Here is a 139,387-nt window from a genome sequence, read left to right as displayed (position 1 = left end):
GTCAAAGTAGAGGCAAAGCACTGAAATGTGTGGCAAAGTACTGCAAAGTTGTGGCAAAGTGCTGAAAAGTAGTGGCAAAGTACGAAAAGCAGTGGCAAAGTACTGAAAAGTGTGGCAAAGTACTGAAACGTTGTGGCAAAGTAGTGGCAAAGCACTGAAATGTGTGGAAAAGTACTGAAAAGTTGTGGCAAAGTACTGAAAAGTTGTGGCAAAGTGCTGAAAAGTAGAAGCAAACTACTGAAAAGCAGTGGCAAATTGCTGAAAAGTGTGGCAAAGTACTGAAAAGTTGTGGCAAAGTACTGAAAAGTGTGGCAAAATGCTGAAAAGTAGTGGCAAAGTACTGAAAAGTAGTGGCAAAGTGCTGAAAAGTGTGGCAAAGTACTGAAAAGTTGTGGCAAAGTAGTGGCAAAGCACTGAAATGTGTGGCAAAGTACTGCTAAGTTGTGGCAAAGTGCTGGAAAGTAGTGGCAAAGCACTGAAAAGCAGTGGCAAATTGCTGAAAAGTATGGCAAAGTACTGAAAAGTTGTGGCAAAGTACTGAAAAGTGTGGCAAAGTGCTGGAAAGTAGTGGCAAAGCACTGAAAAGCAGTGGCAAAGTGCTGAAAAGTGTGGCAAAGTAGTGAAACGTTGTGGCAAAGTACTGGCAAAGCACTGAAATGTGCGGCAAAGTACTGAAAAGTTTTGGCAAAGTAGTCGCAAAGAACTGAAATGTGTGGCAAGGTACTGAAAAGTTGTAGCAAAGTGCTGAAAAGTATTGGCAAAGTACTGAAAACTAGTGGCAACGTACTGAAAAGTGTGGCAAAGTACTGGAAAGTTGAGGTAAAGTAGTGGCAAAGCACTGACATGTGTGGCAAAGTACTGAAAAGTTGTGGCAAAGTGGTGGCAAAGTACTGAAAAGTGTGCAAAGTACTGAAAAGTTGTGGCAAAGTACTGAAAATTAGTGGCAAAGTGCTGAAAAGTAGTGGCAAAGTACTGAAAAGTGTGGCAAAGTGCTGAAAAGTAGTGGCAAAGTACTGAAAAATAGTGGCATAGTGCTGAAAAGTGTGGCAAAGTACTGAAAAGTTGTGGCAAAGTAGTGGCAAAGCACTGAAATGTGTGGCAAAGTACTGAAAAGTTGTGGCAAAGTGCTGAAAAGTGTGGCAAAGTACTGACAAGTTGTGGCAAAGTGCTGAAAAGTAGTGGCAAAGTACTGAAAAGTGTGGCAAAGTACTGAAAAGTAGTGGCAAAGTGCTGAAAAGTGTGGCAAAGTACTGACAAGTTGTGGCAAAGTAGTGGCAAAGCACTGAAAATTGTGGCAAAGTACTGAAAAGTAGTGGCAAAGTGCTGAAAAGTGTGGCAAAGTACTGGCAAGTTGTGGCAAAGTAGTGGCAAAGTGCTGAAAAGTAGTGGCAAAGTACTGAAAAGTGTGGCAAAGTACTGAAAAGTTGTGGCAAAGTGCTGAAAAGTAGTGGCAAACTACTGAAAAGCAGTGGCAAATTGCTGAAAAGTGTGGCAAAGTACTGAAAAGTTGTGGCAAAGTACTGAAAAGTGTGGCAAAGTGCCGGAAAGTAGTGGCAAAGCACTGAAAAGCAGTGGCAAAGCACTGAAATGTGCGGCAAAGTACTGAAAAGTTTTGGCAAATTAGTCGCAAAGAACTGAAATGTGTGGCAAGGAACTGAAAAGTTGTAGCAAAGTGCTGAAAAGTATTGGCAAAGTACTGAAAAGTAGTGGCAACGTACTGAAAAGTGTTACAAAGTACTGGAAAGTTGAGGTAAAGTAGTGGCAAAGCACTGACATGTGTGGCAAAGTACTGAAAAGTTGTGGCAAAGTCGTGGCAAAGTACTGAAAAGTGTGGCAAAGTACTGAAAAGTTGTGGGAAAGTACTGAAAATTAGTGGCAAAGTGCTGAAAATAGTGGCAAAGTACTGAAAAGTGTGGCAAAGTGCTGAAAAGTAGTGGCAAAGTACTGAAAAATAGTGGCATAGTGCTGAAAAGTGTGGCAAAGTACTGAAAAGTTGTGGCAAAGTAGTGGCAAAGCACTGAAATGTGTGGCAAAGTACTGAAAAGTTGTGGCAAAGTGCTGAAAAGTGTGGCAAAGTACTGCCAAGTTGTGGCAAAGTGCTGAAAAGTAGTGGCAAAGTACTGAAAAGTGTGGCAAAGTACTGAAAAGTAGTGGCAAAGTGCTGAAAAGTGTGGCAAAGTACTGACAAGTTGTGGCAAAGTAGTGGCAAAGCACTGAAAAGTGTGGCAAAGTACTGAAAAGTAGTGGCAAAGTGCTGAAAAGTGTGGCAAAGTACTGACAAGTTGTGGCAAAGTAGTGGCAAAGTGCTGAAAAGTAGTGGCAAAGTACTGAAAAGTGTGGCAAAGTACTGAAAAGTTGTGGCAAAGTGCTGAAAAGTAGTGGCAAACTACTGAAAAGCAGTGGCAAATTGCTGAAAATTGTGGCAAAGTACTGAAAAGTTGTGGCAAAGTCGTCGCAAAGTACTGAAAAGTGTGGCAAAGTACAGAAAAGTTGTGGCAAAGTGTTGAAAAGTAGTGGCAAAGTACTGAAAAGTTGTGTCAAAGTAGAGGCAAAGCACTGAAATGTGTGGCAAAGTACTGCAAAATTGTGGCAAAGTGCTGAAAAGTAGTGGCAAAGTACGAAAAGCAGTGGCAAAGTACTGAAAAGTGTGGCAAAGTACTGAAACGTTGTGGCAAAGTAGTGGCAAAGCACTGAAAATGTGTGGAAAAGTACTGAAAAGTTGTGGCAAAGTGCTGAAAAGTAGTGGCAAAGTACTGAAAAGTAGTGGCAAAGTGCTGAAAAGTAGTGGCAAAGTACTGAAAAGTGTGGCAAAATGCTGAAAAGTAGTGGCAAAGTACTGAAAAGTTGTGGCAAAGTGCTGAAAAGTAGAAGCAAACTACTGAAAAGCAGTGGCAAATTGCTGAAAAGTGTGGCAAAGTACTGAAAAGTTGTGGCAAAGTCGTCGCAAAGTACTGAAAAGTGTGGCAAAGTACTGAAAAGTTGTGGCAAAGTGCTAAAAAGTAGTGGCAAAGTACTGAAAAGTAGTGGCAAAGTGCTGAAAAGTGTGGCAAAGTACTGAAAAGTTGTGTCAAAGTAGTGGCAAAGCACTGAAATGTGTGGCAAAGTACTGCAAAGTTGTGGCAAAGTGCTGAAAAGTAGTGGCAAAGTACTGAAAAGCAGTGGCAAAGTGCTGAAAAGTGTGGCAAAGTACTGAAACGTTGTGGCAAAGTAGTGGCAAAGCACTGAAATGTGAAGAAAAGTACTGAAAAGTTGTGGCAAAGTGCTGAAAAGTAGTGGCAAAGTACTGAAAAGTGTGGCAAAGTACTGAAAAGTTGTGGCAAAGTGCTGAAAAGTAGTGGCAAACTACTGAAAAGCAGTGGCAAATTGCTGAAAAGTGTGGCAAAGTACTGAAAAGTTGTGGCAAAGTACTGAAAAGTGTGGCAAAGTGCCGGAAAGTAGTGGCAAAGCACTGAAAAGCAGTGGCAAAGCACTGAAATGTGCGGCAAAGTACTGAAAAGTTTTGGCAAAGTAGTCGCAAAGAACTGAAATGTGTGGCAAGGAACTGAAAAGTTGTAGCAAAGTGCTGAAAAGTATTGGCAAAGTACTGAAAAGTAGTGGCAACGTACTGAAAAGTGTTACAAAGTACTGGAAAGTTGAGGTAAAGTAGTGGCAAAGCACTGACATGTGTGGCAAAGTACTGAAAAGTTGTGGCAAAGTCGTGGCAAAGTACTGAAAAGTGTGGCAAAGTACTGAAAAGTTGTGGCAAAGTACTGAAAATTAGTGGCAAAGTGCTGAAAATAGTGGCAAAGTACTGAAAAGTGTGGCAAAGTGCTGAAAAGTAGTGGCAAAGTACTGAAAAATAGTGGCATAGTGCTGAAAAGTGTGGCAAAGTACTGAAAAGTTGTGGCAAAGTAGTGGCAAAGCACTGAAATGTGTGGCAAAGTACTGAAAAGTTGTGGCAAAGTGCTGAAAAGTAGAAGCAAACTACTGAAAAGCAGTGGCAAATTGCTGAAAAGTGTGGCAAAGTACTGAAAAGTTGTGGCAAAGTACTGAAAAGTGTGGCAAAATGCTGAAAAGTAGTGGCAAAGTACTGAAAAGTAGTGGCAAAGTGCTGAAAAGTGTGGCAAAGTACTGAAAAGTTGTGGCAAAGTAGTGGCAAAGCACTGAAATGTGTGGCAAAGTACTGCTAAGTTGTGGCAAAGTGCTGGAAAGTAGTGGCAAAGCACTGAAAAGCAGTGGCAAATTGCTGAAAAGTATGGCAAAGTACTGAAAAGTTGTGGCAAAGTACTGAAAAGTGTGGCAAAGTGCTGGAAAGTAGTGGCAAAGCACTGAAAAGCAGTGGCAAAGTGCTGAAAAGTGTGGCAAAGTAGTGAAACGTTGTGGCAAAGTACTGGCAAAGCACTGAAATGTGCGGCAAAGTACTGAAAAGTTTTGGCAAAGTAGTCGCAAAGAACTGAAATGTGTGGCAAGGTACTGAAAAGTTGTAGCAAAGTGCTGAAAAGTATTGGCAAAGTACTGAAAACTAGTGGCAACGTACTGAAAAGTGTGGCAAAGTACTGGAAAGTTGAGGTAAAGTAGTGGCAAAGCACTGACATGTGTGGCAAAGTACTGAAAAGTTGTGGCAAAGTGGTGGCAAAGTACTGAAAAGTGTGCAAAGTACTGAAAAGTTGTGGCAAAGTACTGAAAATTAGTGGCAAAGTGCTGAAAAGTAGTGGCAAAGTACTGAAAAGTGTGGCAAAGTGCTGAAAAGTAGTGGCAAAGTACTGAAAAATAGTGGCATAGTGCTGAAAAGTGTGGCAAAGTACTGACAAGTTGTGGCAAAGTAGTGGCAAAGCACTGAAATGTGTGGCAAAGTACTGAAAAGTTGTGGCAAAGTGCTGAAAAGTGTGGCAAAGTACTGACAAGTTGTGGCAAAGTGCTGAAAAGTAGTGGCAAAGTACTGAAAAGTGTGGCAAAGTACTGAAAAGTAGTGGCAAAGTGCTGAAAAGTGTGGCAAAGTACTGACAAGTTGTGGCAAAGTAGTGGCAAAGCACTGAAAATTGTGGCAAAGTACTGAAAAGTAGTGGCAAAGTGCTGAAAAGTGTGGCAAAGTACTGGCAAGTTGTGGCAAAGTAGTGGCAAAGTGCTGAAAAGTAGTGGCAAAGTACTGAAAAGTGTGGCAAAGTACTGAAAAGTTGTGGCAAAGTGCTGAAAAGTAGTGGCAAACTACTGAAAAGCAGTGGCAAATTGCTGAAAAGTGTGGCAAAGTACTGAAAAGTTGTGGCAAAGTACTGAAAAGTGTGGCAAAGTGCCGGAAAGTAGTGGCAAAGCACTGAAAAGCAGTGGCAAAGCACTGAAATGTGCGGCAAAGTACTGAAAAGTTTTGGCAAATTAGTCGCAAAGAACTGAAATGTGTGGCAAGGAACTGAAAAGTTGTAGCAAAGTGCTGAAAAGTATTGGCAAAGTACTGAAAAGTAGTGGCAACGTACTGAAAAGTGTTACAAAGTACTGGAAAGTTGAGGTAAAGTAGTGGCAAAGCACTGACATGTGTGGCAAAGTACTGAAAAGTTGTGGCAAAGTCGTGGCAAAGTACTGAAAAGTGTGGCAAAGTACTGAAAAGTTGTGGGAAAGTACTGAAAATTAGTGGCAAAGTGCTGAAAATAGTGGCAAAGTACTGAAAAGTGTGGCAAAGTGCTGAAAAGTAGTGGCAAAGTACTGAAAAATAGTGGCATAGTGCTGAAAAGTGTGGCAAAGTACTGAAAAGTTGTGGCAAAGTAGTGGCAAAGCACTGAAATGTGTGGCAAAGTACTGAAAAGTTGTGGCAAAGTGCTGAAAAGTGTGGCAAAGTACTGCCAAGTTGTGGCAAAGTGCTGAAAAGTAGTGGCAAAGTACTGAAAAGTGTGGCAAAGTACTGAAAAGTAGTGGCAAAGTGCTGAAAAGTGTGGCAAAGTACTGACAAGTTGTGGCAAAGTAGTGGCAAAGCACTGAAAAGTGTGGCAAAGTACTGAAAAGTAGTGGCAAAGTGCTGAAAAGTGTGGCAAAGTACTGACAAGTTGTGGCAAAGTAGTGGCAAAGTGCTGAAAAGTAGTGGCAAAGTACTGAAAAGTGTGGCAAAGTACTGAAAAGTTGTGGCAAAGTGCTGAAAAGTAGTGGCAAACTACTGAAAAGCAGTGGCAAATTGCTGAAAATTGTGGCAAAGTACTGAAAAGTTGTGGCAAAGTCGTCGCAAAGTACTGAAAAGTGTGGCAAAGTACAGAAAAGTTGTGGCAAAGTGTTGAAAAGTAGTGGCAAAGTACTGAAAAGTTGTGTCAAAGTAGAGGCAAAGCACTGAAATGTGTGGCAAAGTACTGCAAAATTGTGGCAAAGTGCTGAAAAGTAGTGGCAAAGTACGAAAAGCAGTGGCAAAGTACTGAAAAGTGTGGCAAAGTACTGAAACGTTGTGGCAAAGTAGTGGCAAAGCACTGAAAATGTGTGGAAAAGTACTGAAAAGTTGTGGCAAAGTGCTGAAAAGTAGTGGCAAAGTACTGAAAAGTAGTGGCAAAGTGCTGAAAAGTAGTGGCAAAGTACTGAAAAGTGTGGCAAAATGCTGAAAAGTAGTGGCAAAGTACTGAAAAGTTGTGGCAAAGTGCTGAAAAGTAGAAGCAAACTACTGAAAAGCAGTGGCAAATTGCTGAAAAGTGTGGCAAAGTACTGAAAAGTTGTGGCAAAGTCGTCGCAAAGTACTGAAAAGTGTGGCAAAGTACTGAAAAGTTGTGGCAAAGTGCTAAAAAGTAGTGGCAAAGTACTGAAAAGTAGTGGCAAAGTGCTGAAAAGTGTGGCAAAGTACTGAAAAGTTGTGTCAAAGTAGTGGCAAAGCACTGAAATGTGTGGCAAAGTACTGCAAAGTTGTGGCAAAGTGCTGAAAAGTAGTGGCAAAGTACTGAAAAGCAGTGGCAAAGTGCTGAAAAGTGTGGCAAAGTACTGAAACGTTGTGGCAAAGTAGTGGCAAAGCACTGAAATGTGAAGAAAAGTACTGAAAAGTTGTGGCAAAGTGCTGAAAAGTAGTGGCAAAGTACTGAAAAGTGTGGCAAAGTACTGAAAAGTGTGGCAAAGTGCCGGAAAGTAGTGGCAAAGCACTGAAAAGCAGTGGCAAAGCACTGAAATGTGCGGCAAAGTACTGAAAAGTTTTGGCAAAGTAGTCGCAAAGAACTGAAATGTGTGGCAAGGAACTGAAAAGTTGTAGCAAAGTGCTGAAAAGTATTGGCAAAGTACTGAAAAGTAGTGGCAACGTACTGAAAAGTGTTACAAAGTACTGGAAAGTTGAGGTAAAGTAGTGGCAAAGCACTGACATGTGTGGCAAAGTACTGAAAAGTTGTGGCAAAGTCGTGGCAAAGTACTGAAAAGTGTGGCAAAGTACTGAAAAGTTGTGGCAAAGTACTGAAAATTAGTGGCAAAGTGCTGAAAATAGTGGCAAAGTACTGAAAAGTGTGGCAAAGTGCTGAAAAGTAGTGGCAAAGTACTGAAAAATAGTGGCATAGTGCTGAAAAGTGTGGCAAAGTACTGAAAAGTTGTGGAAAAGTAGTGGCAAAGCACTGAAATGTGTGGCAAAGTACTGAAAAGTTGTGGCAAAGTGCTGAAAAGTGTGGCAAAGTACTGCCAAGTTGTGGCAAAGTGCTGAAAAGTAGTGGCAAAGTACTGAAAAGTGTGGCAAAGTACTGAAAAGTAGTGGCAAAGTGCTGAAAAGTGTGGCAAAGTACTGACAAGTTGTGGCAAAGTAGTGGCAAAGCACTGAAAAGTGTGGCAAAGTACTGAAAAGTAGTGGCAAAGTGCTGAAAAGTGTGGCAAAGTACTGACAAGTTGTGGCAAAGTAGTGGCAAAGTGCTGAAAAGTAGTGGCAAAGTACTGAAAAGTGTGGCAAAGTACTGAAAAGTTGTGGCAAAGTGCTGAAAAGTAGTGGCAAACTACTGAAAAGCAGTGGCAAATTGCTGAAAAGTGTGGCAAAGTACTGAAAAGTTGTGGCAAAGTCGTCGTAAAGTACTGAAAAGTGTGGCAAAGTACAGAAAAGTTGTGGCAAAGTGTTGAAAAGTAGTGGCAAAGTACTGAAAAGTTGTGTCAAAGTAGAGGCAAAGCACTGAAATGTGTGGCAAAGTACTGCAAAGTTGTGGCAAAGTGCTGAAAAGTAGTGGCAAAGTACGAAAAGCAGTGGCAAAGTACTGAAAAGTGTGGCAAAGTACTGAAACGTTGTGGCAAAGTAGTGGCAAAGCACTGAAAATGTGTGGAAAAGTACTGAAAAGTTGTGGCAAAGTGCTGAAAAGTAGTGGCAAAGTACTGAAAAGTAGTGGCAAAGTGCTGAAAAGTAGTGGCAAAGTACTGAAAAGTGTGGCAAAATGCTGAAAAGTAGTGGCAAAGTACTGAAAAGTTGTGGCAAAGTGCTGAAAAGTAGAAGCAAACTACTGAAAAGCAGTGGCAAATTGCTGAAAAGTGTGGCAAAGTACTGAAAAGTTGTGGCAAAGTCGTCGCAAAGTACTGAAAAGTGTGGCAAAGTACTGAAAAGTTGTGGCAAAGTGCTAAAAAGTAGTGGCAAAGTACTGAAAAGTAGTGGCAAAGTGCTGAAAAGTGTGGCAAAGTACTGAAAAGTTGTGTCAAAGTAGTGGCAAAGCACTGAAATGTGTGGCAAAGTACTGCAAAGTTGTGGCAAAGTGCTGAAAAGTAGTGGCAAAGTACTGAAAAGTTGTGGCAAAGTGCTGAAAAGTAGTGGCAAAGTACTGAAAAGTAGTGGCAGGGTGCTGAAAAGTAGTGGCAAAGTACTGAAAAGTGTGGCAAAATGCTGAAAAGTAGTGGCAAAGTACTGAAAAGTAGTGGCAAAGTGCTGAAAAGTGTGGCAAAGTACTGAAAAGTTGTGGCAAAGTAGTGGCAAAGCACTGAAATGTGTGGCAAAGTACTGCTAATTTGTGGCAAATGCTGGAAAGTAGTGGCAAAGCACTGAAAAGCAGTGGCAAAGTGCTGAAAAGTGTGGCAAAGTAATGAAACGTTGTGGCAAAGTACTGGCAAAGCACTGAAATGTGTGGCAAAGTACTGAAAAGTTTTGGCAAAGTAGTGGCAAAGAACTGAAATGTGTGGCAAAGTACTGAAAAGTTGTAGCAAAGTGCTGAAAAGTATTGGCAAAGTACTGAAAAGAAGTGGCAACGTGCTGAAAAGTGTGGCAAAATACTGGAAAGTTGAGGTAAAGTAGTGGCAAAGCACTGACATGTGTGGCGAAGTACTGAAAAGTTGTGGCAAAGTCGTGGCAAAGTACTGAAAAGAGTTGCAAAGTACTGAAAAGTTGTGGCAAAGTACTGAAAAGTAGTGGCAAAGTGCTGAAAAGTAGTGGCAAAGTACTGAAAAGTGTGGCAAAGTGCTGAAAAGTAGTGGCAAAGTACTGAAAAATAGTGGCAAAGAGCTGAAAAGTGTGGCAAAGTACTGAAAAGTTGTGGCAAAGTAGTGGCAAAGCACTGAAATGTTTGGCAAAGTACTGAAAAGTTGTGGCAAAGTGCTGAAAAGTGTGGCAAAGTACTGACAAGTTGTGGCAAAGTGCTGAAAAGTAGTGGCAAAGTACTGAAAAGTGTGGCAAAGTACTGAAAAGTAGTGGCAAAGTGCTGAAAAGTGTGGCAAAGTACTGACAAGTTGTGGCAAAGTAGTGGCAAAGCACTGAAAAGTGTGGCAAAGTACTGAAAATTTGTGGCAAAGTGCTGAAAAGTAGTGGCAAACTACTGAAAAGCAGTGGCAAATTGCTGAAAAGTGTGGCAAAGTACTGAAAAGTTGTGGCAAAGTAGTGGCAAAGCACTGAAATGTGTGGCAAAGTACTGAAAAGTTGTGGCAAAGTGCTGAAAAGTGTGGCAAAGTACTGACAAGTTGTGGCAAAGTGCTGAAAAGTAGTGGCAAAGTACTGAAAAGTGTGGCAAAGTACTGAAAAGTAGTGGCAAAGTGCTGAAAAGTGTGGCAAAGTACTGACAAGTTGTGGCAAAGTAGTGGCAAAGCACTGAAAAGTGTGGCAAAGTACTGAAAAGTAGTGGCAAAGTGCTGAAAAGTGTGGCAAAGTACTGACAAGTTGTGGCAAAGTAGTGGCAAAGTGCTGAAAAGTAGTGGCAAAGTACTGAAAAGTGTGGCAAAGTACTGAAAAGTTGTGGCAAAGTGCTGAAAAGTAGTGGCAAACTACTGAAAAGCAGTGGCAAATTGCTGAAAAGTGTGGCAAAGTACTGACAAGTTGTGGCAAAGTAGTGGCAAAGTGCTGAAAAGTAGTTGCAAAGTGCTGAAAAGTATTGGCAAAGTACTGAAAAGTAGTGGCAACGTGCTGAAAAGTGTGGCAAAGTACTGGAAAGTTGAGGTAAAGTAGTGGCAAAGCACTGACATGTGTGGCGAAGTACTGAAAAGTTGTGGCAAAGTCGTGGCAAAGTACTGAAAAGAGTTGCAAAGTACTGAAAAGTTGTGGCAAAGTACTGAAAAGTAGTGGCAAAGTGCTGAAAAGTAGTGGCAAAGTACTGAAAAGTGTGGCAAAGTGCTGAAAAGTAGTGGCAAAGTACTGAAAAATAGTGGCAAAGAGCTGAAAAGTGTGGCAAAGTACTGAAAAGTTGTGGCAAAGTAGTGGCAAAGCACTGAAATGTTTGGCAAAGTACTGAAAAGTTGTGGCAAAGTGCTGAAAAGTGTGGCAAAGTACTGACAAGTTGTGGCAAAGTGCTGAAAAGTAGTGGCAAAGTACTGAAAAGTGTGGCAAAGTACTGAAAAGTAGTGGCAAAGTGCTGAAAAGTGTGGCAAAGTACTGACAAGCTGTGGCAAAGTAGTGGCAAAGCACTGAAAAGTGTGGCAAAGTACTGAAAATTTGTGGCAAAGTGCTGAAAAGTAGTGGCAAACTACTGAAAAGCAGAGGCAAATTGCTGAAAAGTGTGGCAAAGTACTGAAAAGTTGTGGCAAAGTAGTGGCAAAGCACTGAAATGTGTGGCAAAGTACTGAAAAGTTGTGGCAAAGTGCTGAAAAGTGTGGCAAAGTACTGACAAGTTGTGGCAAAGTGCTGAAAAGTAGTGGCAAAGTACTGAAAAGTGTGGCAAAGTACTGAAAAGTAGTGGCAAAGTGCTGAAAAGTGTGGCAAAGTACTGACAAGTTGTGGCAAAGTAGTGGCAAAGCACTGAAAAGTGTGGCAAAGTACTGAAAAGTAGTGGCAAAGTGCTGAAAAGTGTGGCAAAGTACTGACAAGTTGTGGCAAAGTAGTGGCAAAGTGCTGAAAAGTAGTGGCAAAGTACTGAAAAGTGTGGCAAAGTACTGAAAAGTTGTGGCAAAGTGCTGAAAAGTAGTGGCAAACTACTGAAAAGCAGTGGCAAATTGCTGAAAAGTGTGGCAAAGTACTGACAAGTTGTGGCAAAGTAGTGGCAAAGTGCTGAAAAGTAGTTGCAAAGTACTGAAAAGTGTGGCAAAGTACTGAAAAGTTGTGGCAAAGTGCTGAAAAGTAGTGGCAAACTACTGAAAAGCAGTGGCAAATTGCTGAAAAGTGTGGAAAAGTACTGACAAGTTGTGGCAAAGTGCTGAAAAGTAGTGGCAAAGTACTGAAAAGTAGTGGCAAACTACTGAAAAGCAGAGGCAAATTGCTGAAAAGTGTGGCAAAGTACTGAAAAGTTGTGGCAAAGTAGTGGCAAAGCACTGAAATGTGTGGCAAAGTACTGAAAAGTTGTGGCAAAGTGCTGAAAAGTGTGGCAAAGTACTGACAAGTTGTGGCAAAGTGCTGAAAAGTAGTGGCAAAGTACTGAAAAGTGTGGCAAAGTACTGAAAAGTAGTGGCAAAGTGCTGAAAAGTGTGGCAAAGTACTGACAAGTTGTGGCAAAGTAGTGGCAAAGCACTGAAAAGTGTGGCAAAGTACTGAAAAGTAGTGGCAAAGTGCTGAAAAGTGTGGCAAAGTACTGACAAGTTGTGGCAAAGTAGTGGCAAAGTGCTGAAAAGTAGTGGCAAAGTACTGAAAAGTGTGGCAAAGTACTGAAAAGTTGTGGCAAAGTGCTGAAAAGTAGTGGCAAACTACTGAAAAGCAGTGGCAAATTGCTGAAAAGTGTGGCAAAGTACTGACAAGTTGTGGCAAAGTAGTGGCAAAGTGCTGAAAAGTAGTTGCAAAGTACTGAAAAGTGTGGCAAAGTACTGAAAAGTTGTGGCAAAGTGCTGAAAAGTAGTGGCAAACTACTGAAAAGCAGTGGCAAATTGCTGAAAAGTGTGGAAAAGTACTGAAAAGTTGTGGCAAAGTACTGAAAAGTGTGGCAAAGTGCTGGAAAGTAGTGGCAAAGCACTGAAAAGCAGTGGCAAAGTGCTGAAAAGTGTGGCAAAGTAGTGAAACGTTGTGGCAAAGTACTGGCAAAGCACTGAAATGTGCGGCAAAGTACTGAAAAGTTTTGGCAAAGTACTGAAAAGTGTGGCAAAGTACTGAAAAGTAGTGGCAAAGTGCTGAAAAGTGTGGCAAAGTACTGACAAGTTGTGGCAAAGTAGTGGCAAAGCACTGAAAAGTGTGGCAAAGTACAGAAAATTTGTGGCAAAGTGCTGAAAAGTAGTGGCAAACTACTGAAAAGCAGTGGCAAATTGCTGAAAAGTGTGGCAAAGTACTGAAAAGTTGTGGCAAAGTAGTGGCAAAGCACTGAAATGTGTGGCAAAGTACTGAAAAGTTGTGGCAAAGTGCTGAAAAGTGTGGCAAAGTACTGACAAGTTGTGGCAAAGTGCTGAAAAGTAGTGGCAAAGTACTGAAAAGTGTGGCAAAGTACTGAAAAGTAGTGGCAAAGTGCTGAAAAGTGTGGCAAAGTACTGACAAGTTGTGGCAAAGTAGTGGCAAAGCACTGAAAAGTGTGGCAAAGTACTGAAAAGTAGTGGCAAAGTGCTGAAAAGTGTGGCAAAGTACTGACAAGTTGTGGCAAAGTAGTGGCAAAGTGCTGAAAAGTAGTGGCAAAGTACTGAAAAGTGTGGCAAAGTACTGAAAAGTTGTGGCAAAGTGCTGAAAAGTAGTGGCAAACTACTGAAAAGCAGTGGCAAATTGCTGAAAAGTGTGGCAAAGTACTGACAAGTTGTGGCAAAGTAGTGGCAAAGTGCTGAAAAGTAGTTGCAAAGTACTGAAAAGTGTGGCAAAGTACTGAAAAGTTGTGGCAAAGTGCTGAAAAGTAGTGGCAAACTGCTGAAAAGCAGTGGCAAATTGCTGAAAAGTGTGGAAAAGTACTGAAAAGTTGTGGCAAAGTACTGAAAAGTGTGGCAAAGTGCTGGAAAGTAGTGGCAAAGCACTGAAAAGCAGTGGCAAAGTGCTGAAAAGTGTGGCAAAGTAGAGAAACGTTGTGGCAAAGTACTGGCAAAGCACTGAAATGTGCGGCAAAGTACTGAAAAGTTTTGGCAAAGTAGTCGCAAAGAACTGAAATGTGTGGCAAGGAACTGAAAAGTTGTAGCAAAGTGCTGAAAAGTATTGGCAAAGTACTGAAAAGTAGTGGCAACGTACTGAAAAGTGTGGCAAAGTACTGGAAAGTTGAGGTAAAGTAGTGGCAAAGCATTGACATGTGTGGCAAAGTACTGAAAAGTTGTGGCAAAGTCGTGGCAAAGTACTGAAAAGTGTGGCAAAGTACTGAAAAGTTGTGGCAAAGTACTGAAAATTAGTGGCAAAGTGCTGAAAAGTAGTGGCAAAGTACTGAAAAGTGTGGCAAAGTGCTGAAAAGTAGTGGCAAAGTACTGAAAAATAGTGGCATAGTGCTGAAAAGTGTGGCAAAGTACTGAAAAGTTGTGGCAAAGTAGTGGCAAAGCACTGAAATGTGTGGCAAAGTACTGAAAAGTTGTGGCAAAGTGCTGAAAAGTGTGGCAAAGTACTGACAAGTTGTGGCAAAGTGCTGAAAAGTAGTGGCAAAGTACTGAAAAGTGTGGCAAAGTACTGAAAAGTAGTGGAAAAGTGCTGAAAAGTGTGGCAAAGTACTGACAAGTTGTGGCAAAGTAGTGGCAAAGCACTGAAAAGTGTGGCAAAGTACTGAAAAGTAGTGGCAAAGTGCTGAAAAGTGTGGCAATGTACTGACAAGTTGTGGCAAAGTGCTGAAAAGTAGTGGCAAAGTGCTGACAAGTTGTGGCAAAGTGCTGAAAAGTAGTGGCAAAGTACTGAAAAGTGTGGCAAAGTACTGAAAAGTAGTGGAAAAGTGCTGAAAAGTGTGGCAAAGTACTGAAAAGTTGTGGCAAAGTCGTGGCAAAGTACGGAAAAGAGTGGCAAAGTACTGAAAAGTTGTGGCAAAGTACTGAAAAGTAGTGGCAAAGTGCTGAAAAGTAGTGGCAAAGTACTGAAAAGTGTGGCAAAGTGCTGAAAAGTAGTGGCAAAGTACTGAAAAATAGTGGCAAAGAGCTGAAAAGTGTGGCAAAGTACTGAAAAGTTGTGGCAAAGTAGTGGCAAAGCACTGAAATGTGTGGCAAAGTACTGAAAAGTTGTGGCAAAGTGCTGAAAAGTGTGGCAAAGTACTGACAAGTAGTGGCAAAGTGCTGAAAAGTAGTGGCAAAGTACTGAAAAGTGTGGCAAAGTACTGAAAAGTAGTGGCAAAGTGCTGAAAAATAGTGGCAAACTACTGAAAAGCAGTGGCAAATTGCTGAAAAGTGTGGCAAAGTACTGAAAAGTTGTGGCAAAGTAGTGGCAAAGCACTGAAATGTGTGGCAAAGTACTGAAAAGTTGTGGCAAAGTGCTGAAAAGTGTGGCAAAGTACTGAAAAGTATTGGCAAAGTACTGAAAAGTAGTGGCAACGTACTGAAAAGTGTGGCAAAGTACTGGAAAGTTGAGGTAAAGTAGTGGCAAAGCACTGACATGTGTGGCGAAGTACTGAAAAGTTGTAGCAAAGTCGTGGCAAAGTACTGAAAAGAGTGGCAAAGTACTGAAAAGTTGTGGCAAAGTACTGAAAAGTAGTGGCAAAGTGCTGAAAAGTAGTGGCAAAGTACTGAAAAGTGTGGCAAAGTGCTGAAAAGTAGTGGCAAAGTACTGAAAAATAGTGGCAAAGAGCTGAAAAGTGTGGCAAAGTACTGAAAAGTTGTGGCAAAGTAGTGGCAAAGCACTGAAATGTTTGGCAAAGTACTGAAAAGTTGTGGCAAAGTGCTGAAAAGTGTGGCAAAGTACTGACAAGTTGTGGCAAAGTGCTGAAAAGTAGTGGCAAAGTACTGAAAAGTGTGGCAAAGTACTGAAAAGTAGTGGCAAAGTGCTGAAAAGTAGTGGCAAACTACTGAAAAGCAGTGGCAAATTGCTGAAAAGTGTGGCAAAGTACTGAAAAGTTGTGGCAAAGTAGTGGCAAAGCACTGAAATGTGTGGCAAAGTACTGAAAAGTTGTGGCAAAGTGCTGAAAAGTGTGGCAAAGTACTGACAAGTTGTGGCAAAGTGCTGAAAAGTAGTGGCAAAGTACTGAAAGTGTGGCAAAGTACTGAAAAGTAGTGGCAAAGTGCTGAAAAGTGTGGCAAAGTACTGACAAGTTGTGGCAAAGTAGTGGCAAAGCACTGAAAAGTGTGGCAAAGTACTGAAAAGTAGTGGCAAAGTGCTGAAAAGTGTGGCAAAGTACTGACAAGTTGTGGCAAAGTAGTGGCAAAGTGCTGAAAAGTAGTGGCAAAGTACTGAAAAGTGTGGCAAAGTACTGAAAAGTTGTGGCAAAGTGCTGAAAAGTAGTGGCAAACTACTGAAAAGCAGTGGCAAATTGCTGAAAAGTGTGGCAAAGTACTGACAAGTTGTGGCAAAGTAGTGGCAAAGTGCTGAAAAGTAGTGGCAAAGTACTGAAAAGTGTGGCAAAGTACTGAAAAGTTGTGGCAAAGTGCTGAAAAGTAGTGGCAAACTACTGAAAAGCAGTGGCAAATTGCTGAAAAGTGTGGAAAAGTACTGAAAAGTTGTGGCAAAGTACTGAAAAGTGTGGCAAAGTGCTGGAAAGTAGTGGCAAAGCACTGAAAAGCAGTGGCAAAGTGCTGAAAAGTGTGGCAAAGTAGTGAAACGGTGTGGCAAAGTACTGGCAAAGCACTGAAATGTGCGGCAAAGTACTGAAAAGTTTTGGCAAAGTAGTCGCAAAGAACTGAAATGTGTGGCAAGGAACTGAAAAGTTGTAGCAAAGTGCTGAAAAGTATTGGCAAAGTACTGAAAAGTAGTGGCAACGTACTGAAAAGTGTGGCAAAGTACTGGAAAGTTGAGGTAAAGTAGTGGCAAAGCACTGACATGTGTGGCAAAGTACTGAAAAGTTGTGGCAAAGTCGTGGCAAAGTACTGAAAAGTGTGGCAAAGTACTGAAAAGTTGTGGCAAAGTACTGAAAAGTTGTGGCAAAGTACTGAAAAGTGTGGCAAAGTGCTGGAAAGTAGTGGCAAAGCACTGAAAAGCAGTGGCAAAGTACTGAAAAATAGTGGCAAAGAGCTGAAAAGTGTGGCAAAGTACTGAAAAGTTGTGGCAAAGTAGTGGCAAAGCACTGAAATGTTTGGCAAAGTACCGAAAAGTTGTGGCAAAGTGCTGAAAAGTGTGGCAAAGTACTGACAAGTTGTGGCAAAGTGCTGAAAAGTAGTGGCAAAGTACTGAAAAGTGTGGCAAAGTACTGAAAAGTAGTGGCAAAGTGCTGAAAAGTGTGGCAAAGTACTGACAAGTTGTGGCAAAGTAGTGGCAAAGCACTGAAAAGTGTGGCAAAGTACTGAAAATTTGTGGCAAAGTGCTGAAAAGTAGTGGCAAACTACTGAAAAGCAGTGGCAAATTGCTGAAAAGTGTGGCAAAGTACTGAAAAGTTGTGGCAAAGTAGTGGCAAAGCACTGAAATGTGTGGCAAAGTACTGAAAAGTTGTGGCAAAGTGCTGAAAAGTGTGGCAAAGTACTGACAAGTTGTGGCAAAGTGCTGAAAAGTAGTGGCAAAGTACTGAAAGTGTGGCAAAGTACTGAAAAGTAGTGGCAAAGTGCTGAAAAGTGTGGCAAAGTACTGACAAGTTGTGGCAAAGTAGTGGCAAAGCACTGAAAAGTGTGGCAAAGTACTGAAAAGTAGTGGCAAAGTGCTGAAAAGTGTGGCAAAGTACTGACAAGTTGTGGCAAAGTAGTGGCAAAGTGCTGAAAAGTAGTGGCAAAGTACTGAAAAGTGTGGCAAAGTACTGAAAAGTTGTGGCAAAGTGCTGAAAAGTAGTGGCAAACTACTGAAAAGCAGTGGCAAATTGCTGAAAAGTGTGGCAAAGTACTGACAAGTTGTGGCAAAGTAGTGGCAAAGTGCTGAAAAGTAGTGGCAAAGTACTGAAAAGTGTGGCAAAGTACTGAAAAGTTGTGGCAAAGTGCTGAAAAGTAGTGGCAAACTACTGAAAAGCAGTGGCAAATTGCTGAAAAGTGTGGAAAAGTACTGAAAAGTTGTGGCAAAATACTGAAAAGTGTGGCAAAGTGCTGGAAAGTAGTGGCAAAGCACTGAAAAGCAGTGGCAAAGTGCTGAAAAGTGTGGCAAAGTAGTGAAACGTTGTGGCAAAGTACTGGCAAAGCACTGAAATGTGCGGCAAAGTACTGAAAAGTTTTGGCAAAGTAGTCGCAAAGAACTGAAATGTGTGGCAAGGAACTGAAAAGTTGTAGCAAAGTGCTGAAAAGTATTGGCAAAGTACTGAAAAGTAGTGGCAACGTACTGAAAAGTGTGGCAAAGTACTGGAAAGTTGAGGTAAAGTAGTGGCAAAGCACTGACATGTGTGGCAAAGTACTGAAAAGTTGTGGCAAAGTCGTGGCAAAGTACTGAAAAGTGTGGCAAAGTACTGAAAAGTTGTGGCAAAGTACTGAAAAGTTGTGGCAAAGTACTGAAAAGTGTGGCAAAGTGCTGGAAAGTAGTGGCAAAGCACTGAAAAGCAGTGGCAAAGTGCTGAAAAGTGTGGCATAGTGCTGAAAAGTGTGGTAAAGTACTGAAAAGTTGTGGCAAAGTAGTGGCAAAGCACTGAAATGTGTGGCAAAGTACTGAAAAGTTGTGGCAAAGTGCTGAAAAGTGTGGCAAAGTACTGACAAGTTGTGGCAAAGTGCTGAAAAGTAGTGGCAAAGTACTGAAAAGTGTGGCAAAGTACTGAAAAGTAGTGGCAAAGTGCTGAAAAGTAGTGGCAAAGTACTGACAAGTGTGGCAAAGTACTGAAAAGTAGTGGCAAAGTGCTGAAAAGTAGTGGCAAAGTACTGAAAAGTGTTGCAAAATGCTGAAAAGTAGTGGCAAAGTACTGAAAAGTTGTGGCAAAGTGCTGAAAAGTAGAAGCAAACTACTGAAAAGCAGTGGCAAATTGCTGAAAAGTGTGGCAAAGTACTGAAAAGTTGTGGCAAAGTCGTCGCAAAGTACTGAAAAGTGTGGCAAAGTACTGAAAAGTTGTGGCAAAGTGCTAAAAAGTAGTGGCAAAGTACTGAAAAGTAGTGGCAAAGTGCTGAAAAGTGTGGCAAAGTACTGAAAAGTTGTGTCAAAGTAGTGGCAAAGCACTGAAATGTGTGGCAAAGTACTGCAAAGTTGTGGCAAAGTGCTGAAGAGTAGTGGCAAAGTAATGAAAAGCAGTGGCAAAGTGCTGAAAAGTGTGGCAAAGTACTGAAACGTTGTGGCAAAGTAGTGGCAAAGCACTGAAATGTGTGGAAAAGTACTGAAAAGTTGTGGCAAAGTGCTGAAAAGTAGTGGCAAAGTACTGAAAAGTAGTGGCAGGGTGCTGAAAAGTAGTGGCAAAGTACTGAAAAGTGTGGCAAAATGCTGAAAAGTAGTGGCAAAGTACTAAAAAGTAGTGGCAAAGTGCTGAAAAGTGTGGCAAAGTACTGAAAAGTTGTGGCAAAGTAGTGGCAAAGCACTGAAATGTGTGGCAAAGTACTGCTAATTTGTGGCAAATGCTGGAAAGTAGTGGCAAAGCACTGAAAAGCAGTGGCAAAGTGCTGAAAAGTGTGGCAAAGTAATGAAACGTTGTGGCAAAGTACTGGCAAAGCACTGAAATGTGTGGCAAAGTACTGAAAAGTTTTGGCAAAGTAGTGGCAAAGAACTGAAATGTGTGGCGAAGTATTGAAAAGTTGTAGCAAAGTGCTGAAAAGTGTGGAAAAGTACTAAAAAGTTGTGGCAAAGTACTGAAAAGTGTGGCAAAGTGCTGGAAAGTAGTGGCAAAGCACTGAAAAGCAGTGGCAAAGTGCTGAAAAGTGTGGCAAAGTAGTGAAACGTTGTGGCAAAGTACTGGCAAAGCACTGAAATGTGCGGCAAAGTACTGAAAAGTTTTGGCAAAGTAGTCGCAAAGAACTGAAATGTGTGGCAAGGAACTGAAAAGTTGTAGCAAAGTGCTGAAAAGTATTGGCAAAGTACTGAAAAGTAGTGGCAACGTACTGAAAAGTGTGGCAAAGTACTGGAAAGTTGAGGTAAAGTAGTGGCAAAGCACTGACATGTGTGGCGAAGTACTGAAAAGTTGTAGCAAAGTCGTGGCAAAGTACTGAAAAGAGTGGCAAAGTACTGAAAAGTTGTGGCAAAGTACTGAAAAGTAGTGGCAAAGTGCTGAAAAGTAGTGGCAAAGTACTGAAAAGTGTGGCAAAGTGCTGAAAAGTAGTGGCAAAGTACTGAAAAATAGTGGCAAAGAGCTGAAAAGTGTGGCAAAGTACTGAAAAGTTGAGGCAAAGTAGTGGCAAAGCACTGAAATGTTTGGCAAAGTACTGAAAAGTTGTGGCAAAGTGCTGAAAAGTGTGGCAAAGTACTGACAAGTTGTGGCAAAGTGCTGAAAAGTAGTGGCAAAGTGCTGAAAAGTGTGGCAAAGTACTGACAAGTGTGGCAAAGTAGTGGCAAAGCACTGAAAAGTGTGGCAAAGTACTGAAAATTTGTGGCAAAGTGCTGAAAAGTAGTGGCAAACTACTGAAAAGCAGTGGCAAATTGCTGAAAAGTGTGGCAAAGTACTGAAAAGTTGTGGCAAAGTAGTGGCAAAGCACTGAAATGTGTGGCAAAGTACTGAAAAGTTGTGGCAAAGTGCTGAAAAGTGTGGCAAAGTACTGACAAGTTGTGGCAAAGTGCTGAAAAGTAGTGGCAAAGTACTGAAAAGTGTGGCAAAGTACTGAAAAGTAGTGGCAAAGTGCTGAAAAGTGTGGCAAAGTACTGACAAGTTGTGGCAAAGTAGTGGCAAAGCACTGAAAAGTGTGGCAAAGTACTGAAAAGTAGTGGCAAAGTGCTGAAAAGTGTGGCAAAGTACTGACAAGTTGTGGCAAAGTAGTGGCAAAGTGCTGAAAAGTAGTGGCAAAGTACTGAAAAGTGTGGCAAAGTACTGAAAAGTTGTGGCAAAGTGCTGAAAAGTAGTGGCAAACTACTGAAAAGCAGTGGCAAATTGCTGAAAAGTGTGGCAAAGTACTGACAAGTTGTGGCAAAGTAGTGGCAAAGTGCTGAAAAGTAGTGGCAAAGTACTGAAAAGTGTGGCAAAGTACTGAAAAGTTGTGGCAAAGTGCTGAAAAGTAGTGGCAAACTACTGAAAAGCAGTGGCAAATTGCTGAAAAGTGTGGAAAAGTACTGAAAAGTTGTGGCAAAGTACTGAAAAGTGTGGCAAAGTGCTGGAAAGTAGTGGCAAAGCACTGAAAAGCAGTGGCAAAGTGCTGAAAAGTGTGGCAAAGTAGTGAAACGTTGTGGCATAGTACTGGCAAAGCACTGAAATGTGCGGCAAAGTACTGAAAAGTTTTGGCAAAGTAGTCGCAAAGAACTGAAATGTGTGGCAAGGAACTGAAAAGTTGTAGCAAAGTGCTGAAAAGTATTGGCAAAGTACTGAAAAGTAGTGGCAACGTACTGAAAAGTGTGGCAAAGTACTGGAAAGTTGAGGTAAAGTAGTGGCAAAGCACTGACATGTGTGGCAAAGTACTGAAAAGTTGTGGCAAAGTCGTGGCAAAGTACTGAAAAGTGTGGCAAAGTACTGAAAAGTTGTGGCAAAGTACTGAAAAGTTGTGGCAAAGTACTGAAAAGTGTGGCAAAGTGCTGGAAAGTAGTGGCAAAGCACTGAAAAGCAGTGGCAAAGTGCTGAAAAGTGTGGCATAGTGCTGAAAAGTGTGGCAAAGTACTGAAAAGTTGTGGCAAAGTAGTGGCAAAGCACTGAAATGTGTGGCAAAGTACTGAAAAGTTGTGGCAAAGTGCTGAAAAGTGTGGCAAAGTACTGACAAGTTGTGGCAAAGTGCTGAAAAGTAGTGGCAAAGTACTGAAAAGTGTGGCAAAGTACTGAAAAGTAGTGGAAAAGTGCTGAAAAGTGTGGCAAAGTACTGACAAGTTGTGGCAAAGTAGTGGCAAAGCACTGAAAAGTGTGGCAAAGTACTGAAAAGTAGTGGCAAAGTGCTGAAAAGTGTGGCAAAGTACTGACAAGTTGTGGCAAAGTAGTGGCAAAGTGCTGAAAAGTAGTGGCAAAGTACTGAAAAGTGTGGCAAAGTACTGAAAAGTTGTGGCAAAGTGCTGAAAAGTAGTGGCAAACTACTGAAAAGCAGTGGCAAATTGTTGAAAAGTGTGGCAAAGTACTGAAAAGTTGTGGCAAAGTCGTCGCAAAGTACTGAAAAGTGTGGCAAAGTACAGAAAAGTTGTGGCAAAGTGTCGAAAAGTAGTGGCAAAGTACTGAAAAGTTGTGTCAAAGTAGAGGCAAAGCACTGAAATGTGTGGCAAAGTACTGCAAAGTTGTGGCAAAGTGCTGAAAAGTAGTGGCAAAGTACGAAAAGCTGTGGCAAAGTACTGAAAAGTGTGGCAAAGTACTGAAACGTTGTGGCAAAGTAGTGGCAAAGCACTGAAAATGTGTGGAAAAGTACTGAAAAGTTGTGGTAAAGTGCTGAAAAGTAGTGGCAAAGTACTGAAAAGTAGTGGCAAAGTGCTGAAAAGTAGTGGCAAAGTACTGAAAAGTGTTACAAAATGCTGAAAAGTAGTGGCAAAGTACTGAAAAGTTGTGGCAAAGTGCTGAAAAGTAGAAGCAAACTACTGAAAAGCAGTGGCAAAGTAGTGGCAAAGCACTGAAATGTGTGGCAAAGTACTGCTAAGTTGTGGCAAATGTAGAAAGTAGTGGCAAAGCACTGAAAAGCAGTGGCAAAGTGCTGAAAAGCAGTGGCAAAGTGCTGAAAAGTGTGGCAAAGTAATGAAACGTTGTGGCAAAGTACTGGCAAAGCACTGAAATGTGTGGCAAAGTACTGAAAAGTTTTGGCAAAGTAGTGGCAAAGAACTGAAATGTGTGGCAAAGTACTGAAAAGTTGTAGCAAAGTGCTGAAAAGTATTGGCAAAGTACTGAAAAGTAGTGGCAACGTGCTGAAAAGTGTGGCAAAGTACTGGAAAGTTGAGGTAAAGTAGTGGCAAAGCACTGACATGTGCGGCGAAGTACTGAAAAGTTGTGGCAAAGTCGTGGCAAAGTACTGAAAAGAGTGGCAAAGTACTGAAAAGTTGTGGCAAAGTACTGAAAAGTAGTGGCAAAGTGCTGAAAAGTAGTGGCAAAGTACTGAAAAGTGTGGCAAAGTGCTGAAAAGTAGTGGCAAAGTACTGAAAAATAGTGGCAAAGAGCTGAAAAGTGCGGCAAAGTACTGAAAAGTTGTGGCAAAGTAGTGGCAAAGCACTGAAATGTGTGGCAAAGTACTGAAAAGTTGTGGCAAAGTGCTGAAAAGTGTGGCAAAGTACTGACAAGTTGTGGCAAAGTGCTGAAAAGTAGTGGCAAAGTACTGAAAAGTGTGGCAAAGTACTGAAAAGTAGTGGCAAAGTGCTGAAAAGTGTGGCAAAGTACTGACAAGTTGTGGCAAAGTAGTGGCAAAGCACTGAAAAGTGTGGCAAAGTACTGAAAAGTTGTGGCAAAGTGCTGAAAAGTAGTGGCAAACTAATGAAAGCAGTGGCAAATTGCTGAAAAGTGTGGCAAAGTACTGAAAAGTTGTGGCAAAGTAGTGGCAAAGCACTGAAATGTGTGGCAAAGTACTGAAAAGTTGTGGCAAAGTGCTGAAAAGTGTGGCAAAGTACTGACAAGTTGTGGCAAAGTGCTGAAAAGTAGTGGCAAAGTACTGAAAAGTGTGGCAAAGTACTGAAAAGTAGTGGCAAAGTGCTGAAAAGTGTGGCAAAGTACTGACAAGTTGTGGCAAAGTAGTGGCAAAGCACTGAAAAGTGTGGCAAAGTACTGAAAAGTAGTGGCAAAGTGCTGAAAAGTGTGGCAAAGGACTGACAAGTTGTGGCAAAGTAGTGGCAAAGTGCTGAAAAGTAGTGGCAAATTGCTGAAAAGTGTGGCAAAGTACTGAAAAGTTGTGGCAAAGTACTGAAAAGTTGTGGCAAAGTCGTCGCAAAGTACTGAAAAGTGTGGCAAAGTACAGAAAAGTTGTGGCAAAGTGTTGAAAAGTAGTAGCAAAGTACTGAAAAGTTGTGTCAAAGTAGAGGCAAAGCACTGAAATGTGTGGCAAAGTACTGCAAAGTAGTGGCAAAGTGCTGAAAAGTAGTGGCAAAGTACTGAAAAGTGTGGCAAAGTGCTGAAAAGTAGTGGCAAAGTACTGAAAAATAGTGGCAAAGAGCTGAAAAGTGCGGCAAAGTACTGAAAAGTTGTGGCAAAGTAGTGGCAAAGCACTGAAATGTGTGGCAAAGTACTGAAAAGTTGTGGCAAAGTGCTGAAAAGTGTGGCAAAGTACTGACAAGTTGTGGCAAAGTGCTGAAAAGTAGTGGCAAAGTACTGAAAAGTGTGGCAAAGTACTGAAAAGTAGTGGAAAAGTGCTGAAAAGTGTGGCAAAGTACTGACAAGTTGTGGCAAAGTAGTGGCAAAGCACTGAAAAGTGTGGCAAAGTACTGAAAAGTAGTGGCAAAGTGCTGAAAAGTGTGGCAAAGTACTGACAAGTTGTGGCAAAGTAGTGGCAAAGTGCTGAAAAGTAGTGGCAAAGTACTGAAAAGTGTGGCAAAGTACTGAAAAGTTGTGGCAAAGTGCTGAAAAGTAGTGGCAAACTACTGAAAAGCAGTGGCAAATTGCTGAAAAGTGTGGCAAAGTACTGAAAAGTTGTGGCAAAGTCGTCGCAAAGTACTGAAAAGTGTGGCAAAGTACAGAAAAGTTGTGGCAAAGTGTCGAAAAGTAGTGGCAAAGTACTGAAAAGTTGTGTCAAAGTAGAGGCAAAGCACTGAAATGTGTGGCAAAGTACTGCAAAGTTGTGGCAAAGTGCTGAAAAGTAGTGGCAAAGTACGAAAAGCTGTGGCAAAGTACTGAAAAGTGTGGCAAAGTACTGAAACGTTGTGGCAAAGTAGTGGCAAAGCACTGAAAATGTGTGGCAAAGTACTGAAAAGTGTTGCAAAATGCTGAAAAGTAGTGGCAAAGTACTGAAAAGTTGTGGCAAAGTGCTGAAAAGTAGAAGCAAACTACTGAAAAGCAGTGGCAAAGTAGTGGCAAAGCACTGAAATGTGTGGCAAAGTACTGCTAAGTTGTGGCAAATGCTGGAAAGTAGTGGCAAAGCACTGAAAAGCAGTGGCAAAGTGCTGAAAAGCAGTGGCAAAGTGCTGAAAAGTGTGGCAAAGTAATGAAACGTTGTGGCAAAGTACTGGCAAAGCACTGAAATGTGTGGCAAAGTACTGAAAAGTTTTGGCAAAGTAGTGGCAAAGAACTGAAATGTGTGGCAAAGTACTGAAAAGTTGTAGCAAAGTGCTGAAAAGTATTGGCAAAGTACTGAAAAGTAGTGGCAACGTGCTGAAAAGTGTGGCAAAGTACTGGAAAGTTGAGGTAAAGTAGTGGCAAAGCACTGACATGTGTGGCGAAGTACTGAAAAGTTGTGGCAAAGTCGTGGCAAAGTACTGAAAAGAGTGGCAAAGTACTGAAAAGTTGTGGCAAAGTACTGAAAAGTAGTGGCAAAGTGCTGAAAAGTAGTGGCAAAGTACTGAAAAGTGTGGCAAAGTGCTGAAAAGTAGTGGCAAAGTACTGAAAAATAGTGGCAAAGAGCTGAAAAGTGCGGCAAAGTACTGAAAAGTTGTGGCAAAGTAGTGGCAAAGCACTGAAATGTGTGGCAAAGTACTGAAAAGTTGTGGCAAAGTGCTGAAAAGTGTGGCAAAGTACTGACAAGTTGTGGCAAAGTGCTGAAAAGTAGTGGCAAAGTACTGAAAAGTGTGGCAAAGTACTGAAAAGTAGTGGCAAAGTGCTGAAAAGTGTGGCAAAGTACTGACAAGTTGTGGCAAAGTAGTGGCAAAGCACTGAAAAGTGTGGCAAAGTACTGAAAAGTTGTGGCAAAGTGCTGAAAAGTAGTGGCAAACTACTGAAAAGCAGTGGCAAATTGCTGAAAAGTGTGGCAAAGTACTGAAAAGTTGTGGCAAAGTAGTGGCAAAGCACTGAAATGTGTGGCAAAGTACTGAAAAGTTGTGGCAAAGTGCTGAAAAGTGTGGCAAAGTACTGACAAGTTGTGGCAAAGTGCTGAAAAGTAGTGGCAAAGTACTGAAAAGTGTGGCAAAGTACTGAAAAGTAGTGGCAAAGTGCTGAAAAGTGTGGCAAAGTACTGACAAGTTGTGGCAAAGTAGTGGCAAAGCACTGAAAAGTGTGGCAAAGGACTGACAAGTTGTGGCAAAGTAGTGGCAAAGTGCTGAAAAGTAGTGGCAAAGTACTGAAAAGTTGTGGCAAAGTACTGAAAAGTTGTGGCAAAGTAGTGGCAAAGCACTGAAATGTGTGGCAAAGTACTGCTAAGTTGTGGCAAATGCTGGAAAGTAGTGGCAAAGCACTGAAAAGCAGTGGCAAAGTGCTGAAAAGCAGTGGCAAAGTGCTGAAAAGTGTGGCAAAGTAATGAAACGTTGTGGCAAAGTACTGGCAAAGCACTGAAATGTGTGGCAAAGTACTGAAAAGTTTTGGCAAAGTAGTGGCAAAGAACTGAAATGTGTGGCAAAGTACTGAAAAGTTGTAGCAAAGTGCTGAAAAGTATTGGCAAAGTACTGAAAAGTAGTGGCAACGTGCTGAAAAGTGTGGCAAAGTACTGGAAAGTTGAGGTAAAGTAGTGGCAAAGCACTGACATGTGTGGCGAAGTACTGAAAAGTTGTGGCAAAGTCGTGGCAAAGTACTGAAAAGAGTGGCAAAGTACTGAAAAGTTGTGGCAAAGTACTGAAAAGTAGTGGCAAAGTGCTGAAAAGTAGTGGCAAAGTACTGAAAAGTGTGGCAAAGTGCTGAAAAGTAGTGGCAAAGTACTGAAAAATAGTGGCAAAGAGCTGAAAAGTGCGGCAAAGTACTGAAAAGTTGTGGCAAAGTAGTGGCAAAGCACTGAAATGTGTGGCAAAGTACTGAAAAGTTGTGGCAAAGTGCTGAAAAGTGTGGCAAAGTACTGACAAGTTGTGGCAAAGTGCTGAAAAGTAGTGGCAAAGTACTGAAAAGTGTGGCAAAGTACTGAAAAGTAGTGGCAAAGTGCTGAAAAGTGTGGCAAAGTACTGACAAGTTGTGGCAAACTAGTGGCAAAGCACTGAAAAGTGTGGCAAAGTACTGAAAAGTTGTGGCAAAGTGCTGAAAAGTAGTGGCAAACTACTGAAAAGCAGTGGCAAATTGCTGAAAAGTGTGGCAAAGTACTGAAAAGTTGTGGCAAAGTAGTGGCAAAGCACTGAAATGTGTGGCAAAGTACTGAAAAGTTGTGGCAAAGTGCTGAAAAGTGTGGCAAAGTACTGACAAGTTGTGGCAAAGTGCTGAAAAGTAGTGGCAAAGTACTGAAAAGTGTGGCAAAGTACTGAAAAGTAGTGGCAAAGTGCTGAAAAGTGTGGCAAAGTACTGACAAGTTGTGGCAAAGTAGTGGCAAAGCACTGAAAAGTGTGGCAAAGGACTGACAAGTTGTGGCAAAGTAGTGGCAAAGTGCTGAAAAGTAGTGGCAAAGTACTGAAAAGTTGTGGCAAAGTACTGAAAAGTTGTGGCAAAGTCGTCGCAAAGTACTGAAAAGTGTGGCAAAGTACAGAAAAGTTGTGGCGAAGTGTTGAAAAGTAGTAGCAAAGTACTGAAAAGTTGTGTCAAAGTAGAGGCAAAGCACTGAAATGTGTGGCAAAGTACTGCAAAGTAGTGGCAAAGTGCTGAAAAGTAGTGGCAAAGTACTGAAAAGTGTGGCAAAGTGCTGAAAAGTAGTGGCAAAGTACTGAAAAATAGTGGCAAAGAGCTGAAAAGTGCGGCAAAGTACTGAAAAGTTGTGGCAAAGTAGTGGCAAAGCACTGAAATGTGTGGCAAAGTACTGAAAAGTTGTGGCAAAGTGCTGAAAAGTGTGGCAAAGTACTGACAAGTTGTGGCAAAGTGCTGAAAAGTAGTGGCAAAGTACTGAAAAGTGTGGCAAAGTACTGAAAAGTAGTGGCAAAGTGCTGAAAAGTGTGGCAAAGTACTGACAAGTTGTGGCAAAGTAGTGGCAAAGCACTGAAAAGTGTGGCAAAGTACTGAAAAGTTGTGGCAAAGTGCTGAAAAGTAGTGGCAAACTACTGAAAAGCAGTGGCAAATTGCTGAAAAGTGTGGCAAAGTACTGAAAAGTTGTGGCAAAGTAGTGGCAAAGCACTGAAATGTGTGGCAAAGTACTGAAAAATTGTGGCAAAGTGCTGAAAAGTGTGGCAAAGTACTGACAAGTTGTGGCAAAGTGCTGAAAAGTAGTGGCAAAGTACTGAAAAGTGTGGCAAAGTACTGAAAAGTAGTGGCAAAGTGCTGAAAAGTGTGGCAAAGTACTGACAAGTTGTGGCAAAGTAGTGGCAAAGCACTGAAAAGTGTGGCAAAGTACTGAAAAGTAGTGGCAAAGTGCTGAAAAGTGTGGCAAAGTACTGACAAGTTGTGGCAAAGTGCTGAAAAGTTGTGTCAAAGTAGAGGCAAAGCACTGAAATGTGTGTCAAAGTACTGCAAAGTAGTGGCAAAGTGCTGAAAAGTAGTGGCAAAGTACTGAAAAGTGTGGCAAAGTGTTGAAAAGTAGTGGCAAAGTACTGAAAAATAGTGGCAAAGAGCTGAAAAGTGCGGCAAAGTACTGAAAAGTTGTGGCAAAGTAGTGGCAAAGCACTGAAATGTGTGGCAAAGTACTGAAAAGTTGTGGCAAAGTGCTGAAAAGTGTGGCAAAGTACTGACAAGTTGTGGCAAAGTGCTGAAAAGTAGTGGCAAAGTACTGAAAAGTGTGGCAAAGTACTGAAAAGTAGTGGCAAAGTGCTGAAAAGTGTGGCAAAGTACTGACAAGTTGTGGCAAAGTAGTGGCAAAGCACTGAAAAGTGTGGCAAAGTACTGAAAAGTTGTGGCAAAGTGCTGAAAAGTAGTGGCAAACTACTGAAAAGCAGTGGCAAATTGCTGAAAAGTGTGGCAAAGTACTGAAAAGTTGTGGCAAAGTAGTGGCAAAGCACTGAAATGTGTGGCAAAGTACTGAAAAGTTGTGGCAAAGTGCTGAAAAGTGTGGCAAAGTACTGACAAGTTGTGGCAAAGTGCTGAAAAGTAGTGGCAAAGTACTGAAAAGTGTGGCAAAGTACTGAAAAGTAGTGGCAAAGTGCTGAAAAGTGTGGCAAAGTACTGACAAGTTGTGGCAAAGTAGTGGCAAAGCACTGAAAAGTGTGGCAAAGTACTGAAAAGTAGTGGCAAAGTGCTGAAAAGTGTGGCAAAGGACTGACAAGTTGTGGCAAAGTAGTGGCAAAGTGCTGAAAAGTAGTGGCAAAGTACGAAAAGCAGTGGCAAAGTACTGAAAAGTGTGGCAAGTACAGAAACGTTGTGGCAAAGTAGTGGCAAAGCACTGAAAATGTGTGGAAAAGTACTGAAAAGTTGTGGCAAAGTGCTGAAAAGTAGTGGCAAAGTACTGAAAAGTAGTGGCAAAGTGCTGAAAAGTAGTGGCAAAGTACTGAAAAGTGTGGCAAAATGCTGAAAAGTAGTGGCAAAGTACTGAAAAGTTGTGGCAAAGTGCTAAAAGTAGAAGCAAACTACTGAAAAGCAGTGGCAAATTCCTGAAAAGTGTGGCAAAGTACTGAAAAGTTGTGGCAAAGTCGTCGCAAAGTACTGAAAAGTGTGGCAAAGTACTGAAAAGTTGTGGCAAAGTGCTGAAAAGTAGTGGCAAAGTACTGAAAAGTAGTGGCAAAGTGCTGAAAAGTGTGGCAAAGTACTGAAAAGTTGTGTCAAAGTAGTGGCAAAGCACTGAAATGTGTGGCAAAGTACTGCAAAGTTGTGGCAAAGTGCTGAAAAGTAGTGGCAAAGTACTGAAAAGCAGTGGCAAAGTGCTGAAAAGTGTGGCAAAGTACTGAAACGTTGTGGCAAAGTAGTGGCAAAGCACTGAAATGTGTGGAAAAGTACTGAAAAGTTGTGGCAAAGTGCTGAAAAGTAGTGGCAAAGTACTGAAAAGTAGTGGCAGGGTGCTGAAAAGTAGTGGCTAAGTACTGAAAAGTGTGGCAAAATGCTGAAAAGTAGTGGCAAAGTACTGAAAAGTAGTGGCAAAGTGCTGAAAAGTGTGGCAAAGTACTGAAAAGTTGTGGCAAAATGCTGGAAAGTAGTGGCAAAGCACTGAAAAGCAGTGGCAAAGTGCTGAAAAGTGTGGCAAAGTAATGAAACGTTGTGGCAAAGTACTGGCAAAGCACTGAAATGTGTGGCAAAGTACTGAAAAGTTTTGGCAAAGTAGTGGCAAAGCACTGAAAAGTGTGGCAAAGTACTGAAAAGTAGTGGCAAAGTGCTGAAAAGTGTGGCAAAGTACTGACAAGTTGTGGCAAAGTAGTGGAAAAGTGCTGAAAAGTAGTGGCAAAGTACTGAAAAGTGTGGCAAAGTACTGAAAAGTTGTGGCAAAGTGCTGAAAAGTAGTGGCAAACTACTGAAAAGCAGTGGCAAATTGCTGAAAAGTGTGGCAAAGTACTGACAAGTTGTGGCAAAGTAGTGGCAAAGTGCTGAAAAGTAGTGGCAAAGTACTGAAAAGTGTGGCAAAGTACTGAAAAGTTGTGGCAAAGTGCTGAAAAGTAGTGGCAAACTACTGAAAAGCAGTGGCAAATTGCTGAAAAGTGTGGAAAAGTACTGAAAAGTTGTGGCAAAGTACTGAAAAGTGTGGCAAAGTGCTGGAAAGTAGTGGCAAAGCACTGAAAAGCAGTGGCAAAGTGCTGAAAAGTGTGGCAAAGTAGTGAAACGTTGTGGCAAAGTACTGGCAAAGCACTGAAATGTGCGGCAAAGTACTGAAAAGTTTTGGCAAAGTAGTCGCAAAGAACTGAAATGTGTGGCAAGGAACTGAAAAGTTGTAGCAAAGTGCTGAAAAGTATTGGCAAAGTACTGAAAAGTAGTGGCAACGTACTGAAAAGTGTGGCAAAGTACTGGAAAGTTGAGGTAAAGTAGTGGCAAAGCACTGACATGTGTGGCAAAGTACTGAAAAGTTGTGGCAAAGTCGTGGCAAAGTACTGAAAAGTGTGGCAAAGTACTGAAAAGTTGTGGCAAAGTACTGAAAAGTTGTGGCAAAGTACTGAAAAGTGTGGCAAAGTGCTGGAAAGTAGTGGCAAAGCACTGAAAAGCAGTGGCAAAGTGCTGAAAAGTGTGGCATAGTGCTGAAAAGTGTGGCAAAGTACTGAAAAGTTGTGGCAAAGTAGTGGCAAAGCACTGAAATGTGTGGCAAAGTACTGAAAAGTTGTGGCAAAGTGCTGAAAAGTGTGGCAAAGTACTGACAAGTTGTGGCAAAGTGCTGAAAAGTAGTGGCAAAGTACAGAAAAGTGTGGCAAAGTACTGAAAAGTAGTGGCAAAGTGCTGAAAAGTAGTGGCAAAGTACTGACAAGTGTGGCAAAGTACTGAAAAGTAGTGGCAAAGTGCTGAAAAGTAGTGGCAAAGTACTGAAAAGTGTTGCAAAATGCTGAAAAGTAGTGGCAAAGTACTGAAAAGTTGTGGCAAAGTGCTGAAAAGTAGAAGCAAACTACTGAAAAGCAGTGGCAAATTGCTGAAAAGTGTGGCAAAGTACTGAAAAGTTGTGGCAAAGTCGTCGCAAAGTACTGAAAAGTGTGGCAAAGTACTGAAAAGTTGTGGCAAAGTGCTAAAAAGTAGTGGCAAAGTACTGAAAAGTAGTGGCAAAGTGCTGAAAAGTGTGGCAAAGTACTGAAAAGTTGTGTCAAGTAGTGGCAAAGCACTGAAATGTGTGGCAAAGTACTGCAAAGTTGTGGCAAAGTGCTGAAGAGTAGTGGCAAAGTAATGAAAAGCAGTGGCAAAGTGCTGAAAAGTGTGGCAAAGTACTGAAACGTTGTGGCAAAGTAGTGGCAAAGCACTGAAATGTGTGGAAAAGTACTGAAAAGTTGTGGCAAAGTGCTGAAAAGTAGTGGCAAAGTACTGAAAAGTAGTGGCAGGGTGCTGAAAAGTAGTGGCAAAGTACTGAAAAGTGTGGCAAAATGCTGAAAAGTAGTGGCAAAGTACTAAAAAGTAGTGGCAAAGTGCTGAAAAGTGTGGCAAAGTACTGAAAAGTTGTGGCAAAGTAGTGGCAAAGCACTGAAATGTGTGGCAAAGTACTGCTAATTTGTGGCAAATGCTGGAAAGTAGTGGCAAAGCACTGAAAAGCAGTGGCAAAGTGCTGAAAAGTGTGGCAAAGTAATGAAACGTTGTGGCAAAGTACTGGCAAAGCACTGAAATGTGTGGCAAAGTACTGAAAAGTTTTGGCAAAGTAGTGGCAAAGAACTGAAATGTGTGGCGAAGTACTGAAAAGTTGTAGCAAAGTGCTGAAAAGTGTGGAAAAGTACTAAAAAGTTGTGGCAAAGTACTGAAAAGTGTGGCAAAGTGCTGGAAAGTAGTGGCAAAGCACTGAAAAGCAGTGGCAAAGTGCTGAAAAGTGTGGCAAAGTAGTGAAACGTTGTGGCAAAGTACTGGCAAAGCACTGAAATGTGCGGCAAAGTACTGAAAAGTTTTGGCAAAGTAGTCGCAAAGAACTGAAATGTGTGGCAAGGAACTGAAAAGTTGTAGCAAAGTGCTGAAAAGTATTGGCAAAGTACTGAAAAGTAGTGGCAACGTACTGAAAAGTGTGGCAAAGTACTGGAAAGTTGAGGTAAAGTAGTGGCAAAGCACTGACATGTGTGGCGAAGTACTGAAAAGTTGTAGCAAAGTCGTGGCAAAGTACTGAAAAGAGTGGCAAAGTACTGAAAAGTTGTGGCAAAGTACTGAAAAGTAGTGGCAAAGTGCTGAAAAGTAGTGGCAAAGTACTGAAAAGTGTGGCAAAGTGCTGAAAAGTAGTGGCAAAGTACTGAAAAATAGTGGCAAAGAGCTGAAAAGTGTGGCAAAGTACTGAAAAGTTGTGGCAAAGTAGTGGCAAAGCACTGAAATGTTTGGCAAAGTACTGAAAAGTTGTGGCAAAGTGCTGAAAAGTGTGGCAAAGTACTGACAAGTTGTGGCAAAGTGCTGAAAAGTAGTGGCAAAGTACTGAAAAGTGTGGCAAAGTACTGAAAAGTAGTGGCAAAGTGCTGAAAAGTGTGGCAAAGTACTGACAAGTGTGGCAAAGTAGTGGCAAAGCACTGAAAAGTGTGGCAAAGTACTGAAAATTTTTGGCAAAGTGCTGAAAAGTAGTGGCAAACTACTGAAAAGCTGTGGCAAATTGCTGAAAAGTGTGGCAAAGTACTGAAAAGTTGTGGCAAAGTAGTGGCAAAGAACTGAAATGTGTGGCAAAGTGCTGAAAAGTGTGGCAAAGTACTGACAAGTTGTGGCAAAGTGCTGAAAAATAGTGGCAAAGAGCTGAAAAGTGTGGCAAAGTACTGAAAAGTTGTGGCAAAGTAGTGGCAAAGCACTGAAATGTTTGGCAAAGTACTGAAAAGTTGTGGCAAAGTGCTGAAAAGTGTGGCAAAGTACTGACAAGTTGTGGCAAAGTGCTGAAAAGTAGTGGCAAAGTACTGAAAAGTGTGGCAAAGTACTGAAAAGTAGTGGCAAAGTGCTGAAAAGTGTGGCAAAGTACTGACAAGTTGTGGCAAAGTAGTGGCAAAGCACTGAAAAGTGTGGCAAAGTACTGAAAAGTAGTGGCAAAGTGCTGAAAAGTGTGGCAAAGTACTGACAAGTTGTGGCAAAGTAGTGGCAAAGTGCTGAAAAGTAGTGGCAAAGTACTGAAAAGTGTGGCAAAGTACTGAAAAGTTGTGGCAAAGTGCTGAAAAGTAGTGGCAAACTACTGAAAAGCAGTGGCAAATTGCTGAAAAGTGTGGCAAAGTACTGACAAGTTGTGGCAAAGTAGTGGCAAAGTGCTGAAAAGTAGTGGCAAAGTACTGAAAAGTGTGGCAAAGTACTGAAAAGTTGTGGCAAAGTGCTGAAAAGTAGTGGCAAACTACTGAAAAGCAGTGGCAAATTGCTGAAAAGTGTGGGAAAAGTACTGAAAAGTTGTGGCAAAGTACTGAAAAGTGTGGCAAAGTGCTGGAAAGTAGTGGCAAAGCACTGAAAAGCAGTGGCAAAGTGCTGAAAAGTGTGGCAAAGTAGTGAAACGTTGTGGCAAAGTACTGGCAAAGCACTGAAATGTGCGGCAAAGTACTGAAAAGTTTTGGCAAAGTAGTCGCAAAGAACTGAAATGTGTGGCAAGGAACTGAAAAGTTGTAGCAAAGTGCTGAAAAGTATTGGCAAAGTACTGAAAAGTAGTGGCAACGTACTGAAAAGTGTGGCAAAGTACTGGAAAGTTGAGGTAAAGTAGTGGCAAAGCACTGACATGTGTGGCAAAGTACTGAAAAGTTGTGGCAAAGTCGTGGCAAAGTACTGAAAAGTGTGGCAAAGTACTGAAAAGTTGTGGCAAAGTACTGAAAAGTTGTGGCAAAGTACTGAAAAGTGTGGCAAAGTGCTGGAAAGTAGTGGCAAAGCACTGAAAAGCAGTGGCAAAGTGCTGAAAAGTGTGGCATAGTGCTGAAAAGTGTGGCAAAGTACTGAAAAGTTGTGGCAAAGTAGTGGCAAAGCACTGAAATGTGTGGCAAAGTACTGAAAAGTTGTGGCAAAGTGCTGAAAAGTGTGGCAAAGTACTGACAAGTTGTGGCAAAGTGCTGAAAAGTAGTGGCAAAGTACTGAAAAGTGTGGCAAAGTACTGAAAAGTAGTGGAAAAGTGCTGAAAAGTGTGGCAAAGTACTGACAAGTTGTGGCAAAGTAGTGGCAAAGCACTGAAAAGTGTGGCAAAGTACTGAAAAGTAGTGGCAAAGTGCTGAAAAGTGTGGCAAAGTACTGACAAGTTGTGGCAAAGTAGTGGCAAAGTGCTGAAAAGTAGTGGCAAAGTACTGAAAGTGTGGCAAAGTACTGAAAAGTGTGGCAAAGAGCTGAAAAGTAGTGGCAAAACACTGAAAAGTTGTGGCAAAGTGCTGAAAAGTAGTGGCAAAGTTCTGAGAAGTGTGTCAAATACAGAAAAGTTGTGGCAATGTGCTGAAAAATAGTGGTAAAGTACTGAAAAGCAGTGGCAAAGTGCTGAAAAGTCTGGCAAAGTACTGACAAGTTGTGGGAAATTAGTGGCAAAGCACTGAAAAGTGTGGCAAGTACTGAAAAGTTGTGGCAAAGTGCTGAAAAGTAGTGGCAAACTACTGAAAAGCAGTGGCAAATTGCTGAAAAGTGTGGCAAAGTACTGAAAAGTTGTGGCAAAGTCGTCGCAAAGTACTGAAAAGTGTGGCAAAGTACAGAAAAGTTGTGGCAAAGTGTCGAAAAGTAGTGGCAAAGTACTGAAAAGTTGTGTCAAAGTAGAGGCAAAGCACTGAAATGTGTGGCAAAGTACTGCAAAGTTGTGGCAAAGTGCTGAAAAGTAGTGGCAAAGTACGAAAAGCTGTGGCAAAGTACTGAAAAGTGTGGCAAAGTACTGAAACGTTGTGGCAAAGTAGTGGCAAAGCACTGAAAATGTGTGGAAAAGTACTGAAAAGTTGTGGCAAAGTGCTGAAAAGTAGTGGCAAAGTACTGAAAAGTAGTGGCAAAGTGCTGAAAAGTAGTGGCAAAGTACTGAAAAGTGTTACAAAATGCTGAAAAGTAGTGGCAAAGTACTGAAAAGTTGTGGCAAAGTGCTGAAAAGTAGAAGCAAACTACTGAAAAGCAGTGGCAAAGTAGTGGCAAAGCACTGAAATGTGTGGCAAAGTACTGCTAAGTTGTGGCAAATGCTGGAAAGTAGTGGCAAAGCACTGAAAAGCAGTGGCAAAGTGCTGAAAAGCAGTGGCAAAGTGCTGAAAAGTGTGGCAAAGTAATGAAACGTTGTGGCAAAGTACTGGCAAAGCACTGAAATGTGTGGCAAAGTACTGAAAAGTTTTGGCAAAGTAGTGGCAAAGAACTGAAATGTGTGGCAAAGTACTGAAAAGTTGTAGCAAAGTGCTGAAAAGTATTGGCAAAGTACTGAAAAGTAGTGGCAACGTGCTGAAAAGTGTGGCAAAGTACTGGAAAGTTGAGGTAAAGTAGTGGCAAAGCACTGACATGTGTGGCGAAGTACTGAAAAGTTGTGGCAAAGTCGTGGCAAAGTACTGAAAAGAGTGGCAAAGTACTGAAAAGTTGTGGCAAAGTACTGAAAAGTAGTGGCAAAGTGCTGAAAAGTAGTGGCAAAGTACTGAAAAGTGTGGCAAAGTGCTGAAAAGTAGTGGCAAAGTACTGAAAAATAGTGGCAAAGAGCTGAAAAGTGCGGCAAAGTACTGAAAAGTTGTGGCAAAGTAGTGGCAAAGCACTGAAATGTGTGGCAAAGTACTGAAAAGTTGTGGCAAAGTGCTGAAAAGTGTGGCAAAGTACAGACAAGTTGTGGCAAAGTGCTGAAAAGTAGTGGCAAAGTACTGAAAAGTGTGGCAAAGTACTGAAAAGTAGTGGCAAAGTGCTGAAAAGTGTGGCAAAGTACTGACAAGTTGTGGCAAAGTAGTGGCAAAGCACTGAAAAGTGTGGCAAAGTACTGAAAAGTTGTGGCAAAGTGCTGAAAAGTAGTGGCAAACTACTGAAAAGCAGTGGCAAATTGCTGAAAAGTGTGGCAAAGTACTGAAAAGTTGTGGCAAAGTAGTGGCAAAGCACTGAAATGTGTGGCAAAGTACTGAAAAGTTGTGGCAAAGTGCTGAAAAGTGTGGCAAAGTACTGACAAGTTGTGGCAAAGTGCTGAAAAGTAGTGGCAAAGTACTGAAAAGTGTGGCAAAGTACTGAAAAGTAGTGGCAAAGTGCTGAAAAGTGTGGCAAAGTACTGACAAGTTGTGGCAAAGTAGTGGCAAAGCACTGAAAAGTGTGGCAAAGTACTGAAAAGTAGTGGCAAAGTGCTGAAAAGTGTGGCAAAGGACTGACAAGTTGTGGCAAAGTAGTGGCAAAGTGCTGAAAAGTAGTGGCAAATTGCTGAAAAGTGTGGCAAAGTACTGAAAAGTTGTGGCAAAGTACTGAAAAGTTGTGGCAAAGTCGTCGCAAAGTACTGAAAAGTGTGGCAAAGTACAGAAAAGTTGTGGCAAAGTGTTGAAAAGTAGTAGCAAAGTACTGAAAAGTTGTGTCAAAGTAGAGGCAAAGCACTGAAATGTGTGGCAAAGTACTGCAAAGTAGTGGCAAAGTGCTGAAAAGTAGTGGCAAAGTACTGAAAAGTGTGGCAAAGTGCTGAAAAGTAGTGGCAAAGTACTGAAAAATAGTGGCAAAGAGCTGAAAAGTGCGGCAAAGTACTGAAAAGTTGTGGCAAAGTAGTGGCAAAGCACTGAAATGTGTGGCAAAGTACTGAAAAGTTGTGGCAAAGTGCTGAAAAGTGTGGCAAAGTACTGACAAGTTGTGGCAAAGTGCTGAAAAGTAGTGGCAAAGTACTGAAAAGTGTGGCAAAGTACTGAAAAGTAGTGGAAAAGTGCTGAAAAGTGTGGCAAAGTACTGACAAGTTGTGGCAAAGTAGTGGCAAAGCACTGAAAAGTGTGGCAAAGTACTGAAAAGTAGTGGCAAAGTGCTGAAAAGTGTGGCAAAGTACTGACAAGTTGTGGCAAAGTAGTGGCAAAGTGCTGAAAAGTAGTGGCAAAGTACTGAAAAGTGTGGCAAAGTACTGAAAAGTTGTGGCAAAGTGCTGAAAAGTAGTGGCAAACTACTGAAAAGCAGTGGCAAATTGCTGAAAAGTGTGGCAAAGTACTGAAAAGTTGTGGCAAAGTCGTCGCAAAGTACTGAAAAGTGTGGCAAAGTACAGAAAAGTTGTGGCAAAGTGTCGAAAAGTAGTGGCAAAGTACTGAAAAGTTGTGTCAAAGTAGAGGCAAAGCACTGAAATGTGTGGCAAAGTACTGCAAAGTTGTGGCAAAGTGCTGAAAAGTAGTGGCAAAGTACGAAAAGCTGTGGCAAAGTACTGAAAAGTGTGGCAAAGTACTGAAACGTTGTGGCAAAGTAGTGGCAAAGCACTGAAAATGTGTGGAAAAGTACTGAAAAGTTGTGGCAAAGTGCTGAAAAGTAGTGGCAAAGTACTGAAAAGTAGTGGCAAAGTGCTGAAAAGTAGTGGCAAAGTACTGAAAAGTGTTGCAAAATGCTGAAAAGTAGTGGCAAAGTACTGAAAAGTTGTGGCAAAGTGCTGAAAAGTAGAAGCAAACTACTGAAAAGCAGTGGCAAAGTAGTGGCAAAGCACTGAAATGTGTGGCAAAGTACTGCTAAGTTGTGGCAAATGCTGGAAAGTAGTGGCAAAGCACTGAAAAGCAGTGGCAAAGTGCTGAAAAGCAGTGGCAAAGTGCTGAAAAGTGTGGCAAAGTACTGAAAAGTTTTGGCAAAGTAGTGGCAAAGAACTGAAATGTGTGGCAAAGTACTGAAAAGTTGTAGCAAAGTGCTGAAAAGTATTGGCAAAGTACTGAAAAGTAGTGGCAACGTGCTGAAAAGTGTGGCAAAGTACTGGAAAGTTGAGGTAAAGTAGTGGCAAAGCACTGACATGTGTGGCGAAGTACTGAAAAGTTGTGGCAAAGTCGTGGCAAAGTACTGAAAAGAGTGGCAAAGTACTGAAAAGTTGTGGCAAAGTACTGAAAAGTAGTGGCAAAGTGCTGAAAAGTAGTGGCAAAGTACTGAAAAGTGTGGCAAAGTGCTGAAAAGTAGTGGCAAAGTACTGAAAAATAGTGGCAAAGAGCTGAAAAGTGCGGCAAAGTACTGAAAAGTTGTGGCAAAGTAGTGGCAAAGCACTGAAATGTGTGGCAAAGTACTGAAAAGTTGTGGCAAAGTGCTGAAAAGTGTGGCAAAGTACTGACAAGTTGTGGCAAAGTGCTGAAAAGTAGTGGCAAAGTACTGAAAAGTGTGGCAAAGTACTGAAAAGTAGTGGCAAAGTGCTGAAAAGTGTGGCAAAGTACTGACAAGTTGTGGCAAAGTAGTGGCAAAGCACTGAAATGTGTGGCAAAGTACTGAAAAGTTGTGGCAAAGTGCTGAAAAGTGTGGCAAAGTACTGACAAGTTGTGGCAAAGTGCTGAAAAGTAGTGGCAAAGTACTGAAAAGTGTGGCAAAGTACTGAAAAGTAGTGGCAAAGTGCTGAAAAGTGTGGCAAAGTACTGACAAGTTGTGGCAAAGTAGTGGCAAAGCACTGAAAAGTGTGGCAAAGTACTGAAAAGTAGTGGCAAAGTGCTGAAAAGTGTGGCAAAGTACTGACAAGTTGTGGCAAAGTGCTGAAAAGTTGTGTCAAAGTAGAGGCAAAGCACTGAAATGTGTGTCAAAGTACTGCAAAGTAGTGGCAAAGTGCTGAAAAGTAGTGGCAAAGTACTGAAAAGGGTGGCAAAGTGTTGAAAAGTAGTGGCAAAGTACTGAAAAATAGTGGCAAAGAGCTGAAAAGTGCGGCAAAGTACTGAAAAGTTGTGGCAAAGTAGTGGCAAAGCACTGAAATGTGTGGCAAAGTACTGAAAAGTTGTGGCAAAGTGCTGAAAAGTGTGGCAAAGTACTGACAAGTTGTGGCAAAGTGCTGAAAAGTAGTGGCAAAGTACTGAAAAGTGTGGCAAAGTACTGAAAAGTAGTGGCAAAGTGCTGAAAAGTGTGGCAAAGTACTGACAAGTTGTGGCAAAGTAGTGGCAAAGCACTGAAAAGTGTGGCAAAGTACTGAAAAGTTGTGGCAAAGTGCTGAAAAGTAGTGGCAAACTACTGAAAAGCAGTGGCAAATTGCTGAAAAGTGTGGCAAAGTACTGAAAAGTTGTGGCAAAGTAGTGGCAAAGCACTGAAATGTGTGGCAAAGTACTGAAAAGTTGTGGCAAAGTGCTGAAAAGTGTGGCAAAGTACTGACAAGTTGTGGCAAAGTGCTGAAAAGTAGTGGCAAAGTACTGAAAAGTGTGGCAAAGTACTGAAAAGTAGTGGCAAAGTGCTGAAAAGTGTGGCAAAGTACTGACAAGTTGTGGCAAAGTAGTGGCAAAGCACTGAAAAGTGTGGCAAAGTACTGAAAAGTAGTGGCAAAGTGCTGAAAAGTGTGGCAAAGGACTGACAAGTTGTGGCAAAGTAGTGGCAAAGTGCTGAAAAGTAGTGGCAAAGTACGAAAAGCAGTGGCAAAGTACTGAAAAGTGTGGCAAAGTACTGAAACGTTGTGGCAAAGTAGTGGCAAAGCACTGAAAATGTGTGGAAAAGTACTGAAAAGTTGTGGCAAAGTGCTGAAAAGTAGTGGCAAAGTACTGAAAAGTAGTGGCAAAGTGCTGAAAAGTAGTGGCAAAGTACTGAAAAGTGTGGCAAAATGCTGAAAAGTAGTGGCAAAGTACTGAAAAGTTGTGGCAAAGTGCTAAAAGTAGAAGCAAACTACTGAAAAGCAGTGGCAAATTCCTGAAAAGTGTGGCAAAGTACTGAAAAGTTGTGGCAAAGTCGTCGCAAAGTACTGAAAAGTGTGGCAAAGTACTGAAAAGTTGTGGCAAAGTGCTGAAAAGTAGTGGCAAAGTACTGAAAAGTAGTGGCAAAGTGCTGAAAAGTGTGGCAAAGTACTGAAAAGTTGTGTCAAAGTAGTGGCAAAGCACTGAAATGTGTGGCAAAGTACTGCAAAGTTGTGGCAAAGTGCTGAAAAGTAGTGGCAAAGTACTGAAAAGCAGTGGCAAAGTGCTGAAAAGTGTGGCAAAGTACTGAAACGTTGTGGCAAAGTAGTGGCAAAGCACTGAAATGTGTGGAAAAGTACTGAAAAGTTGTGGCAAAGTGCTGAAAAGTAGTGGCAAAGTACTGAAAAGTAGTGGCAGGGTGCTGAAAAGTAGTGGCTAAGTACTGAAAAGTGTGGCAAAATGCTGAAAAGTAGTGGCAAAGTACTGAAAAGTAGTGGCAAAGTGCTGAAAAGTGTGGCAAAGTACTGAAAAGTTGTGGCAAAGTAGTGGCAAAGCACTGAAATGTGTGGCAAAGTACTGCTAAGTTGTGGCAAAATGCTGGAAAGTAGTGGCAAAGCACTGAAAAGCAGTGGCAAAGTGCTGAAAAGTGTGGCAAAGTAATGAAACGTTGTGGCAAAGTACTGGCAAAGCACTGAAATGTGTGGCAAAGTACTGAAAAGTTTTGGCAAAGTAGTGGCAAAGAACTGAAATGTGTGGCAAAGTACTGAAAAGTTGTAGCAAAGTGGTGAAAAGTATTGGCAAAGTACTGAAAAGTAGTGGCAATGTGCTGAAAAGTGTGGCAAAGTACTGGAAAGTTGAGGTAAATTAGTGGCAAAGCACTGACATGTGTGGCGAAGTACTGAAAAGTTGTGGCAAAGTCGTGGCAAAGTACTGAAAAGAGTGGCAAAAGTAGTTTAGGCGACACTATAGGTACGACCATGAGGGCGCTGTTCATGAGATGACGTCATTACGATGACGTCATATTGGGATAGGATGACGTCATCCCGTGAACAGCGCCCTCATGGTCGTACCTATAGTGTCGCCAGGATGTGACGTCACAATGGAAATATGTGAATAAATTATGACCTATAGTGTCGCCGGATGACGTCACAATGGGAATATGTGAATAAATTATGAGGGCGCTGTTTATGACGTCATATTTGGATGGGGCGGTGACGTCATATTGGGGTGAATACGTCATAAAATGTGATGTCATCTTATGAGGGCACTGTTCATGACGTCATGTCATCCTATCCCAATATGACGTCATCGTAATGACGTCATCCCATGAACAGCGCCCTCATGGTCGTCACAATGGGAATATGTCACAATGGGATTGTGTGAATTAGCATAATTGATGACTAAACGAACTGTAGAGGGCGCTCACAACCAAATTACGTCACGAAGGAATTTTCTGAACGAACTGTAGAGGGCGCACACACACACACACACGCACACACAAATAAATACACGTCATTTTGAAAACTAACAGAGTTTATTACATAAAAGAAGAATATTAATATTAAAAAACATGACATTTTTAAAATGGTTGAAATACATAGGGTATACATTTTGACAAAAAAAAAACTAGTAAGATCAGTTACATGAAATTTATTTTTTGTTTTTTTTGTTTTTTTTGTGTTTTGTTGTTTTTTGAAGTAATTAATCATAAATTGAAATGGTATACATTCTCAAACGCTGTTAAGTATTCACACTGAGTAATATAAGAATGATATTATTAGGAGTAATATAAGAATGATATTCTTAAGAGTAATAATATGATTTAAAAACGACATTTTTTAAAAAAGGTTGAAAATACATAGATACATACATACATTGAAATACATACATTTTCAAATGCGGTTAAGTATTCGATTATAATAAAAAACGAGAAAAACGAGTAACATCGAAGAGTCAATACACACTTTTTCTAATCAGAATCAGAATCGCTCATCTGTGATGAAAAGAAAAAAGAGAAATAATATGAAATCGATAGTTACATAAAGAGGGTACAAGTTATATATACATGTGGAATTTCAAAAGTATAAGTCATCTAGTAAAACTGTGTGGGAAAAAATATTTGTCATAAATAGGGAGGTTGAGTCCGGTTACGTTTTCGATATATCTGTTCACATAAATGTCATTCAAATGTCTATCATGCGTAAAAGAGTCGGCTACGGACTTCATATGTTCCCCTTGACATCTGCGCAGCAAGTAATACAGGACGTATTGACCACACACTGTAGAGAACGGAGCTTGTAGTATTTGATGATTGTAGATCCACGTACAAACGTTTTTATCGAGAAATCTCTTAAATTCCACGTAATAAGGTTGACATCCGTACGAGTCAAAATATTCTCCGCGGTCGGGATCCTTTAGATAAAAAGCCACCCAATGTGTCCCACCTCCGCTACTGTCATCGGTGTTTGATACGAACGCTGCAGGATACTCCAACACTTTTGCCTTAGGCAGTTGATCTCTAGCATAAACACCGAAGAACACATTTCTAGTGTATGGATTAGTCGACAGAATACGATTCAGTTGATTCGTGTCCATCGCAGCTAGAAATCGATCAATATGTTTCTGTCTCTGTCAATCTCGATAATGTCGTCGTATTCAGCATAAATCAAAACAGACACAGTCTCAGTCAATGCTTGTCTGAACTGAATCTCAAGACCAATCTTTCCTTCTTGTATCAAATTGAGGTGATAATCACTGGCCGATTCGTCGGGAGTGAGGTCAAATGCGAAGATTGTGTACCCTTCGGGATATTCGTCTCGAGTGATGCCGTTGCCTTGGTCTTGACCCATTTTATTTGTACCGGTAAATAGACTGTAATAAGCCATGATGCAACTTCTACCACCACCTGCTGTGAAGTCTGTCTTCAATGGCTTTGCCGGAACTTGCTCACCTCTAACATTGAGAACCAGTGATGTGATACCGTAATTCTGGAAGTTGAATGGATTTGTTTCGTAGGATCCGTTGAAAGACGTATTAGAAACCAGACACAGGATGATCCTTTTGGGCAGCTGACCGAGGAAGATCAAATCTTTGTTTAATGACATTGTACCAGCCGGGATGGAAGCGATTTTCATAACGCATCGATCGATGGGGTATTTTGCAGTACCCTGTTTCAACGCTTCAACGTGTCCCAGTTGTACGCTGGGGCTCAACTTGACTTTTCTCACTAGGAGGGTAGCATCGGTGATGACTACTGTGAATGCTGGATTTTCGGTTGAACTGATCAAGCAGAACTGATTTTTACTTCGATGTAATTTCAGTCTAACTTCCACCCCATTGAGTAAATACTTTGGTTGAAAAAATATGTCTCCGTGTATTCGTCCGATCATGTCGACCGTCTTACTGAGCGATGTATATGCGTATCGACGTTTGAGTCCCATGTTAGCATCACCATCATCAGCTCTCGGGTTTGCGACATTCATTTTTCCAGCAGTGTCCTTCTCAAATATTGCAGCACCAATCTGCGTTGATTTGGCGTCCCCTCCATAATTCAATAGCGTTTCGATCATGGCTCTGTAAGAATAAGTAGGAGATGCGTCCGAAATCTGCTTTCCATTCAGGTACACATCGATTTGATTGAAGAGGGAATGCAACCACAAGTTTGCAGGCCCTACAGTGGCGTCCGCAGCCAAATTACTTCCGTTGGCATTCGTGATTTTAGCCTTGATGTGCAAAAGCGTAGAACCAATATCGATGTAGTCACTTCCGGCCGAAGGTATTACGAATTCGATCGGACCATCGGCTATATTCGTGAGTGGGTTTACCTCTTCATAACTTCCTTTTTCAATACTTGTCTGTGTCGGAGGAATAGTAAAGAGATCGAGTTATGTCTTTGCACATTCGCAGGAGTGTTCGTGTACAAAAGCCATGATGTTCAGTCGAATATATCCTGAGATCTTCTCCTCTTCTTAGCCTTGGAAGAAATGACACGTCTCGTTGTTGTCTTCTTCCTTTTGATGCTGCGTCCTCGTCCTGTTTGAGAGGGTCTTCCAAATAAATTGCTCAACACCGAAGAAGTAATTTGACGACCTGCAGTCTTTGCTCTACTCGAAGCCACTTTTTTAATGTTTTTCCCTTGTACAACGTCACCTAGAATACCCAAACCGGCATCGAGCGCTGGTTTTGCCACTGCTTTCAGACCCTGTGTTAACAGAGGTGCGGCCGATCTCGCCAATCCAGAAAACATACTTCCGATTCCATATCCACGTTGCAGTCTTGCGCCAGAAAATACAGATCCCCGTCCAATCTAATTCATGTAGTAATTTCTATAAACCCCCACGTGGGGGGTGTAAGGTCGATGTCTGTTCATTTCCTTTTCTTCACACTAGCGAAGGACGAGCTTTGCGAAAACTCAGCGTCACGATCACACGCCCACGTTGAAATGGCACCTTCTCCCCTGTATCAGACCTTATATCAATCTCCACAGTCTCGAATGTTGACGTTCGAATTGGGAGAAAGTATGGTTTGTTGTAAGTGTGATTGACGCTATCACCGTGGGTTCCTTCAATGTTGACTATTCTCAAGAGAGGTACGGAAACATCACCGACCATTTGGTGTTCGACTATATTGCAATACACGTAGAGAGAATACAAACTTCTAACATCAGCAAGGTAGGGACTAGTGCGTCTTTCGTTTGTAATTGTTGTATTTGTGGGAAATCCTAACAGTTCGGCCAATCCCCCCATCAAGATTACACGAGCTCCTTCTTCGACCGCAATGGTCACTCTCCTAGACCTCGAATTATATGTCATCAGTATTTCATCTGGCAGACCTTTTTCTCGAATCGCGTCTAAAATCATTTCGATCGAGTTGTAGTAGCCCGGATTCAATTTCACTTCTCCGTGATCTCTCAGACTGGGTGAGGCATCGTAAAAGATCCTATTTTCACCATGTACAACATTTTACCATGAATTTGGGTAGTGGATGTCGGCCAACGCTACTTCCCAATTGCCATCTAACGAAACCGTTCTCGGTAGTTTGACAGTGTATTTTGTCAACGTGTTGTTCGGGAACACATCAAGCGAGGTATTACTAGGGAGCGTCAAAAAGAAATCCTGCCCCGACATGATGATCTTTGAAATGAATCAGGTCATCGTGTGAAAAGGTATTTATAAATGTTCCAAGTCTCTGATCCGAGAATTAAACGAATCGTCATACCCACGCCACTTAACGAAATATTCCACACGGCCTTTACGTTTTCTCTTGCGCAGTACTTTCTCCACAATGTACAATGCATCATCGTCCTTTACTATTTTCTGAAGTTCTTCTTCGTAGAAAGTACCTTCCAACATTTCACCGTTGTAATCTGAAATTTTGTAAACAGGTGGTTGCGTATTGAGGCGTCCAACAATCGTGAATACCTCTTCGGTCCAATTGGGCAAGTATCCTTTCTTGAAAACGTGTTTGGTTTTACTGATTCTGACTCTGTCACCGAGTGAGGGTTTGGTATTTATACTTCTGTGATGAGTATTGTTGTAAGAACGTACCATGTTGTCTAATACAGGCAGATAAGTCAACGTGTTGTTCTTCGTGAAATATCTGAAAATTTTTCCCTTGATGGTTCTGTTATATCTCTCCACAACGCTGGCTTTAGTCTCATTGCCTGTAGTGAAGAACTTAATGTCTTCGCTCTTGAGGTAGTTCTGAAAAAGTCTGTTGGTGAATTCAGTTCCTCTGTCCGTGTGCAAAACGTCGGGGCGACGCCCCTTCTTAAGTATTTTCCGAAATACCTCGACCAAACTCCCCCCTCTCTTGTCTTTCAGAGGTACGACGAAAGCATATTTCGAAAAAACGTCGATACACGTCAATAAGAACTTGTATCCTCTGTTGTATCTGGATATCGAGGAGAGATCGCATAGATCGGCCTCCCACTGCTCGTCCACTTGGAAAACCACTACCCTCCTTCTTTTAAAGGACCGTCTGGAGGGTTTGTGCAGAGTGTATGTATCCTGTTTACTCAACCACTTCTTCACGTCCGACTTGGTTATCTTTTTTCCTCTTTTTGTTTTTTTTACGGCAGCGTAAAGGGAATTCAAACCCCCGTAACTTCCAGGACTTTGGACATCGTAAAACAGTTCGTCTAGGACGGTGTCCATCTTCTTCGTCATTGTTTACGGGTGTGGTTATTTCACACGCGCAGAGGCAGTGGATACGTTCGATAAACGAAAGCAAAGCAGGACAGCGTGGATCCATCACGACCGACTGAACCAAAGTGAGATCTAGCGGTTGCGAAGAGGTTCTATTTAATACGTCACCCACGTGTGTCGAGGATGAATGGGAGTGGAAACCACATGGGGTCCACGTCTCTTCGGAACTCTCCCCTTGAGTGTGTTGGTATGCATGTAAGACCACCGATCAGTATTGCCAACTAGGTCTTGAGGTACATTTGACATTTTCATAACTTCGGCAAATTCTCTCCAACCTGTGGGGGTGAAATTCTTCCTTTTACGCAAGAAATCATTGACTAAATCGATGATGTGCGTGCCTGGCACGGATTGTCCATCAATGATTAATTCACCATTTTCACCCCAGTCGACCCGTTGGTTCTGTTTAACTTTCTGTAGTAGAAGCTTCGCTTTTCTCTGCATGCTCTTGGGAACACTTTGTAAGACTTCGGATGTAATTTGATCTGGTACACCGTCTTTGTCGGGTTGATATTCCCGTTCGGCTACAGGGACAGCACTGGGTAATTGCTGCGTAACGGAGATTGGAATCGGTTCGTTTTTCTTCTCCCGCAACAACAAGTACTTGCGCAGAACTTGTTGGTACAGTTTGACTTTTTCATCTTTAGGCAATTCTTCCATTTGCGTTATGTCATTCATGTCTCTATCCAGTCAATGATTTCACCACAGGTCTCGTCATTTGAGCATTCTGGCTTTGAATGGTAGATAATAGCTCAGCAGGGACTAAAGCCATCTTCTTCACGGATTCCATCTATTTAAGACCGAGTAAAGGTGGGAGTATGCTCGAAATTAAGGGAGCGATTAAGGCGGTTAGGAAACCCCCTTTCTGAACCAGAATTTTTTTCTTTTTCTTGACTGAAGTTTTCTTATTGGACAGTGCTCGGAGATGTTTCACGTACAACGCCAATTTTCGTTTCTGACTAGGTGATAGCTGGACGTTCCCTTTCAACACATTGAGCGAGCATTCGCACAGACACTGTATCAAGTCACTAGAGGCTCCATCAATTATCCCCTTTTGTTGTTTCGAGTTGGCCTTGTGCAATACAGAGAGAAAATCAGCGTTCTTTCGCATGCGGGATGACATGGTGAAATGACTGACGATGAAAGACTGTCTTTTTTTATACCTTTCTCACGTACACTATCGGTACCTGAGATGAAAGTATGTTCGTTCGAATGCGTATTTCCTCAGGGGTGTCTGGCATCAGATCCACGAGGAGGTAACCGTGAGGTTCTTGGGTGGCATCGGTGAATGCCTGCTGAAGAAACTTAATGTTTCCGGGGTACATTTGCCTAGCCAGAACGTTGACTTGTGATGCGTCCCTTGGATTTTTAAACAGGAAAATGTAGTGCGTGTTGAGACTGATGGTTCTCGATTGTCTGCCCTGATGAAAGAGATTTTGCAAAATCAGTATCACGGATAAATTTCGATGGTGAGATCCCTTCGTGAAGAACTGGGCGATTTGTTTATCGTTACCCGTTTCTGTCATCAGATCATCTATCACCAACAAGTTTCTTTTAGACGGCTCAATTATTCTACCAATATCTGGAGGTATCCCTTCGATAAAGCGAATTTGAGGCACTGTCTTCATCATTTCCAAATAGGCTGGCTGAAACTCGCCGTAGCACCAATAGATAACGTCTGGTGGTGGAGATATGACGCTGTCACATTGTTCTAATATCTGTTTGACTAAAAACGTCTTCCCAGACTGTGTAGGACCGCACACAAGAGGTAAATGGGTGTTTCAATCTTGCATCCATGACGATATAATAGAACCTCGCTCGTTATCGCGTCTCTTTTTACGTTCTTCAATGTACTTTTTCAACATCCAGTTCAAAACAAAATAAGGTAGTGTGCATAAGCCAGAATAGATGAGTGATAGAACCATGTCCGATTTGGTAGAATCCATGTCAATGTGATTGTTCAAAGTTCAAATGGATGAATGGAGTAAACGATGATCTCGCTTTTATTTATATATTTTTTGTTTTGTTTTTAGAAACCGTATGGGAGGGTACAGTAATCGTCTTGTATCACCCGTTTGTCATACACTAAACTGTATGTTTTAACTTCTTCTCTATTGAATATTCTATCTCCCTTGCGCGTTCTTTTTCGGGGGTCTTTGACATGTAGAGGGCCGCTTGTTCTCCGAACGAGTCGATTCATGGAGTCAAAATTAATTTCCAGTTGATTTCTGTAATTGAGGGTGAACCCTCTCACTTTACACACTGTTTGGTTCCCACTTTTGTCCGGTTTGTGTAATCGGTATGCGTAATTCTTCGGTCCTCCCGATACGAAATGTGTGATGTAATTATCCACTGGAGTTATTTCTCTCGTCAAATCTCCGAGATAATCACCTGTTGGTGGATCCCATTCTCCAGCTCGGTGGATGTAAATGATAGAATCTGTGTCAAAGTACAAGACTCTACTACCTAATTTCTCCAGAACACTGTAGAGTTTAAGTCGAGCATAGCTTGTCGTCATGACTATCCATCAACATTTCCAACAGTTTGGCGGACGTTTCTACATATGTGCTCTGTCCAAAGTTTGATCTCTGTCCCAGCTTTCCCCAGAATGAGTTGAGGTTTAGCTTGGCAAGAGCTCTGAGGCCTGGATTTGGGGTTATCTTGCTTCTATCCGAGACGATACCTTCTCTTTCGTGGTATCTTTGGATGTACATGGTTCGGTCTTCAACGGTGTGACACCACTCGGGATAACCAGAAGACTCTTGTTTAATTTTCAGAAACATGTTGATGTACTCTGTGAACAACCCTCCTTCTCCAGTCTCGGGGTTGTAGGTTGCCGACTCATCGTAATGCCAAACTTCATATACCTTGGTGATGTGATACCCTACTTCTTCAGCCTTTTTCAATTCCGGAGTGCACCAAACACCCGTCAGTTGACGTTCATTGACACTGTGGTGACATTTGTCTTGATTCATGGTTTCCGCGCATTTGGAACAGAGTGGGAACATCAGTTTGTTGTTCACCCTGAAAGGTAGAACTGGTATATACAATTTCCTCGGAGGTAAAACATCGCACTTGATAATACCAAAATAGTCCGTGGGTTTGACGATAAAGTCTTTAGTTACGACTGTTGGGTGGCCAACTGGATATCGCGAGGTCTTATTGATGTATGGGTAGAGGCTGCAAAAGTCAACATATTCTATCTTTTCGCCTTCCTTGATCTCGTAATACAGACGCAGAGCATTAGTACGACCGCCGAGAAAAGCCTCTCTGCCTCTGATAGGATTTGAGATATCTAAGTTTCCGACAAACCTCTCGACTTTGTGATTGTTCTTCATCAGGTTTTTGAAATCACATTCCCACATGGTGACTAGCGAGTATCCTTTCGATTTCAACCACTCTTCCCTCGCCAGTAGCCTTTCATAGAGGGATGTCATACTGAGTTCATTCTTGCGATTTGTTTCATTTCTTCTGGGAAAACACTTTGGGCACCCATGGAAGTAACAACCGTAGTACTCATACAAGGTTTCGGTAGAAGCATCATATCCGTCTATGTGATAAGGTCCGATTTTCATCTCTCTTCTGGAATTACGAACATGTTGAATACGCGTATTATTGACGTGTGCCTCGTATTCCATCCACCTTATAGCATCTGCGGATTGATTCTGGGCGCTGAGATAACCTTTCTCAGGCACAACACCGATTGTATCAGGAGTCAGGAAATTCTTTCGAAATATGACGTTGCACACGGAGGCGATCGTGATGCAACAGCTGAAAGGGTCAACTTCGGTGAGATCCATCATCATTGATCTAAATGCCAAACAACACTCTTCGAGTATGCGTACGTCACTCCGACAGTACTTGAGCAGTTCTTTACGTAAATCATAAACAGAGTTCTTTTCTACTTCTCCATTGTACCATGTGTAGAATTTCTTTCTAACCTCCTCCTTCATACCATCTGGGTCAAAATAACGATCCTCGGGTATCGGTCCTCTGTAACTGTCTCCAGCGGTTCTCGGAAACAGGTGGGGAAAAAAGCCTTTGTGTAACTCGTCTATGCCAAAGGTCTTAGGAAGTTTAGATAGAGCCATGGGCAGGAAATTCAAGCTATCAATGAATTTGATATCTGCACGACGGATGTATAGTTGCATGACTTTTGAACCATTCATGATGACTTCGGGTAGTATATTGTGATCATGACAGTATTTCAGAATCATAATTCCATCATATCCCTTTGAATTATGTGCGATGAAAATCATTCCATTATGCTCTTTTTCTAATGCCCACTCGCAGAAATCTTCCAAGGTACGTGAACCATTGAACACTTTCTCCGTATTCGGTGGAATTCTCGCTACGCACAGATCTGGAATATGAGTGCAATGTTCGTCGGTCGTGCATTCAAAATCGTAAAAGACGTAGTTACCATGGCTGTCTGAGTCATCCTCCTCCTCAAATTCTTCCATCGATTCGTCAGATTCTTGGTTCTTTTTTCTATCGGTGAGTGGTTGAATGTAACACAGGTGGTCGTACGTCTGAAAAGACTTGCAGGTTTTGCAGTAAACTTCGTTACATTTGTGAGACCCATCACGATATTTGAGGAGTTTGTGACATTTTTCGCAACGTTGAACTGACTGGCAGAGAGTTTTTACCCCATTAACCGACTTTTGATGCCGTTCGAAACATTCTTCGTTCTTGAAAAATCTGTGACAATTTCCGCATTTTTGCCATCGTGTAACCACACAGTCCCTTTGATTTCCACAACTCAAACATCCCGTCGGACACATGTGATCATAACGGTGAGAATAAGACTTGTCACACCTAGTGCAATAGTACTTCTTTTCTAGAAAACCTGTCATTTTTGTGATGACGTTGTAGTGTTTATCTTTTAGAAACAAATATATGTCTTTTGAACCTTCTGCGGCATCGCCCACAAAGATGATGGAGTCAAAATGATCGTGCGACAATACGTGTATTCTGAAATTCGGTAACACGTTCTGGAATTTTTTAATCTCTTCGATACCACATGGTCCCTGTTCGACTCTGGCTTTCCGTAAAAGTTCTCTAGCTTGAACGGATTGCATAGAGTAGTTTGCCGTTTTTTTCCTCTTCATGGTACTCCACATCGATGGTGGATTTTCGTCTTTTGTTGCGTGTGCCATGGCGACCACGATCGCTCTAGCGCAACACATCTGGTCATCGGAAACGATTTCAATGACAGATTTGGAATTTTTCAACCTGTCTGCGATCTTGGTATCAAACTGTCGCTTCCTCCCACGTGTTTTGCCGGCACCAAGGGGCATTTCAACAGATACCGTCCTGATGGTGATGTTTTCCTCGAGGGATATATCTTGGTAAGATTGTAGAATCCTCTCCACTTTGGACATCACCTTGTCGACATTCATGTCCTCCACCGGTATAAATGGTAGCCAAATTTCGTTGTTCAAGTTGGGTACGTTTATGGAAATGCGAATTTGGTCACGTCCGTCAAGGTCAGAGGTGATCAGTTCGAGCAGTTGATGAAAGGTAGCGTGTAATACGTTATGAACTTCATCGAACGTATTAGCATTTGGATGCGAAACTTTTACAACCCAATCTGTTCCACTCACCTTAAACTTTTTGACAAAACGTTTTCTCTTACTGACAAGATTGAAATTAATCTTGTCGGTGATATTCTCGTCACTATCATCCGTGTCAGTATCACTGTAATAAAATTCAAAAATAAATAAATAAATAAATAAATAAATAAATAAATAAATAAATAAATAAATAAATAAATAAATAAATAAATAACATACCTTACATGGTTTTTACCACCTCCACGTTGATAACTCGAGGTAGATGGTCTGTTAACAGATCCTATTGGACTCGGTGTGTTCATTTCTCCATATATAGAGTACAGGCTTTTCTTACAGGACTTGGGTGTTGCAAACCCAGTACTTGTAGAGCTTACATGTGAACTGCAACCAGATTTAATTAGAAATTTCAACTTCTGATTGAAATCCGGTGTAGCTATACTACTGGCTGGAGACCATGAACTATTGAAAAATACAACATCGTATTTTGTGAATGAATAAATAAATAAATAAATAAATAAATAAATAAATAAATAAATAAATAAATAAATAAATAAATAAATAAACTTACGAAACACTATCTTTCGTAGGTGATTGCTGAGGTGTTTCGTCTTCACTGAAAAATAAGTTATATTATTTTTATTATTCATATTGTTTACCATATCTTCACATGCATATCGAACGAATTCTATGTATAGTATTCGAATACACACCTGTTTATAATAATACATTCATGCTCTAGGTCTGACGAAGTTTGAGGTTGTGTAAAATTCTCCCTGTAGATGAAGTTAAAAACATGTTTTATTTTTCCCTCACATAAAATTTTCAAAATGCTCATAAATAAATAAATAAAATAAAAATAAATAAATAAATAAATAAATAAATAAATAAATAAAACTTACGAAACATTATCTTTCGTAGGTGATTGCTCAACTGTGTCGTCTTCACTGAAAAAATAAATGTTATATTATTTTATTATTCATATTGTTTACTATATCTTCACATGCATATCGAACGAATTCTATGTATAGTGTTCAAATACACACCTGCTTATAATAATACATTCATGTTCTAGGTCTGACGAAGTTTGAGATTGTGTAAAATTCTCCCTGTAGATGAAGTTAAAAACATGTTTTATTTTTCCCTCACATAAAATTTTCAAAATGCTCATAAATAAATAAATAAAATAAAAATAAATAAATAAATAAATAAATAAATAAATAAATAAGTTACCCATCATCTGAATTGTCATATTCTACCATATGTCTGAAAAAATGAAAACAGCACCAACTTAAGTCCAGTTCAAAAACATACTCACATATACAAAAAACAAAAGATATAACCTAGTGAGCATTGGGAATATTGGCGTGGATTTGAGTTAGTGTAGCAACCTACATAACAGAAAACAACACCAACTTAAGTCCAGTTCAAAAAAACGTACTCACACATACAAAAAACAAAAGATATAGCCTAGTGAGCGTTGGAATATAGGCATGGCCTTGAGTTAGTGTAGAGACCTACATAACAGAAAACAACACCAACTTAAGTCCAGTTCAAAAAAAAAACGTACTCACACATACAAAAAAACAAAAGATATAGCCTAGTGAGCGTTGGAATATCGTCGTAGTCTTAAGTTAGCGTAGCGACCTACATAACAAACTAAGGTCATGTCTAGTGAAAAGACACCCTAAGTAATTTAGAAAAATGCAACTCCACACATAATAATTGTTTAAAGCTGAGGGGTACGCTCGGTAATTGAGTTCAAGCAATGACTCGATTCAAAAAATGATTTTTTTGTGAATGAGAGATATGACATCAATTGAAAACATTGTAGTATTCATTTTCTGTAAACAAATCTCCATTATTATACATTCTGACTACTTAGACTTACATATTTGAGAAGTGATTTGACATTTCTCACTGTCTATGTGGCAAAATTTTTTCACAGTGATTTAAACTGATAGTTTTTCAAAACAAAACATTGACTAGTGTTTGAAAACGTGAAAACAAAAATAAAAAATGAATCGATTACCTTTTAAAAGTGGAATCCGCTTGATCCAATTCTAGAGCCCGCTTGGACATCGTGTTGCAAGTTAGGTGTCGTAGAGCGTAAATGTCTTCGTATAACACGGAAGTTTAATCAACTCTTTTGGCATTCATATTTCATCATCATAGTCGGCTGTGATATTTTACGGTGTCTTTGATGTCTGTTTTGGCAGTCGGTTGTGATATTTTACGGTGTCTTTGATGTCTGTTTTGGCTTGATACAATTGTATCAGGACAGCAGTTGTACGCATTCATCGTTCAACACAAGAGCAAGTGCTTCCGAGGAATGTGTGGGAAATACAAATTAGGTTACCAGCCCCCCTTACCAGTAGTGAATGTCTACCTACATTATCACCGAGATTAATGTCTCAAGGAATGTTGTATCTGTGGGAAAATAAAAAAGATGATTCATTCTCAACATCTAAACATCTAAAAATATAATGCATTGTCCAATCAGCGAGCGAACATTAGAATTTGAAACACTGAAAAGTGTGGCAAGTACTGAAAAGTTGTGGCAAAGTGCTGAAAAGTAGTGGCAAACTACTGAAAAGCAGTGGCAAATTGCTGAAAAGTGTGGCAAAGTACTAAAAAGTTGTGGCAAAGTCGTGGCAAAGTACTGAAAAGTGTGGCAAAGTACTGAAAAGTTGTAGCAAAGTGCTGAAGAGTAGTGGCAAAGTACTGAAAAGTGTGGCAAAGTGCTGAAAAGTAGTGGCAAAGTACTGAAAAGTGTGGCAAAGTGCTGGAAAGTAGTGGCAAAGTACTGAAAAGTAGTGGCAAAGTGCTGAAAAGTAGTAGCAAAGTACTGAAAAGTGTGGCAAAATGCTGAAAAGTAGTGGCAAAGTACTGAAAAGTTGTGGCAAAGTGCTGAAAAGTAGTGGCAAACTACTGAAAAGCAGTGGTAAATTGCTGAAAAGTGTGGCAAAGTACTGAAAAGTTGTGGCAAAGTCGTCGCAAAGTACTGAAAAGTGTGGCAAAATACTGGAAAGTTGTGGCAAAGTGCTGAAAAGTAGTGGCAAAGTACTGAAAATTAGTGGCAAAGTGCTGAAAAGTGTGGCAAAGTACTGAAAAGTTGTGGCAAAGTAGTGGCAATGCACTGAAATGTGTGGCAAAGTACTGCAAAGTTGTGGCAAAGTGCTGAAAAATAATGGCAAAGTACTGAAAAGCAGTGGCAAAGTGCTGAAAAGTGTGGCAAAGTACTGAAACGTTGTGGCATAGTAGTGGCAAAGCACTGAAATGTGTGGAAAAGTACTGAAAAGTTGTGGCAAAGTGCTGAAAAGTAGTGGCAAAGTACTGAAAAGTAGTGGCAAAGTGCTGAAAAGTAGTGGCAAAGTACTGAAAAGTGTGGCAAAATGCTGAAAAGTAGTGGCAAAGTACTGAAAAGTAGTGGCAAAGTGCTGAAAAGTGTGGCAAAGTACTGAAAAGTTGTGGCAAAGTAGTGGCAAAGCACTGAAATGTGTGGCAAAGTACTGCTAAGTTGTGGCAAAGTGCTGAAAAGTAGTGGCAAAGTACTGAAAAGCAGTGGCAAAGTGCTGAAAAGTGTGGCAAAGTACTGAAACGTTGTGGCAAAGTAGTGGCAAAGCACTGACATGTGTGGAAAAGTACTGAAAAGTTGTGGCAAAGTGCTGAAAAGTAGTGGCAAAGTACTGAAAAGTAGTGGCAAAGTGATGAAAAGTGTGGCAAAGTACTGGAAAGTTGTGGTAAAGAAGTGGCAAAGCACTGACATGTGTGGCAATGTACTGAAAAGTTGAGGCAAAGTAGTGGCAAAGCACTGAAATGTGTGGCAAAGTACTGAAAAGTTGTGGCAAAGTAGTGGTAAAACACTGAAATGTGTGGCAAAGTACTGCAAAGTTGTGGCAAAGTGCTGAAAAGTAGTGGCAAAGTACTGAAAAGTAGTGGCAAATTGCTGAAAAGTGTGGCAAAGTACTGAAAAGTTGTGGCAAAGTCGTGGCAAAGTACTGAAAAGTGTGGCAAAGTACTGAAAAGTTGTAGCAAAGTGCTGAAGAGTAGTGGCAAAGTACTGAAAAGTGTGGCAAAGATCTGAAAAGTAGTGGCAAAGTACTGAAAAGCAGTGGCAAAGTGCTGAAAAGTGTGGCAAAGTACTGAAAAGTTGTGGCAAAGTGCTGAAAAGTAGTGGCAAAGTACTGAAAAATAGTGGTAAAGTACTGAAAAGCAGTGGCAAAGTGCTGAAAAGTCTGGCAAAGTACTGACAAGTTGTGGGAAATTAGTGGCGAAGCACTGAAAAGTGTGGGAAGTACTGAAAAGTTGTGGCAAAGTGCTGAAAAGTAGTGGCAAACTACTGAAAAGCAGTGGCAAATTGCTGAAAAGTGTGGCAAAGTACTAAAAAGTTGTGGCAAAGTCGTGGCAAAGTACTGAAAAGTGTGGCAAAGTACTGAAAAGTTGTAGCAAAGTGCTGAAGAGTAGTGGCAAAGTACTGAAAAGTGTGGCAAAGTGCTGAAAAGTAGTGGCAAAGTACTGAAAAGTTGTGGCAAAGTAGTGGCAATGCACTGAAATGTGTGGCAAAGTACTGAAAAGTAGTGGCAAAGTACTGAAAAGTAGTGGCAAAGTGCTGAAAAGTGTGGAAAAGTACTGAAAAGTTGTGGCAAAGCAGTGGCAAAGCACTGAAATATGTGGCAAAGTACTGCTAAGTTGTGGCAAAGTGCTGAAAAGTAGTGGCAAAGTACTGAAAAGCAGTGGCAAAGTGCTGAAAAGTGTGGCAAAGTACTGGAAAGTTGTGGTAAAGAAGTGGCAAAGCACTGACATGTGTGGCAATGTACTGAAAAGTTGAGGCAAAGTAGTGGCAAAGCACTGAAATGTGTGGCGAAGTACTGAAAAGTTGTGGCAAAGTAGTGGTAAAACACTGAAATGTGTGGCAAAGTACTGCAAAGTCGTGGCAAAGTGCTGAAAAGTAGTGGCAAAGTACTGAAAAGTAGTGGCAAAGTGCTGAAAAGTAGTAGCAAAGTACTGAAAAGTGTGGCAAAATGCTGAAAAGTAGTGGCAAAGTACTGAAAAGTTGTGGCAAAGTGCTGAAAAGTAGTGGCAAACTACTGAAAAGCAGTGGCAAATTGCTGAAAAGTGTGGCAAAGTACTGAAAAGTTGTGGCAAAGTCATCGCAAAGTACTGAAAAGTGTGGCAAACTACTGAAAAGCAGTGGCAAAGTGCTGAAAAGTGTGGCAAAGTATTGAAAAGTTGTGGCAAACTCGTGGCAAAGTACTGAAAAGTGTGGCAAAGAGCTGAAAAGTGTGGCAAAGAGCTGAAAAGTAGTGGCAAAACACTGAAAAGTTGTGGCAAAGTGCTGAAAAGTAGTGGCAAAGTTCTGAGAAGTGTGTCAAATACAGAAAAGTTGTGGCAATGTGCTGAAAAATAGTGGTAAAGTACTGAAAAGCAGTGGCAAAGTGCTGAAAAGTCTGGCAAAGTACTGACAAGTTGTGGGAAATTAGTGGCAAAGCACTGAAAAGTGTGGCAAGTACTGAAAAGTTGTGGCAAAGTGCTGAAAAGTAGTGGCAAACTACTGAAAAGCAGTGGCAAATTGCTGAAAAGTGTGGCAAAGTACTAAAAAGTTGTGGCAAAGTCGTGGCAAAGTACTGAAAAGTGTGGCAAAGTACTGAAAAGTTGTAGCAAAGTGCTGAAGAGTAGTGGCAAAGTACTGAAAAGTGTGGCAAAGTGCTGAAAAGTAGTGGCAAAGTACTGAAAAGTGTGGCAAAGTGCTGGAAAGTAGTGGCAAAGTACTGAAAAGTAGTGGCAAAGTGCTGAAAAGTAGTAGCAAAGTACTGAAAAGTGTGGCAAAATGCTGAAAAGTAGTGGCAAAGTACTGAAAAGTTGTGGCAAAGTGCTGAAAAGTAGTGGCAAACTACTGAAAAGCAGTGGCAAATTGCTGAAAAGTGTGGCAAAGTACTGAAAAGTTGTGGCAAAGTCGTCGCAAAGTACTGAAAAGTGTGGCAAAGTACTGGAAAGTTGTGGCAAAGTGCTGAAAAGTAGTGGCAAAGTACTGAAAATTAGTGGCAAAGTGCTGAAAAGTGTGGCAAAGTACTGAAAAGTTGTGGCAAAGTAGTGGCAATGCACTGAAATGTGTGGCAAAGTACTGCAAAGTTGTGGCAAAGTGCTGAAAAATAATGGCAAAGTACTGAAAAGCAGTGGCAAAGTGCTGAAAAGTGTGGCAAAGTACTGAAACGTTGTGGCATAGTAGTGGCAAAGCACTGAAATGTGTGGAAAAGTACTGAAAAGTTGTGGCAAAGTGCTGAAAAGTGTGGCAAAGTATTGAAAAGTTGTGGCAAAGTCGTGGCAAAGTACTGAAAAGTGTGGCAAAGTACTGAAAAGTGTGGCAAAGAGCTGAAAAGTAGTGGCAAAACACTGAAAAGTTGTGGCAAAGTGCTGAAAAGTAGTGGCAAAGTTCTGAGAAGTGTGTCAAATACAGAAAAGTTGTGGCAATGTGCTGAAAAATAGTGGTAAAGTACTGAAAAGCAGTGGCAAAGTGCTGAAAAGTCTGGCAAAGTACTGACAAGTTGTGGGAAATTAGTGGCAAAGCACTGAAAAGTGTGGCAAGTACTGAAAAGTTGTGGCAAAGTGCTGAAAAGTAGTGGCAAACTACTGAAAAGCAGTGGCAAATTGCTGAAAAGTGTGGCAAAGTACTAAAAAGTTGTGGCAAAGTCGTGGCAAAGTACTGAAAAGTGTGGCAAAGTACTGAAAAGTTGTAGCAAAGTGCTGAAGAGTAGTGGCAAAGTACTGAAAAATGTGGCAAAGTGCTGAAAAGTAGTGGCAAAGTACTGAAAAGTGTGGCAAAGTGCTGGAAAGTAGTGGCAAAGTACTGAAAAGTAGTGGCAAAGTGCTGAAAAGTAGTAGCAAAGTACTGAAAAGTGTGGCAAAATGCTGAAAAGTAGTGGCAAAGTACTGAAAAGTTGTGGCAAAGTGCTGAAAAGTAGTGGCAAACTACTGAAAAGCAGTGGCAAATTGCTGAAAAGTGTGGCAAAGTACTGAAAAGTTGTGGCAAAGTCGTCGCAAAGTACTGAAAAGTGTGGCAAAGTACTGGAAAGTTGTGGCAAAGTGCTGAAAAGTAGTGGCAAAGTACTGAAAATTAGTGGCAAAGTGCTGAAAAGTGTGGCAAAGTACTGAAAAGTTGTGGCAAACTAGTGGCAATGCACTGAAATGTGTGGCAAAGTACTGAAAAGTTGTGGCAAAGTGCTGAAAAGTAGTGGCAAAGTACTGAAAAGTAGTGGCAAAGTGCTGAAAAGTAGTGGCAAAGTACTGAAAAATAGTGGTAAAGTGCTGAAAAGCAGTGGCAAAGTGCTGAAAAGTCTGGCAAAGTACTGACAAGTTGTGGGAAATTAGTGGCAAAGCACTGAAAAGTGTGGGAAGTACTGAAAAGCAGTGGCAAATTGCTGAAAAGTGTGGCAAAGTACTGTAAAGTTGTGGCAAAGTGCTGAAAAGTGTGGCAAAGTATCGGAAAGTTGTGGTAAAGTAGTGGCAAAGCACTGAAAAGTAGTGGCAAAGTGTTGAAAAGTATGGCAAAGTAGTGACAAGTGTGGCAAAGTAGTGGCAAAGCACTGAAAAGTGTAGCAAAGTACTGAAAAGTTGTGGCAAAGTGCTAAAAAGTAGTGGCAAAGTACTGAAAAGAAGTGGCAAAGTGCTGAAAAGTGTGGCAAAGTACTGTAAAGTTGTGGCAAAGTGCTGAAAAGTAGTGGCAAAGTGCTGAAAAGTGTGGCAAAGTACTGAGAAGTTATGGCAAAGTAGTGGCAAAGCACTGAAAAGTGTACAAAGTACTGAAAAGTTGTGGCAAAGTGCTGAAAAGTGTGGCAAAGTACTGAAAAGTTGTGACAAAGTGCTGAAAAGTAGTGGCAAAGTGCTGAAAAGTGTGGCAAAGTACTGAGAAGTTACGGCAAAGTAGTGGCAAAGAACTGAAAAGTGTGGCAAAGTACTGAAAAATTGTGGCAAAGTGCTTAAAAGTAGTTGCAAAGTACTGAAGAGCAGTGGCAAACAGCTGAAAAGTGTGGCAAATTATTGAAAAGCTGTGGCAAAGTCGTGACAAAGTACTGAAAAGTGTGGCAAAGTGTGGCAAAGTACAGAAAAGTTGTGGCAAAGTGCTGAAAAGTAGAGGCAAAGTACTGAGAAGTGTGGCAAAGTACTGAAAAGTAGTGGCAAAGTGCTGAAAAGTGTGGCAAAGTACTGAAAAGTTGTGGCAAAGTAGTGGCAAAACACTGAAATGTGTGGCAAAGTACTGCAAAGTTGTGGCAAAGTGCTGAAAAGTAGTGGCAAAGTACTGAAAAGCATGTGGCAAAGTGCTGAAAAGTGTGGCAAAGTACTGAAACGTTGTGGCAAAGTAGTGGCAAAGCACTGAAATGTTTGGAAAAGTACTGAAAAGTTGTGGCAAAGTGCTGAAAAGTAGTGGCAAAGTACTGAAAAGCAGTGGCAAAGTGCTGAAAAGTGTGGCAAAGTACTGAAACGTTGTGGCAAAGTCGTGGCAAAGTACTGAAAAGTGTGGCAAAGTACTGAAAAGTTGTAGCAAAGTGCTGAAGAGTAGTGGCAAAGTACTGAAAAGTGTGGCAAAGTGCTGAAAAGTAGTGGCAAAGTACTGAAAAGCAGTGGCAAAGTGCTGAAAAGTGTGGCAAAGTACTGAAACGTTGTGGCAAAGTGCTGAAAAGTAGTGGCAAAGTACTGAGAAGTGTGGCAAAGTACTGAAAAGTAGTGGCAAAGTGCTGAAAAGTGTGGCAAAGTACTGACAAGTTATGGCAAATAGTGGCAAACAGCTGAAAAGTGTGGCAAATTATTGAAAAGCTGTGGCAAAGTCGTGACAAAGTACTGAAAAGTGTGGCAAAGTGTGGCAAAGTACACAAAAGTTGTGGCAAAGTACTGAAAAGTAGTGGCAAAGTGCTGAAAAGTGTGGCAAAGTACTGAAAAGTTGTGGCAAAGTAGTGGCAAAACACTGAAATGTGTGGCAAAGTACTGCAAAGTTGTGGCAAAGTGCTGAAAAGTAGTGGCAAAGTACTGAAACGTTGTGGCAAAGTAGTGGCAAAGCACTGAAATGTTTGGAAAAGTACTGAAAAGTTGTGGCAAAGTGCTGAAAAGTAGTGGCAAAGTACTGAAAAGCAGTGGCAAAGTGCTGAAAAGTGTGGCAAAGTACTGAAACGTTGTGGCAAAGTCGTGGTAAAGTACTGAAAAGTGTGGCAAAGTACTGAAAAGTTGTAGCAAAGTGCTGAAGAGTAGTGGCAAAGTACTGAAAAGTGTGGCAAAGTGCTGAAAAGTAGTGGCAAAGTACTGAAAAGCAGTGGCAAACTGCTGAAAAGTGTGGCAAAGTACTGAAACGTTGTGGCAAAGTGCTGAAAAGTAGTGGCAAAGTACTGAGAAGTGTGGCAAAGTACTGAAAAGTAGTGGCAAAGTGCTGAAAAGTGTGGCAAAGTACTGACAAGTTATGGCAAATAGTGGCAAACAGCTGAAAAGTGTGGCAAATTATTGAAAAGCTGTGACAAAGTCGTGACAAAGTACTGAAAAGTGTGGCAAAGTGTGGCAAAGTACACAAAAGTTGTGGCAAAGTGCTGAAAAGTAGTGGCAAAGTACTGAGAAGTGTGGCAAAGTACTGAAAAGTAGTGGCAAAGTGCTGAAAAGTGTGGCAAAGTACTGAAAAGTTGTGGCAAAGTAGTGGCAAAACACTGAAATGTGTGGCAAAGTACTGCAAAGTTGTGGCAAAGTGCTGAAAAGTAGTGGCAAAGTACTGAAAAGCATGTGGCAAAGTGCTGAAAAGTGTGGCAAAGTACTGAAACGTTGTGGCAAAGTAGTGGCAAAGCACTGAAAACTGTTGCAAAGTACTGAAAAGTTGTGGCAAAGTGCTGAAAAGTAGTGGCAAACTACTGAAAAGCAGTGTCAAATTGCTGAAAAGTGTGGCAAAGTACTGAAAAGTTGTGGCAAAGTCGTGGCAAAGTACTGAAAAGTGTGGCAAAGTACTGAAAAGTTGTAGCAAGGTGCTGAAGAGTAGTGGCAAAGTACTGAAAAGTGTGGCAAAGTGCTGAAAAGTAGTAGCAAAGTACTGAAAAGCAGTGGCAAAGTGCTGAAAAGTGTGGCAAAGTACTGAAACGTTGTGGCAAAGTGCTGAAAAGTAGTGGCAAAGTACTGAGAAGTGTGGCAAAGTACTGAAAAGTAGTGGCAAAGTGCTGAAAAGTGTGGCAAAGTACTGACAAGTTATGGCAAATAGTGGCAAAGCACTGAAAAGTGAGGCAAAGTACTGAAAAATTGTGGCAAAGTGCTGAAAAGTAGTGGCAAATTACTGAGAAGTGTGGCAAAGTACGGTAAAGTAGTGGCAAAGTATAACAAAGTAGTGACAAAGTAGTGACAAAGTACGGCAAAGTAGTGGCAAAGTACTGCAAAGTACGGCAAAGTAGTGGCAAAGTATAACAAAGTAGTGACAAAGTAGTGGCAAAGTAGTGGCAAAGTAGTGGCAAAGTAGTGGCAAAGTACTGAAAAGAACTGAAAAGTACGGCAAAGTAGTGGCAAAGTATGGCAAAGTATGGCAAAGTATGGCAAAGTAGTGGCAAAGTATGGCAAAGTAATGCAAAGTACGGCAAAGTAGTGGCAAAGTACTGCAAAATAGTGGCAAAGTAGTGGCAAAGTACGGTAAAGTAATGGCAAAGTACGGCAAAGTAGTGACAAAGTATGGCAAAGTAGTGGCAAAGTAGTGGCAAAGTACTGCAAACTAGTGGCAAAGTATTTCAAGTAGTAGCAAAGTATGGCAAAGTAGTGGCAAAGTATAACAAAGTAGTGGCAAAGTATAACAAAGTAGTGACAAAGAAGTGGCAAAGTAGTGGCAAAGTACTGAAAAGTAGTGGCAAAGTACTGAGAAGTGTGGCAAAGTACTGAAAAGTAGTGGCAAAGTGCTGAAAAGTGTGGCAAAGTACTGACAAGTTATGGCAAATAGTGGCAAACAGCTGAAAAGTGTGGCAAATTATTGAAAAGCTGTGGCAAAGTCGTGACAAAGTACTGAAAAGTGTGGCAAAGTGTGGCAAAGTACACAAAAGTTGTGGCAAAGTACTGAAAAGTAGTGGCAAAGTGCTGAAAAGTGTGGCAAAGTACTGAAAAGTTGTGGCAAAGTAGTGGCAAAACACTGAAATGTGTGGCAAAGTACTGCAAAGTTGTGGCAAAGTGCTGAAAAGTAGTGGCAAAGTACTGAAAAGCATGTGGCAAAGTGCTGAAAAGTGTGGCAAAGTACTGAAACGTTGTGGCAAAGTAGTGGCAAAGCACTGAAATGTTTGGAAAAGTACTGAAAAGTTGTGGCAAAGTGCTGAAAAGTAGTGGCAAAGTACTGAAAAGCATGTGGCAAAGTGCTGAAAAGTGTGGCAAAGTACTGAAACGTTGTGGCAAAGTAGTGGCAAAGCACTGAAATGTTTGGAAAAGTACTGAAAAGTAGTGGCAAAGTGCTGAAAAGTGTGGCAAAGTACTGACAAGTTATGGCAAATAGTGGCAAACAGCTGAAAAGTGTGGCAAATTATTGAAAAGCTGTGACAAAGTCGTGACAAAGTACTGAAAAGTGTGGCAAAGTGTGGCAAAGTACACAAAAGTTGTGGCAAAGTGCTGAAAAGTAGTGGCAAAGTACTGAGAAGTGTGGCAAAGTACTGAAAAGTAGTGGCAAAGTGCTGAAAAGTGTGGCAAAGTACTGAAAAGTTGTGGCAAAGTAGTGGCAAAACACTGAAATGTGTGGCAAAGTACTGCAAAGTTGTGGCAAAGTGCTGAAAAGTAGTGGCAAAGTACTGAAAAGCATGTGGCAAAGTGCTGAAAAGTGTGGCAAAGTACTGAAACGTTGTGGCAAAGTAGTGGCAAAGCACTGAAAACTGTTGCAAAGTACTGAAAAGTTGTGGCAAAGTGCTGAAAAGTAGTGGCAAACTACTGAAAAGCAGTGTCAAATTGCTGAAAAGTGTGGCAAAGTACTGAAAAGTTGTGGCAAAGTCGTGGCAAAGTACTGAAAAGTGTGGCAAAGTACTGAAAAGTTGTAGCAAAGTGCTGAAGAGTAGTGGCAAAGTACTGAAAAGTGTGGCAAAGTGCTGAAAAGTAGTGGCAAAGTACTGAAAAGCAGTGGCAAAGTGCTGAAAAGTGTGGCAAAGTACTGAAACGTTGTGGAAAAGTGCTGAAAAGTAGTGGCAAAGTACTGAGAAGTGTGGCAAAGTACTGAAAAGTAGTGGCAAAGTGCTGAAAAGTGTGGCAAAGTACTGACAAGTTATGGCAAATAGTGGCAAAGCACTGAAAAGTGAGGCAAAGTACTGAAAAATTGTGGCAAAGTGCTGAAAAGTAGTGGCAAAGTACTGAGAAGTGTGGCAAAGTACGGTAAAGTAGTGGCAAAGTATAACAAAGTAGTGACAAAGTAGTGACAAAGTACGGCAAAGTAGTGGCAAAGTACTGCAAAGTACGGCAAAGTAGTGGCAAAGTATAACAAAGTAGTGACAAAGTAGTGGCAAAGTAGTGGCAAAGTAGTGGCAAAGTAGTGGCAAAGTACTGAAAAGAACTGAAAAGTACGGCAAAGTAGTGGCAAAGTATGGCAAAGTATGGCAAAGTATGGCAAAGTAGTGGCAAAGTATGGCAAAGTAATGCAAAGTACGGCAAAGTAGTGGCAAAGTACTGCAAAATAGTGGCAAAGTAGTGGCAAAGTACGGTAAAGTAATGGCAAAGTACGGCAAAGTAGTGACAAAGTATGGCAAAGTAGTGGCAAAGTATGGCAAAGTAGTGGCAAAGTAGTGACAAAGTACTGCAAACTAGTGGCAAAGTATTTCAAGTAGTGGCAAAGTATAACAAAGTAGTGACAAAGTAGTGACAAAGTAGTGACAAAGTACGGCAAAGTACTTCAAAGTACGGCAAAGTACGGCAAAGTAGTGGCAAAGTATAACAAAGTAGTGACAAAGTACTGGCAAAGTAATGGCAAAGTAGTGGCAAAGTACAGAAAAGTACTGAAAAGTATGGCAAAGTAGTGGCAAAGTAATGAAAAGTGTGGCAAAGTAGTGGCAAAGTACCGCGAAGTAGTGGCGAAGTACTGAAAAGTACGACAAAGTAGTGGCAAAGTAATGAATAGTGTGCAAAGTACTGCAAAGTAGTTGCAAAGTACTGCAAAGTAGTGGCAAAGTACTGAAAAGTAGTGGCAAAGTACTGAAAAATAGTGGCAAAGTACTGAAAAGTAGTGGCAAAGTACGGCAAAGTAGTGGCAAATTACTGCAAAGTAGTGGCAAAGTACAGCAAAGTACGGCAAAGTACTGCAAAGTAGTGGCAAAGTAGTGGCAAAGTACGGTAAAGTAGTGGCAAAGTATAACAAAGTAGTGACAAAGTACGGCAAAGTAGTGGCAAAGTACTGCAAAGTACGGCAAAGTATGGCAAAGTACTGCAAAGTACGGCCAAGTAGTGGCAAAGTAGTGGCAAAGTACTGCGAAGTAGTGGCAAAGTACGGCAAAGTAGTGGCAAAGTATTTCAAAGTAGTGGCAAAAGTATAACAAAGTAGTGGCAAAGTATAACAAAGTAGTGACAAAGTAGTGGCAAAGTAGTGGCAAAGTACTGACAATTACTGAAAATTACTGAAAAGTACGGCAAAGTAGTGGCAAAGTAATGAAAAGTGTGGCAAAGTAGTGGCAAAGTACTGCGAAGTAGTGGCAAAGTACGGCAAAGTAGTGGCAAAGTACGGCAAAGTATGGCAAAGTATGGCAAAGTAGTGGCAAAGTAGTGGCAAAGTATGGCAAAGTAGAGGTAAAGTACTGCAAAGTAGTGGCGAAGTACTGAAAAGTACGACAAAGTAGTGGCAAAGTAATGAAAAGTGTGCAAAGTACTGCAAAGTAGTGGCAAAGTACTGCAAAGTAGTGGCAAAGTACTGAAAAGTAGTGGCAAAGTAAGGCAAAGTAGTGGCAAAGTACTGCAAAGTACGGCAAAGTACGGCAAAGTAGTGGCAAAGTAGTGGCAAAGTACGGTAAAGTAGTGGCAAAGTACGGCAAAGTAGTGGCAAAGTACGGCAAAGTATGGCAAAGTAGTGACAAAGTAGTGGCAAAGGAGTGACAAAGTAGTGGCAAAGTAGTGACAAAGTAGTGGCAAAGTACTGCAAAGTAGTGGCAAAGTATTTCAAAGTAGTGGCAAAGTATGGCAAAGTAGTGGCAAAGTAGTGACAAAGTAGTGGCAAAGTAGTGGCAAAGTAGTGGCAAAGTAGTGGCAATGTAGTGGCAAAGTACTAAAAAGTACTGAAAAGTCTGGCAAAGTAGTGGCAAAGTACTGCGAACTAGTGGCAAAGTACGGCAAAGTAGTGGCAAAGTACGGCAAAGTAATGGCAAAGTATGGCAAAGTATGGCAAAGTAGTGGCAACGTATGGCAAAGTAGAGGTAAAGTACTGCAAAGTAGTGGCGAAGTACTGAAAAGTACGACAAAGTAGTGGCAAAGTAATGAATAGTGTGCAAAGTACTGCAAAGTAGTGGCAAAGTACTGCAAAGTAGTGGCAAAGTACTGAAAAGTAGTGGCAAAGTACTGAAAAGTAGTGGCAAAGTACTGAAAAGTAGTGGCAAAGTACGGCAAAGTAGTGGCAAAGTATAACAAAGTAGTGACAAAGTAGTGGCAAAGTAGTGGCAAAGTACTGAAAATTACTGAAAATTACTGAAAAGTAAGGCAAAGTAGTGGCAAAGTAATGAAAAGTGTGGCAAAGTAGTGGCAAAGTACTGCGAAGTAGTGGCAAAGTACGGCAAAGTATGGCAAAGTAATGGCAAAGTAGTGGCAAAGTATGGCAAAGTAGAGGTAAAGTAATGCAAAGTAGTGGCGAAGTACTGAAAAGTACGACAAAGTAGTGGCAAAGTAATGAATAGTGTGCAAAGTACTGCAAAGTAGTGGCAAAGTACTGCAAAGTAGTGGCAAAGTACTGAAAAGTAGTGGCAAAGTACTGAAAAGTAGTGGCAAAGTACTGAAAAGTAGTGGCAAAGTACGGCAAAGTAGTGGCAAAGTATAACAAAGTAGTGACAAAGTAGTGGCAAAGTAGTGGCAAAGTACTGAAAATTACTGAAAATTACTGAAAAGTAAGGCAAAGTAGTGGCAAAGTAATGAAAAGTGTGGCAAAGTAGTGGCAAAGTACTGCGAAGTAGTGGCAAAGTACGGCAAAGTATGGCAAAGTAATGGCAAAGTAGTGGCAAAGTATGGCAAAGTAGAGGTAAAGTAATGCAAAGTAGTGGCGAAGTACTGAAAAGTACGACAAAGTAGTGGCAAAGTAATGAATAGTGTGCAAAGTACTGCAAAGTAGTGGCAAAGTACTGCAAAGTAGTAGCAAAGTACTGCAAAGTAGTGGCAAAGTAGTGGCAAAGTACGGTAAAGTAGTGGCAAAGTATAACAAAGTAGTGACAAAGTAGTGACAAAGTACGGCAAAGTAGTGGCAAAGTACTGCAAAGTACGGCAAAGTATGGCAAAGTAGTGGCAAAGTATAACAAAGTAATGACAAAGTAGTGGCAAAGTAGTGGCAAAGTAGTGGCAAAGTACTGAAAAGAATGGCAAAGTAGTGGCAAAGTATGGCAAACTATGGCAAAGTAGTGGCAAAGTATGGCAAAGTAATGCAAAGTACGGCAAAGTAGTGGCAAAGTACTGCAAAATAGTGGCAAAGTACTGAGAAGTGTGGCAAAGTACTGAAAAGTAGTGGCAAAGTGCTGAAAAGTGTGGCAAAGTACTGACAAGTTATGGCAAATAGTGGCAAACAGCTGAAAAGTGTGGCAAATTATTGAAAAGCTGTGGCAAAGTCGTGACAAAGTACTGAAAAGTGTGGCAAAGTGTGGCAAAGTACACAAAAGTTGTGGCAAAGTACTGAAAAGTAGTGGCAAAGTGCTGAAAAGTGTGGCAAAGTACTGAAAAGTTGTGGCAAAGTAGTGGCAAAACACTGAAATGTGTGGCAAAGTACTGCAAAGTTGTGGCAAAGTGCTGAAAAGTAGTGGCAAAGTACTGAAACGTTGTGGCAAAGTAGTGGCAAAGCACTGAAATGTTTGGAAAAGTACTGAAAAGTTGTGGCAAAGTGCTGAAAAGTAGTGGCAAAGTACTGAAAAGCAGTGGCAAAGTGCTGAAAAGTGTGGCAAAGTACTGAAACGTTGTGGCAAAGTCGTGGTAAAGTACTGAAAAGTGTGGCAAAGTACTGAAAAGTTGTAGCAAAGTGCTGAAGAGTAGTAGCAAAGTACTGAAAAGTGTGGCAAAGTGCTGAAAAGTAGTGGCAAAGTACTGAAAAGCAGTGGCAAACTGCTGAAAAGTGTGGCAAAGTACTGAAACGTTGTGGCAAAGTGCTGAAAAGTAGTGGCAAAGTACTGAGAAGTGTGGCAAAGTACTGAAAAGTAGTGGCAAAGTGCTGAAAAGTGTGGCAAAGTACTGACAAGTTATGGCAAATAGTGGCAAACAGCTGAAAAGTGTGGCAAATTATTGAAAAGCTGTGACAAAGTCGTGACAAAGTACTGAAAAGTGTGGCAAAGTGTGGCAAAGTACACAAAAGTTGTGGCAAAGTGCTGAAAAGTAGTGGCAAAGTACTGAGAAGTGTGGCAAAGTACTGAAAAGTAGTGGCAAAGTGCTGAAAAGTGTGGCAAAGTACTGAAAAGTTGTGGCAAAGTAGTGGCAAAACACTGAAATGTGTGGCAAAGTACTGCAAAGTTGTGGCAAAGTGCTGAAAAGTAGTGGCAAAGTACTGAAAAGCATGTGGCAAAGTGCTGAAAAGTGTGGCAAAGTACTGAAACGTTGTGGCAAAGTAGTGGCAAAGCACTGAAAACTGTTGCAAAGTACTGAAAAGTTGTGGCAAAGTGCTGAAAAGTAGTGGCAAACTACTGAAAAGCAGTGTCAAATTGCTGAAAAGTGTGGCAAAGTACTGAAAAGTTGTGGCAGTCGTGGCAAAGTACTGAAAAGTGTGGCAAAGTACTGAAAAGTTGTAGCAAGGTGCTGAAGAGTAGTGGCAAAGTACTGAAAAGTGTGGCAAAGTGCTGAAAAGTAGTAGCAAAGTACTGAAAAGCAGTGGCAAAGTGCTGAAAAGTGTGGCAAAGTACTGAAACGTTGTGGCAAAGTGCTGAAAAGTAGTGGCAAAGTACTGAGAAGTGTGGCAAAGTACTGAAAAGTAGTGGCAAAGTGCTGAAAAGTGTGGCAAAGTACTGACAAGTTATGGCAAATAGTGGCAAAGCACTGAAAAGTGAGGCAAAGTACTGAAAAATTGTGGCAAAGTGCTGAAAAGTAGTGGCAAATTACTGAGAAGTGTGGCAAAGTACGGTAAAGTAGTGGCAAAGTATAACAAAGTAGTGACAAAGTAGTGACAAAGTACGGCAAAGTAGTGGCAAAGTACTGCAAAGTACGGCAAAGTAGTGGCAAAGTATAACAAAGTAGTGACAAAGTAGTGGCAAAGTAGTGGCAAAGTAGTGGCAAAGTAGTGGCAAAGTACTGAAAAGAACTGAAAAGTACGGCAAAGTAGTGGCAAAGTATGGCAAAGTATGGCAAAGTATGGCAAAGTATGGCAAAGTAATGCAAAGTACGGCAAAGTAGTGGCAAAGTACTGCAAAATAGTGGCAAAGTAGTGGCAAAGTACGGTAAAGTAATGGCAAAGTACGGCAAAGTAGTGACAAAGTATGGCAAAGTAGTGGCAAAGTAGTGGCAAAGTACTGCAAACTAGTGGCAAAGTATTTCAAGTAGTAGCAAAGTATGGCAAAGTAGTGGCAAAGTATAACAAAGTAGTGGCAAAGTATAACAAAGTAGTGACAAAGAAGTGGCAAAGTAGTGGCAAAGTACTGAAAAGTAGTGGCAAAGTACTGAGAAGTGTGGCAAAGTACTGAAAAGTAGTGGCAAAGTGCTGAAAATTGTGGCAAAGTACTGACAAGTTATGGCAAATAGTGGCAAACAGCTGAAAAGTGTGGCAAATTATTGAAAAGCTGTGGCAAAGTCGTGACAAAGTACTGAAAAGTGTGGCAAAGTGTGGCAAAGTACACAAAAGTTGTGGCAAAGTACTGAAAAGTAGTGGCAAAGTGCTGAAAAGTGTGGCAAAGTACTGAAAAGTTGTGGCAAAGTAGTGGCAAAACACTGAAATGTGTGGCAAAGTACTGCAAAGTTGTGGCAAAGTGCTGAAAAGTAGTGGCAAAGTACTGAAAAGCATGTGGCAAAGTGCTGAAAAGTGTGGCAAAGTACTGAAACGTTGTGGCAAAGTAGTGGCAAAGCACTGAAATGTTTGGAAAAGTACTGAAAAGTTGTGGCAAAGTGCTGAAAAGTAGTGGCAAAGTACTGAAAAGCAGTGGCAAAGTGCTGAAAAGTGTGGCAAAGTACTGAAACGTTGTGGCAAAGTCGTGGCAAAGTACTGAAAAGTGTGGCAAAGTACTGAAAAGTTGTAGCAAAGTGCTGAAGAGTAGTGGCAAAGTACTGAAAAGTGTGGCAAAGTGCTGAAAAGTGTGGCAAAGTACTGAAACGTTGTGGCAAAGTCGTGGCAAAGTACTGAAAAGTGTGGCAAAGTACTGAAAAGTTGTAGCAAAGTGCTGAAGAGTAGTGGCAAAGTACTGAAAAGTGTGGCAAAGTGCTGAAAAGTAGTGGCAAAGTACTGAAAAGCAGTGGCAAAGTGCTGAAAAGTGTGGCAAAGTACTGAAACGTTGTGGCAAAGTGCTGAAAAGTAGTGGCAAAGTACTGAGAAGTGTGGCAAAGTACTGAAAAGTAGTGGCAAAGTGCTGAAAAGTGTGGCAAAGTACTGACAAGTTATGGCAAATAGTGGCAAACAGCTGAAAAGTGTGGCAAATTATTGAAAAGCTGTGACAAAGTCGTGACAAAGTACTGAAAAGTGTGGCAAAGTGTGACAAAGTACACAAAAGTTGTGGCAAAGTGCTGAAAAGTAGTGGCAAAGTACTGAGAAGTGTGGCAAAGTACTGAAAAGTAGTGGCAAAGTGCTGAAAAGTGTGGCAAAGTACTGAAAAGTTGTGGCAAAGTAGTGGCAAAACACTGAAATGTGTGGCAAAGTACTGCAAAGTTGTGGCAAAGTGCTGAAAAGTAGTGGCAAAGTACTGAAAAGCATGTGGCAAAGTGCTGAAAAGTGTGGCAAAGTACTGAAACGTTGTGGCAAAGTAGTGGCAAAGCACTGAAAACTGTTGCAAAGTACTGAAAAGTTGTGGCAAAGTGCTGAAAAGTAGTGGCAAACTACTGAAAAGCAGTGTCAAATTGCTGAAAAGTGTGGCAAAGTACTGAAAAGTTGTGGCAAAGTCGTGGCAAAGTACTGAAAAGTGTGGCAAAGTACTGAAAAGTTGTAGCAAAGTGCTGAAGAGTAGTGGCAAAGTACTGAAAAGTGTGGCAAAGTGCTGAAAAGTAGTGGCAAAGTACTGAAAAGCAGTGGCAAAGTGCTGAAAAGTGTGGCAAAGTACTGAAACGTTGTGGAAAAGTGCTGAAAAGTAGTGGCAAAGTACTGAGAAGTGTGGCAAAGTACTGAAAAGTAGTGGCAAAGTGCTGAAAAGTGTGGCAAAGTACTGACAAGTTATGGCAAATAGTGGCAAAGCACTGAAAAGTGAGGCAAAGTACTGAAAAATTGTGGCAAAGTGCTGAAAAGTAGTGGCAAAGTACTGAGAAGTGTGGCAAAGTACGGTAAAGTAGTGGCAAAGTATAACAAAGTAGTGACAAAGTAGTGACAAAGTACGGCAAAGTAGTGGCAAAGTACTGCAAAGTACGGCAAAGTAGTGGCAAAGTATAACAAAGTAGTGACAAAGTAGTGGCAAAGTAGTGGCAAAGTAGTGGCAAAGTAGTGGCAAAGTACTGAAAAGAACTGAAAAGTACGGCAAAGTAGTGGCAAAGTAGTGGCAAAGTATGGCAAAGTAGTGGCAAAGTATGGCAAAGTAATGCAAAGTACGGCAAAGTAGTGGCAAAGTACTGCAAAATAGTGGCAAAGTAGTGGCAAAGTACGGTAAAGTAATGGCAAAGTACGGCAAAGTAGTGACAAAGTATGGCAAAGTAGTGGCAAAGTATGGCAAAGTAGTGGCAAAGTAGTGACAAAGTACTGCAAACTAGTGGCAAAGTATTTCAAGTAGTAGCAAAGTATGGCAAAGTATGGCAAAGTAGTGGCAAAGTATAACAAAGTAGTGACAAAGTAGTGACAAAATACGGCAAAGTACTTCAAAGTACGGCAAAGTACGGCAAAGTAGTGGCAAAGTATAACAAAGTAGTGACAAAGTACTGGCAAAGTAATGGCAAAGTAGTGGCAAAGTACAGAAAAGTACTGAAAAGTATGGCAAAGTAGTGGCAAAGTAATGAAAAGTGTGGCAAAGTAGTGGCAAAGTACCGCGAAGTAGTGGCGAAGTACTGAAAAGTACGACAAAGTAGTGGCAAAGTAATGAATAGTGTGCAAAGTACTGCAAAGTAGTTGCAAAGTACTGCAAAGTAGTGGCAAAGTACTGAAAAGTAGTGGCAAAGTACTGAAAAATAGTGGCAAAGTACTGAAAAGTAGTGGCAAAGTACGGCAAAGTAGTGGCAAATTACTGCAAAGTAGTGGCAAAGTACAGCAAAGTACGGCAAAGTACTGCAAAGTAGTGGCAAAGTAGTGGCAAAGTACGGTAAAGTAGTGGCAAAGTATAACAAAGTAGTGACAAAGTACGGCAAAGTAGTGGCAAAGTACTGCAAAGTACGGCAAAGTATGGCAAAGTACTGCAAAGTACGGCCAAGTAGTGGCAAAGTAGTGGCAAAGTACTGCGAAGTAGTGGCAAAGTACGGCAAAGTAGTGGCAAAGTATTTCAAAGTAGTGGCAAAAGTATAACAAAGTAGTGGCAAAGTATAACAAAGTAGTGACAAAGTAGTGGCAAAGTAGTGGCAAAGTACTGACAATTACTGAAAATTACTGAAAAGTACGGCAAAGTAGTGGCAAAGTAATGAAAAGTGTGGCAAAGTAGTGGCAAAGTACTGCGAAGTAGTGGCAAAGTACGGCAAAGTAGTGGCAAAGTACGGCAAAGTATGGCAAAGTATGGCAAAGTAGTGGCAAAGTAGTGGCAAAGTATGGCAAAGTAGAGGTAAAGTACTGCAAAGTAGTGGTGAAGTACTGAAAAGTACGACAAAGTAGTGGCAAAGTAATGAAAAGTGTGCAAAGTACTGCAAAGTAGTGGCAAAGTACTGCAAAGTAGTGGCAAAGTACTGAAAAGTAGTGGCAAAGTAAGGCAAAGTAGTGGCAAAGTACTGCAAAGTACGGCAAAGTACGGCAAAGTACGGCAAAGTAGTGGCAAAGTAGTGGCAAAGTACGGTAAAGTAGTGGCAAAGTACGGCAAAGTAGTGGCAAAGTACGGCAAAGTATGGCAAAGTAGTGACAAAGTAGTGGCAAAGGAGTGACAAAGTAGTGGCAAAGTAGTGACAAAGTAGTGGCAAAGTACTGCAAAGTAGTGGCAAAGTATTTCAAAGTAGTGGCAAAGTATGGCAAAGTAGTGGCAAAGTAGTGACAAAGTAGTGGCAAAGTAGTGGCAAAGTAGTGGCAAAGTAGTGGCAATGTAGTGGCAAAGTACTAAAAAGTACTGAAAAGTCTGGCAAAGTAGTGGCAAAGTACTGCGAACTAGTAGCAAAGTACGGCAAAGTAGTGGCAAAGTACGGCAAAGTAATGGCAAAGTATGGCAAAGTATGGCAAAGTAGTGGCAACGTATGGCAAAGTAGAGGTAAAGTACTGCAAAGTAGTGGCGAAGTACTGAAAAGTACGACAAAGTAGTGGCAAAGTAATGAATAGTGTGCAAAGTACTGCAAAGTAGTGGCAAAGTACTGCAAAGTACTGAAAAGTATGGTAAAGTAGTGGCAAAGTAATGAAAAGTGTGGCAAAGTAGTGGCAAAGTTCCGCGAAGTAGTGGCAAAGTACGGCAAAGTAGTGGCAAAGTACTGCAAAATAGTGGCAAATTAGTGGCAAAGTACGGTAAAGTAATGGCAAAGTACGGCAAAGTAGTGACAAAGTATGGCAAAGTAGTGGCAAAGTATGGCAAAGTAGTGGCAAAGTAGTGGCAAAGTACTGCAAAGTAGTGGCAAAGTATTTCAAGTAGTAGCAAAGTATGGCAAAGTAGTGGCAAAGTATAACAAAGTAGTGACAAAGTAGTGGCAAAGTACTGAAAAGTACTGAAAAGTACTGAAAAGTACTGAAAAGTACGGCAAAGTAGTGGCAAAGTACTGAAAAGTTTGTCAAAGTAGTGGCAAAGTACTGCGAAGTAGTGGCAAAGTACGGCAAAGTAGTGGCAAAGTACTGCAAAGTACAGCATAGTACGACAAAGTACGGCAAAGTACGGCAATGTACTGCAAAGTACGGCAAAGTAGTGGCAAAGTATGGTAAAGTAGTGGCAAAGTGTGACAAAGTAGTGACAAAGTACGGCAAAGTAGTGGCAAAGTACTGCAAAGTACGGCAAAGTATGGCAAAGTAGTGGCAAAGTATAACAAAGTAGTGACAAAGTAGTGGCAAAGTAGTGGCAAAGTACTGAAAAGTACTGAAAAGTATGGCAAAGTAGTGGCAAAGTAATGAAAAGTGTGGCAAAGTAGTGGCAAAGTTCCGCGAAGTAGTGGCAAAGTACGGCAAAGTAGTGGCAAAGTATGGCAAAGTAATGCAAAGTACGGCAAAGTAGTGGCAAAGTACTGCAAAATAGTGGCAAATTAGTGGCAAAGTACGGTAAAGTAATGGCAAAGTACGGCAAAGTAGTGACAAAGTATGGCAAAGTAGTGGCAAAGTAGTGGCAAAGTACTGCAAAGTAGTGGCAAAGTATTTCAAGTAGTAGCAAAGTATGGCAAAGTATAACAAAGTAGTGGCAAAGTATAACAAAGTAGTGGCAAAGTATAACAAAGTAGTGACAAAGTAGTGGCAAAGTACTGAAAAGTACGGCAAAGTAGTGGCAAAGTAATGAAAAGTTTGTCAAAGTAGTGGCAAAGTACTGCGAAGTAGTGGCAAAGTACGGCAAAGTAGTATGGCAAAGTAGAGGAAAAGTACTGCAAAGTAGTGGCGAAGTACTGAAAAGTACGACAAAGTAGTGGCAAAGTAATGAAAAGTGTGCAAAGTACTGCAAAGTAGTGGCAAAGTACTGCAAAGTACGGCAAAGTAGTAGCAAAGTAGTGGCAAAGTACGGTAAAGTAGTGGCAAAGTACGGCAAAGTAGTGGCAAAGTACGGCAAAGTATGGCAAAGTAGTGACAAAGTAGTGGCAAAGTAGTGACAAAGTAGTGGCAAAGTAGTGACAAAGTAGTGGCAAAGTACTGCAAAGTAGTGGCAAAGTATTTCAAAGTAGTGGCAAAGTATGCCAAAGTAGTGGTAAAGTAGTGGCAAAGTACTGCAAAGTAGTGGCAAAGTATTTCAAGAAGTAGCAAAGTATGGCAAAGTAGTGGCAAAGTATGGCAAAGTTGAGGTAAAGTACTGCAAAGTAGTGGCAAAGTACTGAAAAGTACGACAAAGTAGTGGTAAAGTAATGAATAGTGTAAAAAGTACTGCAAAGTAGTGGCAAAGTACTGCAAAGTAGTGGCAAAGTACTGAAAAGTAGTGGCAAAGTACTGAAAAGTAGTGGCAAAGTACTGAAAAGTAGTGGCAAAGTACGGCAAAGTAGTGGCAAAGTAGTGGCAAAGTACGGTAAAGTAGTGGCAAAGTATAACAAAGTAGTGACAAAGTAGTGACAAAGTATGGCAAAGTAGTGGCAAAGTACTGCAAAGTACGGCAAAGTACGGCAAAGTAGTGGCAAAGTATAACAAAGTAGTGACAAAGTAGTGGCAAAGTAGTGGCAAAGTAGTGGCAAAGTACTGAAAAGTACTGAAAAGTATGGCAAAGTAGTGGCAAAGTAATGAAAAGTGTGGCAAAGAAGTGGCAAAGTACCGCGAAGTAGTGGCAAAGTACGGCAAAGTAGTGGCAAAGTACGGCAAAGTAGTGGCAAAGTATGGCAAAGTATGGCAAAGTAGTGGCAAAGTAATGCAAAGTAATGCAAAGTACGGCAAAGTAGTGGCAAAGTACGGCAAAGTAGTGGCAAAGTACTGCAAAATAGTGGCAAAGTACGGTAAAGTAATGGCAAAGTACGGCAAAGTAGTGGCAAAGTATTTCAAGTAGTAGCAATGTATGGCAAAGTAGTGGCAAAGTATAACAAAGTAGTGGCAAAGTATAACAAAGTAGTGACAAAGTAGTGGCAAAGTACTGAAAAGTACTGAAAAGTACTGAAAAGTACGGCAAAGTAGTGGCAAAGTAATGAAAAGTGTGGCAAAGTAGTGGCAAAGTACTGCGAAGTAGTGGCAAAGTATGGCAAAGCAGTGGCAAAGTACGGCAAAGTAGTGGCAAAGTACGGCAAAGTATGGCAAAGTATGGCAAAGTAGTGGCAAAGTAGTGGCAAAGTATGGCAAAGTAGAGGAAAAGTACTGCAAAGTAGTGGCGCAGTACTGAAACGTACGACAAAGTAGTGGCAAAGTAATGAAAAGTGTGCAAAGTACTGCAAAGTAGTGGCAAAGTACTGCAAAGTAGTGGCAAAGTACTGAAAAGTAGTGGCAAAGTAAGGCAAAGTAGTGGCAAAGTACTGCAAAGTACGGCAATGTAGTAGCAAAGTAGTGGCAAAGTACGGTAAAGTAGGGGCAAAGTACGGCAAAGTACGGCAAAGTAGTGGCAAAGTACGGCAAAGTATGGCAAAGTAGTGGCAAAGTACGGTAAAGTAGTGGCAAAGTATTACAAAGTAGTGACAAAGTAGTGACAAAGTACGGCAAAGTAGTGGCAAAGTACTGCAAAGTACGGCAAAGTACGGCAAAGTAGTGGCAAAGTATAACAAAGCAGTGACAAAGTAGTGGCAAAGTAGTGGCAAAGTAGTGGCAAAGTACTGAAAAGTACTGAAAAGTACGGCAAAGTAGTGGCAAAGTATGGCAAAGTAGTGGCAAAGTATGGCAAAGTAATGCAAAGTACGGCAAAGTAGTGGCAAAGTACTGCAAAATAGTGGCAAAGTAGTGGCAAAGTACGGTAAAGTAAAGGCAAAGTACGGCAAAGTAGTGACAAAGTATGGCAAAGTAGTAGCAAAGTATGGCAAAGTAGTGGCAAAGTATAACAAAGTAGTGGCAAAGTATAACAAAGTAGTGACAAAGTAGTGGCAAAGTAGTGGCAAAGTACTGAAAAGTACTGAAAAGTAAGGCAAAGTAGTGGCAAAGTAATGAAAAGTGTGGCAAAGTAGTGGCAAAGTACTGCGAAGTAGTGGCAAAGTACGGCAAAGTAGTGGCAAAGTACGGCAAAGTAGTGGCAAAGTACGGCAAAGTATGGCAAAGTATGGCAAAGTAATGGCAAAGTAGTGGCAAAGTATGGCAAAGTAGAGGAAAAGTACTGCAAAGTAGTGGCGAAGTACTGAAAAGTACGACAAAGTAGTGGCAAAGTAATGAAAAGTGTGCAAAGTACTGCAAAGTAGTGGCAAAGTACTGCAAAGTAGTGGCAAAGTACTGAAAAGTAGTGGCAAAGTACTGAAAAGTAGTGGCAAAGTACAGCAAAGTAGTGGCAAAGTACTGCAAAGTACAGCATAGTACGGCAAAGTACGGCAAAGTAGTGGCAAAGTATGGCAAAGTATGGCAAAGTAGTGGCAAAGTATGGCAAAGTAATGCAAAGTACGGCAAAGTAGTGGCAAAGTACTGCAAAATAGTGGCAAAGTAGTGGCAAAGTACGGTAAAGTAATGGCAAAGTACGGCAAAGTAGTGACAAAGTATGGCAAAGTAGTGGCAAAGTATGGCAAAGTAGTGGCAAAGTAGTGGCAAAGTACTGCAAAGTAGTGGCAAAGTATTTCAAGTAGTAGCAAAGTATGGCAAAGTAGTGGCAAAGTATAACAAAGTAGTGGCAAAGTATAACAAAGTTGTGGCAAAGTGCTGAAAAGTAGTGGCAAAGTACTGAAAAGTACTGAAAAGTACTGAAAAGTACTGAAAAGTACGGCAAAGTAGTGGCAAAGTAATGAAAAGTGTGGCAAAGTACTGCGAAGTAGTGGCAAAGTATGGCAAAGTAGTGGCAAAGTACGGCAAAGTAGTGGCAAAGTACGACAAAGTATGGCAAAGTAGTGGCAAAGTAGTGGCAAAGTATGGCAAAGTAGAGGAAAAGTACTGCAAAGTAGTGGCTTAGTACTGAAAAGTACGACAAAGTAGTGGCAAAGTAATGAAAAGTGTGCAAAGTACTGCAAAGTAGTGGCAAAGTACTGCAAAGTAGTGGCAAAGTACTGAAAAGTAGTGGCAAAGTAAAGCAAAGTAGTGGCAAAGTACTGCAAAGTACGGCAAAGTACGGCAAAGTAGTAGCAAAGTAGTGGCAAAGTACGGTAAAGTAGTGGCAAAGTACAGCAAAGTACGGCAAAGTAGTGGCAAAGTACGGCAAAGTATGGCAAAGTAGTGGCAAAGTAGTGGCAAAGTACGGTAAAGTAGTGGCAAAGTATAACAAAGTAGTGACAAAGTAGTGACAAAGTACGACAAAGTAGTGGCAAAGTACTGCAAAGTACCGCAAAGTACGGCAAAGTAGTGGCAAAGTATAACAAAGTAGTGACAAAGTAGTGGCAAAGTAGTGGCAAAGTACTGAAAAGTACTGAAAAGTACGGCAAAGTAGTGGCAAAGTATGGCAAAGTATGGCAAAGTAGTGGCAAAGTATGGCAAAGTAATGCAAAGTACGGCAAAGTAGTGGCAAAGTACTGCAAAATAGTGGCAAATTAGTGGCAAAGTACGGTAAAGTAAAGGCAAAGTACGGCAAAGCAGTGACAAAGTATGGCTAAGTAGTGGCAAAGTATGGCAAAGTAGTGGCAAAGTAGTGGCAAAGTACTGCAAAGTAGTGGCAAAGTATTTCAAGTAGTAGCAAAGTATGGCAAAGTAGTGGCAAAGTATAACAAAGTAGTGGCAAAGTATAACAAAGTAGTGACAAAGTAGTGGCAAAGTAGTGGCAAAGTACTGAAAAGTACTGAAAAGTACTGAAAAGTAAGGCAAAGTAGTGGCAAAGTAATGAAGTGTGGCAAAGTAGTGGCAAAGTACAGCGAAGTAGTGGCAAAGTACGGCAAAGTAGTGGCAAAGTACGGCAAAGTAGTGGCAAAGTACGGCAAAGTAGTGGCAAAGTACGGCAAAGTATGGCAAAGTATGGCAAAGTAATGGCAAAGTAGTGACAAAGTATGGCAAAGTAGAGGAAAAGTACTGCAAAGTAGTGGCGAAGTACTGAAAAGTACGACAAAGTAGTGGCAAAGTAATGAAAAGTGTGCAAAGTACTGCAAAGTAGTGGCAAAGTACTGCAAAGTAGTGGCAAAGTACTGAAAAGTAGTGGCAAAGTAAGGCAAAGTAGTGGCAAAGTACTGCAAAGTACGGCAAAGTACGGCAAAGTAGTGGCAAAGTACGGTAAAGTAGTGGCAAAGTACGGCAAAGTACGGCAAAGTAGTGGCAAAGTACGGCAAAGTAGTGGCAAAGTACGGCAAAGTATAGCAAAGTAGTGACAAAGTAGTGGCAAAGTAGTGACAAAGTAGTGGCAAAGTAGTGACAAAGTAGTGGCAAAGTACTGCAAAGTAGTGGCAAAGTATTTCAAAGTAGTGGCAAAGTATGGCAAAGTAGTGGCAAAGTAGTGGCAAAGTACTGCAAAGTAGTGGCAAAGTATTTCAAGTAGTAGCAAAGTATGGCAAAGTAGTGGCAAAGTATGGCAAAGTAGAGGTAAAGTAATGCAAAGTAGTGGCGAAGTACTGAAAAGTACGACAAAGTAGTGGCAAAGTAATGAATATTGTGCAAAGTACTGCAAAGTAGTGGCAAAGTACTGCAAAGTAGTGGCAAAGTACTGAAAAGTACTGGCAAAGTACTGAAAAGTAGTGGCAAAGTACTGAAAAGTAGTGGCCAAGTACGGCAAAGTAGTGGCAAAGTACTGCAAAGTACAGCTTAGTACGGCAAAGTACGGCGAAGTACGGCAAAGTATTGCAAAGTACGGCAAAGTAGTGGCAAAGTAGTGGCAAAGTACTGTAAAGTAGTGGCAAAGTGTGACAAAGTAGTGACAAAGTACGGCAAAGTAGTGGCAAAGTACTGCAAAGTACGGCAAAGTATGGCAAAGTAGTGGCAAAGTATAACAAAGTAGTGACAAAGTAGTGACAAAGTACGGCAAAGTAGTGGCAAAGTACGGCAAAGTACTGCAAAGTACGGCAAAGTAGTGGCAAAGTAGTGGCAAAGTACGGTAAAGTAGTGGCAAAGTATAACAAAGTAGTGACAAAGTAGTGACAAAGTACGGCAAAGTAGTGGCAAAGTACTGCAAAGTACGGCAAAGTATGGCAAAGTAGTGGCAAAGTATAACAAAGTAGTGACAAAGTAATGGCAAAGTAGTGGCAAAGTAGTGGCAAAGTACTGAAAAGTATGGCAAAGTAGTGGCAAAGTAATGAAAAGTGTGGCAAAGTAGTGGCAAAGTACCGCGAAGTAGTGGCAAAGTACGGCAAAGTTGTGGCAAAATACGGCAAAGTAGTGGCAAAGTATGGCAAAGTATGGCAAAGTAGTGGCAAAGTATGGCAAAGTAGTGGCAAAGTATGGCAAAGTAGAGGAAAAGTACTGCAAAGTAGTGGTGAAGTACTGAAAAGTACGACAAAGTAGTGGCAAAGTAATGAAAAGTGTGCAAAGTACTGCAAAGTAGTGGCAAAGTACTGCAAAGTACGGCAAAGTACGGCAAAGTAGTAGCAAAGTAGTGGCAAAGTATGGTAAAGTAGTGGCAAAGTACGGCAAAGTACGGCAAAGTAGTGGCAAAGTATGGCAAAGTAGTGACAAAGTAGTGGCAAAGTAGTGACAAAGTAGTGGCAAAGTAGTGACAAAGTAGTGGCAAAGTAGTGACAAAGTAGTGGCAAAGTACTGCAAAGTAGTGGCAAAGTATTTCAAAGTAGTGGCAAAGTATGCCAAAGTAGTGGCAAAGTAGTGGCAAAGTACTGCAAAGTAGTGGCAAAGTATTTCAAGAAGTAGCAAAGTATGGCAAAGTAGTGGCAAAGTATGGCAAAGTTGAGGTAAAGAACTGCAAAGTAGTGGCAAAGTACTGAAAAGTACGACAAAGTAGTGGTAAAGTAATGAATAGTGTAAAAAGTACTGCAAAGTAGTGGCAAAGTACTGCAAAGTAATGGCAAAGTACTGCAAAGTAGTGGCAAAGTACTGAAAAGTAGTGGCAAAGTACTGAAAAGTAGTGGCAAAGTACTGAAAAGTAGTGGCAAAGTACTGAAAAGTAGTGGCAAAGTACGGCAAAGTAGTGGCAAAGTACTGCAAAGTACAGCATAGTACGGCAAAGTACGGCAAAGTACGGCAAAGTAGGGCAAAGTAGGGCAAAGTACGGCAAAGTAGTGGCAAAGTATGGTAAAGTAGTGGCAAAGTATAACAAAGTAGTGACAAAGTAGTGACAAAGTATGGCAAAGTAGTGGCAAAGTACTGCAAAGTACGGCAAAGTACGGCAAAGTAGTGGCAAAGTATAACAAAGTAGTGACAAAGTAGTGGCAAAGTAGTGGCAAAGTAGTGGCAAAGTACTGAAAAGTACTGAAAAGTATGGCAAAGTAGTGGCAAAGTAATGAAAAGTGTGGCAAAGAAGTGGCAAAGTACCGCGAAGTAGTGGCAAAGTACGGCAAAGTAGTGGCAAAGTACGGCAAAGTAGTGGCAAAGTATGGCAAAGTATGGCAAAGTAGTGGCAAAGTAATGCAAAGTAATGCAAAGTAATGCAAAGTACGGCAAAGTAGTGGCAAAGTACGGCAAAGTAGTGGCAAAGTACTGCAAAATAGTGGCAAAGTAGTGGCAAAGTACGGTAAAGTAATGGCAAAGTACGGCAAAGTAGTGGCAAAGTATTTCAAGTAGTAGCAATGTATGGCAAAGTAGTGGCAAAGTATAACAAAGTAGTGGCAAAGTATAACAAAGTAGTGACAAAGTAGTGGCAAAGTAGTGGCAAAGTACTGAAAAGTACTGAAAAGTACGGCAAAGTAGTGGCAAAGTAATGAAAAGTGTGGCAAAGTAGTGGCAAAGTACTGCGAAGTAGTGGCAAAGTATGGCAAAGCAGTGGCAAAGTACGGCAAAGTAGTGGCAAAGTACGGCAAAGTATGGCAAAGTATGGCAAAGTAGTGGCAAAGTAGTGGCAAAGTATGGCAAAGTAGAGGAAAAGTACTGCAAAGTAGTGGCGCAGTACTGAAACGTACGACAAAGTAGTGGCAAAGTAATGAAAAGTGTGCAAAGTACTGCAAAGTAGTGGCAAAGTACTGCAAAGTAGTGGCAAAGTACTGAAAAGTAGTGGCAAAGTAAGGCAAAGTAGTGGCAAAGTACTGCAAAGTACGGCAAAGTATGGCAAAGTACGGCAAAGTAGTAGCAAAGTAGTGGCAAAGTACGGTAAAGTAGGGGCAAAGTACGGCAAAGTAGTGGCAAAGTACGGCAAAGTATGGCAAAGTAGTGGCAAAGTAGTGGCAAAGTACGGTAAAGTAGTGGCAAAGTATTACAAAGTAGTGACAAAGTAGTGACAAAGTACGGCAAAGTAGTGGCAAAGTACTGCAAAGTACGGCAAAGTACGGCAAAGTAGTGGCAAAGTATAACAAAGCAGTGACAAAGTAGTGGCAAAGTAGTGGCAAAGTAGTGGCAAAGTACTGAAAAGTACTGAAAAGTACGGCAAAGTAGTGGCAAAGTATGGCAAAGTAGTGGCAAAGTATGGCAAAGTAATGCAAAGTACGGCAAAGTAGTGGCAAAGTACTGCAAAATAGTGGCAAAGTACGGTAAAGTAAAGGCAAAGTACGGCAAAGTAGTGACAAAGTATGGCAAAGTAGTAGCAAAGTATGGCAAAGTAGTGGCAAAGTATAACAAAGTAGTGGCAAAGTATAACAAAGTAGTGGCAAAGTAGTGGCAAAGTACTGAAAAGTACTGAAAAGTACGGCAAAGTAGTGGCAAAGTAATGAAAAGTGTGGCAAAGTAGTGGCAAAGTACTGCGAAGTAGTGGCAAAGTACGGCAAAGTAGTGGCAAAGTACGGCAAAGTAGTGGCAAAGTACGGCAAAGTAGTGGCAAAGTACGGCAAAGTATGGCAAAGTATGGCAAAGTAATGGCAAAGTATGGCAAAGTAGAGGAAAAGTACTGCAAAGTAGTGGCGAAGTACTGAAAAGTACGACAAAGTAGTGGCAAAGTAATGAAAAGTGTGCAAAGTACTGCAAAGTAGTGGCAAAGTACTGCAAAGTAGTGGCAAAGTACTGAAAAGTAGTGGCAAAGTACTGAAAAGTAGTGGCAAAGTACGGCAAAGTAGTGGCAAAGTACTGCAAAGTACAGCATAGTACGGCAAAGTACGGCAAAGTAGTGGCAAAGTATGGCAAAGTATGGCAAAGTAGTGGCAAAGTATGGCAAAGTAATGCAAAGTACGGCAAAGTAGTGGCAAAGTACTGCAAAATAGTGGCAAAGTAGTGGCAAAGTACGGTAAAGTAATGGCAAAGTACGGCAAAGTAGTGACAAAGTATGGCAAAGTAGTGGCAAAGTATGGCAAAGTAGTGGCAAAGTAGTGGCAAAGTACTGCAAAGTAGTGGCAAAGTATTTCAAGTAGTAGCAAAGTATGGCAAAGTATAACAAAGTTGTGGCAAAGTGCTGAAAAGTAGTGGCAAAGTACTGAAAAGTACTGAAAAGTACTGAAAAGTACTGAAAAGTACGGCAAAGTAGTGGCAAAGTAATGAAAAGTGTGGCAAAGTAGTGGCAAAGTACTGCGAAGTAGTGGCAAAGTATGGCAAAGTAGTGGCAAAGTACGGCAAAGTAGTGGCAAAGTACGGCAAAGTATGGCAAAGTATGGCAAAGTAGTGGCAAAGTATGGCAAAGTAGAGGAAAAGTACTGCAAAGTAGTGGCGAAGTACTGAAAAGTACGACAAAGTAGTGGCAAAGTAATGAAAAGTGTGCAAAGTACTGCAAAGTAGTGGCAAAGTACTGCAAAGTAGTGGCAAAGTACTGAAAAGTAGTGGCAAAGTAAAGCAAAGTAGTGGCAAAGTACGGCAAAGTACGGCAAAGTAGTAGCAAAGTAGTGGCAAAGTACGGTAAAGGAGTGGCAAAGTACGGCAAAGTATGGCAAAGTAGTGGCAAAGTACGGTAAAGTAGTGGCAAAGTATAACAAAGTAGTGACAAAGTAGTGACAAAGTACGACAAAGTAGTGGCAAAGTACTGCAAAGTACGGCAAAGTACGGCAAAGTAGTGGCAAAGTATAACAAAGTCGTGACAAAATAGTGGCAAAGTAGTGGCAAAGTACTGAAAAGTACTGAAAAGTACGGCAAAGTAGTGGCAAAGTATGGCAAAGTATGGCAAAGTAATGCAAAGTAATGCAAAGTACGGCAAAGTAGTGGCAAAGTACTGCAAAATAGTGGCAAATTAGTGGCAAAGTACGGTAAAGTAAAGGCTAAGTACGGCAAAGTAGTGGCAAAGTATGGCAAAGTAGTGGCAAAGTAGTGGCAAAGTACTGCAAAGTAGTGGCAAAGTATTTCAAGTAGTAGCAAAGTATGGCAAAGTAGTGGCAAAGTATAACAAAGTAGTGGCAAAGTATAACAAAGTAGTGACAAAGTAGTGGCAAAGTAGTGGCAAAGTACTGAAAAGTACTGAAAAGTACTGAAAAGTAAGGCAAAGTACTGAAAAGTAAGGCAAAGTAGTGGCAAAGTACGGCAAAGTAGTGGCAAAGTACGGCAAAGTAGTGGCAAAGTACGGCAAAGTATGGCAAAGTATGGCAAAGTAATGGCAAAGTAGTGACAAAGTATGGCAAAGTAGAGGAAAAGTACTGCAAAGTAGTGGCGAAGTACTGAAAAGTACGACAAAGTAGTGGCAAAGTAATGAAAAGTGTGCAAAGTACTGCAAAGTAGTGGCAAAGTACTGCAAAGTAGTGGCAAAGTACTGAAAAGTAGTGGCAAAGTAAGGCAAAGTAGTGGCAAAGTACTGCAAAGTACGGCAAAGTAGTAGCAAAGTAGTGGCAAAGTACGGTAAAGTAGTGGCAAAGTACGGCAAAGTAGTGGCAAAGTACGGCAAAGTATAGCAAAGTAGTGACAAAGTAGTGGCAAAGTAGTGACAAAGTAGTGGCAAAGTAGTGACAAAGTAGTGGCAAAGTACTGCAAAGTAGTGGCAAAGTATTTCAAAGTAGTGGCAAAGTATGGCAAAGTAGTGGCAAAGTAGTGGCAAAGTACTGCAAAGTAGTGGCAAAGTATTTCAAGTAGTAGCAAAGTATGGCAAAGTAGTGGCAAAGTATGGCAAAGTAGAGGTAAAGTAATGCAAAGTAGTGGCGAAGTACTGAAAAGTACGACAAAGTAGTGGCAAAGTAATGAATATTGTGCAAAGTACTGCAAAGTAGTGGCAAAGTACTGCAAAGTAGTGGCAAAGTACTGAAAAGTACTGGCAAAGTACTGAAAAGTAGTGGCAAAGTACTGAAAAGTAGTGGCAAAGTACTGAAAAGTAGTGGCCAAGTACGGCAAAGTAGTGGCAAAGTACTGCAAAGTACAGCTTAGTACGGCAAAGTACGGCGAAGTACGGCAAAGTACTGCAAACTACGGCAAAGTAGTGGCAAAGTAGTGGCAAAGTAGTGGCAAAGTATAACAAAGTAGTGACAAAGTAGTGACAAAGTACGGCAAAGTAGTGGCAAAGTACGGCAAAGTACTGCAAAGTACGGCAAAGTAGTGGCAAAGTACGGTAAAGTAGTGGCAAAGTATAACAAAGTAGTGACAAAGTAGTGGCAAAGTACGGCAAAGTAGTGGCAAAGTATGGCAAAGTAGTGGCAAAGTAATGCAAAGTAATGCAAAGTACGACAAAGTAGTGGCAAAGTACGGCAAAGTAGTGGCAAAGTACTGCAAAATAGTGGCAAAGTAGTGGCAAAGTACGGTAAAGTAATGGCAAAGTACGGCAAAGTAGTGGCAAAGTATTTCAAGTAGTAGCAATGTATGGCAAAGTAGTGGCAAAGTATAACAAAGTAGTGGCAAAGTATAACAAAGTAGTGACAAAGTAGTGGCAAAGTAGTGGCAAAGTACTGAAAAGTACTGAAAAGTACTGAAAAGTACTGAAAAGTACTGAAAAGTACGGCAAAGTAGTGGCAAAGTAATGAAAAGTGTGGCAAAGTAGTGGCAAAGTACTGCGAAGTAGTGGCAAAGTATGGCAAAGCAGTGGCAAAGTACGGCAAAGTAGTGGCAAAGTACGGCAAAGTATGGCAAAGTATGGCAAAGTAGTGGCAAAGTAGTGGCAAAGTATGGCAAAGTAGAGGAAAAGTACTGCAAAGTAGTGGCGCAGTACTGAAACGTACGACAAAGTAGTGGCAAAGTAATGAAAAGTGTGCAAAGTACTGCAAAGTAGTGGCAAAGTACTGCAAAGTAGTGGCAAAGTACTGAAAAGTAGTGGCAAAGTAAGGCAAAGTAGTGGCAAAGTACTGCAAAGTACGGCAAAGTATGGCAAAGTACGGCAAAGTAGTAGCAAAGTAGTGGCAAAGTACGGTAAAGTAGGGGCAAAGTACGGCAAAGTAGTGGCAAAGTACGGCAAAGTATGGCAAAGTAGTGGCAAAGTAGTGGCAAAGTACGGTAAAGTAGTGGCAAAGTATTACAAAGTAGTGACAAAGTAGTGACAAAGTACGGCAAAGTAGTGGCAAAGTACTGCAAAGTACGGCAAAGTACGGCAAAGTAGTGGCAAAGTATAACAAAGCAGTGACAAAGTAGTGGCAAAGTAGTGGCAAAGTAGTGGCAAAGTACTGAAAAGTACTGAAAAGTACGGCAAAGTAGTGGCAAAGTATGGCAAAGTATGGCAAAGTAGTGGCAAAGTATGGCAAAGTAATGCAAAGTACGGCAAAGTAGTGGCAAAGTACTGCAAAATAGTGGCAAAGTAGTGGCAAAGTACGGTAAAGTAAAGGCAAAGTACGGCAAAGTAGTGACAAAGTATGGCAAAGTAGTAGCAAAGTATGGCAAAGTAGTAGCAAAGTATGGCAAAGTAGTGGCAAAGTATAACAAAGTAGTGGCAAAGTATAACAAAGTAGTGACAAAGTAGTGGCAAAGTAGTGGCAAAGTACTGAAAAGTACTGAAAAGTACTGAAAAGTAAGGCAAAGTAGTGGCAAAGTAATGAAAAGTGTGGCAAAGTAGTGGCAAAGTACTGCGAAGTAGTGGCAAAGTACGGCAAAGTAGTGGCAAAGTACGGCAAAGTAGTGGCAAAGTACGGCAAAGTAGTGGCAAAGTACGGCAAAGTATGGCAAAGTATGGCAAAGTAATGGCAAAGTAGTGGCAAAGTATGGCAAAGTAGAGGAAAAGTACTGCAAAGTAGTGGCGAAGTACTGAAAAGTACGACAAAGTAGTGGCAAAGTAATGAAAAGTGTGCAAAGTACTGCAAAGTAGTGGCAAAGTACTGCAAAGTAGTGGCAAAGTACTGCAAAGTAGTGGCAAAGTACTGAAAAGTAGTGGCAAAGTACGGCAAGGTAGTGGCAAAGTACTGCAAAGTACGGCAAAGTACGGCAAAGTACGGCAAAGTAGTGGCAAAGTATGGCAAAGTATGGCAAAGTATGGCAAAGTAATGCAAAGTACGGCAAAGTAGTGGCAAAGTACTGCAAAATAGTGGCAAAGTAGTGGCAAAGTACAGTAAAGTAATGGCAAAGTACGGCAAAGTAGTGACAAAGTATGGCAAAGTAGTGGCAAAGTATGGCAAAGTAGTGGCAAAGTACGGCAAAGTAGTGGCAAAGTACGGCAAAGTAGTGGCAAAGTATTTCAAGTAGTAGCAAAGTATGGCAAAGTAGTGGCAAAGTATAACAAAGTAGTGGCAAAGTATAACAAAGTTGTGGCAAAGTGCTGAAAAGTAGTGGCAAAGTACTGAAAAGTACTGAAAAGTACTGAAAAGTACTGAAAAGTACTGAAAAGTAAGGCAAAGTAGTGGCAAAGTAATGAAAAGTGTGGCAAAGTAGTGGCAAAGTACTGCGAAGTAGTGGCAAAGTACGGCAAAGTAGTGGCAAAGTACGGCAAAGTAGTGGCAAAGTACGGCAAAGTAGTGGCAAAGTACGGCAAAGTATGGCAAAGTATGGCAAAGTAATGGCAAAGTAGTGGCAAAGTATGGCAAAGTAGAGGAAAAGTACTGCAAAGTAGTGGCGAAGTACTGAAAAGTACGACAAAGTAGTGGCAAAGTAATGAAAAGTGTGCAAAGTACTGCAAAGTAGTGGCAAAGTACTGCAAAGTAGTGGCAAAGTATTTCAAAGTAGTGGCAAAGTATGGCGAAGTAGTGGCAAAGTATAACAAAGTAGTGACAAAGTAGAGGCAAAGTACGGCAAAGTAGTGGCAAAGTACTGAAAAGTATGGCAAAGTAGTGGCAAAGTACTGCGAAGTAGTGGCAAAGTACGGCAAAGTAGTGGCAAAGTACGGCAAAGTAGTGGCAAAGTACTGAAAAGTACTGAAAAGTACGGCAAAGTAGTGGCAAAGTTCTGCAATGTAGTGGCAAAGTACGGCAAAGTAGTGGCAAAGTACAACAAAGTAGTGGCAAAGTACAACAAAGTAGTGGCAAAGTACGACAAAGTAGTGGCAAAGTACGACAAAGTATGGCAAAGTACAGCAAAGTACTGCAAAGTACGGCAAAATAGTGGCAAAGCATGGCAAAGTAGAGGTAAAGTAATGCAAAGTAGTGGCGAAGTACTGAAAAGTACGACAAAGCAGTGGCAAAGTAATGAATAGTGTGCCAAGTACTGCAAAGTAGTGGCAAAGTACTGAAAAGTAGTGGCAAAGTACGGCAAAGTAGTAGCAAAGTACTGAAAAGTACTGAAAAGTATGGCAAAGTAGTGGCAAAGTAGTGGCAAAGTACTGAAAAGTACGGCAAAGTAGTGGCAAAGTAAAGAAAAGTGTGGCAAAGTAGTGGCAAAGTACTGCGAAGTAGTGGCAACGTACGGCAAAGTAGTGGCAAAGTATGGCAAAGTATGGCAAAGTAGAGGTAAAGTACTGCAAAGTAGTGGCGAAGTACTGAAAAGTACGACAAAGTAGTGGCAAAGTAATGAATAGTGTGCAAAGTACTGCAAAGTAGTGGCAAAATACTGCAAAGTAGTGGCAAAGTACTGAAAAGTAGTGGCAAAGTCCTGAAAAGTAGTGGCAAAGTACTGAAAAGTAGTGGCAAAGTACAGCAAAGTAGTGGCAAAGTACGGCAAAGTACTGCAAAGTACGGCAAAGTAGTGGCAAAGTAGTGGCACAGTACGGTAAAGTAGTGGCAAAGTATAACAAAGTAGTGACAAAGTACGGCAAAGTAGTGGCAAAGTACTGCAAAGTACGGCAAAGTAGTGGCAAAGTAGTGGCAAAGTACTGCGAAGTAGTGGCAAAGTACGGCAAAGTAGTGGCAAAGTATTTCAAAGTAGTGGCAAAGTATTTCAAAGTAGTGGCAAAGTATGGCAAAGTAGTGGCAAAGTATAACAAAGTAGTGACAAAGTAGTGGCAAAGTAGTGGCAAAGTACTGAAAAGTATGGCAAAGTAGTGGCAAAGTAATGAAAAGTGTGGCAAAGTAGTGGCAAAGTACCGCAAAGTAGTGGCAAAGTACGGCAAAGTAGTGGCAAAGTACCGCAAAGTAGTGGCAAAGTACTGCAAAGTAGTGGCAAAGTATTTCAAAGTAGTGGCAAAGTATGGCAAAGTAGTGGCAAAGTATAACAAAGTAGTGGCAAAGTATAACAAAGTAGTGACAAAGTAGTGACAAAGTAGTGGCAAAGTACTGAAAAGTATGGCAAAGTAGTGGCAAAGTAATGAAAAGTGTGGCAAAGTAGTGGCAAAGTACCGCAAAGTAGTGGCAAAGTACGGCAAAGTAGTGGCAAAGTACCGCAAAGTAGTGGCAAAGTAGTGGCAAAGTACTGCAAAGTAGTGGCAAAGTATTTCAAAGTAGTGGCAAAGTAGTGGCAAAGTATAACAAAGTAGTGGCAAAGTATAACAAAGTAGTGACAAAGTAGTGACAAAGTAGTGGCAAAGTACTGAAAAGTACTGAAAAGTACTGAAAAGTACGGCAAAGTAGTGGCAAAGTAAAGAAAAGTGTGGCAAAGTACTGCGAAGCAGTGGCAAAGTATGGCAAAGTAGTGGCAAAGTACGGCAAAGTAGTGGCAAAGTACGGCAAAGTAGTGGCAAAGTACGGCAAAGTATGGCAAAGTATGGCAAAGTTGTGGCAAAGTAGTGGTAAAGTAGTGGCAAAGTATGGCAAAGTAGAGGTAAAGTACTGCAAAGTAGTGGCGAAGTACTGAAAAGTACGACAAAGTAGTGGCAAAGTACTGCAAAGTAGTGGCAAAGTACTGAAAAGCAGTGGCAAAGTAAGGCAAAGTAGAGGCAAAGTACTGCAAAGTACGGCAAAGTACGGCAAAGTAGTGGCAAAGTAGTGGCAAAGTACGGAAAAGTAGTGGCAAAGTACGGCAAAGTAGTGGCAAAGTATTTCAAAGTAGTGGCAAAGTATGGCAAAGTAGTGACAAAGTAGTGGCAAAGTAGTGACAAAGTAGTGGCAAAGTAGTGACAAAGTAGTGGCAAAGTACTGCAAAGTAGTGGCAAAGTATTTCAAAGTAGTGGCAAAGTATGGCAAAGTAGTGGCAAAGTATAACAAAGTAGTGACAAAGTAGAGGCAAAGTACGGCAAAGTAGTGGCAAAGTACTGAAAAGTACTGAAAAGTATGGCAAAGTAGTGGCAAAGTACTGCGAAGTAGTGGCAAAGTACTGCGAAGTAGTGGCAAAGTACGGCAAAGTAGTGGCAAAGTACGGCAAAGTAGTGGCAAAGTACTGAAAAGTAGTGGCAAAGTACTGAAAAGTACTGAAAAGTACGGCAAAGTAGTGGCAAAGTTCTGCAATGTAGTGGCAAAGTACGGCAAAGTACGACAAAGTAGTGGCAAAGTACGACAAAGTAGTGGCAAAGTACGACAAAGTATGGCAAAGTACAGCAAAGTACTGCAAAGTACGGCAAAATAGTGGCAATGTATGGCAAAGTACTGCAAAGTAGTGGCAAAGTACTGCAAAGTAGTGGCAAATTACTGAAAAGTACAGCAAAGTAGTGGCAAAGTACTGAAAAGTATGGCAAAGTAGTGGCAAAGTATGACAAAGTACGGCAAAGTATGGCACAGTATGGCACAGTATGGCAAAGTAGTGGTAAAGTACGGCAAAGTAGTGGCAAAGTAGTGGCAAAGTATGGCAAAGTATGGCAAAGTATGGCAAAGTAGTGGCAAAGTAGTGGCAAAGTACTGTGAAATAGTGTGATTTGATATTCATTTCACATTATGCATCTAAATCACAATCAGGTTAGCTGTTTTCAAGATAACAAGATATTTACTAACATTTTAAAATTGAAGTAATCAACACTGAATGAATTAATCTGATAGAGGAATATTCTTTAAGAGCTGGATATGGTTTTTGCGGTCCAAGGTCCAAGTGTGGTGGTAGCGCCCGAGTTTGTGAGGATGCATAAAGCATACAACCAAGGGCAGCAAAGTCGCTTCATCATTATCATATATCTTATAGGTGTAATTACATTTTTACCACACCCTGACCTCAAACACACAACGTAATTTAGAATGATGAAAGCCAGGCGCACTGGGCGTGATACGGGAAATTATTGCCCGGTGTGAGGGCGCCCTTCCCATAGCGTTACGAGCCGGGAAATTGAGGTGTTTGATAATGAATAAAATCAATCAGAGGTCCATCCAAAGAACTTACATATAAAATATCAAAACAATTGGATTAGTCATTTTCAATTAGTAGTTGAAATGACAAACATAATCCAAGAAATTGGAGAATTAAATTTATCGTCACAAAATGGTTCACTTTACTCACAAGCAGAACGACACCATTCTGAGAAACGATTACGTGAATCATGTATGATGCCTTCCTTTGCAGACTGTTGCAGTATGTCTATATATGTCTGAGCATTGCCAACGGTTGTGATGAAATCCTTCAACATAGATATGATCTTCATCTTAATAATATCACTTGCTTCTTCAATGTTTTCATCTGCTCCACTGTTACAAAGAACGACGCCCTCAGCAATATCTGGGAAGTGTTCCTTAATAAACTCAGCAACACTAGATTTCTCAGAGATGAGTGTAGGTACACCAGCAGCCATAGCTGTAAGACTGGTTGTTTCTAATTCACTTGATGGACCAGGAATGAACACACAGCACTGCTTGAGATCGTTGCAGACATCGTGTATGGACTGCAGTTGGTGTGTTATGATCTTCAAGTGTGGAGACAAACCCATCTCACTAAGTTGACGCTTTCCATCGTCAATGGTGATGGGCGATGTTCCAACAAATTTTCAAATTGGTTTTCAGACAGCAGACTTGTATTCATCAGCCACTTTTGCAATAGCCATGGCAATGACTCTGTACCTTTCAAGGGATGATACATCAGAATCCTGGATCACCATCAGCAACGTCATACCATGGCTTGTGTCAGGAGTATGGCGTATATCAACATCAGCGGTATAAGGAAGTAAACACATGTGTTGTCGTAGTAGAGGAGACTGTTACACATGCTGAACTTGATCTGCAACAATCTGACCAATGGATACAAGCATATCGGCAGATTGCATCACTGAATGGCTGGATGGTGTACTTTCTAGGTCTTGTATGGAGTGGATGATTGGTACATTCTTAGCATCTGGGAATACTTTCTCTTTGATACTCAATGCAGCCTCTGCTGTTGTACCAACATGACCAAACACTATCTTCACGTCTTTATGATAATGCTTTACCATTGGAAATATTTTAAGCCATTCTTGGTCTGGTTCCATTCCACTAAATTCAGCTTGCGGTGTAAGAGGTTGTACGTTGTTGCATCTACCATTTCATCATTACTCGGGTCTGTCATTGTGCAAATCACTCCATGCCCATTCGATGCCAGCAGAACAGCGCCCTCTCGTTGATTTAGGGACAGTGTTAAATTAACTCTTGGCCACCAATGTGATCCCACCATGAGTACTGTATTCACCTATGTCGTAAAACAAAACCATAATATTTTCAGCATTACAGTGAAAACAAGAATAGTGATTGAGACGCGTGTAAAGGGGAACTACATGTTTACTGAAGAGGAATTTCAAAATAGGTTACATAATTATCGTAATATCTTACTGTAAAGCAGTGTAATATTATTGAATCCATGCATTGTTTTAATTTATTTCATGTGGATCATTATCAGGTAGTAACTAGGTTAATATCAGAGTGTTGATGCCCAATATGTCATGTGATCGCCATATATATGATTGCATAAATTTTATACATTCAACATATTATAGAGAAGATTCATTCATAAACAATATTCAGTGCGTATCATTGACCCACAGAATAAATCGTATCAAAATAACACAATACATACATACCATATCTGCACCAGCCCCACGTAAAATATCCACCACCTCTGTCTTACCCTCCTTGCATGCAATATCTAAACATGACTCCTTGGTCTGCAAAAATAAAACACAATACAAGGAAGGTTGGTATGCACAATAATTATGATTAATGAATACCAGCACTCAAACATTTCAGAATGAAATAATCTAATGACAATAAAACAAAATTAAGTTGATATAATATAGTTAAGATACCAATCATTTGTAAAAATATAGTTATGTTTCAAATATATGTTGATACTTATGGAAATATCATAGAGTTGTCATGTATATGACGAAACTATCAATATAAAACTGTGATAAACTTCTTATTTGGGTAGTGTGAAGACCCCAGTATAATACCATTTCAGTCAACAACCAACCAATGATCAGACATGTAGTTCACGATATAATAACTCTTTATTAATACCGGGTTAATGGAAGCATCGTCTCGCAAGACAATCATAGCATTAGACGATCTAAATACAAGATTACTAGCCCTTAAATCGGCCATGGCTCGTAAATCATAAGAAGGCTGGCACTATTCAGCTCTGAAAAATATCATGACAGTAACAAACCGTAATGTTAACCGGATTGCATGGACTACAGAGTTTTAGACCCGTTCCCAACAAACCAACTTGTACGTGTTTGTGTTGTAAATATTCAATTACCTGACGAACGATCATATCCACCATTAGACATAAATAAAATAGTTTGTTTTTGTTAAATATCCTGAAATACAAGACTTGTGTGGCTTCAATGATTATTTCTAAATACAATATGAATAACTTTGAGAAAACGATTTATGAACTCATTCTTGGTGCAGGATTTATCGAAAACATTTTTCCAAAAAAAAGCGAAATAACATTTTATTTTGTTATTATATCAATATGGTAATAGCAATTTTACCGGGTTGTTAATAAAACACACTTTTTGTATGAGGCTATTATGTGGCACCATATGATTGACATCTACTAACATATTGATTGCAACATTGGGGGGGGTCAGTAGACAGTAGAATACAATCGAAAGTAAGAACCAGAACCATCCAGCGCAGACAGTGAGTATAGTAAAGAAAATCCATGGGATGCCATTAGCCTAATGTGTGTTGGATATACGGATTTTCCATTGACACTGAACGGGATACAGGGATAATTTTAATAGTTTTCATCAGCATAGAAAAGACGATATCATGAAAGACAGATACAGATAGAGGTAAGACTGCTTTTTTATACCAATTAGATAATGATGATCTGCTCAAAAACTGCAATGGAATTTGATTTAGATGAGGAGCCCCCTGAAAGGGATATCCAGACTGACACCATTGAAAGCCATTAATCAACACACTGAGTGGCTGGGTTTGGAAGATGGTGGGATGTCACACTTCTTGAGCCACAAAGACTTTATTTCAGACTTGGCAGTGAAAAGGAAAGTGTTGAGTAACATTGGAAGTGACAGCATGGATGGGAAAGTAGAAGAACTGAAAGAATCTAACTAAATTAGAGACCCAATTATAAGTAATGAGAGTGGTGATAAGGATCCCACAACTAATGAACAACAGTGTGATCGCCATGACAATTCGAAGTCAGAGTCTGCTACAGCCTGTGAGGCCATTCAAGGGAATTTAAAAACAATGGGTACCGCCTTGTGGATGAAAGAATTTAAGAAAAGAAAGTCTCTGTAAATTAGCATCTAGTCGAAGCAATAAAGTTATGGGGGTAAACAGTATCAATAGTACCGCTGAAGAAATGATGAAGGACACTGACTCTGTAAATAATGAAAGGAAAAAGATAAAGATAATTCATTGGCTGAACTCAGGTAGATGCGTGCTGAGCAGGTCATTATGAAAGATTTGAGTGCAGAGGTAGCAGCACTGACTGAAGCAAAAAATTACAAATCCAGAAGAGGCCCAAGAAGGAGCAGTTGTAGTAATTGTGGTAAGAGAAAAAAAAAGTTGCAAGCACTGTTACAAATGTGGAATTAGTGGAATAATGACTGTTACTCTAAACAAACTAGCAGACAATATAGGACTACTTCAGCGGGACATGGAATAACCATGGTAACTAAAACGTCCCAAACTGGCCACAATTGTCAGAAGAAGTCAACACCTACCAATGTTTAGTATGTAATGTTCGGAGGTAATGTTCACAAGGATGTCTGAAGAATCACCGGGTACAATACAAAGACAATTGTAATGTGATACAACAGGTGGCAGCCTCAAGTGCTAGGCACAGTGATAGTGATACCATTAAAATGTCATTTCCCACTCATCTGACAGCAAAACAGAGAGATAGAAGTACAAAATTAGAAGGGGAGTTTGGTGCTATATGCGCGAAGAAAAGGTATATGCTATGGTCCAGAAATTAAAACAGCTGTTTCTCAGTGAAGATTGAGTCCCAACTACTAGCAGCAGTGATACTACTGATACTTTTCGGGTACCTTTTCTGGCGAGGGACGCGAGTGATGGGGAGGATGGTACCAGTACCAGTTATTGGCTACAATTCTATTGCGGAGCTTGTTAGCAAGTAAGTGGAGGCAATCCATCAACAGCCTTATTAACCTTATTCAGTGCAGAGCAGATGAAAAAGATGCACCGAGGAACAATTGGTGTGAAATGTTAATTCCGAACTGGACTAGTCAGTGAAGAGCAGCCTGTGTTTTTCGAGCCTAATGCAATAATGCCGTGGCCAGATGACAAGTTCTCTTGAGGAACTACACACAAAGTGAAGTACAAGTCCACAATCCAACAAAGCATGATATCATCATGAAACGTTGCACTGAATTGGGTTAGGTTAATTTGATCTAGAGTGTCATTCCAATAGATATCCAAGAGGTGAACAACAAGACTACAACAACGTCAGCACATATTGATGTAGTCAGCAGTGGGACAGACTCAAAAAATACAACAGAAAGTGACATTGAAACAGAAGATTAAATACCTCCTGCAGACGAAATATTGCAGAAAAGATGCTGTGAGAAAAGGCAGATTCATTTTTAAGAAACAAAAGGAATATCAGGCAGATAACCTAACGCTGCATATTGAACTTAAGATAAAGAACCAATACAACAGTCATACCAAACAATGCCACGTCCACTGTACAAAGAGGTGAAACAGTACTTAGAAGGCTTGATAAGTCAATAATTGGTAACATCCATCATATCGCCAATAGTATGAGTTACGAAGCGAGACGGACACCTGAGACTATGTGTGGACTCAGACAGTTGCATGAGAAGAAAAATTCCAGATTGACATTCAATTCCTCACATACAGGACATTGTTTAGATGGAAACTCACGGTCATGTCATATGTGTGCCCTACCTAGATGATGATGGTTGCTGAAGGAAAGACAGGAAGGTTAGGCAGCATGGTCAGGGGAGACAATTTCAAAACAGTCCATCACCTGGACAGTAACACACCAGCAAATCCTCAAGATCTGCTTGATCGTTTACCAAAACCATCTATCATGGGCTATCCAGATTATGAACAACCATATATACTACATACTGATGCCTTGAGTGAAGGTTTGGAAGCAGTGCTCTACCAGAAACAGAATTGTAAAATAGTGGTTATTGGCTATGAGTCTAGGACACTCACCCCAGGAGAAAGAAACTATCTCCTACATTCTGCTAAACTGGTAAAAGAGTTCGTGACTGAGAAGTTCCAGGACTATCTTATTATGCAATACACACATAGAACCCACTCACTTATGTCCTGACCACTACTGACCAGAATTGGCTGATTTAATCTTCTACATCAAGTATTGCCAAAGAAAGACCAATACTGAAGCAGATTCACTGTCCGGGCACCAGTTGACATGGAGACATTTATGCAGATATGTACTGAAGAAGTCTCCAAGCAAGTCATGAATGCAAGTCAGTCAATGGAGAGGTGGTATGAATTGAAGCAATATCGACTGATGTACGACTGATAGATGCTAATGTGGACACTAGTAAATCTGCAACTCGCCTGACTAATGAGAAAATCAAGATATTACAACAGAAAGATCATGTGATTGGCCGACTGTTAGTTTACAAATCAATGGGACAGGAACCGAGTAAGAAAGACCGTCAAGGTGAATGCAATGAAACTTTTGCTTTAATGAGAGAATGGGAACGACTCAAAATCGATAAAGAAGGAGTACTTAAGAAAGACACCATCAAGATCCCAGCTTTTTCTTCCAAAAAAGTATCAGTATGGCTAGACATAGTCTCTACTGGCCATACATGCAACGGGACATAAAGCATTATGTTATGAAAGCATGCAGACGTTTGAAGCAGAAAAGACCAAACATACCAACATGGGCACTACAAGTCAACATTGCTTCCTCGATGGCATTTGAGCTATTTTCAGGTACAAGTGCGGATATGAGTATATACTAGTTGTTATCGACCAATTTACCAGGTTTGTACAGGCGTATGCTACTGCCAACAAGTCTGGCAAGACAGCTGCTAACAAAAAATCAACTCATACTAAACCTTACTGGTGGTTCAATCGCACCCAACTTGGTATGCTTAGAACTCTAGCAGAGAAGGAGAGGTCAAACTGGACGCAATCGCTGAACAAAGTTGTACACGTTTACAACTGTACTAAGAATGAAGCCACTGGCCCCTCACCATATTTCCTCATATTTGGTCAACACCTAGGACTACCCATTGATATGTTTGGGCTTGATCGAAATAGCAAAGATGGCATGTGATATGTCGAGTAATGGAAACGTCAGATGTAGGAAGCCTGTGCCATAACTGCAAGAAGTGCTAAGAAGTCAGTTGGCATGGGCAAAGGCAACCATAAGGTATATGTTGCATCGCTTCCACCAGGTATTGGTGAAGAGTCTGAGTGAACGGGGAGGACCAGAAACACCAAGAGCATACTGGGAAGATAAAATCCCTGTAGTTGTTTCCAGAAAGGGAGCTGATAGTACAGTGTATAAAGTCAAAGCAGAAGACGGGGAATGTAGGATTGGAAACCTGCTTCCATGTAATGCATTGCCTGTTGATGTGCTCCCAAACTATACTATACCAGGACCGTCCAAACCCAATGTAACACCAACAAGGGAAACAAGAAGTAGCAAGACCAACCATCCCCAAGAGCAGACACTGAAACATGGTAAAATCGGTGATAGTGTTGAAAAAGACGATCGACATACATCCCTGTGTCATTATTGCAGGATCCACATTTATCATTGTCACTGGTAAAAACAGGGTCACCAACACAAATGGTAATACATATGTCCCCAGGAAGCAGACTACAAGTTACAACCATTATGCTCCGGTGTTCAAGTCCAGAGCAATTAACTGTTATATAGATTCATCACCATTAAGTATTAACCCAGATATGTCATTAATATTACCAGAAACTACTAGTGACAACCCAGATACATCAGTATCATTAACTGATATCACCAAGCCAGTGTTATCCTTGCTTGATATTACCAAGCCAATGTTATCCTCGCCTTATATCACCAAGCCAGTGTTATCCTTGTTTGATATTGCCAAGCAAGTGTTGTTCTTGCTTGATATCACCAAGCCAGTGTTATCCTCGCCTGCTATCACCAAGCCAGTGTTATTCTTGCTTAATATCAGCAAACCAATGTTATGCTCGCCTGCTATCACCAAACCAGTGTTATATTTGTCTGATGTCACCAAGCCAGTGATATACTTGCCTAGTGTCACCAAGCCAGTGTTATCTTTGCCTGATAACCCCAAGCCAGTGATATCTTTGCCTGATATTGTGGAACCCTGGTAGTATTAAATTGACTATCCAGTTAACATTATATTGCAGTCTTGTCTTATATAGACAGTCATTGATATTTATTTATTAATTATTTAGTAAGGTATCCACTAGTGCAATGTAACTATTATTATATGCACACTAGTACTTTATGAAAACAGGAGCACATGTTCAAGTTTCAGGGTCATTACCATGTATGAAATTAAGTGTATTATCAGTAACAGGATGTGGAGGTAATTAGTGGATAGGATGCAGTTAAGTCAGTCACGCCCTAGACAAACCAGAAAGGGATTAACATATGTTATAGCAGCTCTCTCATACTCCACTGTGTGATCTCTATGTACCTCATTGAATGAACACAACTATTATACACTTATTCTTGTCTGATATCAAATATCACTGATATCAGAATGTTATCAATCTCTGTAGAATCCTTGGTATATCAATCAATGGCATGTGATTTCTGAATGTGCTCCACTACTTTCTTTTTGTGCATTTCATCTCTGTCAGCTTTTCTTAAAACAATATTTGGCAACTCTAACTTTATCTTGCTTCAGTGTAACATTATCACCAAGCCAGTGTTATATTTGCCTGATATCACCAAGCCAGTGTTATCTTTGTCTGATATCACCAAGCCAGTGTTATCTTTGCCTGATTTCACCAAGCCAGTGTTATCTTTGTCTGATATCACCAAGCCAGTGTTGTATTTGCCTGATATCACCAAGCCAGTGTTATCTTTGCCTGATTTCACCAAGCCAGTGTTATCTTTGTCTGATATCAGCAAGCCAGTGTTATCTTTGCCTGATATCACCAAGCCAGTGTTATCTTTGTCTGATATCTCCAAGCATGTATGATGTATAGTGTATGCATGTATACATTTTGTGTCAACACCATGCGATATTTTCTTCCCCTTTTTATACAAAATATCGGTTGTCCGCTAGGTGTCCTTCTACATACTCTCGACATACTCCAGAAATCCTAAATATACGAGACACATCCCAGATACAAACGCTTTGTCCGTTTTTAATACTGTATTTAGGCTGTGCTATCAACGATCTATAGACGTTCCATGTACCTTATCTTTCCTCCCTCTTTCCGTTTCCAGCTGCAGCGAATGTGAGTTGCAAGGATGCAGAGAGGATACAGCGGACGTTTAACGGATGATAACGGACATAGAATGTTTGTTGCTTGTATATTTTGCGGATTGAAATCGTAAACGACAGATAGTTCATCCGTTCTGAAAGTGTTGTGCAGCTCAAAAAACGTTTTGCACGGATGAAATCCCAGTAGACGGATGCTCGATGGATATAGCGTATGAAATATGTATGCAATGAATACACAACGGATTCATTTTCCAACGGGTAGCAAGATTTGTTAACATTTACATCCTCTTTTCATCCGTGCAGTGCAATGGAACCGGGCCTTAATATTCTAGTTCCGTCCATGGTGACAAATGAAAGTTGGCAATGTATGTAGGTGCAGCGCGCGCAAATGGGAGCACTGCATCATGGGACGATACAAGCTCCATATAATTAAATATACAATCCTAATAATTACATGGAATATTAAATGAATACGATTTTATAAGATACTGTGAATATATTAAGTTAGCAGACACGCTGTACATCGGCAGAAAGTGGTCCATGTATAGATAACACGAAGTTTAAAACCGAACATTAATTAATTTTTTTATAAAAAAAACACATAGAATATCCCTTTTGCTTTCTACAAAATTGTTTCACATAGAGTCGAGACGAAAACAAAATAATAAATTCGGATTTGCATCTCATGTGACACAGCTTATCGCGAAATATTTTCAAATTTGGCCGATGCGTTGTTCCTGTCCCAAGTGCACTGTTTTACGTAGTCATGGATACCGGTACACAATACACATATTTCAACCAAGTCATTGATGACTAGTTAGTATCTGCCAGTCGCATTCTGGAATCGTCTGTGGTGAAATGCTAGAAGTTATATCAACTTACTGTTTAACATGAAACTCCAAGATGCGATAATGTAGAGAAAAAAAACGTTTTGAAGGTGTGGAAACATTCAAAGGCAATACATATAACTATCAAACGCAATTTTATTCGAAGTAGGCATGGATATTTGTCACTTGGTGGCGACATTTACAATATAAAACGATTGCGGTATTCATATTTGTCACTTGGTGGCGACATTTATAATATAAAACGATTGAACATTTGCGGTATTCATGTTTGTCACTTGGTGGCGACATTTATAATATAAAACTCTAAAACGGTTGGAGAAACGATTGCGGTATTCATATTTGTCACTTGGTGTTGACATTTACAATATAAAACGATTGAACATTTGCGGTATTCATGTTTGTCACTTGGTGGCGACATTTATAATATAAAACGATTGAACGTTTGCGGTATTTACATTTGTCACTTGGTGGCGACATTTATAATATAAAACTCTAAAACGGTTGGAGAAACGATTGCGGTATTCATATTTGTCACTTGGTGTTGACATTTACAATATAAAACGATTGAACATTTGCGGTATTCATGTTTGTCACTTGGTGGCGACATTTACAATATAAAACGATTGAACGTTCGCGGTATTCATATTTGTCACTTGGTGGCGATATTTACAATATAAAACGATTGTGGTATTCATGTTTGTCACTTGGTGGCGATATTTAGAATATGATTGAGGTATTCATATTTGTCACTTGGTGGCGACATTCACAATATAAAACGATTGTGGTATTCATGTTTGTCACTCGGTGGCGACATTTACAATATGATTGCGATATTCATATTTGTCACTTGGTGGGGACATTTACAATATAAAACGATTGCGGTCTTCAATACTAAGTAATTGTATCCTAATTTAGAAATAAAGCAAATTTGCAATCTAAGTATAATGCCCTTTACATAACTGTCCCTTCTACATTGCAAGGCATAAATATGTAGGTGTTTTGGAAGCATGGTAAGAGAGATGACTTGTCAAACTTAATCAAAGTATTCATCAATGGTTACCACTTGGTGGTGCTATTTACAAATTTGACAGACGGAGAAGGCGACATCCCGATAAAAACAATAACAATATACACAGGATTAAAAAAAAGAATTTTGTAATTAAAACCTCGAAATTGGCTAAACAACCGACAACAAAAAATGGTGACCCTAAAGTTTGAATACGATGTTTATAACGTAATCAATGATTTCCCAGAGTTAAAAGCCTTTTTGAGGAATGGCTGTTTTTACACATCGTCAACAGAGGGCTCCCTTCAAGTTGGGTACTGAAATCAGATGGCGGCAACCTAATCACAGGGTGGAACACCGAGTCGGTAAAAACTAAGGGAGATTTGCACCCTTGCCAGCTGGTATGTTGCTTTAAATTACAATTAGTATAATATATACTTAAAATGTTAAAAGTAGAGCTATGCTTTGCTAATTGAAGGTCTTTTTCATGGTGAATTTCAGAAGAAAAGTCATGTACTTTGCATTGCCAATTGAATTTGACTGTGGACTGTGATTGATATCAAGTTTGGTTGCTTTCCAAAAATTTTGAACAGAAAGTACTAAAATTTTACAATCAGTTTCACTTCCAATTCCGATTTTTGCATGTACATGTAAACATTGGGGGTTTTTGAGCAAAAAATGCGATCAAAAAAATTCTATAGAAATTCCACCTATCAGATCTGCTACAGTTTGGGTTTGGCAATTGGATCTGAGAACTTACAGTGACCATGGAGGTAGAAAAGAGAAGGAGTAAGGACGCTATTTAAGCCCATGTTAATCTTATAAACATCCTTTGTTTTCAGTCTGGTTAAGCCACTTATTGTTTTTGTTTAGAAGTCGTTTTATCTACATGATGATAGCCGCTTATTTACACAAGAAAACGAGAGTAGAACTGAAAAAAATAAATTACGTTTAAACATCGTCTATATAATTGAATGCGCAAACCATAAATACCAGAATTGTGCATGCGTAATGACCTTTATCGGACCACAAAGGTCATTTCACACTTGTAGATACCGGAAATTCTGCATACGGACGCTCCCAAGATGTGTGCTTACTTCTTTTTGATATTTTTTATCGCAATAGTCGTCCAACTTTGGACATTGATTAAAAAATTCCCGCAAATTTCCCCAGTAAAAATTTAAAGATACATGATAAGATTATAACAAGATGTTTTGACTCGTCATTTTTCATTGGTGTGCAGAACTGTGCAGATGTCGAAAATCACGCCTTTTGTTGTAATAGATTTCGGGCATTGAGTACACTCAGCGTACGTTTTTCACGGCATTTTGTATTATTGTTATTTGTTTGGGCATGCGCAGTGCATTGAGAATCTTCGTGAAGCTTCCGAATACAGCCGAAACACGTAAACCGATTAACTGTGACATTGTACAGCGTGTTTGCAAACTAATTACAATGTGTACTGAGTAAACAAATCCAAAGCATCATGAAACCAGCGGAAACAATAGCGTCCTCACTCCTTCTCTTTTCTACCTCCATGCAGTGACATAATGTCTCAAATTTGCCAAAATTGCGAGAAAATGTAACTGCCCACAAACGTGGATATTTTCCCCATTGAAACACGTGATGGCGAATTTCCTATCCGGATAGGCTAAGCTAGCTATAGTATAATTAAGCTTAACCAAACTTTGTATGTTACATCATCATAAATCATGATTAAATATGTTATTTTCAAGACTCATTATATTGGAAATTTTTGTGACAACTACCTTCAGAATGTAAGTCATTTAATGAGAAAATTAATGTGATGTTATCATATTCAGATTCGTAACACACGTATGTATGTACAGTCAGTGAAGAGTTCTGCAACGTTCACTCCACAACAACACTAAATTTGGCCCGATTCTACACTTACACTAATATGTTCGAATTATATCATGTCTTACTAGGTCCATAATAGGAGGTTATTTACCTCCTGAAATAAGTGTGTTTGATTTATCTTGCATTACAACGTAAACCACAGTCCCTCAACACCCGGTTGGGAAACGCTATTGTTCTAAGGTGTTAATCCCCCGACCGCTGGTAACAGTGCGCGTTATGCTTGTGGAGTGAAGCCGATGACGTCATAGTGTTGAGGGACTGTGCGTAAACATAGTAAATTAAAAGTCACACTCACCAGCACTGCAGGTGTAGTGGCGCTGTCGACATCTGCCATCTTGGATTTGAATACTAGTACCCAACTTGAAGTGAGCCCTCTATCAGGCATCCATACCTCAAAAAGGCCTATAGACTAGGTATACTTCTAATCCTACTATATCACCCCGGCGTGATGTCCATTTGCATCTATACTTGAACCTATATCTTTATTTGAAAATATACCACAGATTACGCAGAACATTTTGGAAAGATGGCGAACAGTAACTATATTCAGTTCTTGAATATTTTGGGAATTTTAATTATGAAACAAAATCACAGTCCCTCAACACCCGGTTGGGAAACGTTAATACTTCTTTTGTCTCAATGCGTGTTTCGCCTTCGCGAAATTGTTTATTCGTTGTTTATTCGTTAATCCGACGACCGAGTGTGAGCGCGAGCCTACTTAGCTATTAACATAAAATTAGCATAGGGTATGACATCATTTTTACCCAGAAGCCTTTTTGATTCACTGCTACGCATGCGTATGCACTTTGTTTTGATTTTGATTTCAACGTGAGAGACGATAGTTATTTTAACGAGATGTGGGAGGATTTTGAAATCGTCCGATCCAAACGACAACAATCATAATCAAAGAAAGCTTAGAAAGAACTCCCATGTGCTGAGAGTATTGGAGACACATTAAATATAATTCGAAATTACTTAGCTGAAAACTAATTATGCAAATCAGAAAATTAATATGACCAGATTTGAGTGTAAAACTAATGAGGTCTGCGCAATGTAACAGAAAATCTATGTCTCCAAGTTTAATTGAAATGTGATTAGAACCAAAAAATTATGAATTATTATGCTTATTAGGGAATTAATATGAACAGATTTTTACCCCCAACTAATTAGGTTTGTACATTGTCCTAGAGCATCTTTGTACTAAGTTTCATTGAAATGGAATAATTAGTACCGTGAAAACTCTAAAAATTCGACCGCCTATTTGTTTGCCGGGTTTCGGTGTTTTATTTACCTCCAAATTTTCGACTCCACTAAAAATTGCCGACTCATTCTTATTCGAAAATTGCGACCAGTTTTAGTTTTCCCCCAAACGAAAAAAAAAACCGATGTGAGCTTTCAAACGGGACCTTCCTCGAAGGCATGAATCCGGGTTTCTGATTGACTGAGAGATTTTTATTTTATTGGTAACGAAAATATATTCTAAATAAACGAAGTTTCAAATAAAAACGAACATAAAAATCTTGGCATGCTGCGTTTCTGAATTGTTGATTATTACTGTACTCAGTAGTGATTATAATAATATACACAAAATAAATTTGTTGAATGGTTATGAAATACAAATAAAAGTCAACTTAGTTTCATCGTAAGCGAATGATTCCGGTCTCGTATAAACGTTTGATGCTGTAGCACGTGATGCTGTAGGATATCCGCCATGTTCTCTTAGGTCAAATAGGTCAAATCGCTAATTAACCAATCAAAAAGCTGGATGATGCCAACGTGTTCAAATTACCATAGCTTATTTAAATATGTTAATGTTATTGAACGCAATGTGGAAGAGATTGATGTTGTAGTACGATATTTTGGCTTGGATTTTGATGCGAAAACGGCATGATTTTTTTTAAATAAAAAAATTAGTTGTTTTTAAAAAATAAACTGGTCATCTGAAGAATAATTTAACATTGTTCACAGTGATAACAGCTCATTCTCGAAACGAAGCTTACCCGCTCACGCTAGTCACGATAAAAATCATACACGTGTACTCTTGAATAGACAGACGTCAATGACTACGGTAAAACTTACTCTATTTTAGCCGGCAGGATTGATTGAAATGTCCGAAAAATGACGCCAAAATACACCTTAAAAGTCCCATTTTATTTTCTTAAATCCCATTTTATTTTTTAATCCAAGGGCGAATTTACGGCAGAATTTGGTCCCTCAAATAAGGGACACGCGAGCTTTGATTCTAACCGGATACATTGCACTGGGTCGGGGAGATAGTTTACTAAACTTCCATGTATCTTTTGTCCAATGGGTACCTGTACTTCGAACATTCGCAAGTTTTCCGAGGTAGTGCGAGACAGCTTTGTCTTTTGACCTATTAGTTTGTGCTGACCTCTTCTCCGCGTCTTGATGTTTTGTTTTGCTTGTCATAATACTCACTGATTGATGACTTTGTTTAGATTTTGAGTTACAACTCGGCCACGACCTTTGCTTTTACCGTGAAACATGAGGAAGTTTACGTCAATTGACGGACATTGCATTTTTTAAAAACTAATGAAGCACACTGTCTATCATCCCAATTTTTTCATTTGCTGATTTCTATTCTGAAAAATTCGACCGTCCGAAAATGCACCTTAATTTTGACTCTAAAAACACGTCACATTTCTAACACCAATTATTTAAAACCGGTCGAAATTTTGGAGTTTTTACGGTACTTTAGATATCAGTGTGAAAGCTTATAATTGGTTAATTATGCAAATTAGGTAATTAATATGTACAGATTTTAACCCACAATTATTCAGGTCTGTCTATTGTCCTACAGCATCCATGTACATTCATTGATATCAGTGAGATATCAGTGTGAAAGTTGGTTAATTATGCAAATTAGGTGATTAATATGCACAAATATTTACTGGAAACTAATTGGGTCTGCATAATTCTAGATTCATTGAAATGTGATGATTAGTACTTTAGATATCAGTAGAAAAGCTGAAAATTAATTATGCAAATTAGGTAATTAATATGCACAATTATTTACCCTAAAACTAATCAGGTCTCTGCATAGTCCTAAAGGATCTATGTACCAAGTTTCATTGAAATGCGATGATTAGTACTTGAAATACCCGTGGAAAAGCTGAAAATTAACTAATTATGCAAATTAGGTGATTAATATGCACAAATATTTATCGAAAACAATCAATCTCTGCATAGTCCTTGAGTATGTAAGTACCAAGTTTCATTGAAATGTAATGCTAACTACTTATATCAAATGCTGAAAATTAATTAATTATGCAAATTAGGTAATTAATATGTACTGATATTACCATAAAAACTATCAGGTCTGTGCAGTGTCGTATGACATCTATGTACCAAGTTTCATTGAAATGTGATGATTAGTACTCGAGATATCAGTGAAAAAACCGAAAATTGACTAATCATTATGCAAATTAGACAATTAGTATCCACGGATTATTACCAAAAACTAATCAAAACCTAGCATTAGTTCAGAGCATCTATGTACCAAGTTTCATCAAAATCCAATGAGTGGTTGTTTAGATATCAGTGGAACAGTCATGGAACCACTAAAAAAATAGCTAATTATCATGCAAATTAGGTAATTAATATGCACAGATTTTTACCAAAAATTAATCAAATCTGCGCATATGTTCAGAGCATCTATGTACCAAGTTTCATCAAAATCCAATGAGTGGTTCTTTAGATATCAGTGGAACAGTCATAGAACAGCTAAAAATTAGCTAATTATCATGCAAATTTGGTAATTAACGAGCAGTGTTCTCCCCAAAGCGTTTTAGCGTAGCGGGGCCGCTACTCCATTATTTATGCCGCTACTCTGAGAGATTGCCCGCTACTCTGTGGCATTTCCTGTTACTCTTTGTTTTAGCTTGTTAATACACGTGCGAATCTGTTAGTCAGCGTCATCAGCGTCCGGTACTGTGAGCCAAATCAGGTGTGAATGGAAACATGTCAGTGATTACGCAAATACAATGGACTAATACAGCTTCGTACTTCGACAATAAACACTTTCGCCCTATTTAATTGGGGTAATAGCTAGTATTTTCTCAGTAGCATATTTGGCTGGAAGAAGCAACGATGTCAAACAGCAGAAATATTACGTTGTGGTTCCGCGTAGAACGCCCTGCTGGGCCCCTGGTTGCGAGCGATAAACCCACCAGCAACGCGGTCACCGGTACCCCTGTCGGCAGTGGTACTAAACGTGTCCAAGATGATGTTACAACGAAAAGTGCAAAAAAATAAACTCTAGATTTGATGCACAATGGACAACAAAATATACGTGGCTGAGAGAAACATCCGATGGCAAAGGTAAAACAAGTATTTATTTGTAGCGTTTTACTTGGAAGCGAGTTTTGACCTAGTTTAGTAAATTTTTGTATGGCTTCATTTTTTGCCGATCGTCGAAACATTTTTTTGGAAACGACCTTCTTTCTGGAAGTTCAAAAATTGTTGGCTACGATTTATCAAAGTAACTAATACTAGTATTGTGTTTTGAAATAGTTGGGTAAAGTTTATCGTGGCAATTTTTAAGTTTAGCGACTTTTCAAAATGGCAGCAATTTGTTTATTTTCGCGTTGATCGTGACGATATTTTTTAAATACAAGTATTGATTCGCTCCTATTTCTTATCTTTTAGGAATGCTGTGACACATATGTGGAAAATTCAACTTAAAAACATCCAGAAATAGTTCTTTGGTATGGAATTCTATGCCATGTATAACTATTACGAAATATGCTATCGATAAACACGCACACTCGGAGATGCACAAGAAGGCCATGTCATTTAATAGAAGTGGGAAGCAAAGAAAATCACGGCGTTCTCAAAAGCTGCAGATCACTGGGCTTCCATGAATGTCCGAAAAATCAACATTACATAGAAATCACACGGCAGCAGATTCATTTAATCTTCTACATAAATTTGTTAAAAAATAAAGACACATTTTCATCCATGCAAGCCTGTCATTATTGTTTTCTTTATCTTCAGACAAATGCTAATGATATGTAAATTATATGCAAATTAGCCGCCACTCTGATACATTTTTCTGGGGAGAACACTGGACGAGCATGGATTTTTACCAAAACCTAATCAAATCTGCGCATTGGCCCAGAGCATCTATGCACCAAGTTTCATCAAAAACCGATGTATGGTTCTTGAGATAGCAGTGGAACAGTCGGACACACATACACACATACATACACACATACACACATACACACATACAGACACACTAACTGCAAAGACTCCCATTTTGTGCTTCGCACATGGGAGTCAAAAATGGCATTGTTTGTAGACAGTAATTTAGTTCCTTGAGTATCAACAACATTCATGATCAGTGTATTTTAATTTAATTCTGATTTGGGATTAAGCAAAAACTAAATTGTTTTGCCATAACCCAACCTACCCACAAATTAGTTGAAAAATTGCATCTCTATATAGATTACTATAACACCATTCTATCAATAGTATAACCACCTTTGTAGTTTAGTAGTGCAAACTTACCTGACATCTGCAACCCCTCTAGCGTTTGTCGACTGAGAAGCATAGCAGCTCGTTGTGATGCTGTGAACTGTCCTGGCCTTCTTGCAACTCTATCTTGCCACTCAGTGAAATAATTTAGAAAATCAAGTTCAAGCCACTAAAAAAAATATTGAATACAGGAAATTAGTTTGTAATAATAAATCAACATGCATTACTAGGAACTATAGCCACCATCTACAACCCCCCCCCCCCCAATTTTGACCCATTTGATAAAAAATAAACAAGTAATTATTGAACAAATGTGGCACAAGAATTTTAGCGAAAAAAATTTGGTACAGAAAAAGGTTAAAAGTATGATGTCTTCACAATTATTCAATAACTTACTGATAATCTTGGATCATCCGGATTTGTATAGGGTGCCAGGTTAGGTTTACGTTTCCTTAGATGTTCCTCCTTGCATCGCACATTTAAGCAGTCAAAAAAGTTGTCCATATACATTACAAACTTAGCAGTTTCCCCTGCTTCTGGTGGACCAAATCTTTGAATAGCATGGAACACTGTTTCACTTAGAACCTGCGAGATGCATACAAAAGGCAACAAAGTTTAACAAGTTTAGCATATATTACATAACTGTCAACTTTTATTCAATGTTGTTGACTTTTTGATTTTGTGCAAAAATAGGAAAAGTGTCTTTAAAAAACATACCTGAGCTGCAAGGTTAACTCTCATAATCGAAAAAGATGTTAAATTGATATGCTAATATCCAATCTTGTGTAACAAGTGAATGTCCCTGGTTCGATCATCCATTATCAACTCTGAAATATGCCTCCATAATATTGGATTACCATTCTGTGAAAACAAGGATTATAAAAAACATCTTATTAGGAATTAAGTAGACCGTCCAACTTTTAATTAAATATTAGGTGGTCTATGATTTAATCAAATTTATCAAATGGAAAAGTATATACTATATTAAATATGCACATACCCATAGACTTCTGGATTTCCGATGTGCCTCAGAATTGGCCCAGCAGTTCCTGGTAGTCTTTATTAAGTGGGGTACATCAGACACAAAATAAATGAATCTTTCATCATCACTCCATAAATTTCTAGTCTTGAACACCACCATATCCCGCGGAGCACCTTTTACTCTATGCATACGGTAGAACTTCCGGTTCCAAGACGCTCCATCACTGGTGGACACCATTACTTTTAGGTTACATGTGACTTCCAACCAGGTGATCGTATCCCATATTATTGGATACAAATTGTCAGACTTGCAACCATCAGTGGGAAAGTAGCCCAGGCTCATTTGTAAACTAGATGCTAATCCTCTTACCATTAGCACCAAGACATGACTGGCAAGTCCTAGACCTTTATTCTTCTCTATGTGACAGCCATTCTCTAGCTTCATCAGCTCCTCATTTATATCACCCAAGTTGGTGAAGCCAATCAGTTCCCCAGTGTTCTTATCATAGACGAGATCTTGCTTAACCTTCATTTCATCATGAAGTAGTACTACATATTTATTTGACTCTGATGACCCAAGACACTCAATTTCTGAAATAAGTTCCTTCAACACTGGTTGACTAATTCCTGGTTTGGGCTTAATGTAATTTGAGTAGTCTGTTAAAGTTCTTTGACTAGGCAGTTTCACGAAACCGGAACTCCTGCACACTTTCTGCACATCATGATTGTTTTCCTCCATTATAGCTTTAAAGTCGCTCTGTAATGTCCCATCAATTGCAATCCCTTCAGATGAAACAAGTTGTTTCACAGTTCTGCTCAAGGACCGCTTTAAAGTCATCTTCTCTTTCTGTAGATTCGATGCTCTTTCCCTCAGTTCTGTGGGACTAAGGAATCTAAGGTTCACTTTACTGTCTGAACTGGTTTTCTCCCCTGACAAGGAAGTGGCCTTCACAATTTCCCCACCTTTACCTCGAACTAGATCAATATATGATTGATCAAAGTTTCCTGGGCACATCTTGCATTTCACAGCCTCACTAATAAGAGTTGTGACCATGTCAACATCAGTAACTGCAGAAGATATGCCTTCAAAGATGGAATGGTTTTTGGGGATGTATCGCCCATGAAGCTTCACTTGCCATGTTAAATCTTCCCCCACCATAACGCATCTGGAAACTGTTGACTCATCCCCGATAAACTCTATCTGGCTGAATCTGATTTCTGTTGGCGACTTTAGAACAGACCAATTTGATGGCAATGTCACAAGACCAACATGTTTCTGTAGATCTGATATGTTGGAAATGCAGGTACTAGTATGTTCCTGTAAATTAACAATATTTTGAATATTAGTTATGTGTTGAACCCACGCTTAGCAGGGATTCAGAAGGTAAATGCTGAATTAAAATTAAAAAATGCCTCAAGATTTTTTACATGAAATGTCAGGTGAAAATACGATGAATGACAATATACAATTCCCATGTCCACAGTTCCTCAACAAACTGTGTCATGTCTTGCACTAACTGGATTTAAAGACAAATGACTCAAATTGGCAATTGGCAAGATCTCAGGGTTATAGCTCATTGAGCATAGCTATTCAACTGGTTGAATTATTAATGAACAAGAACTGGTTATATGTGGCATGTATTCGGCCATGTACAACATTATTAAAAATATGAAATATAAATACATGTAGTAACTTATCAAAATTGAAATAAAAAAATATTTACCTCTGCCTTTAACTGTTTAGATAGCTTCCTTTTCTCATGCACCTTTGCATAGTATCCTTTCGGGCGTTTCCATTTATTTAATTTGTATGGCATACTGGCAAACTTTTGTATGGCTTCACCACTGATACCAGATTTCTAATCACTGCTATAACAATTACAAACACGATCTAAGTTTGATCTGAAAAAAACAAATTGAGAATTAACACAACAATAATAAAAACAGCATTGGGCACTTTTTTGAACTTCAACCTTAATATTAAATCTAATAAAATAGTAGTTGAAGTCGGAAAAGTGTGTTTGGGAGGGTTGCTAAATTCAGATACTCGCATCATCATCGACTATGGTCGTTCGAAACGCCATCTTGAAATAACATCAACAAATTTTGTATGGTATAAATTCACAGTGATTTTCTGACAAGAATATCGGAATACGACAACACCAAAATGATTCAGTTATTTCTAACATATATATCGATGGTCATCAAAAATCTTAGGCATCAATATTTAAAAAAAAAACTTTGAACAGTCGTTTTCTTCGAGCGGTACTCGACCAACATCTTGCTTCGTGGTGAAGGTGACCACCGAACTCGGCCAGATTTCTACTCGGCCAATGACCGATCACGGCCAGTGACCGTACTCGGCCAGCATATGTGCATAAGGGTGTCAATGATGCAACAGCGAGCGCTGTATTACAGACTGTCAGAGTCATATCACAACAAAATATAAAAAATGTATGGGCGTCAAAGGGTGTCAATTTCAGTGATGCCTATCGTGCTTTGTTAATAAAAAAAGGGATGTCGATTTCAGTGACGAAACAGCCAGCGCTGTGTCTTTTGTCATATCACAGTAAAATGTAAAAAAAAATAGACGGTCGCCGCCGATGTGATGTCTGTGATTCAATGTAATGTCTGTGTTTTTCCTTTGAAAAGAAAATTTGCGTCACTGAAATCGACAATGTTCAGCCAATGTTGAAATCAACAACATGTCGGAGAACCAGTAGCGTTTGTGTGTGTGTGTTTGTAAACTTGCGTTGTTGAAATCGACAACAAAATAGTCACGGGAATTGGCGACTGGCCGAGTTGTGCATTTTTTTCCTGGCCGAGTTGAAATCTGGCCGAGTTCGGTTGTATTCGTGGTGAATACAAGTATCTACGGGGCAAAACTAATGGTAAAATAGCCGACTGAAATGAACCCCTTAATGCTGCGTCTACACAAAATAATCTATATTGGGGAACAATTTAAATATCAAACTACATAAATATGATGAATTTGGTCGTTTTACCGATAGGAACGCATTTTCACAGGGTTGAAACTTTTTGTACAGTGTCGCCATAACACGCCACTCTGCAATGACCGGTGGTGACTGTGACGGTCTGAAATTGAAATCTCGATTTTTTAAATTAATTCAATGAATATACCTTTTAAATTACACGTACCTTATCAGAAAGTCTTTACGAGTACTATTACACGCGTATCTAGGAATATTTTCGGAATAAACTGTATAAAACAGCACAAGTTTCACTGGAGCAGAACGGAAGACAATTCAAATTCAGAAAGACGCCGTGATGCTATGACGTCATCGGCTTCACTCCACAAGCATAACGCGCACTGTTACCAGCGGTCGGGGGATTAACACCTTAGAACAATAGCGTTTCCCAACCGGGTGTTGAGGGACTGTGATTCACCTATCAAATCAGTTTGAGGTGATTTCGCATCAAGTTGCATCAACACATTCCGGCGTCACAATTTACGTATTTCTTTCAAAAAAGGCATTACTGTTATATAGTGAACTCGTGCTCGTCTCTACAGATATATTCATGTACATACCGAGAGAACAATACATTGCAAACAAGTATCAGTATTCTTTATTACGCAGGCACACAAGTTAGTCTGGGCATGGTCCATGGTCTGGGTGTATGTTTGGCACAGTAGGTACGCAGATAAGTTGTACGTGGTGTGTTCCCGACTCAGTTTGAACAGGTGTTGGTACACAAGTTACGTGTAGTCGGCGTACCAGACACACATGCGGACAGATATGTTATATTAAATAGATTACAGACAGACAGACACAATGGAGCTTAAAATGCTTAGAAAACTAGGTATTATCTAACTGCCCATCTTGTTCGCATTTTGGGATTTTTTCTTAAAGAAAAACTTGATTATTATTTCTTTTTCTCAAATTTGCCGTAATTACGCCAGGAACCCAAACATGTACTTATTGACTCAGGCATATGAACCAAGTGTGAGGTAATATTGACACTGACTTATGTAAGTGAAGTAGGTAGATTTTAGTGATAAAATACTGCATATACTGTGAGCACAATCCTAAAAGCAGTGAACGCAGTAAGATATCATTTGTTTTGCATAGTTGCCCGCACAGGTGCTCTCATTACTATGTTAAAGACTGTTACATAACCACTGACTAGAAAAATAAGTAAGTTGGAGCAAATAGTGAATATACAACACGATTTTATTTAACAAACTTCCCCGACTTGGTAAGTTTTTGGTAAGTTGGTTAAGGGGATAGTTCGCAACTGATACTTAGATCAGTTTTTCTGTTGCAATTAGTCGCAGGCTTATCGACTGGACTCAAATCTGCATCCGGGCATTTGATTAATATTATACAAGGTTACATAACACATAACCGCGCATGCGTCGTTCCCTTACACGAATTATCTGGTGAGTGAAAGACGTGTTTTTTCGTGATTCCTCGGCTTGAATGACAAACTATTTTCATTTGAACAATCATTGTCGTAATTTAGTTTTTTGAAAACATAAGCTGCATTCATAGTTTTACTCTAGTCTGTTTTTTCGGCGGAAACGCTGTTTAGTCAGTCCGTCTTTGAGTGATTGAGAAACGATCACTCACAGATCAGTCAACGATCACGATCACCTTACATTAGACGCAATAACCCTACTCGTAATAAATATTAACTACATTAAAACACACAAACACAAAAAGAACTGAACGTTTCTTTTTAGCTCTGATGATTAAAATTTTTGTTGACGTCGAGAAAATTTGAAATTCCAACTGCCACCCAAGTGAAACATTTGCACCCTGACGGCATCTATCAACCAATGGCAGGTTTTAAAAACAAATGTCACACTGTTGAATAACTGCCAGGAACTATTTCAATTGTCATCGCCTGTTCGTTCTGGCTCCACCAACATGGAAATTGACTCAGACTGACAGTAATTTTGTTCTCGCATTTTTTTCAACTCCCAAACTTGACAATATGATTGCTTGGCTTGTGGGTCCATAGCTCTATACTTGTGTCGGTCATTAGTATTTGTGATGATATTTTAATCATTTCTGAATTATTTTGTATCATTAAATTAGTAGAAAGCCTACAAAATAAGAAAAGAAAATGTGAAAATCAATTAATGTGTTGTTGTGCTATATTTTCAGTGTGATTTAGTTGTTTATTTGAAATATATTACTGTTACAGTATTGTATATGTGTAGTTTAATTTAATACAGCAATTACCAAAATCAAGGATGTAATAAAGCTCTATTCTATTCTATTCTATTCTATTCTATTCTATTCTATTCTATTCTATTCTATTCTATAGACTTTTGCGCAGCACAAATATTCCATCTATTCCATGTTGTATTTTTGTTTTGTTTTGTTTGTCATGTATTACATATATTCAATTAATATTTTCTATTCTTTTACTAGGCATACGATTACGATTACTTTGAATACGATTATTTTGAATACGATTACTAAGAATACGACTGATAAGAATACGACTACTGATTTGGCTCAACATTACTAATTTGACATACAATTACTACGATGCCTCGACGAGTTGACGACGCTGCTGCTTCTACATCCGTAGGAGCAGCTGGGAGGACAGCAGGACACGGTGAGTAGTACTGTTTTACTACTTACTATTGTTATACAACTACCACGCTTTAAATAATTGTTGCCCGTGTTTGTATTTGTAAAATCTGTCTCTAATCAAAACCCATAACGTAGTACATATGATTTTAAATAGAATCGTAATTTTGTTTACCGGTATTAAAGAAGCAATATGGACGAGAAATTGAATGTTTTCTCACGGTCGTTTGATACTACATGCTATAGAAGAGATTGTAATGTGATTTATCAGAATCAAAAAGCATAACTCTTGTAACGCACTAAATAATATTTGTTCAGTGAAAAAACAAAACACGATTCTACGGTTTGATATTGTACGTACTAGCAAAATCAATGTAAATACAGAGATTGCAGAGTCATAGGTTGATAATGCGCATGCGTGAGTATCACATACAGAGCAAACATGGCTGCGCTGCAGAAAAGTAAAGCTTGGTCTTTCCTTACCAAGTCCGTTAAAAGCGCACCATCGCGAGAAGGAATGCCAGGAAAATAAATATTTTTGACAACATAGAGCGATGGGCCACGAATAGGTCAGAAGTGAATTTGCAAACCACTAGTAGAAGATTTTTTATGAATCGGTAAGTTGACTGATTTTATAATTTTTTTTTAATTAGGCTACACCGATTTAATTTTATGGATGACATCCGCGCGCGCATTAGTTTTCGCCTGTTCTCAAAAAAAAAAAAAAAAAAAATCTCCGACGACTAGTCTCCACAGATCGTTTTTCTGTTCGGAACTTGCCGACTCATATTGTCGCAAAGCGCCGACTTGTCGTAAAACTCGTTTTAGACTACCTCAAAACCAAACTCCGCACAGTTAGATGCGCGTTACGTAAAGCGCAAAGACCTATGGGAAAGAGATTGCCTCAAAACATGCAAATTTTGCCATAAATGATCCAACATGGCGACCACACCACCAAAATACGTGAGCATAAAAGTTCAGAGGTGAAACGGAGGGATTGTTGTAGACTGGTACGCAATTGACGTTGGCCAGGCAGGTGGTGTAGGCCATACCGCAAAGCATCATGGGAATAAAAAGTCAGACCGTTTCATTTACGCAGAAGCTCGCACCGCGATCACATCCGGTCTGTTGGTCAACTGTCGACACGCTGAACAACAGGCACTGTATTTATCCGATTTTTTTTGCATTTTACGAATGGTAAGTATCCCAGGCTCTCTTCGTAAAACTTTTCGATGCACATAGTTGTTTGAAGGTTAATAATATTGACACTTTTGTGTGATATTATTGAAATGTAATGGCTGAACGTACGTGTGTTGTTGAGCCTTGAGTTGTTTCCGGGTTCTTCCGTTAGTAATATTCGACGCTATTACGCATTATATGTATATATTGTTCAGTATTTAATAACCGAACTATATGACATGGTTCGTTACAATTACATTATTGATGGAAAACAAAACTTGGTGAAAATGGCGGCGTTTAAGCAATCCAACAACGAAATTCTTAAGTTCTATTTTATAATTAAATAATTATTTTCAGTATTCTTTGTCAACTTGTCGTTATAAAATGACTAGCGGGGTTATGTCATTACGTGGATACATCGTAATTCTGTTTTGTTTTGCCAGGTTAAACAATGGGCATTAATAAGCTGTACAGCGAGTTGCACAATGCTACATGCCAGTAAGACTAAATGAATTTAGTGGCAAAACTTTAGCAGTGGATGCATTTATTATATTGCACAAAGGATGTTGTAGCTGTTGCAGACAGCTTGCTATGAAAATACCAACAGATAGGTAAATTTATACTATTCTTGATTTTTTTTAAATATTATATTTTGTTCGTTTGAGCTGTAGTATTATCAGTGTGTATTCTATTCATTTTGCCATGTTGTTTGTTATACTGGACTCAGTAAACTCCATAGCCATAAAGTTTATGTTGACTTGTACCTTCCTCAAAAGATGGGGGTAAAAAAAAATTGATACCTCAATAAATCAGAATAAATTATAACCACATGTATACAGGGAATGGATACATAAGAAGAAACACACATTTTCCCCCCTTTTTGCAGAGCTTTATCACATTTTAATATCTCCAAATTTAAATTATTGAATCAAAATCACTGCCTATCATTGATTGTTAGTGTTTTGGTCTTCCTATCCTTTGTTTGAGTCCGTGTATTTAGTTTGTTAAAAATAAATGGGTTAAATGTGCTGTTTCTGAATACCGAAGTATTAGTACTTTTCATGCAGTCGTCTGTTGAGTATCGAGTGCACCATGGAATGGCTATCTGTGTGTGGCTCGTATAGGTAGATCGTATAGTTGCAGGTAGGCTAAAGGAATAAGTGATAAATACATAGGCGTCATGAGGTATATGGTTTGACTGCTCACCAAGAACTCTGCTTTATTTACAATTAAAACTCACTTATATAATGTATTGGTATAGTTACATATAAAGAAGCTAAGAGGTAAATATTAATTAGTGAGTGGCCAGCTGCAAGGATTAAGGTGTGTGGCCAAAGATAAAGATTATATGAGCTTAGGATTAGTATAAACTCTTACTGGTACATAAACATTTATATAAACAATTTAAATAAAAGAATTGATTCCCAACTACCTGTGCATTACATTGATTGTTCATCAATTATTTTATATGTTCTTATTGCTAGATATGTCAAGTATTTCATGAATGTTGTACTGAATTTAAAGAATTTTGGTATTACACCATTAGTTGTATTCGATGGTCAGCCGTTTCCCGCAAAAGATGCTAAAAATGAGGAACGTAGAAGGTAAGTTATATCAATGCAATGTACCATTCATCAATGGTAGACCTGCTGCAGCAATATTCAGGATAAAATCCAAAATATTATTTTCTTTCATTAAAATAATAGCGTGTACCATTTTTTAATATGATTTTGATTTTTTTCCAAGAGAGCGTAGAATATCTGTGGAAAAAGGGATTGCCCTGTGGGAGCAAAAGAAATATACTGAAGCTATGCCCAATTTCTTGAAAGGTGTTACTATATCTGAAGAAATGGTGCAAGCAGTAATTAAGGTAAATAAATATTGTCTAAAATCATGACACAATGATTTAATGTTAGTTATTCTAAAAAAGGAAATTCTCATGATTAAAATTTCATATTTAAGACAAAGGTAATTTTATATGTTCATACATGCAACAAGTGATGTTGCCATTAGCTGGCTCTCTCTGTTATCATTATGTTAAGGCAGATTTGATGAAATTAAATATTTCTATTCATTTTCAGTCACTACGCAACCAAGACAGACTGTCATTGCTCCATATGAAGCAGATTCCCAAATGGCTTATTTATGTAAAACAGGTGTGGTCGATTGGTGTCATTACTGAAGACTCTGATGTCATTGTATATGGTGCATCAAAGGTAAAAAAGATTTTAAAAAATGTGTCATTCCAATTACATTTACTGTTTATATTGCCTGGTTAAACAATCCAGAATATTAATGTTTTTTGAAATTGTTTGTTTGCAGGTTTTCACCAAGACTGATTTCAGTAGTGGAACCTCCTTTTTAGTTGAAGCTGACAAGTTACCCCAATGCTTCAATTTAGAGAACTGGACTTTTACAAAGGTCAGGTATATTTGTATCTTAGCTGGATGCGATTACTTACCATCAATTCCTGGCATTGGGATAAAGAGAGCAATAGAATTTGTTTACAAAATAAAAGAAAAGGATATTTTGCAGGTGAACGTTGTTTTATTTATTACATGTTATTATGTTGCTCTGGTACCAGACAGGTGACAGAAATGTTTGACTACATAGAAAAATGTTTAACTTGGTTACATTTTACCATTTGGGTTGTGGTATTTCTAGTATAATATTTTTTTACTTCATTTAGGCTATTCCTAGGATGAGATACTATTTGAATCGTCAGGTCAATATCCCGGATGATTACTTGATCAATTTCACTAAAGCAGAGAACACGTTCAAATACCATCTGGTATTTGATATGGCAACACAGTGTGTTGTACCACTTAATGATTACACGGATGGATTATCACATATCAACATGCCATATGCTGGAAAGTATCCTTTTTACTTTACCCATATTAGCTGTATTGGAAGTACATGTGCTAAAGTTATTAAAAATGTGTGTTTCAATAAGCACTAATTCTAGCAATAACAGATTTACAGCCATAGATCTATGAACAGTCCAGTTAGGTTCCCATAAGCATTTACCCTGTATCATAATTAATTTTACTTGTTCCTAAGCAGACTGAATATGGACCATTCTTAGCAATTAGTTTTAGCAGTTTTTATGTAATTAAAACCTTAATTTATCACCAGAATGCTAAATAAAGAAACGGCATTTGAATTGGCTGTAGGAAATTTGTCTAGAAGCAACTTGCATGTTTTGAATCAGTATACACCTCCAGATATATTTACCAAAGTAAGTCACTTATAAATTGATATGCTATTTTCTGTTAACATGTTCAATCTTTATTTGTATTCTGCATGTAACTTACAAAACTGAGAATCCTTTGTATTTCCTGTATTCCATGTATGAAATAATAATCTGCTTAGAATTATGTGTGGCCAATATATAAATATATGACGACATGTGTGGATGGGATTCTCACTTTATTGCAATTGGAAATGGGTTTAGCTAAATACCTATCAGTGTGTGCGTGTGTGTGTGTAGATATATATATCAAGTTATTTTCACTATTAGTTGTGAATCACAGACATCACATTAGCAGAATAAATAATTTAAAAAAAATTTCTTCCACAGGTTTGAAGAAAAGTTACACTTCTCAGAGTTGAAAGACAGATTTCATGGACGCTACCATGTTGCCCAATCTTCACACTTCAACTTAAAAAAGTTAAAATCCAAAGTATTCTTGGCATAGAACTTGCTTTGGTAAAAGCATCAGATGAAAGAGTTAATACCCTGACGTTACCCTGTGATATAGACTGTAATAAATTATGTACTGTCATTATACAGGAAGAAAGATACCTCCTTTTATGGGACTGGGAAATGTTACAAGAAGATTATCATGATGATGATAGGCAGTCAGACAGGGTATCTGACCAGTTTGGAACTCTAGATTTATATTCCGATGATTATTCAGAAATTAGGGCTAATCTGCACTGGCTCGGAAGGTTGTAAATGATTAGCTAGTTTGAATTTGCATAACAATACTGACAATGAACGTGCATTCAACGCCACAAGTTTTTTTGTTTTTGTAGCCAATCAGAATTTATCTTTCGAGCCAGTGCAGATCAGTCGAGAAATTAGTTCTACTACTGGTAGTAGTATCCAACAGTATCTTCAGATGCTGATACAGAAATAACTCACACACTTGCTTTCAAAGTGCTTGGTAGTGCATACAAACAATGTTACCAAAATATTCTTGAGGAAGGTTCTTTAATGTTAAACAACTCTGAAGAAGTACTAGCAAGAATAGTTAGTGAACCAACTAATCCTATCAATGCACAGGCTATTGCTGTACAACTTAATTTAGGTCATGGATGGGGAGTTGTAGGATACATACCAGACGAGTTGCTGGAATATATTCACCCATTGCTGAATACAAATAAAATTACAGCAGTTAAAGTTCAGCACATAAAATTTAAGGCAACATGGAAACGTATTGGCATGTATGCAAAACTCCTTATAACGCGCAAAGGTTTTGTTTTGTTTTTTTTTTGGGGGGGGGGGCTATTGTGTTGCCTGAAGATAAGGGGATTCACCAGTTTAGTATTTGGGGGAGGATGACTGATTCCCGTCGTTGTTGGCATCACACATCAACTTTTCTCATTTTCGACATCTAGTCCAAATGTTTTACTTACAATGGGAGTCTTTGCAGTTGCCCCGTCTGTATGTTCCACCAATTTCTCAAGAACCATGTGTTGGTTTTTGATGAAACTTGGTGTGTACCGGTATATGCTCTGGACTGGTGTGCAGATTTGATTAGGTTTTGGTTGAAATCTGTACATATTAATTACCTGATTTTGATTTTTGGCTCAACGGACCATAGGTCCGCTGAGCCTATGGGATGGGTTTCTGTCCTGTGTCTGTCGTCCGTCTGTCTGTGCATGACTTCTTCTCAAAAACCGTCGAACCGTTTGACTCGATTTTTGGTGTGTGGATGCCTTGACGAGTGTAGATGGTAATTTGTTCATGAGAAGTCGATCTGCCAAAAATGATGCAAATAAGCCCCCAAAAACTCTAAAATTTATTCTATGCTACTATGACACTAAGTGGTCTATAGTGCTGATGTTGATAGTGCATGTGCCTTGGGTTGTCCTCTATCAGTTTTGTTAATTTGGTAAGGAAATTTTCAATTTCCTCATTTTGGCGAATATTTTGAAATGGTCATTTTTGGTCAATAATTCTATTTTCGACTTCTTCAAAACCGGTTGCCTGAATGCTTTGATACTTGGTGTGTATGTACCTTGTGTTGACATCTACTAGATTTGTTCATCCCATGGCCATATCTTTAATTCTCTAATTTTGGCAAATATTTTTGTCATATTTGGTTAAAAATGGAATTTCAACTAACCACTATTTCCAATGCTTTGGTGTTAGGCATACATGTGTTTATTGACAACTTTGTGTGGTTGTTTGGCGATATTTCATTTAAAAATACAAATTGTTGACATCTTCAATTCAAAAATAGTACTTTTGACTTGTTCTTCAAACCAGTAGTCCAAATTCTTTGATACTTGGTACACATGTAGCTTGGATGACACTTCAATCAGTCAGTAAAAGTGGCCAAATTTATCAAAAATTTCAGAAATTCATGATTTTTTTTTATTACCTTCTCCTTTATGCACTACAATGGACAAAACTTGGGAAGATTATACAATGCCATATTGAAATTGTATGCTCACAGGGAGATGTGTAATGTTTCCCATTTGTTCGTCATTCTCGCATAGCACATGGGGTTTCCAAGTTTTCTTTGATTGGTCTATTGTTATTGTAATGAAAACAACCACTCAAGATATTTAAATGTTTATAGACATGATTTTGGTGGAAAATTATGCAATTTGCCTAATTTACATACCAATATTTAGGCTATTTTGGTGATATCTTGAGAACCATTTAATGTTTTAATAAAACTTGGTGCATAGATGTGTTGGGGCAGTTTCCAGATAGTTTTTGGTGGAAATTTATGCAAATTATCTAATTTGCATATCAGCTAGTGAAATTCAAGCCATTTGGGAGCCATTCAACAAAACTTGGTATATACATGTATTACAAATTCAGATAATTGCAAATGTTATGTTCTTTTTAAGCTCTTTGATTCTAATTTTATTGAATATTTGTTATTTTTGTAAAAAATTCCACTTTTAGCATGTTTTATTGTCTCACTTTTGGGGTAATTGTCATATACAGCACTAATCTTTTGTACAATAGCCGTTGAGCAACAGGCCATTGGCCTATTATTGGTGTAGAACATTTGAAAGCTTGTTTGCAAGCATGATGTATCACTTGGACCAAAATATTAAATGAATGAGCTTGACCTGAATGTGAAAATTTGGCTATACAACACAAGACATGGACAGACAAATTGATTTTCACACATTCATTTACTGTGCAATACTTTATTTTCACTGGGATTTGATAGTAAATAACTGTATATGGTTCATTATTTTGTGTGTCAAACATTCATAAATGGAAAATAAAGAACGCATTAATGCGTATTTATTTTTATTAAAACTGTTGAACTTACAAAGTTGAGTTTACATGTCTTATTTAGATACCAGCAGTGCAACACCAATGGAGAGTTTTGGGTGCTCATGAAGATAAAAAGCACAATTAAATTCACCATTTTCAGGTATGAGAAAACACTTTACACTAAACTAACACTAGTTTATTCAACATTTAAATGCATGTTTGGCCTGCTAAATTGAGGCTGAAAGTTTCAACAAAATCTTACCAGATGTAGTTGGTGGTCAAGTAGACATTCATAATTTGAGATTTGCTTTTCAAACAAGCTTGGCAAATAATTGTTGTCTGCTACTATAGATGCATAATGTGATTCACATTATCAACATTTATAATACACGTACATACAGAAAATACATTTAATTTTTCATCCATAGCACTTCTGCAATGAATTCAATTTAAATTATGTCCAGTCCTTGTGACTACACTAAGGCTGATGGTTTTGGAGAACTAAAAAATGACCACCAAGAGATGAAATGAACAAATCTCAAACAAGGTCCAATGAGCAAATAAACAGGAAAGATGATAGAAATCACCTCTGTTTAATAAAGATAATCTGACCTCCCGCCCTCCTTTTCACGTGGAAGGTCACCCCAGTTTTTTATCTGACATGAAGCATCTCACTAAACATGAAAAAATAAGTTTATTTCACTGGTTTAAAAGCAACACATAGTTGTGATTTACAGATACTTTGGTGTGCCAGCTAGTGTAACATTTAGTGTTTCATGAAATAAAAACCAGGGTGACTTTCCTCAATGTAATGTAAAGAAACTCAAGATACATCCAGTACATTTTACACAATTTTCATTTTTGGGGGGGTCAGCATACCTTAGCACTTTTCCATTTTTCCCTACTGCCAAGGCAAGAAATATACACAATTACATTTGACGAATAGGGGGAGGTGGTAGGGGCTCTGGTCTATTGTGAAACTGTGCACGCACACTTAGTGTTCCCCTTTGTGGAAGATTTGCACGGTTTGCATGGAAAACTCCTGGATCTGCTCTTCTTGAAATTCGCACACGATCTAAACGTTCAACTCCTTTTTTTGATGGAGCATTAAATGAAGGAAGTGGACCTGTTTGGTATCTATCCTCATTCGCGCACCAGTAATAAAATGGTAGATCAGGGTCTACTTTTTTTCCAAACTCGTTGCATATTTTCCTGCAATGTAATAAAAGATTCAATTTAGTATCACTATTAACAAACTATTAACATAATTAGCCTATTTAACTAAATAATTTGGCTAGTTAATGTTCTATTCACAGCATTATATATTTATTTGTAAGTGCATGATATCATGAACAACCAAGCTTAAAATAACTTTCATAGGCAATTATGAGCTTTGAAATTCAGGCAAACATAATGTATTTTTCTGAGCGCCTGTGCATAGAATACAAATTAACTCAGCATAGCTATTATAATAGAAGAAGACAAAATAAAAGATTTCCTTACCTCCCCTTTTTTGTTGCTTTGTTCTGTAAGAAATTGCTGCTGCACATTTTCCCCAGAAATCTTCATTCTTTGTATTCGGCCATGAATCGTCATTTTCTGTGCAATAATACAAAGAAATGAATTCCACTAGTGCAGCATCTTCTGCCTCAGTCCAGTTTCTTTTTTGGCTAGTGAGTGATATTGGTACCTAGGTAAAAGTTTAAAAAAATAATAATGTGTAAATATCTGTCATACTATTCACATACCTATTCACAGAATAACAATGCAATTAGTTTTTTCTTTTCTACACTTACAAATTCATCATCTTTGAAAAGAGATTTCCTGGAAATATGAGAAGCCCTCTGTCTTTTATGCTTTCTTGGTGTAGGGCTGTGGTCTATTGGATGGGCACTATACAAAAATCAATTTCAAAATAAATGTACATTCAATATCAACACAATCTGATTAAAATTTAATCTATTTTTTTTTTTTTTGCTGTAATGTGACCACAAAATTATTATGCTTTATTTTTGCTGCCAGGCAAGTAAACAAATGAGAGTAATTAAAACAAAACAAAATAAGATAAGTAAATTTATTTGATTTTTCCAAAATGATCTACTAAAATCTGCATGAGACGAATTCTAAAAAGTTTTCGGAACAAAATTGACACTGATTTGAAAGAAAAATAGCGAAAAAATGAAAATTTATGTATTGTCAGTAGAGACGTAAAATTATTGCTAAAAATGTTAAGCTTCCCGACAATGTACTGACCGTAAAAAACTGACATAAACGATCCTTTATTTCTAAGACTTTCCAGGGGGTAATTAGGGGTTAATTTGCACCAATTGAAAGTTTAAAGTGTTGTTAACGAAACAGGCATATTATTTCAATGTTAACCCATCTTGTTAAAATTTATATCGACACGAAATTTGACGTTGCAAACCAGTGAGGTGGAAATAAAAGAAAGATGTTCCCGCCAAAGATCTTGCCAATAAACGCGATTTTCAGAAAGTTTCGACGCGAGTTTACCAACGAAAATCGCAGCATGGGAAGAGACGACTATGTGGTGTCGATATTTAACAAAAATACATAAAACATGCACATTTATAAAAAAATACGAGCCACTTACGTTCCACGCTGCAAAACACTTTCACGACTGGTCGCCATCTTGTTGTGAGTCAGAAAAAGACCGACAATAGAGGGCGCAGCGCATGGCCTACACCACCTGTTGGCCAGGGATGTTGTGTTAGCTATTTATAGCCTCGGGGTGATTCGGGTTAACTCGGGGTACTTCGTGGGGTTGACGCAGACGACGTTGTAGCATTTGTTAGTTACCGATAATAAATCTGGATATTCACCATTATCCTGGAAGTGATCTGAGTTATTTGATAACACCACATGGTGTCAGAAGTCAACGTTCCCACGAGACCCCGCCTTGGATGAAATTATTTGCTGTCAAAGAATAATTCATCGTTGGAAAATTACTCGACTGTCCTGGACGAAAGTGACGTCCATCATCTGGCGGTAAAGTTGCTAGTGTTATTATATTTATATATTACGTGACTTGCTACTTTCTGAAGCTAAACGCAGCAACTGGGAAGCGATCTAATCATATATCAAGTATCCTAGTCACAATTATTCAGTGATTATTCATAATATTACTTGCGAGAAGCCAGCGGACAATCTCGATTCGTGAGGTCAATGAACTCTGACCCGTGTACGCTCGACTAGAGAAATCACCCACCGAAGTTAGTTTTGAGGTGATAGTGTGATCGAATATGGCTACCCAGTTTCAAATAACCCCTCCAGAACAGTTTTCATTCAAAGGGGAAAATTGGGAAGCATGGATGAAGAGATTCGAGCGTTTCCGCTCTGCTAGTGGCCTTGGTGATAAACAGCAATCCGTACAAATAGACACACTGATCTACTGTATGGGGAACCGTGCAGAGGAAATTTTCAACAGTTTTGAATTTCCTCCAGCCCCTGAACCACAAGAAGGAGAACAGGCAGTAGCTTGGCCAAAATACTCTTCAGTGAAAGAAAAATTCAATGATCACTTCATAGCCAGAAGAAACATAATCTATGAACGGTCCAAATTTAATAAAAGGAAACAAAGAGAAGGCGAGACAGTAGATGAATTTATTACCGGCTTATACCATTTAGCAGAACATTGCAATTGTGGTAATCTGAAAGAGGAATTGATCAGAGACCAGATAGATTCTTATTTGGTGCTAATAAGTCAAAGTTAGATTGTGTAGGGAAATTTACGGCTAGATTGAACGCCAATAATACTAAGTCAAATCAAACCGTGTATGTTGTCAAAGAGTGTCAGAAAGCTTTACTAGGCAAGCCTGCTATCCAGGCACTCGATGTAGTGAGAATCATCAATAATGTACAGGTTGAAAACCGACACCCACAGTTGTTTTCGGGGTTAGGGGTGATGAAGGGTGAATATGACATAAAGGTTGACAAGGAATTTATTCCATATGCTGTCAATGCACCCAGAAAGGTATCATCAGTTCCTCTATATAGATTGATAAAACAGAAATTACAAAAGTTAGAACAGGATGATGTAATTTTCAAAGTCAGTGAACCCACTGAATGTTGTGCCCCTATGGTACCAGTACCCAAGAAAGATAAGAATGGAAATATAGTAGATGTTAGAATTTGTGTAGATTACACAAAATTAAATAAGTATGTGAAAACTGAGAAGTATATGATCCCCAGTGTTAATGAAGTTCTGAGTAGGCTCCCTGGTGCTAAAGTTTTCAGTAAACTGGATGCTAATTCTTGGTTCCACCAAATACCATTAACCCAGCCATCACAGCTTCTCACCACATTTATCACTCCATTTGGCAGATATGCATATCGTAGAATGCCATTTGGGATTACTTCAGCTCCTGAGCATGCGCAAAAGCGAATGTCTCAAATTTTAGATGACCTTGAGGGAGTGGAGGTCTTTATTGATGATATTTTGATTCACGGGCCAAACCAAGCTGTACATGATTCTAGGCTTGAGGAGGTGCTGGCACGATTAGAGGAAGCGGGCATGACTCTAAACAAAACTAAGTGTGAAATTAGTCGTCGTATGGTTCATTTTGTCGGACATATTGTATCAGAAAATGGCATCGAACCAGACTCTGAAAAATTCAAAGCATTAACTGATATGCCATCTCCAGAAAATATTCACGATGTACGCAGATTCCTGGGCATGGTGAACCAATTTAGCAAATTCTCCCCAAAGTTGTCAGATCTCACCCATCCAATTAGAGAGCTATTACAAAAGGACACCTTATGGTCTTGGGATGCTAACCATGAAAGGGCATTTAATGAAATTAAAGTAGTGTGCGTAAATAGCCCATGCCTTGCTCTGTATGATCCTAAATTGGAAACAAAAGTTGCCAGTGATGCTTCAAAAATTGGTTTAGGGGCTTGTTTGTTTCAAAAGCAAATTAACGGGGAGTGGAAGTTAGTTTTCTGTGCATCAAGATCAGTTTCAAAAACTGAACAAAATTATGCCCCTATAGAAAGGGAGGCACTAGGGGTCACTTGGGCATGCGATACATTCGCAAATTTTCTGATTGGTCTCAAATTCAAAATTGAAACAGACCACAAACCTCTTGTGCCCCTTTTTGGACAAAAAGATTTGAATGAGCTCCCACCTAGAATACAGCGATTTCGAATTAGATTGATGAGATACCATTTTGATAGATTTCATGTACCAGGCAAAGATCTCATTGTACCAGATGTCTTATCCAGAGCTCCCTGTGCCATTAAACCAGATAAAGAAAGTAAACAATTGCGTAGAGAAGTTAAATCATATGCTTCTAATGTTGTAAGTCAACTTCCAGTCACATCCTCTTATTTATCAGCCATATCGCAAGAACAGCATAGTGATGCAGTGTGTTGTAAATTGATTGAGTTCTGTAAATATGGGTGGCCAGATAGACAATTGCTATCAGGCACTCTAAAAGCATACTATCCATTTCGAGCAGAAATTAGTTATGTTGATAAAATCTTGATGAGAGGGTCTAGGATTATTATTCCTAGCTCAAAAAGATTAGATGTTTTAGATATGTTACATGAAGGTCACCAGGGGATTGTTAAATGTAGAGAGCGGGCCAAGTGTTCTGTATGGTGGCCAGGTCTTAGTGGTCAAATTGCCGATTTAGTATATAAATGCAAAACTTGCATACATCACAGCCCAGACGTGATAGAACCCATGATTCCCTCAGACTTCCCTGAACGGCCATGGCAGAAAGTGGCTGCAGATTTGTATTTCTTAAAGAACACCACATATCTCCTGGTTGTGGATTATTACTCAAGATTTGTAGAAGTTGCTAAATTAGAGGACACATCAAAAAGTAGTGACATAATAGTTCATTTACAATCTATGTTTGCCCGACACGGGATACCCGATGAATTGAGATCAGATAATGGACCCCAGTTCTCAAGTTGGGAATATAAAACCTTTGCTGAGAAATATGGGTTCATGATTGTGACCAGTAGTCCAATATATAGCCAGTCAAATGGAGAGATTGAACGGGCTGTCAGGACTGTTAAGCAGCTTATAAAAAAATCAGCGGATCCATACTTGGCATTAATGGCATACCGGGCAACCCCATTAGCCAATGGATATAGTCCAGCTGAGTTGCTATTTGCTCGTCGTATTCGGACGACAGTCCCAATTCTACCATCACAGTTAAAACCCAAACTGCTGGATATAGAAAATCTTAAAAAGTTTGAGAGGGATTATCGTGCAAAAGCTAAATTGAACTATGATAGGTCACATCGCGTCAAGGAAATGCCTGAACCAGGAGCAAAAGTTCTGGTTAAGGACATGCAGTCCCATGGCGAGGTTGTGCATAAATTGCGTGAACCTAGGTCTTATGAAGTAGCTATGCCCCACAGGGTGATTCGTAGAAATAAGAAGTATTTAGCTCCATGTGGTCATGAGGATGACCTCCCACCACAAATTGAGGTAAATGGAAAATCTGAAACCACAGTTCAGGGAGCACCATTGACCATGGGGACTGAAAAGCAAAATGTGGTACACAGACCCCAGCCTGAATCATCTACTCTGCAAGAATCAAACTTTACTGAATATAGAACCAGATCAGGCAGAGTCATTAAACCTCCCAAGAGATTAGATTTGTAATTCTTTTGACTTGCAATTACTGTATTTCTTCAGATAGTTTCGATTTTTGCCAGCCTTATTGGCATTAATGTGTTGTATTTTTGAAGTTGTTCGCATTGTACTGAAATTGTACTTTATGGTGAGTTTGACTTGTAAGGGGGATGTTGTGTTAGCTATTTATAGCCTCGGGGTGCTTCGGGTTAACTCGGGGTACTTCGTGGGGTTGACGCAGACGACGTTGTAGCATTTGTTAGTTACCGATAATAAATCTGGATATTCACCATTATCCTGGAAGTGATCTGAGTTATTTGATAACACCACAAGGGAGACGTTTACACAGCTATACGAGAGGTCGGTAGCGGCATGCGAGTTTCGCCCAGACAACTTTGAGAACATATTGTCCAGAGTGGCTGTCCCGCGTTTCTTCTGCAATGATGAGAGAAATGGGAGGTGTATGGTGGCCTAAAAGTCGGTCAGGCGACAAATCAGTTCGGTTGCTTTGTCCGCATTGAAGTCGACAAAACTGCAACAAAGGCAAGCAGAAGCTCCTTGGCCGAAGTCCCCTTATTATTATTTTTTTCATTTTCTGATTCAGATAATTTGCTTGCACACACATTCAGTAATATTTTGATCATATGACCCATTTTCTTCAAGACACATGTACATACTAATTTTCTGCATCCAAATTTTTGTTGACTCTCCGTTGGTGTTTTTTTTTCAATATCGAGCCTCTTATAATTTGTTACATAGTTGAAGTAGTTCTTGAGCATTTGTGTCTACACTTAGTCTATCTGAAGTGTCACTTTAAAAGCTGTAGTTTGAATGTCAAAGAAGTTAATTTCCAGGTTGCTGTTGACAAACTTATTGTTCATTTTTAATTATTTATTTTTTTCAATACAACACAGTAAGTTTTTCTTTATTATTGAGTTGATGTGTATGCCTTTGGCAAAGCTAACATCTGCCTTATCCTCTTGCCTTTTCAAAATCAAAAGTGATGATACCTGTGACAGTAATACAGTACGAAATGTGTACATCAGCATGTGCCTCCTACAAATTAAGACTTGTTTTTTTGATACACTGTGGTTAAATTCGTAATAATAGCTCCGTAGTCCTGTTGTTTTAGCAGCATTTTTTAGTTTTTGCAGAATTTTTTTTTTTCGCCCTCTCGCATTAGTTTTGGGGTCTTCAGAGGATGTCATCCATAAAATTAAATCAGTGTGGCCTTATTGTTTGTATATTATTGTTCGTATATTGTTGTGAGCTTTGTTAGTGAGTGCATGTTTTCTTTGTGTAACCATTTTAATTCCTTCCGAGGAGTTTTAAGCGTTCTTTAATCAATTGAAATTCATACGCGGAAATACATTTGTTTTGTTTTTGCATTATGAATTCAATTTTATCGCGTCGTATTCCATCTAGGACTAAGGCTCTCGATATTGGCAGACTATCACTCATTGATATTTCACATTCACTTTAATAATTCGTTGTTTACATTTATCGTTACTGTTCAGTGGCAACAGTCAGTCGTCAGCCAGTTACCAGTCACCGAAATATGTGGCACCGACAGGACAGTAGTTGTCTATTGAGCGACTGCCCAAACCGACTGTAGACTGACATGTTTTTGAAGTTTGAATCGTGTGTGTTAATTTTGGTGTTTGAGATGAGAATATTCTGTTTTTGCTTTTTATATTGTCAAGTTACTGATTGTTGATCTAAATGTTATTTTTATTGTCTACCATCACATGTACATATTATTTATTCACCGATCCATGTGCTTTTACATGGGTTGGCAGGGACAGTTTTAGGTGGCTTGCAGCTGCAGTTTAAATTCTGTATTCAAAGCAAAAAAGTCAAAGCTGAATAAATGAACTGGCAAGCCAGAGTATGATGTTGTTGCCTGGTAACATTATTATGAAAAATATAATATTGCTTTTAAGGCACAATGCTTTTTTTGGACTATATTTTCCTATTCAATTTGTGTTTAAATCCTACATTGTTATTAATAGATGGTTTTAATGATGCCCTCATCACATCACTGGAACATGCTGTCTCAGTTTTAATGAAAATAAACTAATCTTACTTTTTAATTTATTTTTTTCAGACAATATATATTCAGCAATAAAGCATATGGCATACTGCTAAGATTCTTACCAAGAAAATTATCAAAGTAGGTAGTCTAGTACAAATTTCTGTCTGTCTGACCGTGAGTGTTTGCCAAATCTCGTTCAACCACTATCTTTTGAGTTGCAGGATGATTGGCATGAAACTTGAAGCGCAGCTGCTATATCATGATCACATGGCTTAATTAGATGTTAGTACCAATCTATGCATGTTAATTAGCTAATTTACATAGTTTTACTAATCAATCAGTTTTCACAAGGGCAGTCCATGTTTGTGTCTGTGTATGCGTGCATCTATATCTATATATAGCCATATCTCCAACATGCTTAGACAGAACTTTACACATATATTATACTAGTATTGAACAATTATGTTAGATCCAATTCTAATTAGGTGATTACTATAAAAATTTGACAGATATATTTATATGCTATGATCTTCCAACCACATGCTGTAATCTCCATCCTCCCATCTTATACTGTGATCTGCCCTATCTATGTGATGATATCCTCATCCTACCAATAATACAAACAGGGACTATGTCATCGACAATGACTTGTGTTCAATAATGGTTTAATGTGCATGGTAATACTTTGTTTCAATGACTTCTCCTGGACAATAGTTCTCCTTTTTGTGCCCTGAAATGGAAATGCATCCAAATAAAGACAGAAATTGCAGACAGTTTTATAATTGTTTTCATTACAGGGTATATTACTTCAAGCTGTCAATGGACACGAGTGGACCTAGACATGAGTGCCAACAGAAGAAGCTAGTGGTGATGGAGAGTGGTTGCAGAGAGGAACCAAGGCATATTGTGTTTGAAGAAGATACCTTTCTACTTGAATGCAAGGTGAGTTTAACAATCAAGATATTTTGAACAGGTCTATGTTATTAAAAGGAAATTGTATTGATGATGAAACTATAAAATCACTTTTTTTTTACTACATTTACAGGGAGATAGGTGAGCTCGAAACATTTCAACAGCAGATATTGCAATATGCCAGTAAATGGTTAGCATGTATTCACCCTCCCAGTTTATAGAGCAAGAAACCCTCTTGCAGCAATCGTCCACAATGTGCATTACAATAGAGAAATCAAGAGAAAACAGAATGGTGAGTACAAAATTAAATTTATATGTCCCCGTCGAACTTGGTCCTAAACTGCACGTCACTTTTTTAACTCCGCTGTTGACAAAGTCAACTACGTGGAGCTCTTTATATTACTGATTGTCTGGCGTCTGTAGCCTGTCGTCAACATTTTACATTTTTGCCTTGCCCGTAGTGTAGTGTAATATGACTCAAGTAATTTGTACCTTATCAGTTTCAAATTTATATATGTTATAACAAAAGTGTAAGGATAACAAAGTTCAATATTGGTGCACTTTACATGCATAATTATGGAGTAATTATTGTAGTGCACAAACAAATTCCAAGTTCTACAGGTCCCGTAAATCATCTAATTAATGGCTGACACAGTGAATAGATTACACCAGGAAGTCATCCTCTCGCCAATGCGTCCTTCCACACTAATTGAACAAAAGTCTGTTTTCTGAATCACGACTCTTTATTCCATATAAAGAATGTAGAATGAGGATTAACTGAAACAATAATAAATACATATATAATAATAAAATAAAGTAAATGTAGAATGTCTCTTCCAAGTAACATAATATCCATATGCATGCATGGACAAGCGTAAGTTCCATAAATAGCTCTGAAAAATACAGTACAACTATTACACAATGGTTTTACTGAAACCAACAAAATTTTTTAACATAAAACTATGTAAAATAAATGAATAAGTATCATCAAACTTAATTAAATCTACACTGAAGTCTTGGTTGTTCTGGCTATAGTTTTCACTTGAAATCAATAAATGGAGCAGTAAACAGTAGTTTTTTTCACGTTAGAGATCTCGGCATATGCTGAGACTTGGGACAGAGTTGGCACTTGATCTCGATCCTGATAGATGCTTGGGACTTAAACTCTGAACGTGCCGAGATTTGCTGCCTGAATGCTCGGCACGAGCCGCAATCACGCCCTCAGTGGTAAATTTAGGAGAACATATACTAGTAAATCTGCATTCCTGTCATCGTCATTTCATACTACCGTAAAATCTGTATTAGAAGCTGCATCCCCAATAGAAGCCGCACCCATTCTTTTTGAACAATCGAGACCCAAAAATTCACCAGGTCGCATATGTTTAGATGCTCTTATAGAAGCCGCATCTCCTCTGTTGCATTGTACCATTTTAATAGAAGCCGCAGCTTTTAATACAGATTTTACAGTAGTATGAAAAGACGTTGACAGGAATGCAGATTTACTAGTATATGGTCGGATGATGTAGTAATGAATGAAATGAATGCAGTACCGTCGTCAGTGACATATATTTTTGTGCTTCTGCAACCGCTATTTTCTTGCAATGCTACATTGATTTGGACAAATAGTTGTTTTTCGGTTCTTCTTTGTCGTTCATGTGCACGATGACTCGTAATAAATACCACAACAATAAATGGATATAATTTCAGTAGAGCAATTATTATTACAAGTAACCTGTAGAATGCTGTGTGGGTAATATTTTTATATTGAATTTTGTTGCATTTGCAGCAAATAGTTACCAAACAATGAGAAATCTATAGGATTGGATATACCTCTCAGCTGGCTTCACATGCATAGTTCAAGACTGCCTAATCGGTGCTTATACCAGGATTTAGTTACAGCACCTAGACGGTCTGTGACAGCTTCATGTCCCGAGTAATCTCAAGAAATTGACATTACAATAGAAAATAAAAGACTGACACTCTCATGCAATTAATAGCAAGTGAGATTCCAGGGATTGAAACATAGATTTTAAAGTCACTGATGTAGGCAATGAATAACTTCAAGTTGGCATAAAGACGAGGTAGTTTATTTAACCAGTGATGAACTAGAAGCTGAAATTATAATTAAGTTCGTTGTCATATAATTTGTTTATTTCAAATTTTCCTGAAGTCAAATAGAATACATTGGTGAATGGAAGTTTTGGGGGTGTAGTTTACACTGTGTATGGAGTGGTATGGTTGGGTGTCATATAATTTGTTCATTTCCAACTCTCATGAAGTCACATAGAATTTCACTTAATTTATTTTCGTGTTCAAGCATTAACGTGTGAATCCAATTTTCACTGTGTTGTGTCAAGTCTCAATATGAGGGAAATGGCATGTTCACTGGAATTTATTTTAGCGGGAAAATGTTTACAGTGAAAATGAAGTATTTCACATTATTGCATATGTACTGCAGTTTATTTTAATTCGTCCCTGAAATCAAAATCGGTATTTTCACACCAAATATGCAAATGAGGTATGAGAGCAAACAAAGTTGTCTTTTCAAGAGTAGCGTTTTTCGAGACATAGCAGAGATAAACTATATTTAGAAGTACGATATTTTACCCTTGGGTACATGAATATACTTGCCGAGTGAAATAAAATTTGAACAAATGCCAAATGAACCATACCCTACATTTCTATGATTAAAAGGCACGGACGTAGCTCATTCTAGTCAGCTTGAGTGTGGGCAACAATTTACTGTTTTTTATGTCTATTTTCATTACCGAGAAAATGGACCCCAACGTTGGGGTAACTTTTCCCCAGCGACGGCTTTTAACTCATCTGAGATTTTTTTTGGCTTGGCTAATTTTGTTCATACATGACAGGCAGGTCATAATGTCACAAATTGCAAAAACAATCCTGGCCCACAGTTACCACGGCAACAGCCAAAAACTGATTTTGAATACTTTCGCCCCAAATTTATTACCTCCTACCAGTCTTGTGATAGCACTAGTGTTTAAATGAGCATGCCATTTATGTTGGCTACGTTGCACACCGGCATCAACATTGTTACACTGTATCAACGTAACGCAACTTTGAATGAAATGTGAATGCTGCCTCCAATCTAGAAAATACTATCGAAACACAGTTGGAAATAATATATTTAACAGCAGAATACGTCCTAGCAATAAAATAAAAAAGTGACTTCTAAAGACTGAATGTTTTTTGTGAACTTCGTATACGGTGTCCGGTTTTAGTTATAAACCAACGTTAGCTTCACATTCACGTCCTGCCAACAGACGAAAACATGTTGCTTGTTTACTTAGCGGCTTGTTTTCATTGGCAACCGGACTACTTTTATTTTGTATACAAATTTTCGTCTGCTATTTTTATCCAGTTCAAATCGTTCAGCAACATTTTTGGCATATTAAGTGTACATCACATGGAATACTACAATTGAGAGAACTTGATGTATGTTGAGTTTTATAAACCCTGGAGGGCTTTTAGAAGACCCCCCCCCCCCCCGCAGTAAAATTAGCGATTGCCATGGGAGCGCAACCATGCACACAACACACTGAATTTCGGAACAAATCGTGCATTATTTACAGTTGCAGAATACCACAGAAATATCAGACGAAACATGGAAACACTACATTTTGTATTTCGGCTTGAGCCCTCTCTATTGCAATTCCAGGAATTAACCCCATATGTGCATCCATTTTCCACCTTGGTATCACCCACCCCTGAAAACAAACTCTTAATACCACGCTGAAGCGTTTGGTAATAATCATATGTGTATTGTTTTCCATGTTTGGGCCAAATAACAGATCGACGATTAAGGGCATGATTTCGGCATGAGCTGAGTCTGTCCTAAGTCGGTCCCGAATAACGTGAACGCAACTGCTGTAATCTCTCTGCAAACACAAAGGATTAAAAATTTCGACACGTGCCGAGATCCTGTAATGTGATCGTAGTAAGTGTATGCTATATTTACACCATTCTGGCACTAGAATTAAACCGTAAAAAGAACATGTGTGAAATCACTAAACACTCACCGTGTTTGTAAACTTTCCTAGGCAATCAATTCCCAGTGAAAAGGTTTGCAATAGCAAGATATTGATGGATCTCAAAGGCGTACATCTGTACCGTACAGTTGGCCGAGTCACACTGCCAACCCAACTGTTTTTAATCTCAGATAAGGACTGACCTTGACACTATGAATAATTTTAACCAATAACTCTGGGTGGTGCTATTCATCACATGGTTTTGTCCAAGCCAATAACTCTGGGTGGTGCTGTTCATCACATGGTTTTGTCCAAGCCAATAACTCTTGGTGGTGCTATTCACCACATGGTTTTGTCCAAGCCAAATAACTCTGGGTGGCGTTATTCACCACATGGTTTTGTCCAAGCCAATAACTCTAGGTGGTGCTATTCTCCACATGGTTTTGTCCAAGCCAATAACTCTGGGTGGTGCTGTTCATCACATGGTTTTGTCCAAGCCAATAACTCTTGGTGGTGCTATTCACCACATGGTTTTGTCCAAGCCAAATAACTCTGGGTGGCGTTATTCACCACATGGTTTTGTCCAAGCCAATAACTCTAGGTGGTGCTATTCTCCACATGGTTTTGTCCAAGCCAATAACTCTGGGTGGCGCTATTCAACACATGGTTTTGTCCAAGCCAATAACTCTGGATGGCGCTATTCAACACATGTTTTTGTCCAAGCCAATAACTCTGGGTGGCGCTATTCCCCACATGGTTTTGTCCAAGCCAATAACTCTAGGTGGTGCTATTCTCCACATGGTTTTGTCCAAGCCAATAACTATGGGTGGCGCTATTCAACACATGGTTTTGTCCAAGCCAATAACTCTGGATGGCGCTATTCAACACATGTTTTTGTCCAAGCCAATAACTCTGGGTGGCGCTATTCCCCACATGGTTTTGTCCAAGCCAATAACTCTGGGTGGCGCTATTTACCACATGGTTTTGTCCAAGCCAATAACTCTTGGTGGCGCTATTCACCACATGGTTTTGCCCAAGCCAATAACTCTGGGTCGCCCTATTCACCACATGGTTTTGTCCAAGCCAATTACTCTTGGTGGCGCTATTCACCACATGGTTTTGTCCAAGCCAATAACTCTGGGTGGCGCTATTCACCACATGGTTTTGTCCAAGCCAATAACTCTTGGTGGCATATTGAAGATAATATTTGGTAATCGTAGTCCTAAATAACTATTAAAAATAGCTAGACGTTTCGAGCAATGGCTCTTTATCGATAGCATAGAAGCAAGTGTGATAACGTACAGGTAGAACATAGGAACGTAAGAACGCGCATGAACTATAAGTTAGAATCACAAAAAATTCCACAATAGAACAAATAACGCGCCTTAGGTAGTGAGCTCAACAAATGAGTTGAACTGTTTGTTAATACCATGGGGTTCTTTAGTTCCAAGGCGAAATATAGTTTCCTCCTCGACACGCCTGAGCTGATTTTCGTTGCCATTGACAACACATACACCAGAAATAGACATATCTGTAATATTATGTCCACTAGAATTAAAATGAAGTGAAACCGGATAATAACGATTTTTCTGTCTAGTTTGCCGTAGATGCTCAGCAAACCGATCACCCAGTCGACGAACTGTAGAACCAATATAAAGTTTCCCGCATCTAATACATGAAATGCAATATACAACATTCATAGTGATACAACTGAACGGATATTTGACCTCAACATCTCCCTTGGGACCAAATATACGATTAGTGTCTGTAATAAAAGGGCAAGTATTACACCTAGGACGATTACACGGGACAGAACCATATTTCTCAGGGTCTCCCCTTTCACCCGTATGCACCAATAACCTCCTTAAATTAGTGTCACGGCGCCAGGCAGTAGTAGGCATTAGTGGAAACGTAGAACTTGTCTCCTCACTGGTCTGTAAAATGTGAAAATGTTTGTACATAATGTTTTTAATCCTGACATTTAAAGGATGGTACGTAAGTGCCAAAATTACACGATCCTGATTGTCACGGGAAACCGTAGAACCAATACAATCAGTTCTTGACATTGACACAACCTTGGCCAATGCTTTCCCAGTGACATTACGAGGATAACCCCGTTTTCTGAAATAATCACATAAAATCCTCGCCTGGTTACGGAAATCAGTATCATCGCTGCAAATACGACGTACCCGGAGTAACTGCGAGTAAGGTATGGAGTCCTTCATTCTAGTAGGATGTGATGATTCATACTGTAAATAACAATGTGAATCAGTAGGTTTTGTGTAGATAGATGTAGAAATGCGATCACCATCTACCTTAGTAGAAATATCGAGAAATGGTAGTGTTATTTCTGATATCTCATGTGTGGCGCTATTCACCACATGGTTTTGTCCAAGCCAATAACTCTGGGTGGTGCTATTCATCACATGGTTTTGTCCAAGCCAATAACTCTAGGTGGTGCTATTCTCCACATGGTTTTGTCCAAGCCAATAACTCTGGGTGGTGCCATTCACCACATGGTTTTGTCCAAGCCAATAACTCTGGGTGGCGCCATTCACCACATGATTTTGTCCAAGCCAATAACTCTGGGTGGCGCTATTCACCACATGGTTTTGTCCAAGCCAATAACTTTTGGTGGCGCTATTCACTACATCGTTTTGTCCAAGCCAATAACTCTGCGTGGCGCTATTTACCACATGGTTTTGTCCAAGCCAATAACTCTGGGTGGCGCTATTCACCACATGGTTTTGTCCAAGCCAATAACTCTGGGTGGCGCTATTCTCCACTAGTTTTGTCCAAGCCGATAACACTTGGTGGCGCAATTCACCACATGGTTTTGTCTAAGTGTGCAATGAATATAATATAGCATAGCATGCAGTAAATACAAAGAATGTAAAAGCAATTAAATACACAAAATGTTGATTTGGCCTTAACAATTATTTTTTTCAGTTAAACCAGTGCCATCTTAAGTTCATTATTGAAAAATGCCTTTGTTTTTACTCTAGTTAATATTTGACCTTTGTGTGAAGTCACTGTATGGTAATTAGATCTGTTCAAAGTTTATTTTCAAACACATTTACACTTGTCCTTTATTTGTATTGGTACTATCATCATTTTTTTTAGATTACTTAGTTATTTTTTTAAACATTATAACGTTATTAGTCTCTGTTCGGACGCAGTCCGAAAACGAGGACTTATGTTTTGACCTCTGTGCATGCGCCGTGCGTCGTGCGCTTGTGTTTGTGTCCGAACTT

The 139,387-nt window shown here is 39.7% G+C and overlaps 5 protein-coding genes and 1 long non-coding RNA gene across 12 annotated transcripts; 2 read left to right on the top strand and 4 right to left on the bottom strand.

Annotated features, from left to right (window-relative positions):
- Positions 1-40,870: 40,870 nt before the first annotated feature.
- On the bottom strand, positions 40,871-91,436 carry LOC144357767 (uncharacterized). 5 transcript variants are annotated; one of them, XM_085496212.1, is made up of 10 exons: positions 90,766-91,436; positions 53,164-53,561; positions 52,365-52,397; positions 52,178-52,240; positions 52,034-52,078; positions 51,845-51,907; positions 51,703-51,747; positions 51,354-51,593; positions 51,165-51,258; positions 40,871-41,348 (listed from the first exon to the last, which is right to left on the bottom strand). In XM_085496212.1, the coding sequence occupies exons 2-10, from the start codon at positions 53,211-53,213 to the stop codon at positions 41,325-41,327; spliced, it is 657 nt and encodes a 218-aa protein (XP_085352338.1). In that variant the 5' UTR covers positions 53,214-53,561; positions 90,766-91,436; the 3' UTR covers positions 40,871-41,324. The 5 variants fall into 5 exon arrangements, with proteins under 5 accessions (XP_085352338.1, XP_085352341.1, XP_085352342.1 ...); XM_085496215.1 differs by lacking the exon at positions 51,165-51,258; XM_085496216.1 differs by lacking the exon at positions 51,354-51,593.
- Positions 91,437-91,552: 116 nt separating this feature from the next.
- Positions 91,553-103,285, bottom strand: LOC146728606 (uncharacterized). The gene is made up of 3 exons (XM_085496217.1): positions 103,182-103,285; positions 92,309-92,392; positions 91,553-91,920 (listed from the first exon to the last, which is right to left on the bottom strand). Exons 1-3 carry the CDS (start codon positions 103,269-103,271, stop codon positions 91,681-91,683), a joined length of 414 nt encoding a protein of 137 aa, XP_085352343.1. The 5' UTR covers positions 103,272-103,285; the 3' UTR covers positions 91,553-91,680.
- Positions 103,286-108,839: 5,554 nt separating this feature from the next.
- Positions 108,840-111,434, bottom strand: LOC100373833 (uncharacterized). Its single transcript, XM_085496211.1, has 4 exons — positions 111,091-111,434; positions 109,386-110,684; positions 109,103-109,246; positions 108,840-108,970 (listed from the first exon to the last, which is right to left on the bottom strand). Exons 1-3 carry the CDS (start codon positions 111,181-111,183, stop codon positions 109,154-109,156), a joined length of 1,485 nt encoding a protein of 494 aa, XP_085352337.1. The 5' UTR covers positions 111,184-111,434; the 3' UTR covers positions 108,840-108,970; positions 109,103-109,153.
- Positions 111,435-114,904: 3,470 nt separating this feature from the next.
- Positions 114,905-122,645, top strand: LOC146728605 (exonuclease 1-like). Of its 3 annotated transcripts, none has more exons than XM_085496219.1 (9): positions 114,905-114,958; positions 116,556-116,723; positions 117,597-117,716; positions 117,859-117,982; positions 118,194-118,328; positions 118,435-118,647; positions 118,802-118,989; positions 119,251-119,353; positions 119,696-122,645. In XM_085496219.1, the coding sequence occupies exons 2-9, from the start codon at positions 116,605-116,607 to the stop codon at positions 119,699-119,701; spliced, it is 1,008 nt and encodes a 335-aa protein (XP_085352345.1). In that variant the 5' UTR covers positions 114,905-114,958; positions 116,556-116,604; the 3' UTR covers positions 119,702-122,645. The 3 variants fall into 3 exon arrangements, with proteins under 3 accessions (XP_085352345.1, XP_085352344.1, XP_085352346.1); XM_085496218.1 differs by lacking the exon at positions 114,905-114,958 and adding an exon at positions 115,945-116,130; XM_085496220.1 differs by lacking the exons at positions 114,905-114,958; positions 116,556-116,723 and having other exon boundaries at positions 117,861-117,982.
- On the bottom strand, positions 122,604-125,292 carry LOC146728604 (uncharacterized). Its single transcript, XM_085496221.1, has 3 exons — positions 125,199-125,292; positions 124,091-124,277; positions 122,604-123,799 (listed from the first exon to the last, which is right to left on the bottom strand). The coding sequence occupies exons 2-3, from the start codon at positions 124,135-124,137 to the stop codon at positions 123,517-123,519; spliced, it is 330 nt and encodes a 109-aa protein (XP_085352347.1). The 5' UTR covers positions 124,138-124,277; positions 125,199-125,292; the 3' UTR covers positions 122,604-123,516.
- Positions 125,293-125,338: 46 nt separating this feature from the next.
- LOC146728603 (uncharacterized) lies at positions 125,339-132,434 on the top strand. The gene is made up of 4 exons (XR_014928618.1): positions 125,339-125,593; positions 131,305-131,370; positions 132,030-132,174; positions 132,278-132,434. It is a non-coding gene; the product is annotated as an uncharacterized LOC146728603 (long non-coding RNA).
- The last annotated feature ends 6,953 nt before the right edge of the window (positions 132,435-139,387 follow it).

This window comes from Saccoglossus kowalevskii (assembly GCF_978046115.1).
Source record: "Saccoglossus kowalevskii chromosome 4 unlocalized genomic scaffold, keSacKowa6.1 SUPER_4_unloc_1, whole genome shotgun sequence".
NCBI lineage: Eukaryota > Metazoa > Hemichordata > Enteropneusta > Harrimaniidae > Saccoglossus > Saccoglossus kowalevskii.
The sequence above is the reverse complement of the archived record's forward strand: the minus strand, read 5'-3'. Positions and strand labels throughout refer to the sequence as shown.

Excerpts from the sequence above, each read along its gene's own strand:
- LOC146728605 (XM_085496219.1), top strand. The coding sequence starts at position 116,605 with ATGCCAGTAAGACTAAATGAATTTAGTGGCAAAACTTTAGCAGTGGAT. Across the intron at positions 118,329-118,434 it reads TTGTATATGGTGCATCAAAG|GTTTTCACCAAGACTGATTT; the intron begins GTAAAAAAGATT and ends GTTTGTTTGCAG. Across the intron at positions 118,648-118,801 it reads AAGAAAAGGATATTTTGCAG|GCTATTCCTAGGATGAGATA; the intron begins GTGAACGTTGTT and ends TACTTCATTTAG.
- LOC144357767 (XM_085496212.1), bottom strand. The coding sequence starts at position 53,213 with ATGTCCAAGCGGGCTCTAGAATTGGATCAAGCGGATTCCACTTTTAAA. Across the intron at positions 51,748-51,844 it reads GAATGTATTATTATAAACAG|TGAAGACGAAACACCTCAGC; the intron begins GTGTGTATTCGA and ends CTTATTTTTCAG. Across the intron at positions 51,259-51,353 it reads GGTGGTAAAAACCATGTAAG|TGATACTGACACGGATGATA; the intron begins GTATGTTATTTA and ends ATTTTATTACAG.
- LOC100373833 (XM_085496211.1), bottom strand. The coding sequence starts at position 111,183 with ATGCCATACAAATTAAATAAATGGAAACGCCCGAAAGGATACTATGCA. Across the intron at positions 110,685-111,090 it reads CTAAACAGTTAAAGGCAGAG|GAACATACTAGTACCTGCAT; the intron begins GTAAATATTTTT and ends GTTAATTTACAG. Across the intron at positions 109,247-109,385 it reads GGAAATCCAGAAGTCTATGG|AATGGTAATCCAATATTATG; the intron begins GTATGTGCATAT and ends TTGTTTTCACAG.
- LOC146728604 (XM_085496221.1), bottom strand. The coding sequence starts at position 124,137 with ATGTGCAGCAGCAATTTCTTACAGAACAAAGCAACAAAAAAGGGGAG. Across the intron at positions 123,800-124,090 it reads AAAGCAACAAAAAAGGGGAG|GAAAATATGCAACGAGTTTG; the intron begins GTAAGGAAATCT and ends ATTACATTGCAG.
- LOC146728606 (XM_085496217.1), bottom strand. The coding sequence starts at position 103,271 with ATGCCTGATAGAGGGCTCACTTCAAGTTGGGTACTAGTATTCAAATCC. Across the intron at positions 92,393-103,181 it reads CCACTACACCTGCAGTGCTG|ACCAAGGAGTCATGTTTAGA; the intron begins GTGAGTGTGACT and ends TTATTTTTGCAG. Across the intron at positions 91,921-92,308 it reads GTGGGGCTGGTGCAGATATG|GTGAATACAGTACTCATGGT; the intron begins GTATGTATGTAT and ends TTTACGACATAG.